Here is a 114,104-nt window from a genome sequence, read left to right on the forward strand (position 1 = left end):
CTGTTTGCAGACGACATGATCTTATATATAGAAAACCCCAAAGAATCCATTGGAAAACTGTTAGAAGTAATCAACAACTACAGCAAAGTTGCAGGGTATAAAATCAATTTGCATAAATCAGTAGCATTTCTGTACTCCAGTAATGAACCAACAGAAAAAGAACTCAAGAATACAATACCATTCACAATCGCAACAAAAAGAATAAAATACCTTGGGGTAAATTTAACTAAGGAAGTGAAGGACCTATATAATGAAAATTACAAGGCCTTTCTGAGAGAATTGGATGACGACATAAGGAGATGGAAAGACATTCCATGTACATGGATTGAAAGAATAAACATAGTTAAAATGTCCATTCTACCTAAAGCAATCTACAGATTCAACGCCATCCCAATCAGAATCCCAATGACATTCTTTACAGAATTAGAACAAAGAATCCTAAAATTCTTATGGGGCAACAAAAGACCCCGAATTTGTAAAGCAATCCTGAGAAAAAAGAACAAAACGGGAGGCATCACAATCCCTGACTTCAAAACATACTACAAAGCTACAGTAATCAAAACAGCATGGTACTGGTACAAAAACAGGTGCACAGATCAATGGAACAGAATTGAAAGCCCAGAAATAAAACCACACATCTATGGACAGCTTATCTTCGACAAAGGAGCTGAGGGCATACAATGGAGAAAAGAAAGTCTCTTCAATAAATGGTGCTGGGAAAATTGGAAAGCCACATGTAAAAGAATGAAAATTGACCATTCTTTTTCACCATTCACCAAAATAAACTCAAAATGGATCAAAGACCTAAAGGTGAGACCTGAAACCATAAGGCTTCTGGAAGAAAACGTAGGAAGTACACTCTTTGACATCAGTATTAAAAGGATCTTTTCGGACACCATGCCTTCTCAGAGAAAGGAAACAATAGAAAGAATAAACAAATGGGACTTCATCAGATTAAAGAGCTTCTTCAAGGCAAATGAAAACAGGATTGAAACAAAAAAACAACCCACTAACTGGGAAAAAATATTTGCAAGTCATATATCAGACAAAGGCTTAATATCCATAATATATAAAGAACTCTCGCAACTCAACAACAAAACATCAAACAACCCAATCAAAAAATGGGCTGGAGACATGAACAGACAATTCTCCAAAGAAGATATATGGATGGCCAATAGGCACATGAAAAGATGCTCATCATCGCTGATCATCAGGGAAATGCAAATCAAAACTACACTAAGATATCACCTTACACCCGTTAGAATGACAAAAATATCTAAAACTAATAGCAACAAATGTTGGAGAGGTTGCGGAGAAAAAGGAACCCTCATACACTGCTGGTGGGAATGCAAACTGGTGCAACCACTATGGAAAACAGTATGGAGACTCCTCAAAAAATTAAAAATAGAACTGCCATACGATCCAGCCATCCCACTACTGGGTATTTATCCAAAGAGCTTGAAGTCAGCAATCCCAAAAGTCCTATGTACCCCAATGTTTATTGCAGCATTATTTACACTAGTCAAGACATGGAAGCAACCTAAGTGTCCAGCAACAGATGCATGGATAAAGAAGATGTGGTACATATATACAATGAAATACTACTCAGCTGCAAAACAGAACAAAATCATTCCATTTGCAATAACATGGATGGACCTTGAGAGAATTATGTTAAGTGAAATAAGCCAGCACAAGAAGGGTAATCTGTGTATGACTCCACTCATATGAGGAATTTAAAATTATGGACTAAGAACAGTTTAGTGGATACCAGGGGAAAGGTGGGGTGGGGGGTGGGCACAAAGGGTGAAGTGGTGCACCTACTACATGACTGACAAACATTAATGTACAACTGAAATTTCACAAGATTGTAACCTATCAATAACTCAATAAAAAAAAAAGAATTAGTCCATTTCCTCTAAGCTGTCAAAATTGTAGACATAGAGCTGTTCATAAAATTTTGTTATTATCCTTTTAATGTCCACAGGATTAGTGGTGATGGCCCCTCTGTCATTTATATTGGTAATTTAGATCTTCTCTCTTTTTTTCTTGGTTAGCTTGGCTACAGCTTTATCAATTTTATTGACCTTTTCAAAGAATCAGCTTTTGATTTTGTTAATTTTCTGTGTTGATTTCCTGTTTCCTATTTTAAATTTCATTAATTTTTGCTCTAACTTTTTTTTTTCTCTTCTGCTTGCTTTGGGCTTGCACTGCTCTTCTTTCTCTAGTTTTCCCGAAAGTGAAAACTTAGATTATTGATTTCAGATCTTTCTTCTTTTCTAATATGTTCATTCATTGCTATAACTTTCCCTTTAAGCACTATTTTTGCTGTATCCCACAAATTTTGATAAGTTCTACTTTCATTTTCATTTAGTCCAAAGTACCTAAAAATTTCTCTTGAGATTTCTTTTTTTTTTAAGATTTTATTTTTTTCCTTTTTCTCTCCAAAGCCCCCTGGTCCATAGTTGTATATTCTTCGTTGTGGGTCCTTCTAGTTGTGGTATGTGGGACGCTGCCTCAGCGTGGTTTGATGAGCAGTGCCATGTCCGCGCCCAGGATTCGAACCAATGAAACACTGGGCCACCTGCAGCGGAGCGCAAGAACTTAACCACTCGGCCACGGGGCCAGCCCCCTCAAGATTTCTTAACTCTGCGCTATTTAGAAGCGTATCACTTAGTCTCCAAATATTTTGGTATTTTCCAGCTATCTTTCTGTTCTTGATTTCTGGTTTTATTTTATTGTGATCTGAGAACATGCTCTGTATGACTTCTGTTCTTTTCACTTTGTTAAGGTGGGTTACATGGCCCAGCATGGGGTCTATTTTGGGGAATGTTCCATGTGAACTTGAGGAGAACGTGTATTTTGCTGTTGTTGAATGATGTATTCTATAAATTAGATCCAGTTGATTGATGGTACTGCTCAGTTCAACTATGTGCTTACTGATTTTCTGCCTGCTGGATCTGTGGATTACTGGCAGAAAGGTGTTGAAGTCTCTCGATATGATACAGTCATGCACCGCATAACGACGTTTCAGTCAGCAATGGACCACATATACGACGGTGGTCCCATAAGATTAGCACCATGTAGCCCAGGTGTGGAGTAGGCTACACCATCTAGGTCTGTGTAAGTGTACTCTATGATGTTCGCACAGTGACGAACTCGCCTAATGACGCATTTCTCAGAATGTATCCCTGTCACTAAGCGACACATGACAATAGTGGTTTTGTCTATTTCTCCTTACAGTTCTATCACTGTTTGGCCTCATGTGCTGTGATGTTCTCTTGGTAGGTGCACACATTAAGGATGGTTACGTCTTCTTGGAGAATTCATCCCCCTATCATTATGTCATGCCCCACTTTATCTCCAAGAATTGTCTTGTTTTGAAGTCTGCTTTGTCTGAATTAATGTAGCTACTCAGCTTTCTCTGATTAGTGTTAGCATTATATCTTTCTCTAGTGGTTAATCTATCTGTTTCTTTATTTTTAAGATGGGCTTCCTGTAGGTAACAGATAGTTGAGTCTTGCTTTTTTTCACCCTCTGATAGTCTCTGTTTTTTAGCTGCTGTATTTTCCCCATTCCTAGTTAAGGCGATTACTAGCATAGTTGGATTAAAAGCTACCTTGACTGTAACTCTTTTCTACTCCTTGCACTTGCTTCCTTTTTCAATCTTCCCCTCTTTTCCTGCCTTATCTGGTTTTATTTGATTCCATTGTCTTCCCTCTCTTAGCATATCAATTAAACTTCTTTAAAAAATTTTTTTTAGCTGTTGCCCTAGAGTTTGCAATATACCTTTATAACTAGTCTAAGTCCACATTCCATAACACTGTATCACTTCACGGCACCTTATAGCTGAGGAGTCCCTGTTCCTCTCTCCCCTTCCTTATAGTATTGCCGATATTCACTACACTTATCTATATGCTATAATCACCCAATACTTTTTTTTTTATTTTTGCTATTATTTCTGTGATCAAAAAGACATCTGTTAAATCAATTAACAATAAGAAAAATAAAATATTTTATTTTATCTTCATTATTCCTTCTCTGATACTCTTCCTTTCTCTATGAAGATGTGCATTTCTGACCTATATCATTTTTCTTCTGTCCAGGAACTTCTTTTAACATTTCTTGGAAGGCAGGCCTACTGGTGACAAATTCCCTCAATTTTTGTTTGATAAAGTCTTTATTCCTCTTTTACTTGAAGCATAATTTTGCTGGATTCAGAATTTTATATTGATGAGGTTTTTTCTTTCAATACAATACTCTTCTTGTTTGCATGGTTTCTGATGAGAAGTTAAATGTAATTCTTGTTCTTTAGTGGGTAAAGTGTGTTTTTCCTCTGGCTTCTTTTGAGATTTTCTCTTTGTCTTTGGTTTTCCACAGTTTGAACATGATACACTTAGGCGTGGATATTTTGGTATTTATCCTGCTCAGTTTATTCTGAGCTTCCTAGACCTACGGTTTAGTGTCCATTCTGGGAAATTCTCAGCCATCATTCATACAAATATTTCTTCTGTTTCTTCCTCTCTTTCTTTTCCTTCTGGTACTCCCATTACACATGTGTTACACCTTTTGTAGTTGTCCCACAGTCCTTGATATTCTGTTTCTTTCTTTTCTTTTCTTTTTCTCTTTGCATTTCAGTTTGGAGAGTTTATATTGGCATATCTTCATGCTCACTGATTCTTTCCTTGGCCATGTCCAGTCTACTGATGAGGCCATCGAAGACATTCTTCATTTTTGTTACAGTGATTTTGATTTCTCACATTTTGTTTTGATTTTTTTCTTAGATTTTCCATCTCTCTGCTTACGTTACCCATGTGTTATTGCATGTTATTTACTTTTTCCATTAGAGCCTCTGGAATACTAACCATAGTTATTTTAAATCCGCTATCTGTTTAATTCCAAAAATATTTGTGATATCTGAGTTTGGTTCTAATGCTTGCTTTGTCTCTTCAGATTGTTTTTTTCCTTGCCTTTTAGCATACCTTTTAATTTTTTGTTGAAAGCTGGGCATGAGATATTGAGTTATAGGAACCGAGGTAAACAGTCTTTTAGTGTGAGATTTTGTGTTGACCTGGCTGGGAGCTGGGCTGTGTTTCAGGCTCCCTGTAGCTGTAGATGCCAGAGGCTTCAGTTTCCTAGGATTTCCCTGCTTGTTTGTTTCTTCCCCTGTTATCTTTGGGTTTCCCTAAGAACTCCTTCTTAAAAAGAGCCTGTGTCCTTGGAAACAACCCAAGTGCCATCAACTGATGATTGGATGAAGAAGATGTGGTAAATATATACAATGGACTACTACTCAGCCATAAAGAAAGAGAAAATCATCCCATTTGCAACAACATGGTTGGACCTGGAGGGAATTATGCTAAGCAAAATAAGTCAGACTGAGAAAGACATACACCAGATGATTTCACTCAGATGTGGAATATGAACAAACACATGGACAAAGAGAACAGTTTAGTGGTTACCAGGGGAAGGGGGGTGTGGGGTGGGCACAGGGGGTGAAGGGAGCACTTATGTGGTAACAGTCAAGAAATAATGTACAACTGAAATCTCACATTGATGTAAACTATTATGAACTCAATTAAAATAAAAACATTAAAAAAAAAAGAGCCTGTGTCTCGTAGCTCTTCCATTGCAATCCACTGTTCTTATACTGAAGACCTGCTGTTTGGCAGTAAGACATTGGGGAGGGGAAGCATTCTATACACTTCTTATTAAATCTCAGATTTGCAGTTGGCCTGAGACCCTGGGCTACAACCTTCAGAAGCATATCTTAGCCCTTTTTTACTCCCCTTTAATGAGGTAAGAAGGCTCAAGAGGGCTGGAGTAGTCTAATTGCATTTCCTCAGGTCAGACACGGCTCAGGTAAAGTAGCTTCTCTTGAAGGGTAGGCCTTTGTTATGGAGAAAGCTCCGGGTATATTTCAGAATGCTTGTATTTACCACCTTCTTGCCCAAAACGGGGGGTGGGGTTGGTGGGCAGGGTTTTCTCTGATCTTTACCATGTGAACCTGGTGGGGTTCTTGGGATAAAACCCATGAAGTATGGGGGAGCCTAATACTGCATTCCCAGAAGCTTTTAACTTTCAAGCTAGTCTACGCTGAACTTCCAACAGTTCATCAGAATTACCACTTAATAATAATAATAAATAAAGAGTGAGTGAGGAAACTTTTGGAGGTGATGGATATATTTATGGCCTAAATTGTCGTGATGGCTTCACAGATGTATACTTATGTCCAAATTCATCAAGTTGTACACATTAAAAACGCACAGTTTTTTGTCTATCAATTTTATCTCAATAACACAGTTTTAAAAGTTACCATTTTGGGGCTGGCCCCATGGCCCAAAGGTTAAGTTCAAGTGCTCTGCTTCAGTGGCCCAGGGTTTCACAGGTTTGGGTCCTGGGTGTGGACATGGCACCGTTCATCAGGCCACACTGAGGCGGCGTCCTACATGCCACAACTAGAGGCACTCACAACTAGAATATACAACCATGTACTGGGGGGCTTTGGGGAGAAGAAGAAAAAAAGAAGATTGGCAACAGTTGTTAGCTCAGGTGCCAATCCGTAAAAAAAAATTACCATTTAGGCGTTGGGAAAACTGGACAGCCACATGCAAAGAATGAAAGTAGACCATTATCTTACACCATACACAAAAATTAACTCAAATGGATCAAAGACTTGAATGTAAGACCTGAAACCATAAAACTTCCAGAAGAAAATATAGGCAGTACACTCTTTGACATCAGCCTTAGCAGTATCTTTTTGAATATCATGTTTACCCAGGGAAAGGAAAAAAAAGAAACAAATGGGACTACATCAGACTAAAAAGGTTTTGCACAGCAAAGGAAATCATCAACAAAATGAAAAGACAACTTAACAATTGGGAGATGTCTGCAAGTCATATATCCAATAAGGGGTTAATACCCAAAATATATAAAGAACTCATACAACTCAACAACAAAAACAAACAACCCAATTAAAAACTGGGCAAAGGATCTGAACAGACATTTTTCCAAAGAGGATATACAGATGGCCAACGGGCACACAAAAAGATGTTCAACATCACTAATTATTAGGGAAATGTGAATCAAAACTATGAGATATCACCTCACACCTGTCAGAATGGGTATAATTAACAAGACAAGAAATAACAAGTGTTGGAGAGGATGTCGAAAAAAGAGAACCCTCATACACTGCTGGTAGGAATGCAAACTGGTGCAGCTGCTATGGAAAACAGTATGGAGATTTCCCAAAAAACTAAGAATAGAAATACCATATGATCCAGCTATTCCACTACTGGGTATTTATCCAAAGACCACAAAAACATGAATGCAAAAAGATATTTGGACCCCTGTGTTCATTGCAGCATAATTCACAATAGCCAAGACCTGGAAAGAACCTAAGTGCCCTTCAGTGGATGAATGGATAAAGAAGATGTGGTATATATACACAATGGAATACTACTCAGCCATTAAAAAGATGAAATCTTGCCATTTGTGACACCACAGATGGACCTTGAGGGTAATGTGCTAAGCGAAATAAGTCAGACGGAGAAAGTCAAATACTGTATGGTTTCTCTCATAAGTAGAAGATAAAAATAACACCAACAACAAACTAACACATAGATACAGAGATTAGATTGGTGGTTACCAGAGGGGAAGAGGAGAAGGGCAAAAGGAGTAAAAGAGCACATGTGCATGGTGAGGGAGGGTAACTAGTCTTTGGGTGGGAACACGATGTGGTCTACACAGAAACTGAAATATGATGATGTATACTTGAAATTTATATAACACTATAAACCAATGTTACCTCAGTGAAAAAAGAAAAGAAAAGAAACTACCGTTTAAGTGTTCCTAACAGTTACTGGTTCTGGTGGCTTCTGCTTCAGGTAAGCTGTTCTTGGCTCTGATTCTCTGCATTCAGCCATCTCTCCAGATTTCAGAGTGGCAGTTTGCCCTGTGATCTCAATTCTCTGATGGATCTGAGAAAAGTTGTTGACTATCAGTTTGTTCAGTTTTTCTTGTTGTGAGGCTGGGAGTGACAACTTCCAAGCCCTTTATTCATCAGAGCTGAAACCAGAAATCCCCCTTGCTGGCATCTGAACACACCTGCCAAAGGCCTGTCTCCCAGTCATAGGACAGAGGGACAGAGCAAAGCCAGGAGCAGCTAAACCCACTACAGGTCCATTCAGCAGACCTGCCTCGCAACCTGCAAGAAGGAGGCACCACCCAGGGGAAACTGAGGCCCCAGGAAAAGAGCCATGAACCATGTCCCCAGGACCCATCAGCGGCCCCACTCCTCTGCCAGCTCTGGCCTTCTGGATGCTCCTAACTCCTCAAGGAGACAAGTTGAGCCATGGTGGAGGCTGAAGTAAGGGGGCATGTAAAGCGGGTGTGGGACTAAGGTCAGGCTGGCCAGGCAGACCCACCAAGCACCACCACCTCCACCCTTCACTCACTGTGACCTTGGGCTGGTCACTGCACTTCTTGGGCCTCAATCCTCATCAGCATGATTGGAAAATAACAGTACTTTCCTGGTACAACTGTGGAGAGGAAGAAAATGCCTGGCCCTGAGCCTGGCACATCACAGGCATCGTACAAACACATTTCCTCCTTTCCCCCACGGGAGCCCCTGGCACCTCTGGAATCAAGTCCAGTGGCCCCGCCTTGGGGCTGACTCCTCACAGGTCAGCACCGCCTTTCCTCCATCCCAGCCCAGCCCAGGGCCACCCAGAGGAGGGAAAGAAGGAAGCCAGAAAGCAAGTAGCTAACATCCATGGAGTCACGTGCCAACCGCTGTTCTAAGTACTTTATGTGTATTCGCTGAATTCATCTGCACAAAAAAATGTATGATCTAGGAAATATTGTTACACCTATTTTACAGCAAAGGAAAATCAAGGCAATGAGAAGTTTACAACAAGAATCACAGTCAGGAAGTGGCAGAACCTGGGTTTGAACCCAGAGCCACATTCTAAGAGGAGCAGGAAAAGTGTAGATCTTCAGCCTCGGGAAGAGGAGACGGGGCCGAGGGGGTCCCCTCCCACTCTCTCGGTTTGGCTGTGGGCTTTAAGGGCTGCAGGGTTTGCTGAGGGTAGGTTTGTGTTAATGCGGGAGCCGGAACCCCAAAGGAGCAGGACTGAGGCAAGGGCAGATCCCACATCCCCGATCCTGGCCCCTCTGCAGCGGGAAGGGGCTCGGGGACCTGCCCGTGGGCCTCGCCCTGTGCTTCTCAACTTGAACGTGCACACAAACCACTGGGGTCTTGTTAAAATGCAGATTCCAATTCAGTAGGCCTGGGGTGGGGCCCAAGATTCCGAATTTCTAACAGGCTCCTGGGTGATGAGGATGCTGCTGGTCCAGGGTTGACATTTAGAGAAACAAGATGGCACAGGACCCTGCATCTCTCGGGCCCAGCTTCTTTCCATCTCTTCTTATTTCTCTCGTTCCATCTGCCTGATTCCCTCTGTACTCCCCAGTTCTGGAGAAAGTGCTCCCTACTGCCACCTCTTAGGAGGCAGGACAGCCTCTGAAGGGCGTATGAGAGAAGCTACCTGGGGAGAGGTCAGCCACATTAACCAGTTACCCAGCTCGGGCCAAGTCTATAAGTTGGGCCCAGCATCTCCCATCACCTCCAAGGTCCCAGAACTCTGGCTTCTGGCCAAAAAGCAACACTTAAGCCCCTTGTAAAATGGAGAGATGATCACAGCACTGGCCTCACAGGCTGAGGCAGGGATTAAATGAGCTAACGCGGGTAGAGCAGTCAGCCTGGGATCTGGCACACAGTGAGTGCTACGTAAGCATTACCTCTTAATGCTTTGAATGAATAATCAGAGATGTGGGTTTGAAGTTGACTTACAGATCATTAAGGGCAGTGGTCCTCGAACTTGAGTGGGCATGAGAACCGCCAAGAGGGCTTGTTAAGACACAGGTCTTCTGTCTCCACCCCCAGAGTTTCTAATTTGGGACATCTGGGGTGGGGCCTGAGAATCTGCATTTCCGATCACTTCCCCGGTGATGCTGATGCTCCTGATCTAGGGACCAATTTTGAGAATCTCTGTTCTAGGGGACTCCTGCCCCTACCCCATGAGGAGGAGCTCAGAGGCCAGGCCAGTGCTGGCAGTGCTAGGCCAGGTCACATGGGGAGGTAGGAGCCTTCCCAGCGGCCTGGGCTCCCAGGACAGCAGAGAGGGGCTGTCTGAGGCCCAAGGCCCCTCCACAGGCCTCTCCTCTGGGCCTGCTCCCTCCTGCCTGGCGCAGTGCCGGCCCTCAGAAGGCCCCTCCGCCCGCCCGGCTGTGTTTGCATTCCTGGAGCCTGCGTCAGCCTGGGCAGCAGGCGTGTCTATGCGGGCAGGCCTGGCGCAGTCCTGATGGCTGGCCTGGTGCTCCAGGCCTCCTGGGCCAGGGCCGTGGTGGCCACGCAGGGCTCACTTAGCAGGCCCAGTGACTCACACTTCCTCCCGGATTCCGGGAAATGCTTTCCTCCCGCTGCTCCTTTCTTGTTTAATGAGAAGTTCTCTGCAGACTTCCATGGCAACCTCCGGATGGGGAGCCAGGGGGAGAAGATGGAGGAATCCATTCCCGAGAGGAGCCCCAAGAATGCCCATCGCGCACACACACACTCGCCCTCTCGCCAGCCCCGGCCTGAGCCCCCAACCCACCACGGAGCTTTGGTCCAGGAGGGCCAGCCCCAGAAATGCTTGCTTTTATTAAAAAGGAATGGCCTCACAAAGGCACGACTGTAGGAAAGGTTGTAATTTGCCCAAATAAAACTTAATTTGATCCATGAAATAGCTGTGGTTTATTGTGTAATAGATGTGCTATGTGTTTCAATTTAATAGAAGCCAATATAATAGGAGGCCAGCTGGGGCCTCCAGAGGCCCGCCTCTTTCCCACCACGCACAGTAGGTCCACTCAGCCTGCCCTGATGGCGGGACCCTCTACCAGGAGAGGATGGAGAATGACTGGCCACAGACTCCTGGCCCAGACCATGGAGGCCCATGGGAGAGACAGCCTAGGGACAGACAAGGAAGAGTACTTAAAGGAATAAAAAAAGAAAAAAAAAGGGAAAGAAATGAAAACCACCCTTTTTCCAAAGCAAGACTGTGAGTGTGTGAGTCTGAGGAGGGGGTTGTGGGGGCTGAGTCACTTTCCTGTCCCCTGCTGGAGTGGGAGGGCCCCTGCCAGGGACTGTGGGAAAAAGAAGGATGGGTCTGTCACCTGGAATGTGTTGGGAGGACCCTTGGAGAGGCCTCAGGGACAGTGCCCGGGGCAGTGGGCAGCTGCCTCCGCCCCCAGAGCCTTGGCTTGCAGGCTCAGCGTGAAGGTGGTCCAGGCTGGGGGAGAGGGAGCCAGGGGTGGGGGCTCACTCGGATACAGTGAGGCCCCCAGAGATGCTCCAGTCAGCACCTCCTGCCCTCAGCTCACCCTGGCAGGCCAAATGAGGCCCAGAGAGGGTAAGTGAGCTGCATAAGGTCAAACAGCCAGGGAGCAGCTCAGCTGGCTCTCATTCCATAAACCCTTACAGCACAGTGATGCTGGCTCAGGGACGGGGAGAGCAAGGGTGGGATGCCAAGCTGGTTTTACAGACCCCCCAGGTGTGTTGATTGACTGACAGAGACCAGTAGGGAAGGGAAAGTGGGCCGGAGCAGAGGGACCCTGCATTTGTCAGGCATATCCTGCAAGCTTCGTATGGCTCTAAGTACGTCATGTGCATGATCTCGTTTCATCCTCGTGACAGCCCTGCACGGTAGGTATTGGTGGCCCCATCTTTCAGGTGAGGAAATTGAGCCTGGGGTGGAGGCTTGTCCAGAATCCTAGTTACCCCTGGACCCTCTGCTGCCTCCTGTGGAGGGGACAGCGTCCACCCAGGAGGCCCTCTTATTCCCCAAGCCTGTCTGGCTCTGGGGTTCCGATGCTGGGTCCAGCTTGCTCCTGATTCATTCTCCCCGTCAGTGCTTCCCTAAATGACCTTTACTTGGCTCCGAGTGACCTTGGACACACCTCTGAGCCTGAGTTTCCTCATTTGTATGAGAGTAATCACACATACCCCACAAGGCTGCGCTGAGGATGAAACGAGACGCCGTAGGAAACGCACCTCCCGCGGGACCTGGCATTCAGGACGTCCACATTAGACCCATCTGTTTCAGACAGCTCCCACTGAGAATTCCAGAGGCTGGTGAGTTCGGCACATGAGTTTGGGAGAGAGAACCACCTGGATTTCAATTCCAGCGGCCGTTTCATTGCCGAGTGTCTGGACAGGTTATTTCATCTGAGTCTCAGTTTCTCCATCTGTAAAATGGCCATAACATTAGCCACTTCACGGGGATGATGGGGTAATTAAATGAGATAATAGATGGCACATAACCGGTGCTCAGTAGACGATGGTTGTTATTTCATTGTTATTATTCCTCGTTCTCTTTCTGAACTCTCTTCTGTGGCCTGGCCTCCGTATGTATGACGACATGTCTACTGCAGTGCTGTGTCCCCTCTCCGCTAAGGACTTCGTCTGGGCACTGGGGTTTCTGCACGGAGGCTCGGAGAACCCTCTGTATCCCAAGCGCCTCAGAAACAAATCGCACGTGAATCCATTGACTGAAGGAACAGCAAGCAGCTACCCCGCAGGGACTTGCAGGACAGGCTCTTCTCTTCTGATCTTCCAAGGAAATGTCATCTCTTTGCCAAACCCACTGTTGGGCCGGGCCGGGCGGGTCTGTGGGGCATCGGGAGGGGCAGGGTCCTGGTTAGTCAGGGTGGCGTCTTCCAGGGACGTCAGCCAGGTCTTCTCCGAAAGCCAAACCAGGGATGAGAGGCACCCCACCACCTTTCGAGGACCCTGGGTGTGCTCCTCCCCTGCCCCCGCCTGGCCAACTCCCACCTGTGCCTGTGGGACCACAGCGAGGCCAGGCAGCCCAGTCAGAAAGCCGTGCTGTGGCCCGGTCATCTAAAGCCACCACCTGGGGCTCGTGTGAGATTGGAGGCCTCCAGTACTGGGACCCGCCCAGGGCGGCAGCAGGGGGTGTGTGTGTGTGTGTGTGTGTACGTACACTTTTTCCATTACCTCTTCTCGAGCTCCCTTAATCTCAGTACCTCGCAGGGGTGCTACAGGGGTCGAGGGGGGCTGTCAAGCGTGGAGGCGCACTACTAAATGATACAAATGTGAGGATTCATTTATTGCCATTTAACACAGCCAAACTTCAGTTAAGCAGAACGCCGGCAGTTACAAATGTTTAATCAAGATTTAACGCCAAATCCCTTTTGGTTCAACATTTATTGTGCTGAATGTGTTTTTATAATTATGATTTATAATAAAGTTTAATATAATGTAATAAAGATAATACACACTCACTGTAGAAAATTTGAAAAATGTGAGGAAGGATAAAAAAGAATGCAGAAATCATTCCTAGCTCCACAACCCAGAAATACTCACTGGTTATATTTTACATCCGTATATAAGCACTCATATCATAATGCCAATATGTATGTAGACATTCAGCTCTTTATACGTGCCAGGGACCGAATTCAGTGCGTACTGCTTTATCTACGTATATATGTAAACGAAGAATCCTCTTACGTGTACGAAAGTTTATCACCTGCTTTTTGCCATTCAGTGTTATATCATGATGACTTTTCCATATAATTAAAAATATTCTAAACAGGATATTTTTCTTTATGAGAACACACGCTTACAGTAAAGTAAACAGTCCAGAAAGATAAAAAATCCAGTTGCGTCTGGGTCTCCTCTCCCATTCTCCCGGGTGCAACTGCCATTCACATTTAAAGCTGATTTTTAAAGGCTGCATAATGTTTAGTCACATAGACGTGCCATCATTTCTGTAATTCCCTATTATTAGTCATTTAGACTGTTTCAGAATTTTACTGTTATAAAAAATGAATGTTTCTCAGAAAAGAGCCCCAGAGGCAGAATTGCTGGAACAAAGGGCATAAACCTTTTTAAGGTTTTTGATCCATATTTTGAGAAACTGATTTCCTGAAAGCCGCCCCCGTTTATAGGACCATCGCGTAGGAGAACATCGTCCTGCTCATCTCACTTCATCTCAGCCCCACGGAGCCGCACTTTTTCTTAATACTTTGGCCAGAGTGATAAATGTAAAATAACATCTCACTATTTTAATTGAGTCTTTTGTTTTCTAACGAGGTTAGACATATGTTCATATGCTTAATCACTTACATTTTCTCTTTAGTTAATTTTCTCCTCATGTCCACTGCCTGTGTTTTTCTATTGAGGTTTTTAGATTTTTTTTTCTTTTTTATTTGCAAGTGCTCTTTACATATTTGTTTTCATTTTAATTCTGCTTATGGTATGTTTTGATGTACAGAAGTTTCCAGTTTTAAGTACACAAATATATACATCTTTTCCTTTATAATTTCTTCCATTACTGCAGCGCTTAGAGAAGCCCTTCCCATCCAGAGATCAAAATCATGAACATTTTATTCGAGTTATTTCATGGTTTCATTGTTTTCACATTTTGCAGTCTCATCCATCTGGAATTTATTCTGCTCTATAGTGTGAGGTGAACATGTAGCTGTTCTCTCCCCTCCCCGCTCCCTCCACCATCTCCGGGGTTTCCCCAGCACCAGTGATAAAGCAGAGCTTCCTTTCCAGGTGACTTTGTGGAGTACAGCAGCCCCAGGCACTGTGCCATCACCACCTGAAGACTGCGCCCCGCCCCCCCCCCCCCCCCCCACTGGGGACGCAGAAACCAACACAACACAACCCCCAAGCAGCTCCCAAGCTAGAGAGAAAACAGGCAGTCACCAGGCCGGTACAATAAACTGCGCCAAAGGCGTGAACGAGGAGGGACATCTGGGTGTCCTGTGAGACTCAGCGGGCAGGGTTTACCTGGGCCAGGTGAGGGGAGAGCCATGAGGGGACGGGACCCAGAGGAAAGGACAGGTGAGCTGGAGCATCGAGAAGTAAACACATGAAAAGACACAAAGGCACCCTACAGACAGGTAACCCAGGGGGTCTGCGTGGCTGGGGCCTGGATGGGAGGAGACAATTCCCTCTATATGCCATTTTGCACCATGTGCATGCATCTCCTAATAGAGAGATGAAAGATTCATAAGGATTACTGACTGAAATGAATAGAAAGGAGTCTGACCATTAAGCAGTGGAGTGGTGGAAGGGAGTCTATGAAGAGGGAACAACATAAGCAGAGGCTTGGTGGACTCACAAATCAGTTTGGCCTGAATAGGGAACATTGCTGGTTCCGCCAAGGGAGGGCGAGGGGCTGCAGACTAAGGAGGGTCTTACATGACCCACAGGGGCTTGGACTTCGATGGGCAGCCAGTGGGTGGCTTTGGACAGGGGACTGACCTGGGGCCGGGGCTGCATTTTAGGAAGGTCCATCTGGCTACAGTGGAGAGAGGGAGCAAAGGAGCTCTGGAGCAGGTGGAGGCACCAGTAATGAGGTGGTTGTGGAGGTGTCACAGAGAGACTACGATGGGCCCAGAGCCACGGGGGTCTGGGGCTGCCCCTTCCAGTCCAGAAGCCCCTCCATGAAGGTCAGCCTGTGGACACTTGGCCTTCAGTCACTTTGGGGTCCCACCCACGGGGGAGGATTCCGGGCCCTCTCTGCCCAGGCCCCAGCTCAGCATGCTTGGCCTCTCTGGGGGTGAGAGCCAAGGGTATAAAAAGCCAAGGAGCCCAGGGGCTGGCCCCGTGGCAGAGTGGTTAAGTTCGCGTGCTCCGCTGCAGGCGGCCCAGTGTTTCGTTCGTTCGAATCCTGGGCGTGGACATGGCACGGCTCATCAAACCACGCTGAGACAGCGTCCCACATGCCACAACTAGAAGGACCCACAACGAAGAACATGCAACTATGGACCAGGGGGCTCTGGGGAGAAAAAGGAAAAAAAAATCTTTAAAAAAAAAAAAGCCAAGGAGCCCAAAGGAAACCAGACTCTGAAGGGACAGTGATCTCAGTGCAGACCCTGCTTCTGTCCCTTTCCCCCCATGAGAACTTAGGCAAATTACTGAGCTCCTCTGAGCCTCATTTTTCCTTATCTGTAAAATGGGACCAAAAAGATTAGCGTGAGTGTCCAGTGGGAGGATTCCATTAGACAATGTGTGCAAGGTTCCTGGCAAGTGGGAGGGGCTCAGTGTCTGTACAGCGCAATACCATTGTTCTAATGAGGACCAGAGTTTCAAAAGAAGAGTCTAGAAAAGGCACTGCTTAACCCAAAGGAATGTCCAGGATTCCAGGCACAGGAAGGCAGTAAGTTGCAGCTGACAAACAACAGCTCATAAGGGAAGCCCAGCCCGGGTGCTTTCCACTCTGCTGAGAGGGATGAAGCACTGTGGCCAGCATCTGTGAGGCACATGAAGGCATCCCGGTGCCTTGGGTGAGGGAAAGCAAGTGAGATGGAACTTAGACAGCACTGGAACAAGAGTCAGGCAGGCCTAGTTGCAACTCAGCACCACCCCTTGCCTGTGTGACCTTGGGCAATTGCTTGACTTCTCTGAGCTTTTGCTTCTCCCCTGTAAAGCAGGCATCATCCCACAGATGCTGAAGCACTGTTGTGAGCATGGAACAAGAGAACTGATGGTGTATCAGCTATCTATTGCTGCGTAACAAATGAGGCCAGCCTGTCTTGTTTGTCAACACCAGCAGTCAGGTGGCATTCATCAGCCCCACAGATGTCTAAGCGATGGGAGTGGGTGTGGTTGACGGCCAGCTGCACTGACAGGTGTTTTGCATGGGAGGTGCAGGAGTTGGGGCTATCTGGTGCTGTTCTCATAACTTCTCGGTTTGGGGGGAAAGGTGAAGGGAAATGGCAATCAGAGCCATCTGGCGGGGGTGGCCGAGCCAGCAGTCAGCTCTAAGGCACCAGGAAGGGAGAGCTGCACAGGGCACTGGCCCCTGTCCAAGGTCTTCCCTTGCCGGGCTGAGGTGTCGGTCTTCCTCGACCGCCACAGCAACCAAACTGCCTCACTTGGTTACGTGGACCAAGCGGAGGTGAGGGAGATGAAGTCGGGAACTGAGTCGACAAGACCGTCCCTGTGGGTGGCAAGGAGCAGGGAAGGTCATCGAACACCTTGACTGTCAACCCGTTGTGGAGTGCCTTCTGTGATAAAAAGCACCCCACTGTCAGCCTGGAAGTGGTCCAGAAAGCTGAAAACATGACTCAGATTAGTTTTAAGGGCCACGATCTTGTGGCCGGAACTGGCTGATCAGACTGGAACAGCAATACCATAACCTGAAAATGTGTCACCAGCAGAGAGGCACACACCCATAGCCACAAGACGGGGTCAAAGGTCTAAGGTAGCCCGTCTGCCATGAGCAGGCAGAGACCATGCCCACTGCCACACAGTCAGGTAAACTTTTGGCAGGTGTCACAAGCCTGGCATGCAGTGTAGAAACATGGAGTCCTTTAGGCGCACAGGTCTCTGAGGGTAGGCAAGTGGCCCTACCTGCCAGGATGAGAGGTCCAAGCAGCCATGGGGGCAGTCTGGGCGGGGCAGGCACGCCCGTTGGTCTCACCAGAGGACAGACCCTTACCGTGTGTCATCCACAGGCCCGACCCACACAGTTCAATCAGCAGCCTCAACTTGTTCCCACAGTGTGTGACCCCATGGAAGGGCGCCTTTAATCAGCCAGTCTGTAGTTTTCCAAATGGCAGACGAAATAGGCAGGTCATTGGCTACACTCAAGAGACAGTAAAAATGTAATAAGCTTCATCAAGGGGCGTGTTGGCTGGAGCTGTGAGGACAGCCCTGAGTCTGCCCACCAAGCAGAGGGACTGTGCAGAGCTGGTACCGGGGTGGGACAGCCGCGGCAGCCCAGCGGACGCCATCAGGACAAGCCCAACCTGGAGCAGTGAGAACCCTCATACTATTCCATTCTTCACTGACGGTTTCCCCTGGGAGTTTGACGTTCTCACGGAAATGTCCCCAAGAAGGTCAAAACCCCCTCATAGCAGCCAGAACCCTTTTATAGTCTTTTTACTGTCATCTCTGAAGGGATCTAAAGTTGGCATGACAGACTGCAAGAGGGCTGAGTCATCATTTGTCCTTAACGAGCAAGACGGGCCCCACCCTCTCGTCTGCAAGTGAACCAGCCAGAGAGCTAAGGATCCCTCTGGTCTCTGCGCAGAGCAGTCAAGAAGTCCCTCTCACAGTGCCCATCTCTGTAACTGCCATCAGGAAGGCGGCGTCACCTCCTGCCCACCCAGGACAAAGCCTAGTGCTAGTTTGTTTCAGTGCGGAGGAACTGAGGCTGGCCACTACATCGGCAAGGAAGGCCCCCCCACCTGGAGGAGAGCTAGCCCCAAGCAGGGCACCATTTTGGCAGCTGTCTTTGAACCCACGTCCTGGTACTCAGCCTGCAACCACCTCCCCAGTTCCTCCTCATGAAAAGATAATAAAATAAAGGACCATTTATTGCTCACTTGGCCATATAACTTGGTCAATGTATTTGCTACTGATTTCCATGGACTTCCCTCAAAATCCCATTAGTTGGCTTGCAAAGCCCTCATCTTTCCTATTCTGGAAAGCCATGTCTCTGTCAGCATCTCATCCTCATCACCAAAACTGTCAAGAACTGTGGAGGATCTGAGGTGTTACCCTATTTGCAAGATAACAAGTTAGCTTGCTCCATTTCCTGGATGCTGGCAGAAGACACCAGACTCCTGGGTCAGAGATGACAGATTTCTATTACTCATGGCACAGCTGGCAGCGTGAGGATCACGTTTGCCTCGGTTTCCTTGTGGTGCAAAGAGAGACAGGTGACACCTGCATTCTCAGTGGGGTGCTTTATAGGAAAGGAGCCCTGAGCTTAGGGAACCTAAATCTTTTATAATGGGCAGTAAAGATGCCTGCCCTTTGCACCAGAGGAGACACTATCTTGGTCTTCTAAGGCTGTTGGCTGTCATATATCCTTGAAGAGATGGTCTAGAAGAAAGGTAGTCAGTGCCTTTGTTTGCAAGATTTGCAGAGACACCCATGGAGAATTGTCTCTCGACACCACATGCTTCCTCAGTTGGTCCCCAGATGTTAGAGGATATCATGCCCATTTTACATATGGGAAAACTGAGGCCCAGGGGAGATGCATGAAATGCCCAAGTTCACAGAGATTGGAAAATGAGAGGCAGAATTCAAACCTATGTCCACAGGCTTTCACTTCTTTCCAAAGCCGGCCCCTCCACTCTTGTCAGCGCAACTCAGGCATAAGGCTTGATGGAGAAGGTGACAAAGTCTCTCTATTCCAGACCAAGAAAGGGTGGTTTTTGGTGGCTCTGTGTACTTCAGTTCCCCAGTATCTCCTCCCTTCCCAACCATGGCAAGTTCAAGAACTTTGGCTTCTCCTGGTCTCTTGGGAGCCCACGCCCGAAGCCTAGAAACCATCACAGAAGATGTCTGATGACATCCCCTGCTTGGGTCAGGGCCAGGCCAGCCAGAGCAGTCCCCTAGCGGAGCACCCCAGAATCTCCAGCCTCAGACTCAGGCAGAACGAGATCCCAAACACGCTGACTGACAACTCCTCAACTGCAAACGCAGCGTGGCTCAGGCTGGTTCTTCTTCCCCGCAGCCCGGCCAGGGCACGGCACGGATCCCGGCTGTGGGCCTGGATGGGGCCACGTGGCCTCAGGGGTCAGACCTCAGCCCCCCGGAGCCCTCGAGTGAGGAGAGCCCAGCTGCCAGTCCAGGCCTGTCACCAAGGCAGCTCTGGCGCCACCCGGCTTTCTGGAGATCTGATGTGGTTTTTGACATCGTATTGTGGGCAGCACAAAGCAAGGGAGTCTTTTTTTTCCTTTTTTTTTTTTTGGAAGATTAGCCCTGAGCTAACATCTGCTGCTAATCCTCCTCTTTTCACTGAGGAAGACTGGCCCTGAGCTAACATCCGTGCCCATCTTCCTCTACTTCATATGTGGGACGCCTGCCACAGTACGGCTTGCCACGCGGTGCCACGTCCGCACCCGGGATCCGAACAAGCAGGGAATTCTTAAAGCATCAGAAAGGTTGTCGTCAGGCCCGGGAACAGCAACATCCTCGCTCAGCGGGCAGAAAAGGGAAGAAAAGAAGGAGTCGGGGGTGGGGTGGGGTCGCCATTTCCAAAGGGTCTGCTTCCACGCACGTAGAAAACACCAAAATGCTGCCCCTTTTAGACAACTTTAGGAACCTGGCCAACACGGAATGGCCTATGGAAGAGATTGTCTTCTCTCCTCTACAAAAACTCACGAATAGATGTGTTTCTGTAAAATGTTAAGGAAAGCGCACCTTGGACTGTCCGCACGAAGTAGTGTTACTTACGCGTGTGTTTTTCGAGGCATTCCTAAAGCTCCGGTTTTCTCGTTGCTCAATGATGAGAAACAGAAAGCGAAACTATTAAAAATAAACATTTCCAATTAATTTGCTGGTTCAAACCAAACCAAAGAAAAAGCTGGGAACAAACACAATATTTTTAAATTCAACAAGTGCTAAATGTTACTCACAATGAGGCAGGCCCTACTCTAACTGCTTCACAAATAGAAACTCAGTTAGTTTAATCCTAAGCATTCTATGAGGGAGGTGCTAGTCTTATGCCCATTCTAACAAATCAGGAAACTGAGGCTCAGAGACTTTAAGTAACTTGCCCAAGGTCACTCAGCTGGAGGCCGAGCTGGGCCCGAAGCCCAAGAGTTGCCTCCAAGCCCATGTGCTGCGCAGCAGTGGGAAGTGAAGTTCAGAAGTACTGCCGCCAGCAGGGTCAGGGGAGGAACACCAGCCCTGGAACCAGAGAGATCTGGGTGGGAACCCTAGCTCTGACACTTCCTAGCTGTGTGACCTTGGGCAACTTGCTTAACTTCTCTGAGCCTCATCTATAAAACAGGGATAAGGATCAAATGAGATGATTCAAAGTGCCTAGTACATAACAAGTCCCCCAGTAAATGAGAAGAATTATCATGATTGCTAAAAAAAAGTAAGAGTTCTATTACTAGTGACTGTCTTGGCTCCTCTCAGTAGTCCAATGGGAAAGTCCATCCGAGCTGCCTCCCTTGGGACATAAAATTTTGGGGTGAGTGGCCAGGGCTCTCTAGAGGCACCGTCAAACCATCTGGTTTTGACCTTGCATTTTGGAGGGGAAATTGAGGCCCAGAAAGGGAGGGGCCTCTCCCAGCACGGGCTCCCACGGTGCCCCGAGGGGGTCCAAGGAGGTCACAGTGAAAACTGTCTGTCTCCTCTGCTCAGCCCACAGGCTCCGGTCTCACGTTCAGAAATTTGAGGCATTTTATCTACACTCCACTAGCCTCGCTGTGACCTGCTTTGAAAACAGCCAGCGAGGCTGCGAGGCCGTTCCAGCCGATGCTCCCGGGAGACAGTCAGCCTAGACTGGGTGCTCCTTCCCCGCGCCCTGGGCCAACCCCTCCGCGGGGCCGAGGCGACACACAGCTCCCTCGGGGTCACGCAGGCTGCCGGGTCTGAGTGGGGCCGCCAAATCCCAGGGGGAAGAACTTCAAAACTTTGTCTTCATTTGCCTTTTATTAAAGAGTAGAGGGAACACAACAACCAGAAGGTACTTAAAGCCACTGAACTGTATACTTAAAAGTGGTTAAACGAGTCAATTTTAGGCTATACATATTTTACCACAATTAAAAACAAACAAAACCAAAAACTGACCTGCACCCCTACCTGTCCTGCCTCTCACCTGCTTGCTCGGGCTGATGCTGGCTTCACAGAAGGCTCGACAGCTTCCCTGAGAGGCGGGCTCTGGAGGGAGCCCCGTCACAGGCTTAGTCCCCATTGGCCACTGCTTTCCTGTGTGACCCTGGTGAGCACCTGCCCTCTCTGAGCCTCCGTTCTGTAATACTGATGAAACTAGATGCACTCACTCTAAGGGCCTTCCCTGTGCAGCTGGTCTTGCCACCACACCCCTGAGAGGGTAGAATAAGGCTGCAGGACATGAGCCCCCAGAACCTGGGGCCTGAGGATGGGGGAGGGGGTGAGGTTTCTTAAGGGCCTGTAAGGAGAAGCCAGCTGAGGTTGTCATGGAGACACACGATGCTAATCAATACCCTGCCCCCACCCCCAAGCCCACTTGGTCCTTCAGAGTTTATAAAACACACCCACATCCATTACCTGCATGACCGTTCACTGCACAAACATCCAGGGAGCCCATCCCTGCCCAGCACTGCGCTGGCCCAGGGCCATGGGGCGAATGAGACACGAGACATCTCTGGCTTCCAGGGAACTCCCTGGGAGGAGAGATGGGGCAGCCGTGTGGTCAGAGCTTGGACTGGGCAGGCTGAGGCATGGTCAGGAGGAGGGGGCGGCTTGGGCAAAGGCTTGTGGGGAGAGAGAGAGGTCTGGAGCGCGGGCCTTTGAAGGGGTTGGCCAGGTCAAGATGGGGCAGGGCCAGATGCCCTCAGGGCCTCACAGGCCACTCTAAGAGGTAGCTCTTTATCCGGAGGGCACAGGGAGTCATCAGAGAGGTCAGGGTGACACGGAGGACAGGCGCCGTCAGATCTGGGTGCAGACCATCACTCTGGGTGGAGAGCGGATTGGAGGGGCAGGACGGGCAGGAGGCTCAGGGAAGAGGCCACAGCAGCTGCTGGGGGAGGCCCCGGTGTCCCCAGCTATGGATGTCCCAGTGGATCACGGACTCTACTTTCCCGCTGAAGAAACCGAGGTTCACACAGGTCAGGTGACCGCCCAAAGGCAACAGCGAATTAAGAGACCCGAGTTTGAGTCCTCATCTTCGCTGAATCCCCAGCCAAAGCTGGTCTCACCAACCTGAGCTACCTTCCAGGCCCCAAAGCACTAGGGAGCATTTACTGAGAGCTTAACGTGAGTCAGCTCTGAGCGCTTTACGTGCATCAATTCATTTAATCTTCCCAGCAACCCTAGGAGGTAAAGACTCTTATTATCATTCAGATTAGGAAAGTGAGGCACAGAGAGGTTAAGTAACTTGCCTCAGATCACATAACCGATAAGTGGCAGTCGGGATCAGAACAAGGCACTGCAGCCGGAGGCCGCTGGGACTGGAATGTGTGTATGGGATGGAAGCTTCTAGGGGAGGACAGAGGGAGGAGGGAATGGGGCGTTCTCAGAGGTGAATAGATGTGTGTGCATGCCCCCTGGAGCACTGATGAAATCTGTGCCCAGACACAGAGGAAGCAGCCAGACAAGGGGTCCTGAGACCTCAGTTTTAGGCTCAGCTCTGCCCTGAACTTGCTGTGTGACCTCGGGCTACTCACACCCCTCTCTGGGCCTCCTGTTTCTCGCCTGAGGCATGAATACAAGATCTCCAGGCCCGCCTGTCTCCCAGTTCTGCTTCTCTCACTCCTAGATCAACCCCTCCATCTCCACACCCCTGACACTCCCAGAGACTAAGGCAGGGGGGGGACTACAGGTCGGGGTGGGCTGTGGAATGAAGATGGAGTATGGAGGGACTAACCCTTCTCCAAAAACCTAGTCAATTGCAGGAACCCCACCCCCACCCCCTCCAGGACTGAGCATGGGTTTGGGGGCAGTAAGCCCCACCCACCCCGTTCCCAGGGCCTGCAGGGACCAGGCTCCCGCCACACTCTCCAGAGACTGGCCTTGTTTAGAAAGTGTCTCCTGTGGCGCCTGAGTCACCAGATCCCTGGGTGGTCTGGGGGAAACCACAGAGTTACTGCAGCACCATGACTGGGGGAGGCGGGGGGACGGCAAGTCCTGCCACTGCTTGTGACCTCAGCAGCTCAGCCTATTCTGTCTGACACTCGGTTTCCCCATCTGTAAACTGAGGGGCTGGAACCGGAGTCTCAGACCCTCATGAAGAAAGGCAGCCACAAGTTCTCTCCCTGACACTTGAGGCCACCCGAAGACCTCAGGGAGGTCCTCAGTCTCAGGACAGGGCAGGCCTGACAGCAAGAGAGCTGTGAGGTCGATGTCCTTGGACCCCCAGAATTCAGCCCTTCAGGCTCGCGCTCGCAGACTGGCTCCAAGGGACAGGCTCACTCTGGCAGACCCATCACGGCCAGCACCGGGGAGAAGCCCCAGCTGGCATCTGAGACAGAGGGCTTGTTCCTTCCCCAGGGAGCTTGGGCAAATGATGGCATTCAAGTAAGCATCAGTTTCTCCATCTGAAAAAGAGAAGTAACTGAGAACCCGCCGCAGAGGTCCTCATGAAAATGAGATGCAGGAAAGATGCTGAGCGCATAGTAAGGGCTCACAAAGAGTGAGTTAGCATTATCAGGTGAAAAGAAGAAAAACAGTGACTCTGAGCCCATCCTTACACAGAACAGCCCAGCCCTGCTCAGTGCTCGAGAGGACCATGGCCTGGACAGTGCAGGACAATGGAGGGAGGAGGGGTCGGGGCGGAATGAAGGAGCAGAAGGGTCTGGCTGGCAGGGGAACCAGGAAAGAGTTTTCCTTGAAGGCCAGCGTGGCCCATGAGGCTTAACTCTAGAGGACAACATCAGCGGCCTGCATGGGCACCCTTTGAGAATCTGAGAGACAGGGAAAGGATGTCACTGTTTGGTCTGCACGAGTACACCCGGTGGTGGGAGAAGGGGAACCTGGGTCATATCGGAGCATCCATGATTACAGGCTTGAGGTGAGCACATCCCTGCTCTGGGCCTCAGCTTTCTCATCTACAAAATGGGCATGTCAATCCCTGTCCCTCTTGCTCCCTCCCAGAGGGGGATTAGGAGCATCACTTCCACGTCCAGGGTGGACTGGCTGCTGCCTCTAAGGGCAAGGGGCTCTCAGGAGACTGACCTGGGGGGCACTATGCTCTGGGGAGCCAGGACGGGTTCAGGGCTCAGCTGACCCGTTCCTGCCTGCAGCCTGGCCCTCCTTCTGGGACGCCCCTACAAGGAGCCTCCTAAAGCCCAGCTCTGATCACCTCCTTGGCCCACTCAGAAACCAGCCCAGTCCCCTGCCTCCCGAAGGTCAGCGCAGCTCATCTTGAATTTTGAGGGCCCCCCAGCCTCCCTTATTAGTAACAGCTGATATGCACTGATGATGGACCTGGTACTGTGTGACGTGCTTAATTCTCCCAATTTGCGCCTACTTCTGACACGGGAACCATTGTATCCCCATCTTAAAGATGGTAATGTTGAGGCACGTTGCGAAGTCTCTGACCACTCCACAAGCGGCAGAACCAGGATTTGAACTCAGGCAACTGGCTCCAGAGCCCAAGTGTCTGAAGACTCCCCCATCCTGCCTCCTAGGTGTTCCATGCAGAGGATGCCTCCTGGTTCCAGCCACTCCCACGGCCTTGCCCCTTTGCTCCTGCCCCCTCCGCCACCCCCAGCCTGTCAGCTTGCCACTCATCTGTCCTGGGAGGACCAGAGCTGCAGCCCTGAGGCCTCCTGGGATCCTCTCCTCGGCACTCCCCCAGAACTGGCTGCTTATTCCATCTCATTCCATCCTGCACTCCACTGGCTGCCTGAGCCCGAGGTGCCTCCCACACTGACCCCACACCAAGAACACCCCAGTAAGGCAGACACCCCCCACGAGCCTCTTTAGGGCAGAGCCTCAGTGCAGGGTGGTGCCCTGGGGTGTCCCGCAGTCAGCAGTGGCCAGCCCAGAGGCACCAGTGTGCCTGGGTGTGGGGACAGGATCAGCAGGGGTGGGGAAAGAGTCCACTGGCAAAGAACTTCAGGAAACAAGTAAATGGTGTATTTCTTGGAGGATGTGGTGGCCATAATCCCCACCTCCTTGGCATCCATTCTTGTGTGGTCCCTCCCACATCAAAGCACGAATGGTTTGTGTGATCAATACAGCAAAAGTGATGGCACGTCACTTCCAAGATAAGGTTACAAAAGATGGCAGCTTCCCCTTCGTCTCTCTTTTGGATCAGTTGCTCTGGGGCAAGCCACGCCATGAGCAGGCCGGTGACGAGGCCTACGTGATGAGGAACTGAGGCCTCCAGCCAACAGCCACGTGAGCTGGGAAGTGAGGCCTCCAGCCCCAATGAAGCCTCGGATGACTTGCGGCCCCGGCCGACAGCTTGACGGCAGCCTCATGAGACCCAGAACCAGAACCACCCAGCTAAGCTGCCCCTGCATTCCTGAACGCAGAAACTGAAACTGTGTGAGATAATGAATGTTAGCTGTTTCAAGCTGCTAAGTTTCAAGATAATTTATTATGGAGCAATAGATAATACACAGGACTTCTCAGAGCATTTAATATGCTAATCTAAATCTCTAAGAAAGATAGACAATGTAACGTTCCCCTTAGTTATTTGGCCAAGGAGGCCTTCTTTTTTGAGTTTTCTCAAGCGAGAAAACGGATTTAATATGGCTCTGGTCCTACAATTAGATGTAACTTCTAACCTTGATCCGGCTCATGAGCTAGTCATTTATCGTTCCAGGACTCAATTTTTCCCTTTTACAGAGTAGAAAGCCACTTGCCTTTGCATAAATCATGGACAAGCCCCAGATGGGCAGGTTCTGAGCTATTTGGTGAAGGGGGTAGGAGGGTAGCTTGTCTCCATCCTAACAGGAGCTTCACCCTGGGGCTCAGTTGGGTTCTACAAGGTCATCTTTCCTTCTCGGTCTTTCTTCCTCAGGCCATCTCCCCAAAGTAGTGAGAAGGAGTGTCTTCTTTGAGCTGGTGTGTAGCTCAGAGCCTGGAGGGGCTGACCTGAGCCTTCACCACCCGGGAGCCCGTCCGGGCCGGAGCATGCGCCTCCCCCCTCAGACGGGAGCGCTTCCCCAGGACGCATGGCCTCCTCTTCCATCCTGCGGACACACCACAGGCGAGGGCAGGAAGCAAGAACAGAACCTTCTCCGGCCTTAAGAGTAAACGGATCTCCTTCCTCCCATTTCAATTTATTCCCTCCCCTCTTTATCCCACAGAAGATTAAAATCAAGTTTCAGGATGCCTGATGGATCAGAAACCCACAAGCCCTGCGTGTCCCTCTTTGTTAAAAAGAAGACAGTTTAAAAAAAAAAAACTATAATGCGAATACTTTATTATCAATGGGTGGCTGGGATTAGCTTTTCATCTGGGCATTAATATTTCAAAAACCATACACCAAACCCAGGCTTTTCCACCTAGCTCTGCTGTATCATTTTCTTAAAAAAAAAAAAAAAAATAACGAAGAGGAAGGAGGAAAAGAAGGAAAATATATCTGTATTGAAAGAATTATAAGCCAAAGTGCGTCTTTCTTGTTTTGTCCATATACACACATTGCACCATACATAAATAATTACATTGTAAAAATGACTCCATAATTACAAGTATAATATATATTTCCATATAATATATAAAACTTTATATTAAATCTAGGTAGATGATATCTGGGGGGTTCGTCCAGGGGGCTGTGTCTCTGGGCACCGGCCCCTCGGCGGGGCAGGCGCGGGCTGCCCGGGCGGCCGCTATCTGTGGTTGTTGAGGAGGACCTCGAGCCAGCAGGGGCAGGAGGTGATGAATTGCCGGGAGTAGCAGGGCCCCCAGCCCTTGGCGAAGCTGATGCGCACGCTGTTGGGGTCATAGGGGCCGTCGGCGGCGTCGGGCTCGGGCCCGTGCTGGAGCAGGCCGGAGCGCTCGAAGTCGAACACCTTGATGGAGTAGCCGGGGGGCACCTTGCGCACGACGAGGGCGCGGCCGCCGGGTGCGTCCAGCGTCGGGGAGTTGACGAAGATGGGGTGCTCGCCGCGGTTGTAGGCCCACACGCCGTCGGGCTCCTTGCTGAGCAGGATACCGAAGCCGATCTTGCTGCGCGTGCGCCGCACCGACTCGCTGCGCTGCTCCAGGTTGAGCTGGCCCAGGCAGAAGCCACTGCCCTGAGGTAGGTCGTAGAAGATGCTGACGGCCTGGTCGTACACCGCGTAGAGGCGGCCCACACGTGTCCGGTGCTCCCAGTAGGCCACGCTACACCAGTGGCTCGGCTTGGTGGCATCCGGAGACATGCTGGCGTCTGTGGGGCAAGCACAGGGCACCGGGATGTTATTCGGGGTGGGGAAGCAGGTGGCAGAGGGGAGCCGAGGTGGCACTGCGGCCTGGACAATTGGGGTTGGGTGGCGTTTCTAGCATTCAACACACTTGAGAGCACCTACTGCGTACCAGGTTGTCCTCAAGAAATTTAGCACACAGTAGGACATCCCCTTACCACACCACACACAAAGAAGACAAAGGCTATGAATCCGCAGAGAAGGCAAGGCATCTACTGCGTGCTAGGTCCTGTGGGTACACAGACGAACCACACCTGCCTGGCCCCTGCCCATAGCATTTTACAAGCGAGCAGAGAGGAACACCCACACACCCAGAGGAGGGCCTGAACAGGAGCGCCTACAACATCCCGGGGACTGGGCAGGCACTTCTTACTCTACACATGGCCTCGCTGTGTCCTGCAATCACTGTGGGGAGGCCACCTTCTCCTATTTTACAGATGGGGATCCAAGACTTGGCAGACACCAGCAGCGTGCCCAAGGCCACACAGCTAGGGAGGGGCATGGCCAGGGTTTGAACCTGGTCAGTCCAGCCTCAACCTGGACAGAGCGGGACTAAGCTATTATGGGGCATAATTACCACTTGGAGGGGACTCAGGCATAGGAAGGCGGTGGGGGTGGGGTGGGGGGAGGTTGGTTCCAGGGTCTCTCCCAGCCGAAATCGTGGCCTCGAGCAATTATGCCCAGTCTCCCAGGACCTGCCCCTTGAGTTGGCTCTCCCGGCAGGAAGGGCAGGTTTTCACCAGAACTGCAGGCACCTCTTTGACACAGAAGCTGAGGGTCTCTCAGTGCTAAATAGAATCACCCCTCAGGGGCTCCAGAGTTTGCCAGCTCTCGCAGCTGTGTGCTGCTTCTCTCTGGGCCTCAGTTTCCCCACGGACAGCCAAGGGGTGGCCTAGATGATGGCTAGAGTCCCTTCTCACTCCAGCTTGGGGCGTCTCTGTGTGTCTGGATGAATCTAACAATTTTCTGAGACCAGACCTGAGCCCGCACATATCCGGGGCCGGTCTCCAAGGGTAGCCCTATCCTCCCCGCTCTCGTGTGGGACCAGCTGCTCAGATTCCGAAGCCTTTTGACTCTGGTCTTTGCTTTGAGCTCACAGCTCTGAGAAGCAGGTTGGCACCCATGTCTGCCCAGCGAGGTGACATGTCCCCACACAGGCCCCCGGCTGGGGGTTGGCATGGAGGGAGAGGTTCTGCGGGAGGCGTTCTGCGGGAGGCCTGATAAGAACACAGCCAGGCACTTTACAGCTTGGCTTCTCCAGGAGAAACTGAGCAAAGTCCAGCCAAACCTGAGGGAGAAAACACTGCTAACAGTTCCATTCGGGAGCTGGGGTGAGGTCAGCTGTCTGCCTTCAGCCCAGCCCCGCCTAGAAGCCTCAGAGCAGCAGGGTGACGGGCCCCTGACAGCCTCTTAGGCACTGGGAGGCCCGCCTAGCCACCAGGCAGGAAACTGTGTGCCCGAGGGGCCTCCACCTGTAGGCTGCCAGCTCTGCCCTGGCCTTGGGCTGGGCAGGGCCTCAAATGGCATGCCCCTCACCCTCCGCCTGGCATTAAGGTCCCAGCCACAGTTCCCCAAGCCAGCCCCTGAGGACATATCATTTTGCCTCACAGTCTCCATCCAGGCGTCTCATGGTTCCTGCTGATGGTCAGGGGGGTAGAGAAGAGGCCCTGCTCCCTGCCCTCCCTTAGCTAGCAGGCAGAAAGCCAGCTCTAGCCCGTGGGGGGTGACCAAGCTGGCCAGTCCCAGCAGGTAGGCAGTCAGGAAGGCCCCAAACCATTGGCCCTCTCTCCATCCATCCATCTGGCACCAGTCTGAGAGTTCCCAAGATCCAGGAAAGCAGCACCATCCTGGCCTGCCCATGAAACTCCAGCACCAGCCTTCCCACCCAGTAACAGGAGTTCCTTCAGTGCATGAGGCACAGAGAGGTGGGAAAGCAAAGCAGCTGTGCCTGGAGGATGCTGGGCGCCAAGCCACAGGCATCCCTGAGTGCCGTCCATGAGCTGGGTGCCTTTTTCGCCAGAGTCACCTCTATCAGCACCCCATCTCACAGGTGAGGAAACTGAGGCCCCTGGTGGCGCCCCAACTGATAGAGAGGGTACACAGGAGTGAGTGCTGGAGCTGGCATCAGTACCAGGCCACACTCTGGAGGGGAGCTCTTCTCCATGCTCCAGGCAGACTCCTCCCTGACCCCCATGCACTGAGCAAGCCCCTCCCCTTCTCTAAGCCTCAGTTTCCCTCTCTGTAACCACAACTGCTTTTACGGTCTGTGAGTCCTACAGGTGCTTACCCACAGGCCGCTGAGTCACTTCCCACCCCACAAATGAAAGGCCTTCACCCCCCAAGTCCTTGGCCTACAGTCTCACTGGTGAGGGACTCCTGCTGTCCCCTTTTTACAGACCAGGCTCAGAGAGGGCCACCCAGTCATAAAGTGGCAGCTCTGCCCCAGGGTGTAGCCGCTCCACTGTAAAAGCAAAGAAGCAGCTGAACAGTGGGGAGTGTGGGGGGAGGGTACTGGGCTGGGGGGTGGGGCACTTCTTCCCTCCCAGCTCCCAAAAGGCTTTCAATTAAAAGCCAGGTGGGACTTCCTGTCTCCTCCTCTTAGCTCCTCCCACCTCAGCCAAGCCAAATGTCCCTCATCATCTACCCCCACCTCATCAAGACCTGTGTCCCCGGCCTTGCCTCAGTGCCCCAGTGCCCCTCAGGGGGATGGTATCCTGGGCTTAGGGACGAACCCCGTAGAACTGCCCTGGGGCTGGTCTGCCCCAGCCGTCTGGCTCGGGAACAGCGCCTGGGACACCTCCTGCGGCCTCTGGTTGAGCAGCCTGGGTGACACCTCATTGGGCCTGGGCTCCTGGCCAAGCCTTCCAAATTCCAGGAGATGGGCTGCCACCTCTGAGAAGCCCTCTCTGACCTCTCCCTCCTGTGTGCCTCCAGGCTTAAATGCAGCCCCTCTCTTGGCCTGAGCAGGTGTCAGTGCCCCTGGCTGGTCTAGACTCGCAGTTCGGAAGGGGTGGGGTCAGTCCCCTCTGCGTCTGTGCCAAGGCTGCCCGTACCCCTAGGGTGCTCTTGGGACACACTCCAGGCAAGAGGAAGGAAGTCAAATACATCCCAAGCGTCACTGGGCACTCTGCCCTCACCCTCACCCCATGGGAATCCTGCGCAGCAGGTGGGCTTGATGGCGAGGACTTAGGTCTCAGGGCTGATCCCGAGAGCAAGCCAGAGAGGAGCCCATCACCATGCTTGGGGCCTCCCTGTCCACACCCTGCTCTCGGGGCTCCAGAGCTTGAGGGCCCCTCTGACCTCATCTTGTCCAGGGAGCCCCAACACTTTGGGCTTTCACACCAATGCGCTGTTCACCAGAGGGGTTGGGGCGTCACAGGGTTTTCACTAGCTTATTTTGTCATGTATGGACTTCCCAAAAACCCCAAGACCATCTACTATCCCTGGCACAAAACAAAGTGTCATTTGATACTAACAGAATAGGTAGGACCTAAATCAGAAATTTTAGAGCTAATACATTTAGATTATAAGAAATTTTCTTATTTCTTTCACTGTGGACCAATGAAACAATCCTGAGACTGGCCTGGAGGAACCACTGATTGAGTCAAATGTCCTTGTGCCCCAAAGATGGCGCCTGGGGGTATAGGGTGACTCGCCCTGGACACAGGGTAGTGGGTGGCAGAACTGGGACCAGAGCTTGCCACCCCAGAATTCTAATCTACTCCTTATCACATGAGCCGAAAGGTTTCAGCGTGAGACAGATCTAAGCCTCTCATCACCGACTGGATGTGCGGCCGTGGACAAGCCGCTGAATGTCTCCAAGCCTCAGTCTCTCCATCTGTAAAATGGACTTACTCATAACCGAGTGCCTCTCTCACACAGTCTGTCTTTGGGTTTTCTGGAAACTCCAGAAGCAGATCCACTGGGGGCGGAAAGAAGCAGCTGTCTATTTATTGGTCTGAGTGCTGGCCTGACCCTTCAAAGGCCAGGGCTCCTTAGGGGTGTTGGGGGTCATGACCCAGGGTCACCGCCATGGGAGGTTACAAACAGGACAGTGGACAGCAATGCCCTTTGCGAACTGCAGAGCACTTTGCGGATGTTAAGGTTTAGCTCCTAGCCTGGCACCCGAGGTGAAAAAGGTGCTCAGTAAGCAAAGGAATGGAGAAGGAAGCCAGGGATAACTCGACCTCTAGAACCAAGGGCTGCCATTGCTATTCACACACACACTCGTGCATACATGCATTCGGATCTCGCGCAGGGTGTCCGATACAAGCTGACGTGCTCTCTGCGAGTGAGAAGGCAGGCACCCCCAACCCACGTCCCCTCTGCTCTTCCCACTCGCAGAGCCCCACTCCACCCATCACACCTCTTGTCTGCAGCCTGGGCTGCCACTCAGGGTGCGAGGGGACAGTCCCTTGCAGAAGATCTTTTTCTCCTGTGGCTCCAAGGCTGTGGTCTCGCCATCAGCCTAATTAGGAACCAGCTCCTTAATTGCAAATAAATACAGGGGAGTCAGACCGAGTGAACAACATCAAAGATGACCGCACTCTGACCAAAACTCCGGCTCACGAGCTCCTGCTCGGGGCCTGGCCTAGTTCCCAGCCAGACTCCGGGTCCCGGCTGGGAGGGTTCCGGGCCGAGGAGGAGCGGAGAGGCGCAGTCTGGCACTGTGTCTGGGGTCGATCTGGCAGAGTGGCACCAGGCCAGGGGTCAGGAGTCCTGCAGTCAGGTGTCCTGCCTCCTGGTTCTGATCAGACAGGTCATCTTCCTTCTCCTGGCCTCAGTCTTCGTGTCTGAACAATGAGCTCTGAATTTCCGTGATTTAGTGACCGTTCACAGCAGCTCTGCTCATAATCACCCAGATGTCCGTCCACAAGAGAAGAGATGTGATGGACTGAATGTTTGTGCCCTCCCAAAATTCCTATGTTGAAATCCTAACCCTCAACGTGATAGTACCAGGAGGGTGGGGTCTTTGGGAGGTGATTAGGTCAGGAGCGGGGAGCCCTCATGAGTGGGATTAGTGCCCTTATAAAAGAGACCCCAGAGGGGCCGGCCCAGTGGTGCAGTGGTTAAGTTCCCACATTCTGCTTTGGTGGCCCGGGGTTCGCTGGTTCAGATCCCCGGTGCGGACATGGCACTGCTTGGCATGTCATGCTGTGGCAGGCGTCCCACGTATAAAGTGGAAGAAGATGGGCACGGATGTTTGCTCAGGGCCAGTCTTCCTCAGCAAAAAGAGAAGGATTGGCAGCAGATGCTAGCTCAGGGCTAATCTTCCTCAAATAAATAAATAAATAAATAAATAAATAAATAAAATTTTTAAAAAAGACCCCAGAGAGCTCCCTCACCCCTTCCACACGTGAGGACACAGCGAGAACATGGCCAACTAGAAACCAGGAAATGGAAATGGGCTCTCACTAGACGCCGAATGCGCCAGCACCTCGATCTTGGCCTTCCTCGTCTCCAGAACAGAGAGGAGCATGTGTTGTTTTAGCCACTCAGTCTATGGTATTTTTGTTCTATCAGCCCAGACAGACCAAGATAATGGATAAACAAAAATCAGGTACATCCATACCCTGGAACACGACTCACCAATAAAAAGCAACGAACTGCTGAAACACACACCAGTGAGGGGAACTCTCAAGTGATGGTGCTGATGGAGGCAGCCAGACACAGAAGACATGCTGTTGGTTTCCATTTACATGAACTGCTTGAGCAGACAGACCTAACCTGCGGTGACAGCATTCAGAACAGGGGCTCCCGCTGGGCAGCGGCGACGACCGGGAAGGGGCGTGAGGGGACTCTCTGGGGTGATGGAGGTCATGATTGCTACAGCGGGAACGCAGGTGTACACACTGTCAGCAATCACGACCTGTGCGCGTAAGAGCTGTGCGCGTCACTGTGGGTACGATGCCCTGAAAGAATGAAAATGAAGACAGTGGGGATGTGCTGCCAGGCCAGCTCCTTGGGGCTGTCCTGGAGTGGCCTCAGCAGGGCTCCGCAGTGGCCCAGGGGACAGCCCCTGTGTTTCCAGGCCGGGCAGGGGGCCCAGCCTCCGGGTGGCCCCACATTCCTGCCACCAGAGGGTGGTGGATGCCTGCGGTGGGCAGGAAGAGGCTGGCCCACAATAGGCCCAGTCCCTGGCCTGGAGGAGCCGGCCCCTCCAATGGTTGGCATTCCTTCCTCCCGGCCTCTCTGCCCAGTGGGTGCTGCGAGCCCAACGTGTAATTTTGTGGGGGTGCTGGGGCACCGAGGGGGCCAACTGCAGTCTGGGGAGGCGGGGAGAGCTGAAATCCCAAGAAAAGCCTTTAGCTTCTTCGAATCAGCAGTTTTCTGTCAAAACAAAGGGCAGGAACGTTCCTGTGTGCTCCCCCGTGGGCTGCACGCTCCAAAAGCCTGAGCACACGCGATGCAGCTTGTTTTCCTCGTGACTCCCCCCTTTCCATTTGGCCAAACCGCCTTGGACTTGGTCATCCTGCAGAAGGAACCGGAGATGCACCCAGATTAAAGTCTCTGATCCCTCAGACTCTAAGGGAGCCGCTGGGGGCATTTGCAGGAGGCCGGGCCCTTCTGGTCTCCAGGGGCCTGGCCGGGCCACTTAAGCCCCTCTGTGTTCAAAGCCTTTGCTGCCGCTCCACTCCCTCTTGGGCAGGGGAGCCTCCCTGCCTCTCCGGGGGCTGGATGGAAAGAGCCAGTCTAGCCATACCTCAATGAGCACGACCCAGACCCCACCAAGAGCCGGGAAGGGAGACTCGGAGACCCAGAGGCCCAGAGAGGTTAAGTGACTTGCCCAGGGTCACTCAGTAAGTTGGTGGCAGAGCCAGAGAGCAGCCCAGAGCTGGCTTTTCCAATTCCCTTTTCACAGGGCCACGCTGGGCCTCCTGCTCTCCTGGAAAACTCCTTCCTTCTGTCCCCTGTCATGCCTGTGGCTTCAAGTTCCCGTCCAACCGGCAGCTTTTCATCTGCGGCTCCTAGGCCTGGGAGTAATTACGTGGCCCTGCATCTAGTTAACCTAACACCCCTTTAAAAGCCTTGTTTGCCCATTAGATAAGTAGTTTTTGTTATCAAACTTAAGGGGAAAAAAGGAGTTTCCACTTAACCTTCCTTTGTCATTTTAAGCTGCAGAAATGGCTTCGGGTTTTGCAGCAAGTCCAGAGATGCAGCATTAATTAGAGGCTCTTTTTTTTCTTTGTTAAGGGAGGGGGAGACCGGCCCTTTATCCACCGGGCTCCGGGCTCCGGCAGTAAAAGCAGAGAAGGAATGTGCACGGGGCCATGTTAATGGTCAACAGCTTAGAACGAGCCTCTGCTGAATGCTTTCCAAAAGCAGGGCCCAGCTGACAGGAGTTTCCTCTTATTTGCTCCCACCCGCCCCTCCCCACCCCCCACCTCGGCTCCAGCACCTCTGGCTCCTAGAGGAAGCCAGGCTTCCAAGAGGAAGTTCCTAATCGGTTATTACATCACGGGCGGTCTGGCCACAGCCACCGCCTGCGCAGGGTCCACCTCGGGGACTCTTTCGGCCATTGGTCTCCGGGGCCAAGCACTGTGCTTGCTACCACCCTCCAGGCAGTCAACCAGCCACTCTGCTTGGGGGCTTTTCCCCCAAGATGGAGTGAGACGGAAGTGCAAAGGGAGAATGCTAGCAAGGCGGGGAGTGAGGCCAGGAAACGCGCAGTCCATGTGGCCAAAATTCGTGATTTTGCAGATGCAAAAACTGAGGCCCAGAGAGGTAAACTCACTCACCAAGGTCACAGCAGAAATTAGCAACCGGGCCGGGAGCGGTGGGGCGTCTCCTACCACAGGGCTGGATTCAGAGCAGGGGCCCAGGAGCAAAGCTGCCTGCATGTGAATCCCAGCTCTGCCACTCACCAGCTGTGGAATCTTCGGTAAGTGACTGGTGGCACCCCTCCCCCGAGCCTCAGTTTCCTAATCTATAAAATAGGGATGCACTCAGGCTTACTCCACCAGGCTGCTGGGATTAACTTCAAGTGCGTCAACGCCTGGTTCAAAATAAGCACTCCCTAAGTAACAAATATTATTATTTTTACTAATATCATTACCACCATACAGTCTTATCCGTCTATATTATTTGTATACATTATTTAATAGATTGACTCAGCCTGTATCGTTTATAAGGGTATTCATTTCAGGTGATAATACCTGCAAAGATAAGATGTGCCAATGGAGTTGAGAGTCAAGGAGGTCATAATAGTAGCAGCAGTAATAATAATAATAAAATGAACCAGTCATTAATAATAGTAATAACAATATGCCAGCCAACATTTAATGAACCTTTACCAAAAGCCGGGCAGAGTATGAAGCCCTCTGAAAGCACTATCTCGACATTCTGTTGATCCTCTCCATTCTTCCCACCGTGAGAGGAAGGAGCTGAGGCCTGAGAGTCAGGTAACATGTCCACAGTGCTCACCTAGGAAGCCGCAAAGCTGGGATTCGAGTCCACATCTATCCTGGCTTAGAGACAGGGGACTTTGCATCACTCCCGTGGGCATCCCTGTGGGCTGCAAACCCCCAGAGGACTGCCAAGTAATGGCACAGGGACTGCGTTGTAATAATCCAGCCACATCCACTCCCAGCCGGCACGTGGAAGCTCTAAAAAGACTGGACATTCACAGGGGTCCTTGGATGTAGCCATGTGAGGGCCCCTGCCCACCTTCCCGGGAGGGCAGGGGCGTCTCAAATAGCATGCCTTGTAACAGCTATCTGTGGCCCGCTGTGCAGCCCTGCAAACACATACATTTTGGTTTTTAGGTGTAGTTTCTCCCACACACTCCCAGCCCCCTCCCCAACACTGAGCATTTTCTAGAGGCGCTGCGATAACCAAGGGCTGCTAACCCTGGCTAAGTCCTGGAGGCGGGGAGGACGCAATGCTCTCTGCTCTTCATCCCTTCTCCCTTTTGAACGTCCCCATTCTCAGAGGACAGACCCCCCAACCAGGGAGGCCACACAGCAGTGCAGGCCAGGAGGCCCGACTCTGAGCCCACCCTCTCTCTGCCGGCCCTTCGTGCTGCCCATCTGCTCCCTCTGCTCTTTTGGGAAGTCCTCGGAGCACCCCCCCGCACCCCCTGGAGGGTTTGGGAGGGACAGAGGTATATGGACAGTCAGTGGCCACCTGCGGGGCCCTGCAGGAAGCCCTTTCTTTCAGCCCTGGCGCCCTGACCTGACCTGCTTGGCCCCTCATCTCTGGTGGAACAAAGTGGCAGCCTGGGCTGAGGTGGGTAAGGTTTCCATTCTTTTATCTCGTGCAGCATTCAAACAAATCCTGAAAAGATGAACTCATCTGGCAACCCTGACATAAAACAAGCTTTCACTGGGGATCTCACACACAGGCCTGCTCAGCATCTCCTCCAAAGACACTTTCCCTAGGACCTACTGCTCCAGCAGGAGGAGGAAGCTGGGGCCCCGCTTCTATCAGCATCCATCTGGCCTTCCTGCCCGGGGAGCAGGGGCTTTTCTGCCCAGGCCTCAGTGGTCTGTGGTCCAAGCTCCCTTCTTAACAACACTGCAGGCAGCTCCAGCTTCTGAGGGCCACACTGAGGCTGCCATCAGATTGATCTCCTCCCTCAGAGCTGATCGATCTGACTCCGCACCAGAAACACTGGCGTGCCTGCCCACTGGGCCTCCTAAAGGAACCCCAACCATCTAAGCCAGAAAAGACAAGATGCCAAGGAAGCAGGGCAGGGAAAGCACTCAGACCTCTGGCAAGGAAGTGAGTGGGGGGATTCTGGTTCCCTGTGCCCTGGGAGGGAAGGACGGTGGAGAGTGCCTGCGATGGGGGAGACAGCGATCAGCAGTTCCTGCAACAAAAGGCTCTGAACTTTGCTCCCATTCCAAGTCCTTTTGTTTTATCACCAAGTCAGCCTCTGAGTCTGTTTGTTTGTTTTCTTACCCAGAGACCCCCGGGGTGGGAAAGTCTGGCTTTTCATATTGCCCCTGGAGAGATTCTAAAATAACACTATTTGTGCAAGATAATGACGCTGGGGACCTGGGTCCCCAGGAAGGAGGCCCAGTTGTGAGAAGGGAAGGGGCCCCAACTGCTCCCTGCCTGCGGGGCTGCACTGCTGATGGCCCGATTCCTGAATTCACACACAAAACCAACCCCTCCCTGGTTTGGGGGGTTCTTTTCTTAGTCCGCTGTGCGTGGGTTTTCATCTTAGGCTTTAAGTGCCACAGTTTGCTGAGTCCACCCAACTTTGACTTTCCTGTTGAATCTGAGACCACAGAGAACGAAATCAGCCCTTTAGGGGTTCAGATGGGGACAGCCTGGGAGCGTGTCAGAAGTGCAGGGAGGCTGGTGTGCGGCAGACGGCGGTATGCTTCAGGAAAGCCCCTTTCTGGGCACATTCTCGCCCTGCAGACTCCCAGGGCTGGGAGAGTTCGGGGCCCCTCTGTCTTTTTTTTAATATCCCAAATACAATTTGAGTTTTATTAGCAAAGCTCCTGCCTCAGACTTCTACTTGGACCCGATCTGAAGCGATCAAAGCAGAGTGCCTCAACACTGCCCTCACTCAGCCTGTCTCAGCTTCAGGCGCAGGAACCCACACTGGTGCAGACCCATCCCAGGGGCTACCCAGGTGAGCGCCCCCAGCCCCACTCCTCACATCCCTGGCCTCCCTGTCTCCTGCTGTGGGATCCCCTAGCATCCTGTGCCTTGAATACCCCACTCTCTCTTGATCTGGAAGGCTCCCTGAGAATACGGGCAGCAGAGAGGGCTCTGTGACCATGGGCAGGTAGCTACATCTCTGAGTGCCAGGACCAGCCGCATAACTTTTGGGGCCCAGTGCAAAATGAAAATGCAGGGCTCCTTGTTCAAAAATTACTCAGAATTTCAGTGGTGAAAGCAGAGCATTAAAGTGAGTGGCGGCCCCTTCAGAGCACGGGCCCTGAGTGGGGCGTACGACACAGCCACGAAGGCTGCTCTGCTGACTCCTGGCTTCCTCTCCCATAATACCTCACTCAGAGGGTCGAGGGGGTGCGTGAAGCGCCCAGCAAGAGTAACTGGCCCTCGATGAGTATGAGTTCCTCCCCCATTCCCCAGTGTGTGTCAGATGCTTGCTTAACCATCAAGCCCCCATGTCACCTCCCCTGACAAGCCTTCCTCGGTCCCTGGATCGGAACCTCCTCTGTGACACTCTACTTTGTGCTGTCAGCAGGAGGGCATGTGGCTCCACCCCATCCACCTGCGAGCAGGCTGGCCCGGAATTAGGCTGCACTCATCTCTGCCCCTCCTCCCCTGGGACCTGGCACAGTGCCACCAAGGGTGCAATCAACAATGGGGCACTGAATGGAATTTTACCTTTGATTGCTGGGAGGGCAGTGGGGAAATCATCGGGTTTTCCCAGGTTTGAAAAGGTGCAGCAGCTGTTCTGTTCCCATTACACGGATGACACCACTGATGCCCAGAGGCCAGGATGTTGGAGGGGTGGCAGGGGAAGCAGTGTTCCCACTTGCTGATCCTCATGATGCAGCCAATGGAATGCCAGATGAGCTCACTATGTGCAAGGATTGTTTCCGTGGCCCAAAAGAATTTTTTTTTAAAAATCACCGAAAACCTACAGTCATCTCATCTGGTAATGAGGGTGGATTTAGTTTCTCTGGCTGGCTGAGTCCATGAGGGTGAAGGGACCAGGGAGCACGGCTCTGAATGGAAGGGCCAAACGACAGGGTCGGAGGCTGGTTTTCTCATTTGCAAAGCTCTCAGAAAGAAACCCCATCTAACACTGGCCTGCTGTTATTTATCCACGAGACAGCATCACGTAACCTTTGCAAGTCGAATATACCGGCGTTGATTTACACTAAAGATGCACCTTGGGATAAACACCCCCAAATTAAATTCCCAGAGGCGGGGGCATTCAATTTTAAAATAATCCTTGCATTAAACCCCATCCTTGAAAATATCCTTTTATAACACAAAGGTACAGAACCCATGCCTCTTTAGTAAAGGCAGAAACATACATACTGAATTTTCTTAAAGTGAGGGTTGCCTGGACCATTCTTGTATATTTCTGGAACAAACAGGAGTGCTTTATCATAAGCAAAAAGCTAATATTGACTGGAGAGATCATTAAGCCACAATTAAATACTAGTATTTGCTGTAAAGAATGCAGTAACATGAGATTTCAACGTTCCCTGCAAAAATGTTGCAAAATGACCCACCCGTTGGCAGAAGCTCGCCCCTGCAGCCCCGTCTCCTGTTTTCGGCTGTGATACTGTGTGCAGGTGCAGTGACTAACTGCTTGGTGCTGGCCATGCCCAAGCTCTAGCTGCCTGGAAAGGGATGGCTTGTCTGATCTGGGGCAGGAGGTGCAGAGAAGAGAGGGAGCCAGTCAGTCTGTCCATCCCATCAGGTTGGCAGGTGGACACAGCCCCACAGACCTGGGCCCCATGCCTCAACTCCAAGTCCAAGACTGGTTTCCAAAGCAGGAGGAGGCCACGCTTGGTTCCCATAGCCCCTGTAGCCCAAGCCAAGAAAGTGGCTCCATCCCCATCAGTGGTGATGGTGGGATGCTGTTTTCAACTGTGGAAGGTTTTCCAATTCTCCAGCCCATTCGTAAATGATCCAATTTTAGGTTATGGAATCTAAAACTCAAGAGAGCTTGGGTGACTGCCCCGCTGTCCACAGGGTTAACGAGGAAGTAGGATCAGGGCTCATCTGTGTCTTCTGAGGCTGGAGGTGCTCCTTCCACTGTCATTGCCTCCCGCCACGCATCTGGGGAAGGTAAGCCGTCACCTCAGTAACAAGTTCATATTTCTCAAAGTAATTCTTTAGCCTGTGTCTGGATACACATGGGCACACGCTGCATGACTCAAGTCAATGCAGCAATAATGCAGGGGCAATGGTCGCACCTGTCAACTGTACTTCTCTTTGCTCTTCTATTCCCAAGGCTAACTTCTCAGCTAAGAGGGGCACATGGCTTTTTCTCCATGATCCCGTTCATAATACTTGATTTCTTCTAGAAAAGACAAGGGACCCAGGGAGACAACTGGGCTGAACCCAACTGAAGGCAATGCCCATGCCTTCTGGAACCATGGGGAAGCCTGAAGGGCTCTTGGGGAAGGGTGTTGAATAATTGTTTCTACCCTAGCAAGCAGCACACACTTGGCATGCACGGGCCCAGCAAACATCAGCAGAAATTTGCTACGTAAAGACCCTGCTTAGAGCTGCTGCAGGTGCCTTGTGCCACTGCCGGGTCGTTACTGAGATCTCATCTCCAGGCATCCCATGGGAATCCAGCTGCTCTGGAGCACCGACTGTCCACACATACCATCTCATTTAACCCAGGGAACAATCCTAAATCCTAGGAGGCAGGTATCTTACAGAGAAGGAAATGGAGGTGCAGGGAGGTTAAGCCCCCTGCCCAAGGACACATAGTCAGTCAGCCAGAATTTGAACCCAGGGTAACCAGACTCCACACCCACTCTTCCTTCCATTCCTCCTTGCAGAGTGAGACCTGGTGGGCGCTCAACTTCTAGGCTACACCTAGTTCCACCAGGTGGTCAGGGCAGTCCCTTTCCCTGCCGTCTCCCACGGGTGTGACTTGTACCTCCCTCCAAGGCTGGCGCCTGCCATGCTGCCCCCCACCCTTTCCCCCTCCCTTCCCCATGGGCACAAATGGCCCTGCAGGCCGCCAGCGTCTGCATTCCTGGAGCACATGCCCAAGTCGGGCCCACTAAGGAGGATCCCGAGTAATTCTGCCCATAAATCAGGGCCATTGTGAATTTCCCTTTTAGCCACAGGCAAAGTCAAACTTTTCCTTCCCCCACCGTAGTTAACCACTCTTTGTTCGCTGTATCTCTCGTGGCTCCGCCTGGCTGGGGGCCAGCTCTCAATTATTAATTAATCTGGGAGGCGCAGGTTGCATTCCTGGCCACCTAACCACTTCCTCCTCCTCCTTGGTGGGGAACTCGCAGGCCAGGCCCTTTTAGTTACAGAGCGTCTCACAACATCCCAGCCCTATCTTGCAGCCATCGCTGCAAGAAAGGACAGCTTAAAACCAGATTTAAAAATAACAGCAGAAAACCCAAACACCCAGAAGTCTCCTTTCCAACTCCATCCCACAGCACCAACCCAAACTCTGTGCTACCATCCTCATAAAACCATGACAGGCCTCGGTGGCTCGTCTGTGAAATGGGGATACGTTCCCCTGACACACAAGGCTGCTGTGTGTGCGTGTGCAGGAAGCGGGTAACTGGTGAGCCCTCTCCTCTGGTAATTCTCACTAGCCAGAAAGGGAGACACCAGGACCGAAAGCTAAGAGGCCACGGATCCAGAGGCCGGGCTGGGGAAGGCGCTGCCTCTAACTTCATCGGCTGGCTTTATCCTCACCAGATGAAGGAAAGGGACAGGCAGCCAGGTCAGTGAGGCCAGGAGAGGCTACAGTTGAGTTGAGGCATCTTCCGCAGTGGTGAGGAAGAGGATGGAAGTGTGAGCTCCTCTTTGTCTGGGCCAAGCCTTTGGGAGGTCTTTGCATGGGTAAGCACTCCAAGAAATTTGTGATCGATGGAACAAGGGGACCAACCTTGCTGTGGAACTTAGCCCCCTGTGGCAGTGACGTTTAACTGTGAATCCGAGCACACTTCTAAGATCAGTGCTGAACCCTTGGGAGAAGCGAGATCTTTACTTCCTAAATGTGATAAAAGTTTTTCCCTCTTTTAAGCTACAAATTAGCATGGGCACCTCATGTCAGCAGTAATGGTTGATGCTAATGCTGGCTGGATGAATGTCAAAAGCCGTTAAGACCAGTGAAGGACAAAAATGAGAGAGGGAACAAATAGAATCATAAACCAGGAAAAACATTTATTGTCGCGGGAAACTGTCATCAAGTGTCCTGTGGTATCTTCCTCCTCCCCCCCCACTCCCCTGGCCCCACAAACACCCCAGAGCATCTCAACCCCTCCCGGAGTGTCCACAGAGCTAGTCCAGCTCCAGCGACTCAACTCCTTAGGGGACAGTCTAGGAAAGATGTTTGAAATCTCATGCTTTATCTATGCCACAACGTCTGCTTTTGATCTGAAAAGACAAATGATTTGTCCCCCAAGTCTTCATATAATATCAACACTCTGGGGAGGAAGGGACACTTTTGGCTTTCCTCACCCTAAATACTGAGGCTTTTGGATAAAGCACACATACTGCCAAGATAAATTACTGTGCACATACTATATAAAGTGCCATTAATTAGGATTCCTAAATCCAGACTTGGTAATAATTCCGAAAGCAGCTGGGTTGAAGTTAAAAAAAAAAAAGTTTTGATAAACAAATGCAAAATATAAATAAGGTTCAGGGGAACTGTTTATCCTACTAGCACTGTATAAACAACCGGCGACCAATTACAAGTCACCCTGATCTGTTCACTAAAGCAGATCGCCCAATGACCTCTACCAGGAAACATCATCCAGTAAGCATCACAGTCTATGCTATTTGAAAATCACAAAACTGGGTTTCTTAGACAGTATCCTTTCCATTCCCCCACCACCCAATCTGCCTGAATTGGTGAGCAGTCCCTGAGTTGTCAGAGTTCCCTTTCTGTGTATCTGGAAAGGAAGCCACTTGGAGGGTTGACCCTCCAGCGCCCCCAGACCCTTCAGCAGTCGCCCAGGAAGGAGTGGTAGCCTTTGGCTCCAGCATGCCAACATGCCACCTGGTTATCTTCATGCCCATCTTAAAGAAGCAGGGCTTCCTAGGGCATTAGGCCAGGGGACCCAGCAAACCAGGGTGTTTCCACGTGAGAGCGGGTGGGGAGGGGCCCCGCCCCGCATGGAAACCCCTCAGGCAGCGACTGCAGGAGGTGAACCAAGGACGCTTACGCCTCCTGCATGATTTACAAATTAGCCAGGCCTCATGTTTTCTCTTTGGGAGGAAATGGCATTTTCACTCCGGGGGGTCAATGATGTTTTCGGAGGAGCAGGCAAGGTGAGGGGCCCACAGATAAGCCTAGGGAGCATGGGGTGGCAGGAAGAGGCTGCGGGCAAGGAGGCTGGGAAGCTGTCAAGCTGAGAGGGTGTGTTGGTCCTGGCCCGGGAGGGACAGACTGCAAGGCCCCAGAGAGGCAGGCAGCGGGCCAAGCTGGAAATACCGAGGGCTGCTCCAGCTCGAGGAGACGGCCGTGCCAAGTCGGGGAGGCGGCACTGACAGGGGAATGGCAGGTTCCGGCCGGGCGGGTCCCCAAGGCCACCGAGTCAGGAGCAACCGCCTGTGTCTCTGGGCACGTGGGTACTGGAGCCATGCCAGGGAGACCCAGAGCCGCCAGTCTCCCTGGGGTGCCTCTGTCCTGGCGCTACCCCACAGTCTGCCAGCCTAAGGACCCCTGAGGAATGCACAGCCCCTCTGAGTGCCCCTGACCTTGGCTAGGGTGTGAGACCCAGCCTCCAGGCCAGAAGATTGTTCTTCTCCTTCCACCTTCCATCTCCTAGTTCCAGAGGTGACCACTGCCCCTGCAGGGCCTGCTGCTACTGCCCTCACGGGCATTTCAGACATCTTCTGGACCACTAAGATCCTGACAGCACCCACTGGTGATGGGACCAGCCTCAGAGGGGTTCCCAAGGCTAGTAGGGGCCTCTCTGCTGTATCCTTCGGGGAGAAGTGGTCTTGTTGGGCAGGAAAGCCAGGTGTATTGTAGATGCCTTTTCTCTCTCCCCCTACCAACTCCTCTGCACCTCCCTGTAGGGCTTCAGAAATTGCCATCGGTTCAGATCAACAGAAATACTGAAGCTGGGGCTGGCCACATACATGCATCCTGCCACCAGACGGAGAGTCTGACACAGACAAGATGGGTTGCACAGTTGACCCGCAGTTTGATCAGAAGGATCTTCATCCACAGGTTTGAAATCTGAGCATCCACTTGGTTCAGCCCTCTCCCTCCTCATGGCCTTTACAGACTCATTTATAAAGACTTACCAAGAACCACATCCTAGCGGGTCATTCACGCCAGAGTCTGACCATCTCTACCTTCCCAAAGCAACCCCTCCTGACCGCTCCCACCCAGCCCAGAGGGCTGCCCTGCCCAGGCTTCAAACATGTGGAGCTCCACCCTCAAACCCTGAAAGCAAATTCCCTGAGGGGAAAGAGTGGGTAGGATGTTTTCAAGAACCACTCATTGTGGGTTTGGGGTCCAGCCAACATAAGTGCCACTGAGATGCGAGAAGAACATTTGCTTAGGAGACTGGGCTCCTCTCTCACGCTCACTGAACGCCTACTGTGTGCAAGGATGCTCCAACACAGGCTCTCCAGAGGGATTAATAACTCTGTGGTGAGGGAAGTGCTGGAGGCTGAAGTGAGGAGAACATAACGGAGATGTCAAAGGAAATCAGAGAGACTCTTGCTTTTGTAAACATTCTTTCTGGTTAGTTCCAAGTTATTTAGTGGGCTATACACACGTATTTTTTTCCTCAAACCAAAATAGCCCTCCCTAAGACTTCCAGTCTGAGGGACATAAAAGGAATAGCATAAACATTCTTTGCAGCTGGCCTATAGGAGGCGAGCACTGGCCCGGGCCCGTAGCTAACTGCAAGGCTGTATGAACCTCACTCCCTGTGACCCCTGAGGGTCATTTCCCGGCTCCCACTTCAAAATGGACTCTGTCACCTGGAAATCCACCCACCACGCCAGTGGGTCATGTGATTGTCTCAGAGTTGAGGGTGGGGGGCACGCCACTCTTGGACTACTGGAACTCTGAAAATCATAGGGTGCTGTGGGAGATACTGTGTAACAGCAGCATCAAGTTTATTTCAAAGAGAAACTTGGGGGGAGTTAAGGGAACCTAAGGGATTCTTGGGGAATTGCTAAGTGTCAGGGCTAGAGATTATTCAGCCCAACCTCCTCTCTTCACAGAAGAGGAAACTGAGGCTCAGAGAACAGAATCTCTTGCCAGAGGTCAGGCAGCAGGGCCGGGCCTCACAGCTAGGGCTCCTGCCTCTGAGGAATGACTTGGTCCTCAACACCACGGGGCTCAAGGAACAAATAATCCTGATGAGTTCGGCCAACATGAATTATTTTCGCAAAAGGGTCTGTTTGTTTGTTCTTGTGGGTAGCAGGGAGAGAGTCCTTCCTCGCATCGCTGTCGGAACGACTCCCCGCCTCTGCCTGAGAAATGACCCGCCCCGGCTGGCCGGCACCACCACGGACTCTCAGGCAAAGGATGTGCGTTGCAAAAATGGGGCAAAGTTTCCTATTCTGAAGATAACATTGTAAGACACAGGAAGTCTGCGAGCAGGGCCTGCGTTTCCAGAAGGTCTCTGCACACCCATTCGCAGCCACTTCTATTGTACGGGGTTTCTAGAGATTCAAGGCTGGGGGATGGGGAGGGAGGGGTGGGATGGTGCAGCCACAGCCCAGATCAGAGTCCAGACAGGGCTTCCAGTCGCCCAGGCTCACGCCCAGGCTCACGGGGCCTCCAGGCACCGCAGACCCCTCTCCCAGGCCCGCCTTCCTCCACTGAGAGAGAAAAGGGTTAAAAAGCCAGCGTTTCCCCTTCTTTGGGCCTTTGCGTCCAGATTCCCAGGCCCCGCCCCTGGAGATTCTGATTCATGGGTCCTGGGTGGAGCCCAGGAATCTATGTTTTTAACAAGATTTATGAGGCCCCTTTTCTGGCTCTGATATGTCACAATCCCACAAGTGGAGGGTTCAACAGCCTGGCATGGCACTGAGAGAGCCCGCTTCCTCGAGGGAGGAATGACAGGGGCAGGAAGGAGACCAAACCAAATTGACTTCCCAGCAGTAGACAGCCGTGGAGACCGGCAGGGAAGGCGACACTCTGGAGCCACCTCGGATGGCCCTGACTCAGTGCGTCTGGGCGTGTTCGAGGACGGGCCCTCGGGACAGTGTGCACCTCCGCAAGGGAGCTGGAATCAAAGACCTCAGTTCAAATCCCAGCTCTGCTCCTTCCTGGCTGTGTGTGGGGGATGAATGGCCTTAGCCTCTCTGGGCCTGGGTTCCCCACCTATGAGATGGGATCAAGAGCACCCACATCAAAGAATCATTGGATGGGAACTATCAGACGAATAGCTGACATGTCCTACAAGCTCACCAGGTGCCAGGCCCACCTAGTTCCCACAACCACCCTAGGAGGTAGATGTTACCAACTGCCCCATTTTACAGACGAGGAGGAAACTGAGGCCTTCTGACCAATCCAAGGTCACGCACTGGTGCGGGGCTGGTGCCGAGATTCAGTTGGACGTCTCTGCTCCTGGTGGGTGTGCAGCAAAGATGCTGCCTTCCTTCCAGGGGCACTGCCGGGGAGCCTACGCCACACATACCATTCTCCTGGGGTGCCAGGGGACCAGACCACCTCCACTCCCGGAGCTCCAAGTCCTGGCGTGGAGACGTCACGACTATACAAGAGCGTTATAAATGGGGGGGCAGCAAGGCAGAGAAGGGTGGGCCACCAAATCCAGGTAGGGCAGGAGGACCGCTGAGGGGTTGGGAGGGATGGGGAGGGACAGGGGCGCTCCAGGGGCAAGGACACACAGGCAGGAGGCGATGGGGTGAAAACAGGCTCTGTGGCCAGGTCACAGAACTGGAAGGGCTCGTGGAGAAGGAGAGTCTGCACAGGTTGGCTGGGACCACACCACGCGACACCTTGAATATCCGACTCGGGTTGAGCTCTTGTGTTGTGTTGTGGGCACAGGGAGCCACAGCAAGGAGGTGAGCAAGGAGGGAAAGGGCCTGACCAGTTCTCCTCTGTTTCATGGGTGCACCCCCCACACCCCGACAGACCACTAGCAAGGGCAGGGACCCTGCCTACAATAGGTGTGGTTAATACTAGAAGACAGGTGGATTTTATAAGGGGGAACTCTAGGACTGTACAAAGCGCCCAGTGCTGAAGACACAGAGCTTTTTTTCCGGATTTTTATTTGTCAAGCCCATTTAGAGATAAGCCAGACTACTCTGATTAAAAAAAATCCAAAGAGTGAGTGAAGACCTGGTACAGTATAGTGTGACAAGCATCTGTAAATACACACCTCAACAAGTGCACGGTGTTGTTCAAAATTCTGTCTACTGGACCTGTCAACTTCTGAAAGCACCATGTTATAAAGTCCCATTCTTCTGGGGCTTTGTCAAATTCTCTTTTATTTCTAGCCATCTCTGATTTAGATATTTCAAAGCTATGTTGTTAGGTATATAAAGATTCTTGATTATTCTATCTTACGGATCGTTTTAGCTTTGATCTATGTCAGGGGTCAGCAAAAGCCAAATCTGGCCCCCCACTTGTTCTTGTCAATAAAGCTTTATTGGAACACGGTCATGCTAGTTGTTTTCTGTATTGTCTGTGGATGCCACACGGCAGAGCTGAGCAGCTGGGGCAGAGACCGTACAGCCTGCAAAACTGAAAATGTTTACCATCCGGCCCTTAACAAAAAAGTCGGCCAGCCCATGATCTATGTAAATTTGCCTCTTGGCTCCTTTTAATGCTTTTTTGCCTAGAACTATATTACCTCATATTAGTACTACTGCACTTTCTTTTTGTTTAACATTGACTAGTCTATCTTTTTCCACTCTCTTTAGTTTCAACCTTCCTAGAGAATTTCGTGTAGGTGTGTTTCTTCTGGAAATCCAGCATCTAGTTGGATTTATAAAAAACACAGTCTGAGAGCTTTTGTCACATTTATTGTCACTAGTGTTTAGACTTGCCATATTGTTACATGATTTTTTTTTAATCTACCACGTTTTGTTGTTGTTTTCATCCAGCTGAGTTTTAGAGTAGTTAACCCTCAGAAGGAAAGTGGAGTGGGGAAGAAAGGTAGACTTCTGCTTTATCAGTTTATTTTGAATTTTATATAAAGAGAATATAACTATATTACTGGTGTGATGACATATTACCTTATATTTGATAACAGGAGAGTTTTAAAGAACCAAGAGTCATGAATATACAAGGATCCATATGATGAATTCTTCAGTCAACAAAAGCATCGGCCACACTTTCCTTGCCACCACACCCACCCGCAGACAACACACACAAAGACAAGAGCAACTTTATATAAATGGAGTTTCTATAATGTGGAGTTGGCTTCGAGGAGGGTCCCCAGCCCTCTTGGTCAGCCTGACCAGCAGTCTCTCTGGGCCCCAGGACCCTGCTCCCTGAGGTCACCCAGCGTGCCGAGGTGGCTGTCCCTCGCCGGGCCATCTCCCCATTCACAGAGGGCTTGTCCCCAGTGCCCAGGCCATCACAGTCCACCCGCGGCTCTGCTGTCCTGCCAGCACTTCCCTTGCGGCGCGGCAGACATCCTGGCCTCCAGGCCGGCCCACGGGCCCCCTCCAGAAAGTCCTCTAGCCCTCTCCAGAAGGTTGTAGCCAGGCAAGACCCCCAAGAGATGGGGGATGAGGCCCTGCAAGGGGCTGGAATCAAGACAGACCAGCGCAGGCCTGGGGAGGGACCATGCTGAGGTGGGGACCCCCTCGGGAGCCATCAGGAGTGAGGCCCTGGGCTCAGGCCCTGCCCCTGGCACATCGTCTGCCGTCTCGGGGCCTCTGCTCCGCTAAGCTAAATAACTTGTCCACTCTCTCCCGAGTCCCTGTCATTCTGGGTGACTCCTCATCAAGGAAAGGGTGGCTGGAGGAGGTCCCCAGTAGAAAGGGAAGGGGCACTTCCTGCTATGTCTGACACGGATCCTAGGCGCCCAACGACACCAGACTCCCCCTCGTGTCACATGCCTCCTCCCGTGTCCTGTCTGGTATCTGTCGGCAGCTCGTGAGGGTTTTATAAAGGCGGTCCCTCGACACTGGTGTGCTTCCCGCTAGACCTCACGCCATCCTCCACGGCATCCTGACAACAGCACAGGAGACAGGGACCATCACCTACACTGGACAGACGGGGAAACTGAGGCTCAGGGAGATTAAGCCATCTACTCAGGTCACAGAAGCTAGTCAGCAGAAGCCCTTCCCCACAACCCTTGTCTCAGGACTCTCGGTGGGGGTTTTTCCACTACGCCATCGGTGCCCCAGGTAGACATGAAGTAGAACTTTCCTTCCAATACATGAGGGTCAAGGCCAAAGCTGCCTGAGGGGAGGAGAAAGGTTTCTTCCAAGGGAGAAGAAACAGCCAAAATAGCCACAAGGCAAGAACCCCCGCCCTCACTCTCACCTCTGTAGAGAGGACCCAGCGTATGCCTCAAGTCACTCTGCTCCTGATTTGCTGTGTGACTTCAGACAAGTCACTTCCTCACTCTGAGCCTCCATTTCCTCAAAACGAGGGGGTTGGACTATAAGAAACTGATGTCCCTTCCAGCTCCTTCCGTCCAATTCCACCCGTGACTAAACCTGACTGAGTCTCCGCTGGAAGATTCTGCTGTGTGTGGACCCTCCCCTTTGTGGGTATGTGGGATGCAGGGGGAGGGCAGACAGAGCAATGGAAAACAAATATTTTCAAGGGACGGGAGTAAACACTGCTGCTGGCATGGCAGAGCCTGCGGAGCTGCTGAACCAGAATCCTGAAACCGTTAAAAATAGGAAAAGAAATGGTACAGTTCACATATTTTGCAAAGCTAAGTTGAATCAACATCTGCAAAAAATATCCCCGTTAAACGGAATAGCAGGATTTCATTAAGTAAATTGCAAGTTGGCAAAAATTCTGAAAGAAAGGGGAAAAGCCACGGGCTGGCCTGTAATTTAAACCTTATTTTAACTGTGACAGCATGACTGCAAAGGGCTCCATTTCCAACGAGAGGAAAAAAATAAAATAAAACCTAAAAAAAATTTTTTTTTTTTTTAAAAAAGGGCCTCCTGCACTCCCAGGCACGCCCCTCCCCCTTGCTGCCACGGACCCACAATATTTTCAGTAATTATAACGTTACCTAGTTTTCCCATGGATATAACAACTGAGGGACAGAGAGCAGGGGGAGGTGTGGGGAGGAGGGAGGAAAAAGTGAGCACACAGACAAAGTCACCATTGTCACCTCTAATTAGGTTTTTTTACCAAAATGGCTTGAAGCACAGAACTCTGGGAATCTTTTCCTTCCTCCAGGAGGCCTTTCTGTTTAACCCCACTGTGGGTTCCCCTGGCTGGAAGCCCCATACAGAGGTAGGGGCCAAGCCCAGCCCTGCCCAGGGAGGGGGAGATCGCACACACATGCACACACGTGCACGCACACACACGCCCCGGCTGCCATGGCCCTGCCACTCACTCAGCCCCTCACCTCTGGCACAGCTCCTCCTCCCCTGAGCCTCTGGTCCTCATCCCCCACACGGGGCGATAACAGCGGCTGCCCTGTCCAGGCCAGTGCTGGGGGATTAGCGGTGAGCACCTTGTCAAACAGAGCCCCACAAAGCCCAGGGACGGGCTGTGGGCTCTTCCACCTGCAACCCAGGTAGGGCCATGCTGCAGGGGAGCAGACGGCCACAGTGGCGACTGCACGGGCTGGTAAGCAGTCGAGGACACAGCCCTTAATACTGAGGATCCTGCCCTGCATCCTCCAACCAGCACCCCATCCTCCCCTCCGGGGCTCCCTGGGCATCATCCAGGGATGACCTTAACATGATAATGTCCTCATCGTAAAAGGGGCTTGAGCAGGAAGGGATCATCGACTCGGTTCTTCAAATGCTTTTCTTATTTAGCTCTGGAACACCTGCTCCCCTCCATCCCCCACACAGAATCGTACTGTCAATCCCAGGACCCATTTATTGTCAATCCCAGGACCCGAGTAGGTAAGAGCACAGCCACGTGAGCCCTCGCGCTTTGCAGCAGCACCTGAAGACTTTGAAAACCACAGATTCAAGCTGTCTCCTCTCCTTGCCTGGTACAAAAGGGGAAAGTGAGGCCTAGCAACGGGGAGGGACCGTGGTTTGTTGGTTTCAGGGGGGTGGGGACTCTGGAAGGGTGGCCCTGCGCTCACGCTCACAGGGCCTGTGACTCACCTTCCCGTGAGTAAAAAGGAATTTCTGTCACATCCCCAGCCTGGTGGTGACTGCTCAACATGAAGGTGACCCTCAGAGCTGTGCTATGACCCCCACACTCCTGAGGAGCTTTTGAAGAGTAGGGACAGCACCGGAACCAATAAAGACACAGCTCTTTTCCACACACAACTGATCTGCTGCCGGAGTTTCCAGACAATCCAAAGACAGACTGAATGAGTGTGCAGTCCATATAGGCTCAGAGAGGGAAAGGGGCTTGCCTAAGGTCACACAGCAGGTGAGCAGCAGAGCCAGGACTAAGGACAAGAATAAAGCAGCCAATCCCTAGCCCCGACTGAAGTCTTACCTCCTTGGTGAGCTGAGACACACTGCACCCCCAAACCACAAAGCCTCCTCCCGCCCCCTAGCTCGGCACTGCCGCCTCTGCAGGGAGCCAGGAGGCTTCACCTCGTCCCTTGCACTGTTGTCTTAAATGGACTTTCAAGCGCTGCACTGTTACCTTAAGTTGACATGTGCCTTTTCCGAGCCTCAGGGAACCCACCTGCAAAGTGGGGACTATAATCAACTCTACTCCTCCGCCAGCCCTGGATAGTGAGAAGGATTGTGGGAGACTCTCCGTGAGATGCCCACCTCTGTGCTGCACAGCTACTAGGCCCTTACTCAGCACCACCCTCCCACGCCAGCACAGGAGCCCCCCTGGTAACACCACTGCTGAGGGACGGAAGATAAAACGGGCACGTGCATTTACGGAGCTCTTACCAAGCACCCCGGATCGTCCTGCACACGAGGGGTCTGGGCGAGCTGTGTGTGCTCGTGTGCAAGCCAAGATGGTCAGGGAACAGGCGAGTGTCAACCTCTGCACGCCACACACGGCAGCCCAGTCTTTCTGCGGTGCAGTAAGGGCCTGCCCACCCCAGGCAGGGTCCCCTGGAGCCTGGTGATCTCTGCCTAACTCTTTCTGCCATGTGAGTTTGAGCTCGACCCTTCCTTTAATTTAAGGAGAGTGCTTGCACGAGGCCGGCCCGCTTGGTAGGAGTGGCACAGGCTGAGGGAGTCCTGAGACACGACAGAGTTGACAGAGAGAAAGGAGAGAAGAACGCCCCCTGGTCTCCGAGGACCAGGTAACAATAGCGCCCATTTATGGAGCATTTACTAAATGTGTGTTATTAACTCCTTCCCCTGGGGTGGGGCTTCCATTATCGTGCATTTACAGAGGAAGGCAAGAGAGCGGGTGACCACCCACAGAGAGCACGGTGGGCTGACATCTGACCCCAGAGCCTGAGCTCCCAAGCACCCCACACGCTGCCTTTCGGGGCCTCTGATGCTGAAGGCAGGTGGTGCCAGGAGGCTGGGCCAGGAAACAAAGGCGCAGCATCGCCCAGCTCGGGCTCTTTCCCCAGCAAGACCCTGTCCCCACACATCTCCAAAAGTGCGATGAAGCCCTGGCAAGAAGAGGAGAAAGATTTTTAAGTTTCCTCCTCAAGTTTGTGAGGAGCTTTGGGGATGGGGGCGGGCCCAAGATGTGTAAGGTGAGCAGCAAGTACTGGATCCCATTAAGCATCCTACCACAGCGGAGGGCTAGAGGGGCCACCATGGGCACACCTAGCAAGGGGGTCACCAGGAGTCTTGGCCGAGTCACTAATACAGGGCGACTCTGAGCAGGTCGCCTCCCCTCTCAGAGCCTGTTACCCCATCTGTGGAATGAAATCTTGAGCTGAGTGACCCCTGATGTCCCGGGCTCATGAAGCAGGACCCTTAGAAAAGGCCGCCCAGAGATTTGGGAAGAGGAGCAGGCATGCAGAGGCCAGTCTGGCCACACCTGCTTGCCCCTCCCACGGGAGCTGAGGCAGAAGGTGGCGAGAGGCCGGAGGGATGGTGCCCGAGGGGCAGTGCTGAGGGTTCTGAGAGCAAGAAGGAGCCCCTGAGGCTCCTTGGAGATGCTCGACTCACAGAAGGCCCAACTCTGCCCCAATCCTGCAGCTGGGATGACAGGCTAGGGGACGAGGCTGCTGGCACTGAGGTGGCACAGGGATGCTCCCTCCCACCCAGGCACACTCTCTTACGGGACTCACTCAGCCTCATCATCTCTTGCAGAGCTCAGGTCCTAAAAGTGCCGGAAGGTCTGATCAGGGTTTGGGGCCTCTGTGGCCACGGCTCAGGAGGCTGCCGAGAGGTGGGAGGAAGACAGGGGCTTTCAGACCTGATCCATGAGACCCTGACCAAGCTCTCTCCCCTCTCTGGGGCCCAAGGACCTCATCTGCCAAATGGCAATGATTAGACAGCCTTTCCAGGCTGTCTGTTATGAGAATTCAGTAAGACAACATCCATAAGGCACGTGTCCATGCTATGCATTTGGCAAACGCTACTGTCGTCCCCCTGCACCTTCTCCCTGGAGTGTCCTCCCTGTCCCCTGCCAAGGGCTAAATGTGACCTCCTCCATGAAGCCCTCCCACACTCATCTAGGCAACCCCTGCTGAGATCCCATGGCAATCTGTTTGGATCTTTATTCTAGATTTCTGTATGTAATTTTTAATTAGGTGTCTGTTTTTAACATTTTGAGAAGAGGCTAGAGCTGGCGGGTGACGTGAGACTATCTACCCCAGGGGAAGAACTCAAAGCACACAGGTGACGTGACTCCCTGTGGTGACACAGCAAGCCAGGGCCAGAGGTGGCCTTGAACCCCAGTCTTCTGGCTCTCTCCCCAGAAGCCCTCCCCGCAACAGCGTCTGCGATCTATCAGAAAGCAGGGAGGGGCTTCACAGCCAAGGCTTCCGGCCCTGGCCCTGGCCGTCCTGACGCACTGGAGGCCGGCATATGGCAGAAAGATCACTGCCCCGGGAGTCCCCAGACCCGGACAAGCTTCCTGGGCCTCTGTCACTCCAGCTTGAAGCTGGGCAATGCCCGCTTGCCCCTCAATGGTTTTCCTAAGGAGCAAGTGAAAGGTTGGGTTGTAAACTGCTTTCTAAAAAAGGCCCCGTTTAACATAAGGGATTTTTATTATGTTTATAAGTAACTATACTAATACGTACTTTACATAGTAGCTTCCTACGGAAGGAGTGGGAAGAAAAGCAAGCTGGCCATCAGGGACCTGGCTGCTGTTCTGGTTGTCAATAAGTCACTGTGTGACCTGGGGAAGTCACTGGTGTCTCTGGGACTGTTTCCTCTTCTCAACAAAACAAAGGTTTGGGCTGGCTGGCCGCCAAAGCCCCTCTAGGGCAGACATCCCGCTCTGTACCCAGTGCTGGCTAAGCGCTGAGGACACAGCATGCACAAATCGGGGGCTCGAGTTCCAGAGAGCCGGAACATCCTGATGCCACAACCTGCTCGAGACAGGTGAGTGCCACAGCCAGGGAACACGGCTGCTCCATCTCCACCCTGTCCCCAGGATGGCTTTGCAATTTGCTTTGACCTTGACACACACCTGCCATGTCGGGAAAGCACTGTGGCCCAGGGGCTCAGAGGACCTGGGTTTCGGTCTTAGTTCCTATGAGCCTCAGTTTCCCAAAAGAGGCAGCAATAGAGCCCGTCCTGTCGGCTTCTGCACAGCCTGTCGGGAGGGCCACAGAAGGGCATATGCCATCAGCCTGTAAGGGACGGGAGTGAGAGGGACCATTTCTTGAGCATCGCTGTGCAGGCACCAGGCTAGCACTGTCCTTTGGGGTGTTATTAAGGCTCACAGTGAGCCCGCAAGGTAGGTTCGGTGGCTTCCCCAAGGCCACAGGCTACCGACCGGCCACTTCTTCAGATTCTGGAGTGAGACGGTCAAAGTCTCCAGAGCTGGTGCTTGCTGCGCTGGCCCCCTTTCGTCCCCACGCTCCCACTGTTTCCTGCATCAGCCCCCAGCCCCAATCAACTGTGCACTATGTGCCTCAGGGTCTGCTTCTGGGAACGCCCAAACTAAGAAAACCTTCCCTTGGCACCAAGCGAACCGTAGCTTACGTAGCTGTTCTCAGGCCCCAGCTCCTAGAGGGAAGGGCCATAAGAACAGGGGCCGAGTCTTCTCCGCTTCGAGCCCCTGCACCAGCCCGCAGGCCAGGCTCCCAGCAGGTCCCGGTCAATGGAGCAAAACGAACAGAAGATGGCTCATGCACCGAGCAGTCACCGGCCACACGGAATACTCATCCTTGTCCTGGGGAGTCCCCAGTCTAGCTGAGAAGTAAGACACAAAACAGTTCATGAAGATACTCACAGAAAAAGAGGTATATGGTACCGCTGGGTTTTCCCAGCCATCTCGATAAAGGTCATGAGTCTTCCTGAGAGATGACTCACCCTCTCTTATGTGTGAAAACAGATTACAAGCCCCTCCAGAGCAGGGTTGAGCACAGCCCCTGTGGGCCCCGAGGTAGCTCGATCAATAAAGGGCCACTGGTTAATCTTTGAGGAAAGACCTGGCGGGCCCGGCGGCGGGGAACATCTGAGGGAGCGCCTGTGTGCGCTTCCCATGTGTACACATTAACCTCGAAGGCCAGCACCTGGCCAAGCGTGGAAACCGTGCCGCAGACCCATGATCTTCCCTCTCCCTCTCAGACGCCAAACCCAGTCTGTCAGCAGGCCCTCGCTGGCTCTGCTGTCCCGGCAACTTGGAACCACTGTCCACACACACTGACTCAACTCCAGGACGCCACGTGGGGCCGGGCCTCCCTCCGCAGGTGTCAGCCCTGTCCACCTCCCAGGATTAGAATCGCCAAGTCCCCAGCCCCAAGAGGATTCCGACAGGCAGCTTGCAGTGAGCACCAAGCACATGGCCCAGCCCCAAGAGGTGCCCAGTGGTCACTGTGTCCCTGCCCTCGAGTTTCTTAGACCCGGAAGGGTCCTCAGGAGCCCTGGCTCCAGTAATTTTTAACCAGAAAGGCAGAACATTAGCACCTGGGGAACTCGCTGACTCACACTGGGCGCCGAGCACTTGTACTGTGACAAAGTTCTCCAGAGCCTCTACTCCAAGCCCCGCATTTAACCGAGGAGAAACTGAGTCTCAGAGAGGGGCGGTGACTGACCCAGGGTCCCAAAGTTAGCATTGGGTATTTATAAATAAAGCATTTGGAAAAGCACTCTCCCATGGTCCTCTCTTAGAGCTCTGCAAGGAAACTCCTGTCCGGTCTCCTTTTCCCGATGATCTCGGTCAAAAGTGAGTTGCAGAAGTGAATTAGGGCGCAGCAGGGAAAGCTGGGGAGGGGCAGGAGCATGACCCCTCCCCCAAGGGGCCTTGCCATCTAATGAAGCGCAGAGAAAGATTCAGGTGGCAGTTCAAACGCTCACATTTTAAAGATGAAAGTATGCAATTCAATTAAACGTTTAAGTAGTGTTTTCTCATACTAAATCACTGAAATGTTGGTGCATTCCTTGAATTTCTTAGGGCACTGTTCATTTTTATTTATTGTTGTAACCCAATGCCCTGAGCAGCGTGAATGGTGCTATTTGAAGGAAACTTGTTTTGCAACGGGGAAAGTTGTCCCAGGTCTCTTAAAAGGTTCATTATGTGCGTGGTAACTCAGTTCTATTAATAATCCCGGACTATATAGGCAGGGTTACTTTCCATTTAGCATTATATTTTCCACAATTCTGTAAACAGCTCCTCCACACAAACCCTTTTGATATTCAATTCCTCCTGTTTTTTTCGTAACCACTCTCCTCTCTGGGCCTACTCCTTATAAAAAAAAAAAAAAGGAAAGAAAGAAATCACCAAGCACACATATTTTTTCAATTAAGCCATGCTTGGTGCCAAAATATATGGATCCCACTAATAGCCGTAAGTAATCTTAAGGTCTTTTCCCCAAATATTTTGATTATTTTACAAATGCCCCAAGGAATGTGCTCTTAGGGTGATTTATGGAGCCCAGGCAGGATCGGGATTCGGGGAGGGGTCTGGCTGCAGGGGGGCAAGTTAGGGTATGGGGGTGGCTGTGTGCACCCCACAAACACCGCCTCCTGCTAGGGCAGACGGGAGGGGGATGCAAAAGGCCCTCAGGGAAACTTCTTGTCCATCTCTGGGTGAGAAGGGTGAGTTAGTGGTTCCTACACAGGACAGATGCTGCCGCTGTCTGCCCTCTGGGGAAATGGTGGCTGGAGCAGAAGTGGCCACAGACAATCCAGCACCCGATAATCCCCAAGTCCCCTGTGTCTGCCTTGCCTTCTAAGGTGGAGCGCTTTGTTCAACCTCTATCAAATTTACACCGCTCACTTTTCAACTTTAATAAGTGTATATGATTAAGGGGAACCCACGGTGTCAGGGGAAAGGTAACGTGGAATGAAGAACTGTCTGTGAATAATCTTCAGGTGAAGCAGCAATGCTGGTGGACAGATGGGGAGGGGCCTATGGCCCACGTGGGTTCTGTAAACAGTATCTCCAGACCCCTGACCGTGAAGTCCCTCAACCCCCCAGGGAACACCCAAGAGGATGGGGGTCAGAGACCCTCAAAGACCAGCTGGGACAGCCAGGCTGGCTTTCCTACGGGAGTCTGGCCAGAGCTTCCCGCTGACCGAGGGGGCCCAAATCAAGGATGGGCTTGTTGCAGGGGCAGATGAAGGGCAGGTGCGGTGGCAAGGGCCAGGCCTTGGCAGCCAGAGGCCTGGGGCCCATCCACACCCCGCTGGCTGGCTGCATGACCTCAGCAAACCGTGCAACCTCTGCCAAGCCTCAGTCTCCCCCCTTGCCAAGTGGAGCGAAGAATTTCGGTCTTCCTGGCTGCATCCGCTCGTGGCAGATCAATCAGATCAATTGGACTGTTCTTTGTAAACTCAAAACCAGGCCAGAAGGAATTCTGTGTATTCGTATTGTTAGACCAACAGCTGACATACTAAATGTCCCAAAGCACAGCATCTCCCGGAAAGCAGCTTAAATATATCCTTCCCTTCTTTATGCTTTAAAACAAGATTAACCCTTCAGAGCCCGTGTCTTCACATTCTGGGATCATTCCCCCAACTCTGGGGAATTCAACTCTTCACAGTTAACCCTGACTTGAATGTCGTGTGAATCCACACGGCGGGGACGTGCTGGATTCACTCTGGGTCATCGTATCCGTTCACGTCCAGAAGCGAGCCCTCTCTGCACTGCCTCCATCCGCTACCGTCAAAGTGAACCTCATCTTTGACCACCTGAGCAGCTTAATTATCACACTCAACAATGGCATGAAATCAGCCTCAGCCAGTAGTGGCCAAGCCTCGGTTTGACAAAACTCAAGCTATAAGCCTGGGAAGTCACCGTCTCACCCAGCAAGGTGGGGTCCCAAAATGACATTTTCCATGAAAGAGCAAATGGCTTTTCATAAGCAGGTGTGCACAGATCCCAACCCCCCAAGCCCGCACTGCCAACACCAGCAACCCCCAACCCCAGTGCAGATCCAGAGAGGAACTCCGCGCCTCTGTGTCAGCAGCGGGAACAATAGGCTGAAGTCAGGGTCCTTGAGGATGTGGAACAAAGAGCTGGCTTGCCGGGGAAGACCTTTAACTTCCAGAAATCACACACGTCCCATCCCACACATGGTCCCACATGCCAGGAGAGAGCCCCAGGGTCACATGGCCTTTTGAAGCTTTGCTGGGGCCAGAAAACCCCTTGCCTTGCAAACACCTGACGGACAGGAGTCAGCCCAGCTGCACAGCGGCTGCGTCCCTGTCTGTCAGTCCAGTGTGTGTCATGAGGCCTTCTCACCTGTACGAAAGGGCTTGGGGAGGCCCCAGAGGGGGCGGGCAGAAGCTGGTGAGACTGGAGCCAGCCAGCTCTATCTCCCCCTGCCCCAGACCTCCAGCTGGTTCACGGGAGCCGCGGCCTCTTATCAGGGCCCGCCAGCCGGGCACCACCAACACATCCCCGCTGGCTGCACCTTCCGCCCGAGCAGGCCTTTGTCTCTGGCTCCAAACTGGCTGCGGGAAGTGGGGCGCTAGGGAGGGGTGGGGGTGCCACAGGGCCCCGGAGGCACTGCAAGGGGCGGCCCTCCCTGATGTCATGTGATCCTCACATAGCGACAGAGAAGCAGAGGTGGAAAGGAACTCAAGAGACCATCCACCGCCCACCCACTCACTCTGTGGATGAGCAAGCTGAGGCCCAGAGAGGGAATGGAACTTGTACAAGGTCACACAGCAAGCTGAAGACAGAAGCTGGGCTGGAGCTCCAGCTTTTCTGGCGTGACTCTCCTTCCTATGTGAGGCCGCTGCTGTGCCATGTGCCCTGAGGAAGTAGCTTCACTTTTCTGGTGCTTAGTGTCCTCATCAACAAAATGGATTCAGCACTCAGATCTTGAGGATACAAGTCCAAGATGGGAAAATGTTTTGCCAAAGTAAAAGTGCCCTCCTTGAGTAGGAAGCTCTTCTTTTAGCCTAAGCAGAGGGAAAGTTTAGGAAACAAGTGGGAGAGAGTGGGACAGAAGGGAGAAAACCCACACCAAGAGCTGTTTTATTGTGGGGTCCAGGAAGGGGGTGGGGTGGGGGAGTCAAGCTGAGGGGCAGAAGGCATGCCAGCCTGGGGGGCTGTAAAAGAGGGCCCCCGGGTGGGGGTTGGGGATGGAGCCTGGATTTTAAAAGCAGGATGTTCGGCAGGGGCCTCTCCTCTCAAATAAACAATCCACAACCTTATACCAAACAGAGGGGCCCCGGTGGGGAAGGGCTGGATCACCTTATTGCCACATCCCCTCCCCAAGGAAGTGCCGCCAGCCACTTTCGAGAACCCAGCTGAGGGGTGGGGTGGGGGGCAGTGGCAGTGACAAGGGCTGGGCATGTGGGACCCGGAGTCTTGCCAAGTGACACCCTCTGTGCCCTCATCCTGACCACAGGCCCCCAGATTCTTGGCCTGAGAGCCAGAAGGGGGCCCTGAGAACAAAGTCTAGTCCCTTAAGAAAACTGAGGTTCATGGCCGAGTGGTTAAGTTTGTGTGCTCCGCTTCGGTGGCCCAGGGTTTCACTGGTTTGGATCCTAGGTGCGGACATGGCACCGCTCATCAGGCCACGCTGAGGCGGCGTCCCACATAGCAGAGGCAGAAGGACCTACAACTGGAATATACAACTATGTACTAGGGGGCTTTGGGGAGAAGAAGAAGAAAAAGATGATTGGCAACAGATGTTAGCTCAGATGACAATCTTTAAAAAAAAAAAAAGAAAAAATCGAGGCTCAGATAATGAGGCGACTACCCTGGTCATATAGGAGCGGGGGCTCGAAATTGGCACCTAGACTCCCTGTCCAGTGCTTGCTCACCACTATGAGGAGAGTGGATGTACCAGCACGATGGCTCATCCCATTTTCTTGTGGAGACTGGACCACTTCTCCACCGCTTTCTTGGATTCCTTCGTCCCATGGAGCCTTCATTCACCTGGCCAGTATTTACAGAAAACAGACACGGTTCTAGGCTTGGGTGTAGCCAGCTGTGAACAAGCTACACCTACTTTGAAGAGCTCATGTTGGCTTCTGATGGTAACAAGTTGGTTTTTGATATCTGACAAATATTCACTGTGTCCAGTCCACGTGAGTGCTGAGCCAGATGCCAGGGACGGAGGTGGCTGCGGAGGCTGTGGCCCTGACCTTAGCCTGAACTTGTTGGTCCTGCTGCCTTCAGGTGTTCACCACCTTCCCCATCCAGGAAGAAGGGAAGCCGCCTGAGACACGGACCAGGTCTCTGCTCTTCTCTGCATTCCCAAACGGCCTGGCCGAGGCAGGCCGCAGAGCATCCACTCAGAAACTGGGAGTGGACTATTTACCAAATGCCTCCCTTCCTCTGGCAGGAAGTTGCTCCCAGCACGGTGGTTTTCCTTTTTTTTTTTTTTTCAACTCTTTCTGGGCGCGTGGTTTGGAAATAGCAAAGGGTTGTGAGTTTCAAGATCCGGGCGCTCTCCTCCATAGCTGCTGGGAGAGAAAACAGAGGCAGCCTTTCTGGAGGGCACTCTGACCTTAAGTATGCATGGCCTTTGACCTAGCAACCCCACTTCTAGGAATTTGTCCTAAGGAAATAACCGGTGATGCGCAAAGACGTATGTACAAGGACGCTCGCCAAGTGGTGACATCTATGACAGTTAAAAAACAAAATCACTCTAACAACCTGAATGTCCAGGGCTGGTGGTTGGTAAGTAAATACGGTACATCCATGAGATGGAATACTAAACAGCCATTAAAAACCACACAGAATATTTGTTGAATTAAGGAAATGTTCTCAATGGTGTTAAGATTAAAAAAAGGAGCTACAAACAGCTGTATGCACTTCTCATAGCTCCCTTCTCATTTGGCAATATACATAAAGGTATACAGCAGATTTCTACTTCCTATTTTTTGCTAAGAAAGAGGATGACAAGAAAAATAAGATTCCAAGCTAATTAAAAAATAATACTGAAAACAACAACTACAGCAAAGCTGCAGGGTACAAAATCAACTTACAAAAATCACTTGCATTTCTATACTCCAATAACGAACTAACCGAAAGAGAACTCAGGAATACAATCCCATTTACAATCGCAACAAAAAGAATAAAAAAATGTACGAACAAATTTAACCAAGGAGGTGAAAGACTTATACAACGAAAACTGTAAGACATTACTGAAAGAAATCGATAATGACAAAGAAATGGAAAGAGATTCCACGCACATGGATTGGAAGAATAAACATAGTTAAAATGTCCATAATACCTAAAGCAATCTGCAGATTCAACCCAATCCCAATCAGAATCCCAATGACATTCTTCATGGAAACAGAACAAAGAATGCTAACATTCATGTGGGGCAACCAAAGACCCTGACCCGAATTGCTAAAGCAATCCTGAGAAAAAAGAACAAAGCTGGAGGCATCACAATCCCTGACTTCAAACTATACTACAAAGCCATAGTAATGAAAACAGCATGGTACTGATACAAAAACAGGCACACACATCAATGGAAAAGAACTGGAAGCCCAGTTTGACACCCACTCTTGTTTGACAGCCCTTTCAGGTAGACAGCCATTGTACAGCTGCAGAAACGGCCTCCAGCCCAGCACAGAGGCCTCTGCTCACCATCCAAGCCCCACCACCAGCCACCCCAAGACAACGCAGCCAAGTCTACCTTGCGGGCTTGTTTAGGAGTCGGGGGTCGAGCAGGATCCTGGGAGAAAACTGCCCCACCACAGAGCCACCAACCCTTCTAAGAAAGCAGACTCTCAGCCACTACATCCTCACTGCAAACTGCAAGGGGCACTCTGAGAGCCCCCGGGAAGAGGCACTGAGGGTTTCTGGCTGGTGGGCGCATCCATCCATTCACTCAGCCTTCCCCGGGCAGCGGCTACGTCCAGGGCAGGGGTGACTCACGGAAGCACAGGGCTGGAAAGAACAGGTTACGTCCTGATGTGGAAACTGAGGCCCACAGGTCACACAGCCAGGGCGTGGCCTGCCACATGCTGACTCTGGAGGGGCAGGTGCTCTGGAATGCCAAACCTCCAGGTCGGGAGCTCCAAGGAAAAGAATTTCAGGGCTGAGGATTCAGGCAAGAACTCAGTAAAAGCACCTAAGCCCAGAAGCAAAGTCAGGTCTCGGGCCAGGGAGCCCAGTGGGCAGTGTAAGGCAAAGGCCACGTCCACCAACCCGCTGGGCTTCCTTAACCAAGGCTGGGGACTTGAGAAGGGGCGCTGACTGTGGACAGGGTCAGAATTGCCAGAGGTGACCCTGAGAGCCACGAGCTGTGTCAGGAGGGGCACAGAGCCAACCAGCCACCCCTTCCCTGGGGGGAGGGGTCAACCAGCAAGTGTGCTTTGGCTGAATCCTATTCTTGGGACAACCAATTACCATCCGGGGGGCTGCCTGGATGCCCCATGGGGCCCCGAGACCACAAATATTGGGGCTGCAGAGCACCACGTGCAAAGTCTCGTGGCCTGGGAGACCCAACGGGAAGTGGCCTGCCCAAGACCACCAGACACACCCTCAGCCAGGGCTGAGTCTCCTGTGCTGTCTGCAGGGAGCGGAAGGCGGCCGGGTAAAGGATTCGTCCCCTTCATTGACAAGGTGGGCACTAAAGTAACTTGCCCCTCCCCCTGGACTCCGTGACCCTCACAAAGGCCTGTCTGCTAGGCCGGTGAAGTTTCGAAGTGCCCCGAATTGCTTGTGGGGAATTCTTGGAGGGCGTGACATCGGTGGGATGACAAGGACCAGCGCCTCAGCCCCTAGTGCTGGGAGCAGCAGTGCTTCATCAGGGCAGCGAGAGGACATGGACACCCACCAGGGGTGGGAGGAGCCCCGTAGGCCATCCTTGTGCGTGTGTCCTGGCTGTGACACCAAAGCTGCTCAAGCTGCCCCCGGAATCCCAAGCTGCGGCTAAAGGGTCACCAGGTCTGAGTAAAGGACCACTCACCGGCTTGCAGGGCATGGGGTGCACTGGACAGAGATCGGGGGAATGCCTTCTGCTCTCCCGGAAAGTTGTGGGGATGCAGAACCACCTCTCCCCACATCCGGCCTCCGCCTCTCAGAGACCCCTCATCTTAATTCACGGAGGTCCCGAGCACCTGGTTCTCTCAGCAGGGAACTCAAGCAGGGGGCAGCCTCACTGCCTGGGACCCAAGGGCCAAATCAATGCCCCAGGGACACTCACTTGCGGAGGCCCCCAGAGGGGCAGGTGGCACTTGTTCAACACGTACATTCTTTCTGGAATTCCATAGTGGTGACGGGTGCACGACACTGAGAATATACCAAGAGCCACTTAAGTGTACACTTTAAAAAGGTGAATTTGGTTGTGTGAATTTACTCTCCATTTTAAGAATTGCCCCGAAAATGCACACTGCTAGGCCCTACCCTGGAGAGTCTGAGGCAGCAGGCCTTGGAATCTGCATTTTACATGCACTGCAGGTGACGATGCTTCCCAGCCAGGACTGGAAACCCGCAACCCCGGGACCCTGGTTTCCATATGATGTTGGGTCTGAAAGTTATACACCGTCCCATCAACCTGCTCCCTCATTTTACAGATGGGGAAACTGAGGCCCAGAGTAGGAAAAGGACCCAAAGCTCTTGCAGGATCCTCCTGAAATTCCAACAAGCCTTCCCTAACTCAGAGCAGGGTCTGCTACAGACGGTCCCTGCGAGGCGCAGCCCCTTGGCAATCCTGCTCACTTGGGTGGAGCGGCCTGACCTGGCAGATGTAGGACGGAAGAGGGGAACTTTCCTGTCCGACTGCCCTGCCCAGATGTCACAGGGCAAAGACATCCACCATCTCCCCACCTGGGCCCGAAGGAACCAGAAGGCCGGAGGAGATGGAGATATTTTTTTTATTATTGTTATTTTTTAAATACGAATTATTTCCAGCCGGAAGGCAGAGGGATGAGGGCCACTGGAGGCCTCCGGCCGCCGGCACCCAGCCAGCCTCGTAAATGTCTGGCAGCTGGAGGGAGACTCAGCTCATTGCTATCGAAATGAGCTCGTTACTGCTAATTTCCCTGGCTCACTAACTGATGGATCCAGTGTGTTCCTGAATCTCCAAAGACGTTTCCTACGCCACCCTCAAGGGATCTGCCAAGAGCCACGGAGTGTAGGCGGAACTTCAGGGTGGCCTCAGTTTCCCCAACCAACGTGTGGGCAGAAGAAAAGGGAGCAAAGATAGTTCATTCAGCTGTAGCTGAGTCAACTAGAGTTCAGGTCAACCATTGCCCCCAGGCCGCTCATTCCTTCAGGGTGAAAGGGGAGACAAGAGGACAGCACGACCTCACTGTTGGGGCTGAGAATAACCCTCACCACTTATCAAGCACCCACGACGTCCCTGGACGTACTAGGCACCTGGCATCTATTACTCTTTTCATCTACATGACAACCAGGCAAACAGGACGTTATCATCACTCTCATTTTACAAACGAAGGAACCAAGACTCAGAGAGGGTAGGGAACTTGCCCAAAGTTACACAGCTAGTGAATGGCAAGGCCTTCCTCTAAGCCAGAACTCTGAGAAGCAGGCAAGAAGAAGAGGCCTAACATGGCAAGGAGGACACCCACCCTGTAAGCACGCACGATCTAGGCAGGGTGTGTGACGGCTCCTCCTTGCTGGGAGTTGAGAGAGGAAGGGAAATGCCCACTTGCCACCCAAGCTGGGGTGACCAGAGAAGGTGCCCGGAGGACCCATACCATTCATGCCCAGGGCTGCCGAAGCTCAAAGGAGGGAGAGGTTAATGCCACCCACGCGGGGTGTCTACCCCCCTGGGGCCAGGCCCAGGTAGGGAGCAACACAGCCCAGAGGAGCGGGCTGAAAGGACTGAAGGAGCAAGAGCCACTGCCTGCCCCGTGGGCAGGGCCCTCCTCCCGCCTGGGAGGCCAGGCGTCCACTTCCGAGCTAGTAAGTGAGCCCTGGTAGAACCATAGGCTGGAATAGAATGCAGCCATCAAAAACAATGTTTATGGAGGATGTTAATGACGCGGGAAAATATTTATGTAATGCTGAGAGGGAAAGGCGGGATGCGAAATTGTATTTTTTTTAACAGAAAAAAACAAAATTTACACAGAATAAGCCAAAATGTTAACAGTGGTTATCTCTGGAGGGCAGGATTACGGGAATTCCCTTTCTGCACCTCTTTCTACGCTAATTTTTCCATAATAAGCCATATGCTTCTTTGAAAAACAAAAGCAAAAAGGTGTGTTTTAAGCTAACCAAAACGATGCCACTGCCGGCCCCTCTCCCTGGCCCCCATCCCTCGCCAAGGGCCCTCAGCAGTGCACGCCTGCATCCTGGAGCAGCTCCCCTGGGAGACACACAGCCTGGGTAAGGCTCTCTCTCCAGGAGTCCCTGGGAGCGGCAATCCAAGGCGCCAGGAAGATGGAAACATAATGCCAGACATTCAGCGGCCACTCTGTAGTGTCCAGAAGGCTGCCAGGTTGACCAATCCACACCTGGGTTCCATTCGCAGCCAGGTGGGGGCCTTAGCTCCCCACAGGTGATACAGGACCAAGAGAGGGGTGCCTGTGAATGCACTGCATGGACTCAAAGATGCCACATCAATCTTCCCAGCATCCCCTGTCCACAACCTTGTTCAAAAAGGAGGTGCCCCACAGGCTGCCAAGGCGTCCGGCCTCCTCCTTCCACATCTCAGCCCACCTACCTGAACCTATTCCCTGGCCCCCATGGCAGCCAGCACCCCTACACCCACCCGCCGCTTGGAGAGGGTTACCGTTAGAACTGCGCCCTGGACAAAGCAGGGTTGCTCGTAAACGTCTGGAAGCTTAGGGGTGCAACAAGGAAAAGCAGTTCCAGCATGACGTCAGGTGAGGAGGGCAGAAAGAATGTCTTCTATGCCCCTGCACGGCGACAGCATGACAATACGTGCACGAGACAAGATACTGAAGGACAGAGAGGAAACGGAGCGTGGCAGCTGTTTAACAGGTTTCTTTTCCTATTCCCCCAATTCCTGGATTATTGTGACACTTGCTTCATGCACCACCCCCAATTTTCATGGCGATGACATGAACAGGTAGATTTACAAGAGTGGCCCGCATGCACCATCACCTAGTGTCCCATTTGGAGCCTGAAACCAGAATGTGCCCTCATAATCCTCTCATGCCCAACCTTCCTTGGCCCCTTGGTCCTGTGCCCCATAAGAATGAGAGGGCAGGGGGCTGTTTTATTTATCTGTGTCCCCAGCCTCTGAGGGTACATTTTCAACAGGATTGAATATGGGGCTTTAAAAAGCCATCTTCCTTTTGCAAGATGAAGAGGGTTCCGTGTTTGGATGGTGGTAACGGTAGCACAGAAACGTGAGTGTATTTGATGCCACTGAACTGGACACTTAAAAATGGTTAAAATGGTCAATTTTGTTATGTGTATTTGACCACAATTTTTTTAAAAAAGGAATTCTTTTCATACCAAAAGAGCAAGTGTCCTAGGGCTCCCGTTCCGAAGTAGGGTCCTGGCTGCCCCCCCACCCCGGCCCCTCAGCCTCCCAGGCCACGGCCCACTGCACGAGGGGGAGGCCGCGCGCCTCACGTCCGCGTTTACTGGGAGTGGAGTTCTGGGAAGTGGAGGCTCAGCCTGGGCCGGCGAGGGCCCGGCTCCAAGGCTCCGGGTTTGCCACAGGGGCCGTTTTCCACCTACCAGGGCCCAGAGCTGGCAGTGCCCGACTTCCTGGCTCACTTGCTTTTTCCCCTCGAGTCATTATAAACCTGTTTACCTTTGGGCTGCACAGGGCCTAGGCTCCCGGCAAACCAACTTAAGTGCCAGCCAAGAAGAGGAGCTGCAGGAAGGGGGACCCTTCTGGGAACAATGGGACCCCACTCCCGCAACAGAATCCTTCCTTCTCCCTCCAATTTAATACCCATTTACCAAGAGCCTCACCAGGCCGGGCACCACCATCGGACACGGAGAAGTACGGAGCCAACCGCGAAAGGGACACGCAGAGCCCTCGCTCCTTCCTGCTGAGAAGTACACTGCTCTCGCGGAGTCTGTGCCGTAAGTCACTGGAGGATGGGCGATCAACTCTGCTGCGGGGGTCAGGGCAGGCTCCAGGCAGGAGGTGACAGGAGTTAGCCCTCCAGAAGGAACAGGAGGAGTTGGCCAGGTGGACAAAAACAGCCTGGCAGGGCATTCCAAGTAGAGGGAACAGCGAAGGCTCGGGGGCTGTGGAGGAGCCTAGCATGCTGGTAGTTTGGGGCAGGCCCCGTGTGCCAGGCTGAGCTTCCGCCTGCTGCTGGCAGGGAGCCGTGGGAGGATGCTGAATTGGGGAGGGTGACGAATGGGGCCTGGGCTCCCTGCCTCTCCCAGCACATTCCTGGGCTGAAGCCAGGGTGGGGGCTCTGGGTACTTTCCAGGTGCCAGAGTTCCCTCCTGGTCTCTGGTGTATTCTTTTCCACATTCACGAACAATGAGACTAGGGGCCCAAGCCAGTGATTCTTGGCCCTGGTTGTGTCAGATTCACCTGCGGAGCTTTACAAAAGTACTGGGGGAGGAGGCCTGTCCAATAGAGACTCTGACTTCATTGGTCTGTGGTGCGGCCCAGGCATCACTATTTTTCAGAGCTGCCCAGAGAACTCTAAGGGGCTCTGCTGCCAGGCAACACCCTTAAGAGGCCCTGGCAAGAATATACCTCCCAAAACCTTTGGTTAGTGCCGTACCCATCAGGGTTGAAAAACACAGGCTTTGGGGACAGCCCAACTTGAGTATGAATCTTAGCTCCACCACTTATGAGATATGTGCCCTAGTTACGGTCGTCAGGTAAAATCAAGATGCCCAGTTAAAATTTAAATTTCAGATAAACACTGAATTAACTTTTTAGTATAAGTATTTCCCAAATACTGCATGGGATATACTTATACTAAAACTTTTAAAATGTTGTTTATCTGAAATTCAAATAAAACTGGCCAGCCTGTATTTTTAAGTGCTAAATCTGGCAACCCGAGACCTAGGGTTAGTTCCTTAACTTCTCTGAGTCTCAACGTCCCTATTTGTATCAGGGAAATAACCCAGGTGAAAGAAGGCAGCGAGAGCTTGGCAGCAAGCCAGCACTCACGGGGTGGGAGTTACCTTCTTCCTTCCTCTCAGAACCTTGTTTCAATAGAGATTGTTTCTTCATTATGAAAAATTTCAAGCACACACCAAAAGTAGAAAGCATAGTAATAATAAACTCCCATATACCCATGTAGTAGATGCTATTACATGCCCCACCCAGGTCCCCATTATGCCCAGCTACTGGGAGGTTTGGGCTGCTAATGGTTCACAGATGTCCCTTATTGGGAGAACTGTCCTGGGTCAGGCGATTACAGCACCCCCCCACAACATGGGGGGGTGGGGGTGGGGGGGTATGTGTGTGTCTACCGACAGCCAATGAGTAACTGACATGGGAACAAAAGCTGACCCTTTGCCTCAAGGTGTGACCAAGTCTGCGGTGCAGTTCCGGCCCCAGAGCACCCAGTGGGATGAGGCTGAGACTGGACTCCAGCTGAGACCACATCCTTGCCGCCCCATCCTGCTTCCTTCACTTGCTTCTCCCACAAACACGCCCCCAATAAGCTGCGTGCATCCACAGCCCAGGCTCAGGCTCAGGCTCAGGCTCAGGCTCAGGCTCTGCTTCTAAGAACCCAACCTAAGCTAACTCTCCCTGAGATGCAGCAATGATCAAGATCACTTCATTTAGCCCCTTTTATTTATTTGCTTGTTTGTTTTGGCTCAAGTACCTCATATAATTTTTCCCTACATCCTTCATTATGCATCTCTAAAAAAATATGAGCAGTTAGGTTTTGACTTCCTTCCCTGATTTCCCTCCCCAAAGGGAAGACTCTTGTGGGAGAAAGAGTCATAACGCCCAGCAGTGCCAAGGGACAGAGACCAGAGGCCAGCCAGGCGGGCCCCAGGCCATCCGCCCTGGCTCCAGACCAGCCCTGGACTATGGTGGGGCTTTGGTGGCCAGCAGGCCGTGGTCACTCCAGGTCCTTCCTCTTTTGTGTGGATCAAGAGCTCTGGGACAGTGTCCCAGCATCCTCTTGGGGATGCTGCCAGGGTCTGAGTTCTCTCCATCCTTAGAGAGAAGAATGGCGTGGAAAGGCCAACCCGGCCATGGGTATCCACTGGTCAAAGCCTCTGTCCACCCTTCTGTCTGGACCCTGGGCAGTCCCACCAACCAGGAGGCACTGCCACAAGGGCCCACACTCTCCTGTGCAAAGGAGTCTGCTATGGTGGGAGGTGACATGGATAGGGGAAAAAAGGCACCAGCTTTTTTTTTTTAATTGTGGTAAAGTACACACAATATAAAATTAACCAGTTTTCAATGCACCATTCAGTGGCATTAAGTACACTCACAATGTTGTGCAGCCATCATCACTATCTAGTCCCACAACTTTTCAGCACCCCAACAGAAACCTTGTGCATGCCATTAGCAGCTCTTCCTCGTCACACCAACTGTTGAGCTTGGGGAAAACTTGGGTTCAAGTCACAGCTCCTTTACTTGCTCCCTGTGTAACTCTGGTAGGTAAGTAAAACCTCTCTGGGCCTCAGTTTCTTCATCTGTAAAATGGGATGATAACTCAGAGAGATGCTATGAAAATGAGAGCTAAGGGGTAGTAAATGCTGACCTGCTCTCGGCACTACTGAATGAGGCCCTGCTGGGGCCCCTAGGGCTGAGAAGGCTCCTGCCCCCCCCCGCCCCCCCACCGCTTGTCCTCATCAGGTTCCCGGGCTGACGGCAGGGACGAGGGGGAGAGGAGACTGCTTCCCTCTCCCAGAGCGGAGCAATTGGAACACGCACTAATGGGTTCCAGTGTTTTCCCCTAGCCATGCCCAGACCCGGTTCCAAACCAAAGAGTTACAAAGGCCTTTAAACTTCACACTCGAGGCGAGGTCAGCCAAAACCGGCATTTCCAAGCATGGTGCTTTCATACTTTGAAAACAGCCAAACGTGAACTGGCCACTTCTGAGGGTCACAGCTCCCGGCGGCCGCTTGGCTGCTGGCACTGATGGCCGCCTCTCAGCCTCTCCCTCCCTCCTGGCTGTGGAGTCATCTCCCCAGTCTCCAGGCTGGGCTGTCTCTCCCCTGTCCAAATCAGGGTGAGGGCCCGGGTTTGGGAATATGAGACCTGTGCTCTCAGCTACTGGTCAACCCCAGGCATGGCCCCTTCCCTCTCGGTTCTGCGAAATAAGGGTTCCCGAAGACGAGGACTCGGCTCTCTTCCAAACCCCTTGGCCTGCAGTTTCTGTGAACATCAGGCTCCAGGGTGGGCGGGATCGCGCTAGGTCATCTGAACCAGTTCTCCCCAGTGCCTTCCATTTTACGACAGGAAACTGACGGCAACTCGCCCGAGATGTCACATCTGTGTCAGGGGGATAAATCCACACTTGGCTATCTTAGGGAATGTCAAGGGGCAGAAGGGATGCTCCTGAGAGTCCAGGAGAAAAAAATTCTCCACTTTGCAACTCTTCCTCTGAAACATGGCACCCAACACCAAGCACCCAAGCAACTAAAGTCCTATGCATACAAGGTCAGTAGACAAAAATTAACTGTATTTCTACATACTAATAACGAATAAGGGAAAATGTTTTACGATTTACAATAGTACCAAGAAATGTGAACTAGGTAGGTATAAATTTAACAATAACGTGCAAGATCTGTATTTTGAAAACTATAAAACGTTGATGACAGAAATCAAAGACCTAGATACATGGAGAGATATACCATATTCATTGATTGGAAGACTCAATATTGTCAAGATGTCAGTTCTGCCCACACTGATCTATAGATTCAATGCAGTCCCAATCAGAATCCCTGCAGGACTTTTGTAGAAATCCACGGCTGATTCTAAAATTAATATGGAAATGCAAATGCCCAGAATAACCAAAACAACTTTGAAAAAGAACAAAGTCAGAAGACTCATGCTACTCCATTTCAAAACTTACTATGAAGCTACAGTAATCAAAACAGTGTGGTATTGGTAAAAGGATAGATACACAGACAAACAGAATCAAGTCCAGAGAGAGAACATACATACATGATCAACTGATTTATTTATTTATTTATTTTTTGGTGAGGAAGATTGGCCCTGACCTAACATCTGTGCCAACCTTCCGTTCTACTTTGTATGTGGGATGCTGCCACAGCATGGCTGAAGAGTGGTGTAGGTCTGCACCCGGGATCTGAACCTGCAAACCCTAGGCTGCCGAAGTGGAGCGCACAAAATTAACCACTACACCTCTGGGCTGGCCCCTCAAGATCAATTGATTTTTGACCAAGGAGACAACATAACTCGAGAGAAGGGGTAGTCTTTTCAACAAATGATATCAGAACAACTGGACCTCCATATGCAAAAAATAAAATAAATCTAGACTCGTATCTCAAACCTTATACAAAAATTAACTCAACATGGATTATAAACCTAACACTATAACACTTCTAGAAGAAAACACAGGAGAAGATTTCTGTGACCTTGGGTTTAGCAGAGTTTTTCACATGACACAAAAAGTGTGAAAAGAAATGACGTATAAATTGAACTTCAGTAAAATTAAAACTTCTGTTCTTCAAAATACTCCATTATGAAAACGAAAAGACAAGCCACAGATTGGGAGAAAATACTTACAAAACACCTATCTTTTAAATGACTGATAACCAGAATATATAAAGAACTCTCAAAATTCAATAAGAAAGCAATCAACCCAATAAAAAAAATGTGCAAAGATCTCAATAGACACCTCACCAAAGACACACAGATGGCAAAAAAAGCACACGAAAAGATGTTCAACATCCTTAGTCATCAGGAAAATGTGAATTAAAACCACAATGGGATTTCACTACACATCTATTAGAATGACTCAAAAATAAATGGACCATGTCAAGTGCTGGTGAGGATGTGGGGTAACTGGAACTCTCATACGCTGCTGGTGAGATTGCAAAATGGTACAACTACTTTGGAAAACTTTGGCAGCTTTTTACAAAGTTAAACATACCTTTCACTATACACCCAGCAATGCTACTCCGAGGTGTTTAGCCAAGTGAAGTGAAAACTTATGTTTACACAAAAAGCTGAACACGAATGTTTATAGCCAAAAACACTGAAACTAACCCAAATGTCCATCCACGCAACAACATGAATCTCAAAACGTTATTCTGAGTTAAGGAAAAAGGTACAAAAGGCCGCTTGCTGTGTGATTACATTTGCAGGATATTCTGGAAAAGGCAAAACTATAGAGATGGAAGTTAGATCAGCAGTTGCCAGCAGCTGGGGGCTGGTGTTAAGGGCTGGCCACCCAGGAACTTTTAAGGGCAACATTAAATGTTCTCTATCTTGATTGTGCGAGACTGTAACATAGCTGTCAAAATTCATACAACAGTACAGTGTCAGAAAGTTTTACTATATATAGATTGCATCTTAATAAACCAAAACAAACAATAAACCCTATGCAGCCTCATAGGGGCTTGTCTTGTTTCTCCAACCAGTCTATGAACTCACTGACAGAATGTGCCCACGTTTCTGGCCCAGAGAGGTCAACTGAGTTGTTGAAGGACACAGGTTCTAGAGTCAGATGGATTTGAGTCCAAATCCCAGCTCTGCCCTTTATCAGCTTGTTGCCCCTGGGCAAACTACTCCTCCACCTGAGCCTCAGTTTTCTTGTCTGTAAAATGGGGGTAAGCAATAACAGAACCTACCTCACTGGGACTAATGAGCTGAAGGAATAAGAAACAGCACAGTGTCTGCCACGTTTGGCACTCAAATTTCAGCCATTATTATTACTTCTTCTACTGCCATTGTCATTATTACTGTGAAAGAGCCAGGACCGAGGTGCAGGGAACACCTCCAATCCAGATCTTTCTGCATGAGGTGGGCAATGCCAGGCACCTGGGCCACCAGCTTCCCTAAGGGGCAGAGGCAGACGTGGCCCTGCCCAGAAGGCATTCACAGTCCAGTTGGGGACAAATGACAGCCTCAAGGCAAAGTTGACCCACTGCAAGGGAGCAGTAGAGAGACGAAAACTACTGAGAGTTGAGAGAAGAGAGAAGAGAGAAGCCGCTGCGGGCCGCACAAGCCCTGAAGGCTTCCCGGAAAAGGCTGGCTTTTACTGAGCCACAAAGGACAAATCAGATGTAATTAAATCAAAGGAAAAGAGCTATCAGGAAGCGGGGGAACCAGAAACCCTCTACCTTAACTTCTCCCCGCCCATCCCTGGCCAAAGGCAGCAGCGCGCCCGCAGCCTTGGTATTTCCTTCCAGGAACAGCCCTGGGCCAAGGGGAGGTGCAGGCATGACAGCAGAGAGCCCAGGCACCGTGCGTCAGCCGGGCACCCACATGTGTCCCCACCTCTGGGCAGGAGGGTGCGATGGTGGGCTGGCCCGGTGGTGAGGCTTCACTTCCCCCCTTTTTTTCCACGGACCTGAATCTGGGTTTGTCTGGGGCGTGTTTTCTTAAGCCTGAGCATTCGCCCGCGGCAGGGCCGCCCCCTCCCTGCCCTCCCAGCCGGTCTGGAGTGCCGGCCAGGGAACCGGGGCCGGCCGCCACGGCCGCCTTTGATGCACGCCCCTCTCCAGACTTCAATGTCGCTGTGTGCACGGCCCCTTTAATAAGTTATTTCCGTGGAAAACCCTGGTAACTTGGTCGTGAATCAAGCCTATAAACACCTCAAACCCATCAAAGCACCCAAGAAAGGGAGGGGTGGGCAAGCGAAGAGAATCTCTTACGGTAACTCACACGCCGCTCCCCTAGAGGGGCTGAGGCTGCCCGCCGGGGAGCCCGCAGCCAGCCCGTGCTGGCGAGGACGGGTCACCCAGCGTCCAGGGACCCAGAGCCCCGAAGGACACTGCCCGCTGTGTGTCCCGCAGACGATGCGAGAGTCCCGACGCAACACCCCAGCAAGATTTACAGCCCAGAGAGGCAAACCCGACCGGCTGCTCCCGCGGTACAGGAATGTAATGTTTTGGCTACCGGTGAAAGGCCCAGTTTATTGGAAACACACTTCTTTTCCAGTGTTTGGTTTCCTTTCACTCTTCTCTCCTTTTTGTTTTTCCCAGAGTGCACTGCCTGGGGCCTTCGGAAAGGAGTTGGAGCTCAAATCCTGCTCAGGGGTAAGGGGGGGAGGCGGGGTACGGGACCTGAATTCATCTGAGTGGCGGGCAGAGCGTGGGCAGAGCCCTGAACATGGAGCAGGGAGACCCCGGGTCTAGACCGAGCTCTGCCACTTGGGAGCTCTAGGGCCAAGGACTGGCACTGCCTCTCTCTGGGTCTCACTGTAAAATGGGTGGGATGAACCAAAATCCCCCTAAAAGCATTTCTGACTGAACGCTGTGGTCCTGGGCAACAGTATGGAGGGGCATGGAATAAGGCTGACCACACGTTTAATGTACAACCCAGCAATTCCACTCCCAGATATACATCCAAAAGAAGTGTGTCCTTACGTCCGCAGAAAGGCTTCTCCAAGGGTATTTGTTGGGTAGCAGCCAGAAACTGGGACCTGCCCAAGTGCCCATCGGGAGTGGAATGGACACATTAGACTAGGAGAAGTATGGTATGTGGCCAGGGACTACTGCCCAGCAATGAATGAGCGATCACAGTGTTCACAGCAACATGGATGAGCCTCACAGACACTGTTGAGTTAAAGAAGAACCACAGGACAGGTGGTGGGTTGGGGGAATGGGTGAAGGTGGTTGAAAGGTACAAACTTCCAGTTATAAGATAAAAAAGTCCTGGGGATGTAATGTACAGCATGGCAACTATAGTTAACAATTCTATATTGTTTATGTGAAAGTTGCTAAGACAGATCTTGAAAGTTCTCATCACAAGAAAAAAATTGGTAACTATGTGTGGTGATGGATGTTAACTAAATTTATGTGGTAATCATTTCACAATATATTCACATATCAAATCATGATGTTGTACACCTAAAACTAATACAATGTTCTATGTCAGTTACACCTCAATTAAAAAAAAAAAAAGTGGCCCTCTCTGAAGTGGCATTCAAGGCCCTCCCCATGGACCTCACTTCTTATTGCCCTGCCAGGATCGCTCACCTTCCCAGAACAAGCATCCTCACATTGTCTTGCCTTTGCCTAGCAGTTCCCTAGGTCTGGGGTGCCCTTCCCGCCTCAGCCTGGTGAAACCTGCCAGCTCCTTCACCCCAGGTCTGCTCCCAGCATCCCTTGCAGCCGCCCTACAGAGCTGTCTGCCAGCCCACACTGTTCACTTAGGAACAGCACTCACCCTACCTCTCTAGGAAGTGATTTTTTCCCAATCTTTCCAATTAGAGTGTGTGTTTCCTGAGAAGACCCCACCCTGGGTGTCCTCTCCTTCACGCCATCCTAACCCTCACGCTAATACGTGGTTACCAATCCACATAATTACCATTTATGGAAAGTCCTCTGTGCGCCAAGCACGTGCTGCCCATGGTACATACGGATCCCCATGGAGCCCAGGAGGTGTTGCCACGCCCACCTGTCAGACTGGACTGAAGCAAGGCTGTGGGAAGGCTAAGAGGGTTAGACCACAGCTCTGTCCGCCCCAAGGCCCGGGCTCTTCACCCCTGCCCTCCTGGGTACCCGAGCATCCCATCATCTACACCCCTCACTCCACACCCTACTGGAGGTCTAGAGGCAAGCCTGGCTGAGCTGAGCGGCTCAGATGAAAATGACGACATCCTCGTGGACGAGCTGGTCAGAGCTAGCCTTTAGCCGGGTGTCTGAGCAAGTCACCTTAACCACCTCCCAGACTCAGTTTTCTCATCTGAAAACTGGAAGTTACAACACCCACTTCACCATGCTGTGGTGACACTGCAATGTGCAGGCACCTGGTGACCCTCAGAGGGACAGTCAGATGTGACCTCACTGGTGTTCTCACACAGCTAACCCCCAGGACACACACCACAGCTGAAGGGATGAGAAGCGAGGCAGCGCACAAACGGAACAGGCTATTCTAGGATGCCATGTGCGCCCGGCCCCAGAAGCAATCAAGTAGAGGCTGGGGGACCAGATACAGAAAAGGCTCTTGCCTTGAGGGGAAGATGCCCTGATGCTCTGGGTCCACCAAGACCTGGGTTCTCAGCCCTGGCTGCATATTAGAATCGCCTGGGGAATTTTTAAAATCCTGATGCCCAGATCCACCACAACCATTTCTGGAATAGCGTCTGAGCTTTTTAAACACTCTTCAGGGGGTTCCAATGTGCAAAGAGGGTTGAGAACCAATGAGTTAGACCAACTGACCCATTTTACAGATGGAGAAGCAGTCTGAGACCACCAAGAGACATGGGACAGAGCCAGGACTGGGCCCTGGGGCTCCTGGCCCCCAGGTCAGGTGTGGCACTACCCTTAGACTCAGAGGAAGCCCCTGGGGCTCTCTCTGGCCTTTGCTCTGTGAGAGAGAGGCCAAGCAGCTAAGACACTGCTGGGCAGCCAGGGAGGAGGAGCCGGGTCTGTCTCCCCAGGTGCCTGGGCCCTCTCCACCCACCTCGGCTCCTCCCTCATGTCAAACGGCAGCATAGGCCCCAGAGGCCAGCTCCTCCCACCCACATCAGGGTCTCCTTGGGTCTGAGACAGACAACATGAGCTGAGACAGTCTGGGGGTATGGAGAAGCTGCAGCCTCTCTGTGAAATCCGTTTTGTCTTAAACCCTCTGGGGGCCCTTCTGTGATCACAGACCAATCCCAACATCCCTGAATGCCCGGCCGTGAGCCAGGCGCTAGGAGGGGAAGACCCAGGCCCTGCCCAGAGTCAAGCCCCCACCCCATTCCCAACATTGGCCCTCTGAGAGCAGCCTGGAGTCCTCGCTCAGGAAACAGTGTCACCTCTCCTCCCTGGGGGTAGGCCTGGGAGTCACCCTCTGCATCCCTCAGCCCGTCAGGGCAGAATCTGAGGCCCAGAGTGGACGTGTGGTTCACTGAAGACCACACAGCCCCTGAGTGGAAAGCTGGGACCCAACACAGAGGCTGGGGAGTGTATGCCCTTGGTGCCGGACATAGGGCAGTGGACGGGAGGACTGGGGAAGGTGAGGAGAGTTCCTGCACACACGCACCCTGAAGGGCTGACACGGACAGCCTGTCTACAGAGGCACCTGCTGGGTGCCCCGTTTCACGCCATTCAGCCCAAGAGGCCGGAGCCAACAGCTACTCTCTGTCCCCATCCCTCTCCCAATGCCCCACTGACCACACGTGTCCAGCAAAACCCCTCCCCTAGCTGCTTCCAGGGCTGCTGAGGAGCCACACGGCCCCCGGCCCAGCCCCACCCCTGTCTCAGGCTGTGGCGGAGCCCACCTCTTCCCCTTACCCACCTGGCCCCGGAGGCCAGAGAGCCCCGACATCCCAGCTTCTCCCAGCTCTGTCCAGCACTGGAACTACCCTGGGCGACCCGGGGAGATGAAAATGGCTTCCAGGCTCCCACGTCTGGGTTCCCATCTCTCCTTTCACAGATCACTTAAAGCCTCAGCGATGATTCACCTTGCAGTCTGGGACAGCGGCTTTGATGTCCGCTCCAGACAGGAGACCTCTGCTTTTCCTAACCTAGAAACTTCTACCATGGGGTAAAGGTAGCGTCCTCCCTCCGGCCAGGGCAGCCCCTGCTTTGTAAGGGTGCCAGCCCCCAAGGCCTCACCCCCTCTGGCTGAGGGTGCCAGGCCCAGACCTGGGGGAAGAACCGGGGGCGGGGCATGGGACAAGGGCCCCTGAACACCAGGAATGCTTTCCACCAAGGGCAACTGGAAAAGCCACGCATCTCCGCTTCTCTTGGCGGCCAAGGGCCATGCAGGGAGAATGTTTAATATAAAAACATCTGACAAAGTACCTTCAGGATATATTTTCTGCATCAAAGAAGGAGCTCTTGGCAACAGCCGCTCTACCCTGACAAGGAAACTTTCGAGCGCGGCTCCCAATTGTTACAGACGCCCGGGGAAAGCATGCCAGCGGGACAGGAGGAGGGGGGCCATGGGCCCGGCAGACAGATGGTAATGATTAGGCTGGATGCAACCAAGTGCATTTTCTGGAATTTCAGGTCTGCTCAGAAAACCTGCCGGTTCCCCCAGTGATGCAGGCCGCCGGAGGCGTAGAGAGGGGCAGGGTCCAGCTGCCTCCAGCTTAGAGGATGGTCCTGGACAGGCCCAGCAGCCTCCCCTCAGAAGCCCACCCAACTGCCATCTCACGGGTCCTCCACTTGTCCACCCAGCAACCATCCAATGAGCAGAGCTGCTCTGGGGCCTGGGGACAGCTGCTCACACGGAATCTCGGGTACCCAGGGACACAGAAGCCCCCAAGGGGCGAAAGCCGTGTGAGTCCTGCATGTTCCAGGGGGCAGAGAGGGCACCGCCTCAGACACCGGGGAGCCCGACAGGGGCCAGAGGCCTGGGTTCTGATCCCAGGCCTACGGCTTTCTAGCTGGGTGATCCTGGGCAAGTTACTAACCTCTCTGAGCTTCAGTTACTTCTCCTTTAACTCGGCTAACAAAGCGGCCACCTCCTAGAGTTGTTGGGAGGATTTCATGAATGAATATGCGCACAGCACTTAGAGAGAGCCTGGCCCAGAGCTCTGTGTTAGCTGTGAGTCTTAAATATGTGTTATGATCTCTCTGTTTGTATCTTTCCGTGTTCTCTCTCTCTCTCTGGATCTTTTTGTCCCGGGCAAAAAATCATTCATTCATTCATTCATTCATTCATTCATTTATTCCACAGTGACTTCCAGCTAAGGCTAGGCCCTGTGCTGGATGCCAGCCAAGGTCCAGAGCCCCTTCAGTCCCAGAGTTCCCCCAGCCCAGTGACGGCTATCCCGCTGATCCAGCCCATTCCTCCAGATGCAGGACAACCTCTCTGGACTCCCCTTTCCCTGTTCCTCCATCTCTCACATACTAACCTTCTAGCGACAAACTCAGAACACGCGGTACTACTGCACACCCCTGCTTCTGCACAAGCTGTTCCGTCTATCTGACAGGCTGTCTCTATTCTGTTGTCTCCTTGGTGAACTCCTGGTCATCCTACAAAACCCAACTCAGAATCACTTTCTCCTTAAAGCTTTCCCTGCACACCTCATTCCTACCCCAAAAGAGCCCCCTGCTCTTGTTTCTGTGCCGGCGCTAGGACCTGCCCACATCTCCACAGATGTGGGGCACCGTCACCCACCATTCTTTGCTTGCTGTCTAGGTCTGCTTCTAGACATCCGCTCCCAAAGGCGAAGGTCCAGGCGTCCTTCATTCGCATCACCCGCACTGGCATGCAGCAGGTTCTTAAGAAATGTTCAATACATTGACTTGTCACCCCAAAGCCTAGTCAGCAAGTACACCAGCCCTGGTGTCTATTGTCAGGGACCCTGGGGAGTATAAAAGCTGTGTGATCTCTGGCAAGTCAGTTGCCCTCTCTGGGTCTTGGATTCTTCATCGGTCAAGCACACCTTCACTCCAGTCCCCAAGCTTTAGTGCTCTGGGATGGGAGGTCCAGGACACTGACCTCCTCCTTCCACATGGCCTTGGCCCAGGCTGTAGTTTTGTTGCTCTGAGACAGTGATGACAAGCTAAGATGCTGTGGGCCAGAAGGCCCAGCTCTCTGCACAACCCCTCAAGGCCCAGGAGTTGGCACTGTCTGCCTGGAGCACATCAGCATCAAAGGGCCCCTGAGATCAGGGCCCCAACGGACAGCTGAGCAAACTGAGACTAGACGGGCAAGGAGCTCACCTGAGGTCACACCGGAGGTAGAGGGCAAAGCCAGGCCTGGACCGCCTCCAGCGTGCTGCCCACCACCCCACACTGCTTCTTGGCAAACCAGGTGGGCCAGACCCCCCCAACTGCCTGGTCCTCGCAGGACTGCTGCAGTCTCCTGTCCCTGTCGCCTTCACCCCTCACCACTGCCGCTCCAGCCTCCGCCAGCCAGCCTGGGAGAACGGGTCCCTCTGGGAGACACCGCAGGTCTCCAGAACGGAGGAAGGCTTTCCGTCTTTAGTTGGTCAAAGCTGAAAACACACGTGGCCGAGGCTCGATGCAAGTTCCAAATGCTGCCGATTCCGGAACCAGAGGGGAGCGCTCCTTCTCCCCCACCCCTGCCCCGTTTCTCAGCTGGAAACGGAAGCTGGTCCTGGCCCGGGAGCTCAGTGTCGGTCCCACAGCCTGTCCACCACGTTCAGACTGGAGCCCGACCCAGGGGGTAGGAGAACGGGGCTGGGCCACACCCAAGGGCCGCCTCTGAACCCCTGGGGACGGATCGAGGGTCAAGTCTGACATTTCAGGGCGCCATCTGCCCCGAACTCCAGGCAAAAAGTCCTTCCTGCTCGCCAAAGCCGAACGAAAGCCTCTTCAGCTAACACTCTACCCCCCAGCCTCCCACTGTCCCTTCTCAGCCACCCACTCAGCACGCAGCACCCCGAGACCCATGGGCAATGAGCACTCTCGTGTGTCAGGACCAAGCACTATCTTATGACAGCAAAGTTGCCCAGGCCCTGCCGGTCACCCAGGTGTGATCACTCTGTAAGCTTCACTGAGCTGGGGCCTTACCTGTGCTCTCTGCATATTACAGTAAAAAGCTTTTACAAAATATTAGCCAGCCCTGGCCTCCCCTGCCTCATCTCCCACCAGCGCCCTGTGCTTTGCTCCCAACCCCTCTCAGCTCCTCTGGTTTCTCAACATCAGGCTGCCTGCACACCCCCAGGCCTTTGCACCTGCTATTCCATCTACCTGGAACATGTCTCCCAACCCCAAATCTTGTCTCTTTGATAAACTCCTATTCATCCTGTAAAACCCAACTTGGATATTACCTCTTCCAGGGAGTCCTCCTTGGTTGCCTCCCCACCACGCAAAGAGGCAGCCACTAATCCCTTCGTCCTCTGAACTGCCTCTTATACCACTTCTCATTATTACTGTCTGTGTCTTTACCTGTCTGCGAGTACCCTGAGGGCAAAGATGATGCAGTTTTTATCTCTGCGCCCCCCAGCCCTAAGCACAGCGCTTGGCACACTGCAATGGCGACGCCTACCATATGCCATGTGCCAAGCCTTGGCTGATTCACAGGCATCCTCTCCTTTAACCTTCACCACAAGGGGTATGTTGTTACTAACATGCCCACTTTCCAGGTGAGAAAACTGAGGGACAGAGGGCTTTTGGGGCTGCCCCAAGTCCCACAACTAGGAAATGGCGCAGCTGGGACTTGAACCCAGGGCCCCTGCTCTTTGGCCCACCTTGCTAGAGAAGGTCAGCACACGCTAACAGAACTGACCAGAGCCCCCTGGAGAACAAGCAGCTTGAGGGTCTCGTCAGACCTGGCATCCGAGGAGAGTATGCTCGCGCCCTAGAATCAGGAAGTGGTGGGAAACAGTACTGCACCAACACAGTCCTCTCCCAGCTTCTGTGGGTACCGACGGCAAACGTCAGACAGCATTGACCCCCAAGCGCACCTCTTCAGGGACCGCTGAGAGGAAAGGCGACAAGCAGGTGGGCAGCGTGGACCCACCTGGGCTGTGACCTGGCTCTCCTTACTCACGCTTGCTCTGAGCCTCTGTTCCCAAACTCTGTCAATCTACAGAATGATGTGTGCCCTCAAGGAGCTTACAGTTTAGGTGGTGGAGGAAAGACATCCACACGCAGCTGAGCCCCCAGCTCTCCACGTGGTCCTGCGTTAGCTCCCTTCCTTCCCTGGGGCCGCATCCTCTTTACAACGAGGGGCTTGCCCTCACTGAGGCAGCTCTAAAGAAACCAGAACCCTCCAAGGACTGAGATATTGATACACACATCATGGTCAACAAAGGACTGCCCGGCCCATGACAGGCAGCTTACACCACCCTTTGCATACAGTGGATGCTTAATACAGCACTTGAACAGTTATCCAACAGGCACTAAAATGGGACACCAGGGGGGCATCGCTGCTTCCTGAAGAGGCCTGCCCAGTGCAGCACCCCCAGCCCCACAGCGCTGGAGTAGAGCGGGCCTGGCTCTAAGAGCCCCCACTTCAGGCTCTTGCTACACAGCCCAGAGCTCACTCGGCACCCAGCACCGAGATTCTCACACACAGGGCATAAAGCTTGCGTCCTGCTCATTCTGTTCTTCCAGCCTCAAGGAGCCCAGAGCTGAGAGAACCCTGTCTTTCTCGCTCAGCCCTCCTCAGAATGGCCATTCCCACATGGCTCTTCATCCTGCCAATTCTTTGAATGATGGCATATTCTGCCTTTAATTTGCCAAGAAGGGTCCCGCCTACCAGCCTCTCACAGCTTAGTATGAATTTAACTAGTTAATCTTGCTTTCCTCCCCAAACTAAACTGAAATCAAGGGAACAGGAGAGGGGTAGGGATGTTGTAGGGAGGAAGAGGATGGCCTTGGGGGGCTTTAGACAGTCAGCGGGCTGCGCCCCAGGCCCTAAGTTAGGCAAGGAACCCAGAGGATCAAGGTCCCCAAAGGGGACTTGCAGGGTTTCAATTTTATCCAAATCACACTGGAGACTCCGAGTGTTAAGGGTCCCTCTCCACTGAGCAGAGCCTCTGCCCTCACTGAGGGGTCATGGCGAAATACTCGCCCCTCTGAGCTTAGTCTTCTCGTCTGTTCAGTAGGGATCCTGCACCTAGACCGGGAGCGGAGGCAGAGATCAGACGAGTGTCCGGTCAGCCACTGAGCAGAGAGCTGGAACAAGAGTGTGTGCTGCCCCGCCGCCCTGCCCTGCCCTCAGATGCGTCCTTGCCTGCCCCAGCTGGGACTGAGCCTCAAAACGCCCACCATTCCCCCTAAAGTGGCCTCAACAACAGGACAGGAAAGTGGAGCAGAGACCTTGGAGCTGGATAAAAATAGCCCCTGGCTGGGCACTGGGAGTGTCATTGTGCGAGACAACAAGGGCGCTCTCCGTCCTGGGGCTGCAGACACCCTGCTGAAGCGTGACACCCGTCCCAAGATGCCACGAGGGGCCAGGCTCTCAGGGACAGCAGCCCCTCAGGACACAGGGAGACAGAGGGGGCTGGGGCAGCTGGCCAGTGTGGTCTCTGGGGGGTCTGCAAGGTTTGCCTGGTGGGGACACGGATGAAGCCAGCCCCCCACCTCTGTCCTTGGTATCTAAATGGGGACAGGCTGCCCCAGGCTCCTTTCGATCACTGTGTTTTGTCCCCAGCCCCCGCTAGGGTTTGTCTCAGGTAGGGGCACGGGAAGCCTTGCTGTGCAAAGCTACACAGGGACCTCAGGTGGGAGAGCCAGGCAGTCAGGCTGCCCAGCTCCCATCCCAAGCCAGCCACTTACAGTGTGGGAATGCGGACAGCTGGCCCAGCCCTGAGCCTCCGTTTCCTCACCTATGAAACAGGGGCATCACCTCTGTCTCCCCCCAGCTGCGGTAAGGAGTCAGCGAGATGGAGAATGACCAGCACTTAGCACAGTGCCAAGTAGTGAGTGTGAATAAATGTCACCGTGGTCAGCAGCAGCATTACGTGTCCTTGAATATCAAACGTCCTGGCCTGGCCCAACACATTCCGCCCCTAACCCTCTGACCTGACCTCCCGCCCTGCCCTTGGCACAACCCTGCATTCCACTTTGCAGGATGACTCCTGCCTTCATCATCCGCCTGTCACCCCTCTGGGCCTTTTCCTACCTATGCCTGTCCTCCAGTGTGACAGCCACTACAGCCCCAAGTCTGCGAGCTCCCAGGAAGCAGGGACAGTACCCACCCATTGGTCCTCAGATCCCCAGAGCATGAGTGAGCCAGAAAAGCTGAAGAGTGAGCCCCTGGGGCGGGAGGAGATGCGTGTCGTCCCTGGAAGGGGCCTGGATGCCCACAATAGGGAACGCTCCACTCGCCGGTTACCGAGACCACCTGGAACTCAGATCAAAGCCACTCGATCTCCCTCCCACTGGAAATCCCAAACTTCCTCCCCAGTTCCTTTAGCCCCTTAGAATTCCAAGCCACTGGACGACATTTTCTCATGAGAACCACACAGTCCTCGTCCACAGGAAAGAGCAGCGGGGCCTTCTTACCAGCTAGCACCAAGGACTGCTCTGGGATAACTGGGTGGGAGTCCAGAACACAGGCCCACTGGGCTCCAAAAGCCGCCGAACCGCATGGCCCCAGGGTCTCTGGAGACCCCCCAGCCTCCAGACGGCGCTCTCTCCCAGGAACCAGCTCAGAGGCGGGGCCTCCTGCAAGTGCTCTGGGGTCTGCTCCTTGCCTGAGCCACACACCAGGCCAGCTCTGAGATGACAGAGATCACAAGACTATCTGTGAGGACACCAGGAAACTGTAGGGCACCTCCACACGTGGGCGTTTCCACCATTAATAACGGGGGGAAGGGGATGTCAAAAAATTACCTGTGCATCCAGACACCCCATGCCAACGCAATCCACCTAAATCAGATACACCCCGGGGCTGGCAGGGACACAGAACCAAGCATTCAGAAATACCGTTATGGAAATTATACGTGGCCTCCATCCACGGAGGCACAGAGGAAGAATGGATTAAAATGTGAACTTCTTGTGCTCATGTGGTTAGGTCTTTCAGGGAAAGACATTATAAGCAAGTAGAGCCAAAAGGGAGAGAAAAAACCACGGTGGCCCAGTTAGAGGGGTCCCCAAAGACCAGTAGCCAAGTAGGACCCAGAAGACCTGGGCCCCAGTACCAGCTGTGACACAAACCCCACTATGTGGCCCTGGGCAAGTCACTTCATGCCCCGTCTTCTAGTTTCTCCAGCTTGGAGACAGGCGTGCTCTTGGCATCTCCCGTGGTTGTGGTGGAATACGGAACGGATGGGGAAGGGCTCTGGACACAGGAGGCAGCCAGGCAGCAGTGAGCAGCCAGCATCGTGTCACCCTTAGAGTCATGGGGGGAGTACGGCAAAAAGACGGACAGAACTTCGGGCAAAATAAGTTTATCAGAGGTCTGTTCAGCTCTTGCAGAAAAGTGGAGGACAGAACAGTGCCTAGGAGCACAGTGGCAAATGGCTCTGTTACTATGTGACCCTGGACAAGTCACTTTACTGCTGCACTGATGATGCATAAAAAGGGGCCCAAGTACAGGATGTAAACACTCAATAAATAGCTGTGATCACTGTTGCTGCTCTTACGACATGGGCATGCGGTAGGTGAAGGACAGCTCAGATGCAGACAGAGGCCTTCACGCGGAGATCCAGCCAGGCCCACTTGGGAGGCAGCTCCAGCCCAAGGGGCTGTCATCCCACATGGCACAGAGCCAGGCCACAGGCCCCAGCTGTCCTCATAGCATACCCAAACGGCCCCACGGACCTCTGCGCCCTAATCACTCTTGGCTCTCAATGCCCCCAGGCCACCCCCAAGCTCTCATTCCTTAAGGAAAGTTTGATTTCAGTACTCCCCAGAACATGAGGGGCCCTATGGCCAACTCAATTGCAGGGGGTGGGGGCTCCACACCAACTTCTCTCTGCTTCCCAGCTCAGCATCCACGGCTCAGGAAGAGGCATGGAAACCACCAGCAAACTCCTCACCTGCCAGACACCCCCTCAAGCTCCTTCTACCCACTTCACTTCCCCACCTCCTGACCCTTCACATCGGTCCTTGCCCAGAGCGGGGACAGGAGGAGAAACCCAGGAAGATAAACGTACACAAACACATCCATTCTGCTGTCTCTCGGCAGCTGGGAGAAGGATCCCATACTAAGGACGGATGGAGAGTTGTGCTGGCCTGTAATCATTTCCACGAGAAACAAGGGAGACAACTGGTCCAAACGCGGATCGACGAGCATTTTAAAAGTTACCATCTTTAGGTTTCACCCATGCAGACTGTTCCTAACCCCAAGAACACCAGCGACAAAGTCACCGGCAGTCTTCCCACCCAAGGGGTGAGAGGAAAAGGGACAAGAACAGGAGGGGGTAATCCAAGAGGCCTCCATCAAGTCCCCCCAACCTGTCCCTTCCAGAAAGTTCAACGTGACAGCAAGGTGCAAGAAAAAAAAATGCCAACCTGAGAATTCACCCGGAGCAGTGATGAGGGAGTTGGTGGCCTCCGTTTCAGTGTAAGACAATGTGGAATCAGATAGATCTACGGAAGGAAAGAGAAAGAGAACTTAGTTGGCTACGGGGCTCCCTCTTCTTTCTCATGCCTGCGTGTGTGTATGTGCACGTGTATGTGTGCACACGTGTATGCACGCAAGTGCTTACAAAGGGCAGCACACCCCTCCCAACTTTCGGATGCCACTCTGTAACCCCGTCCCATGATCGCACGAAGCCAGGCCGGCCAGGCCCGGAACTCTTCTGGAAAATGCTGACTGCAGCAGCCCTAGCACCTGAAAAAGTTTCAATGGCTCTGACCACAGAAATAACACGAGTTCAGGGGACCAAGCAAGTAGCAACTTGGAGCCTCCGTGGGTAAGGTTAAATTAAGCCCGTAAACAATTCATAGTTGCCGTACTTAATTACAACCATTAAAATTCTTGAAGTTGTTCCTTCTTGCTTCCTTCCTTCCTTCCTTCCTTCCTTCCTCCTGCTCGAGCTGGGGAAACTGTTTTAACAAGTTACCGCCATCCTCACTCCGTCCTGCTTACACCCCTCTAATTAAGGGCTCAAGCTTTTGCTCCCAGATTAACTTGTCTCTCTCCCCTCCTCCACTCCCTAACATCCAAACCTGCTCACAGAGCAACTTTCAATGCCTGGACTGGTTTGTTTTAAGGCGTTCCTTGCTGTGTGAGTGGTTTTAAGAACCTCACATGGCCTGCATTATTCGTTGTCCCCCGTCTGCAGCACAGGCAGACAGGCACAGAAATTCTCCTGCGCGTTTTCTCTTGAAGGCTGAGCTGCTGGCTCAACCAGCCGATGCCTTTGGGGGCAGGCAGACTTGGAGATTTTTTCCTGGGCCTGTGCCTCTGCTACCAGCAATGGGGTGTTGTCCCCGTTAAGGTCAGGCCTGTCCAGGAGTCAGAAGGCATGTGCTTGAAGCCTAAAGCACTTTCGTCATCTTCTCATCAGCACAACCCTGGTCTGGCTTGGCTGGTCCCACCTGGCTCAGGAGAGCCACTCCAAGCCAGGGGTTCCTGGGACAAAACCGTTAGCCTCGGCCCTAGCTAGCTAGAATTCCATTCGATTCTGCAGGAATTTTTTCCTTCTACCACATGGCTTGGGGAGCGGGAAGATGAAACATTAACCAATTTGGCCTTTTTTTCTTTTTTTTTCGTTTCCCACTTGCCAGATGCTGACTGGGTGTTCTGGGTTTTATTTTGTTTTCTGGGTCTCATGTGATCACACAGACTTAGAAGTGAACTGACTTTTGTTTATGAAAAAGCAACAATGCAAGGAAAAGAAAATAATACAAACAAGAACTTGGACTATTTATCAGGGCACAAAAAAGTTATCTGTTGGTAAAATGTGTTAGGAGGAGAATAAGGACAGATGGAAAATCTCTTTAAAAAAAATAATAACCTCGATGCCTCAGTGGGGACTTCTTAAAAGAGTTGTGCTTTTAATAACTAATGTTCCCCAAGTGTCCAGCCTCCCCACCAAGTCTTGCTGCCACTTCTCATTTGAAGTGGCAACATCACAGGCTGAACCCCATTTCTTAGAGAAGCAACTGTGGAGCCAGCACCGATAGCTGTGGGAGGGTCCCAGGACGGCGGGGGGGGGGGGGGGGGGGGGGGGGGGGGACGACAGCTTCCCGCCTTTCCCAGCTCGCCACACCCTCCCATCGAGCTTCCAGTGTGGTCCTCGGGGTCTGAAGTGCCGTAGTGGCTGTCGTAGAAGAACATTCCCACCCTTGATCACTGCTCCAGCCCCAAGGAGGGACCCCATTTGGAAGCTGGAGCCCCAAGTTTGCATCCCACCTCCACTACTAGTCAGCAACATCAGGGGTCTCCAACTCTTTCTGCAGAGGCCCCGATAGTAAACACTGTCTGCTTTGTGAGCCACACGATCTCCATTCCAAGTACTCAACTCTGCCGCCGTCATGTGGAAGCAGCCACAGACAACACGGAAACAGGTGAGTACATTCCGTTCCTGCAGAGCTTCACGACACACGCTGACATTTGAATTTCATGTAATTTTCACAAGTCGGGCAATACACTTCTTTTGATTTTTTTAACCATCTAAAAAAGTAAAAACCATTCTTAGCCCATGAGCCATACAAAAACAGATGGTGGGCTGGAGTTTGTAATCCCCTGAGTTTATGACCACCAACAAGGGTCACTTCTTCTTTCTAGGCCTCAGTTGTCCGGTTTGTAAAATAAGCTTTGTAATAACCCGTTTGTAAATAACCTGTTGATTTCCGATCGGTCACTCTGCAGGGCTGCACGGTGTCCTGAACTTTGCTGCTTTATTGCGGGCTGACCCACAATTCCTCAGGGCAATGATCCTTGACGTTCAAACTGAGGCTCTACCCTCACAGAGAACGTTTGAGGTTTCCTTTTTTCTCTAACAGAACTAGGGATCTAAGTGACCAGCGTGATTACGTTGACTTTGGAAATGCTGCAGCCGGCCTGTGAGGGAAGGATGGGGAACCCCCAGCGAAAAGCGGGCTGCGCTGGTTTCCCCCTCAGCCCTGCCACTCACTAGCGGGGCGGCCTTCCCAGTCCCTCAGCCTGATTCCTCATCTGTGAGGTGACAGGGTCCCCCCAGATGACCGCTCCAGCTCCTCAGAGAACTAAATAAAGCTCCTCCATCCACGGGATGACTATACTTCAGGAAAGACAATGAGGAAGTTGTCATCGTTAAGCCACTGACTCACACACCATCACGGGACAGCCTCTGTCCTCCTGGACTGACAGGTCCCCTGAAGGGACCCAGTGGGCACTTCGGACTCCACAGGGGGGGCCTGAAAGAAAAACTGGACTGAATGCCTGAGAGCCTATGACACTTAGAAGTGACCTCCCGGATGATGCTGACACACGCTACTGGGAAGAAGCCTTGACCGAAGACAAAACCAAACCCACTTCTTGTGGTCTCTTGGTGGAATGTGTTAACATCGATGCCACGCCATCTGACTTTGAAAGCTTGAGTCCCACGGGAACTGCTGGGTCACAAAGTTGCTCTCCTGCTATCTGAAGACCAACTGAACTCGCCCACCATTGGGATTCTCCACTGGGGGACACAGGATAGCCAGGAAACAAGCCATCTTGACTTTTAAAACCACAGGCATCTACTCCAGAATAGGAACTGCCCATCCAGCCCCAAAGTTTTACAGAAAACACGTTCCACCTCTGAATGGGACCTGTCTAAGAAATGACCACCTCCAGTGAGCGCCCTGGGGCCCCATCCATGACAGGGGCCTTATGGACCAACACACATGCTCTCTACACGTTCCAACTGTTGCTTCCGCCTAGGTGAACTTTTTAGCTTAAAATGGGAGAAAACAAACAGCTCCCCCTAACAGTGACTTCACGTGCAACCTATTTGTCACAGTGCTAATTAATACACACTAAAAGAGGACAACCTAAGGCTGAGGGAGGGAGGGGAAAGGGACAGAAATCCCAACCCACTTCCAATGAGATGCTTAAGTCGAAACCCATTCATCTCCCACAGGCCCATGTTTAAAGGTCACACTGAGGTTAATGATGAGCTGAGGAATTTCAAGATGTAAATAGCCCGCTGCAGAGGTTGGGTCTGCTTTGGCCCAACTGCGGGTGTGTTTGTAAAACTTCACCCCATTTCAAAGGCAACCAGGCCCGCGGTCCCCGCCCCAACCCCATCCCCTGCAGCCCTTCAGCACCGAGGCTGGCGCTGGACTGAAGGGGAGCCCAGGATGGACGCGCCTCCCCTAGGGTCGGAGGGAGGACACACTTACCCAGTGGCTTGTACTCGTCGCGAGGAGACAGCCGAGAGTAGGGGGGTGGTGGTGATTCTGGAAGACAGGAGACAACACATCACTGCCGTGGTGGGAGAGTTCACACCTGCGGTTCTACATGCCTTTGATTATTGGTGTCCTCAAATAATAAACCCGGCCTCCAGGAAACCCTCCTTTTCTCCCAGCACCTCTGCTGCCCAAATCCACCAGAATAGCATTGCTCAACACGAAGGCCGCAGGTGTGGAGGACAGACCTGGGCTCAATCCCTGCTTGGCCACCTTTGGCTGTGTGACCTGGGGCCAGTTACTTCACCTCTCTGAGCCTGTCTCCTCAGCTCTAAAATGGGGACACTAATCACAGACCCCCCAGGTTTGCCAGGAGGGCAACAGAAGTTAATGTATATAAAACACTTAGTAGAGCTCTTGGAACTGTGGAAAAATACCTCCACGACAGTGACTATCACTACAACAAGAGAAACACAGTCACAGGGAAAGTCAGAGCTGGGGTGGCTGATAAAACACAGGATGCTCAGTTAAATTCGAATTTTGGATATACATGGCATAATCTTTTAGTATAAGTATGTCCCTTGCAATATTTGGGACATACTTATACTAAAAAATGATGTGTGGTTTATCTGAAATTCAAATTTAATGGGCATTCTGTAATTTTATTTGCTAAATTTGGCAACTCTTATCAGAACTGAGCGTGAGTGCAGAGGTCCAGACACAAAAGCTCGTTTCCAAACAAGCTGCATTAGAACTAACATTTTTGGGGGCGGGGAGGAGAGCAGGACTGGTTGGGACCCAGGAAGCCAAACCCAGCTACCCAGATCGGGGACCTTAAACCAGTCGCTTCCCGCACTGGGCCTCGGTCTCCCCTTTGCTAAGAGAAGGGATGGAACACAGCTCTCTAAGGCCTTCCAGCTCAGACCCTCTGAGATTCCTTACTGTCGATGGTATTTTTCTTTTGGTTTCCTTTCATTTGCCTAAAATACTCCTCCTTAAAAACATATACTTTGTCTTCAGAAGAATTCCTTAGCCTCTTGCTTTACGGGAAGTAACAATTTGCTAAACTAAGTAACAATTTGCATGAATGAAATGACCCTTCATTTTCCATAAATGAAACTAAACACCATCAAATCGCAAACCAAAACAAACTCTCAGTGGTAGTAAAGTGGTAATAACTATTATTAGGCAGGTATCAGTAATGACACAGGGGTAAGAAGTGTTTTTCGCAATGATAATAAGGCACAATTAGTCACAGGAGTATTTGCGTTGTCCGTACACCCAAGGCAGCTTCTCTTCTTCCCCACTCCGGCTTTTCCAGGCAGAAATTACTTGAACAAAGTGAGGGTTCTGAGGTCCAGCAACAGAGAGCCTTTTGTGGACAGGAGTTCGGGAGAAGGAGAAGTGAATCACGGAGTGGCCACTGGGAGGGAAGCAGACATGTGCTGGATGCCCACCCTGTGTCTCTCTCCATGCCATTTCATTTACTGCTTTATTCTTTGGGAGCTGAGGTACAGAGTGGTTAATCACACTCATGGGGAACCTGTTTTATTTCATCCTTTCTCACAAATAGGTAAGACGGCCATTATTGTTCCCATTTTACAGAAGAGAAAACTGACTTGCCCGTGTCCCCCAGCCAGTCATGGTGGAGCTGGGATTTGAAGCCAGACCTAACTCTGCTCTACACCCCAATGAGACCAGCAATCAAGAGGCACCCCGTCTTACCCCTCCCTCTCCAGCCCAGCAGGGTCCAGTACATCACGTGCACAGAAAGTGCTCAAATGTTTGTGGACAGAGATGATGGTGTTGAGGATAATGGTAACGTTGGGGACATTTGGGGACAGAGGTGTGGAGAAAGAGGACCTAGGGGGCTAAAGGGGTGACCCAAGGGAGACCTCAAACACGAGTCAAGACTTCAGTAGGAGCCACCTCATCCACCGGTCCTCAGGCCTTGGAGGAGCTAGAGCAGACTTGAGTGAGGACCAGCCTCTCAGGACAAGAAGCAAAACACAGACACGGAGGGCTAGCGCTCCATGGGAAAAGAGAACTGAGGCCAGCACTCCCACTGCACAGAGGAGAAGACTGAGGCCTGGACAGAGGAAGTGACGCCCTCGGGGCCAGACAGGGAACTGGCTGCAGAGCCAGGACTTGAAGCCAGGTCTCCTGACCCCAGCCCCATGCCCCTTCCACTACCCCACTAACTGATCAGAAAGCCTGCAATTCCGGGGTTAGGGTTCCTTTTCCAAAAATCTGGTTGGCTGAAGTCTAGGCCATGCAAGGTAGGGAGCTCTGGACATCTGCCCCTAGATCTGTCCCTAAAAATGAAACTTGGCAGCGATGGGCAGAGGTGGCTGGAGTCGAGCCACTGTCATCAACCCCAGCATCTCTTCCAGGGGCTGCTTACCTGGGACCAGAAAGATGGGGGGAAAGGGGAGGGCTTGCAGGGGCCTCCTGGGCCTTGACTTGTGACACCCACCACCCACGGCCACACCAGGCTGGGAGTTCTAACGTGAGTGAGACAGAAAGCAAATCTACAAACTTGAAACGTCAGACACATCAGCTAGGGAGGAACTGCCAAGCGTCCAGCAGGGACTCTACCAGAGCTCCTCTGCTCCAGCAAAACGGTTTGCAAAGAACTGTTTAACAACTGTAGAGACTAGGAGCCAAGCACTAAATTCCACTCCAGGCAAATAAAAAAGTATGAAGGCCTACAGACTCCGCCCCAAGAGCCAGGGGTTTAGAATGTCAGAGGTATATCCAACGTGATGCGGCCGCTGAGGGCCAGCCAAGGTAAAGGACCCGCCCAAGGCCACACGAGAAGGTAAGAGGTGTTATTCTACTTCAGCTAAACAAACAGGGTGGGGGTAGTCGGGGACCAATACCAAGTTACCTTTTTTAAAAAACTGAGTTATCATTCGTGCATCCTTAGATTCACTCTTAACACGTACACTTCAGTGGTTTTTTAGTATATTCAGAGTGGTGAGACCAATACCACCATCTGATTCCAGGACATTTTCATCATCCCAAAAGAAACCCTGTCCTCCTTAGCAGTCAGTCCCTATTCCAACCCCCAAACCCTAAGCAACCATAAATCTACTTCCTTTCCCTATGGATTTGCCTATTCTGGACATTTCCCACAAGCGGATGCATATAATATGTGTCCTTTTGTGTCTGGCCTCTTTCACTTTGCATGTTTTTGAGGCTCATCCAGGCTGTAGCAGCTATCATACGTGACTGTTTTTTACGGTTGAATGCTATTCCACTGTATGGATGTACCACATTTTGTTTATCCATTCATCAGCCAATGGACATCTGGGGTCGTTTCCACTTTTTGGCTTTTAGGAATAATGAACAATACTGGGTGATCTTCACTGGCACCTCCACTCCACTCCCACACATCCAGGCCTCACGGATCCTGGAGAACTGAGCCCCAGGACATTAACTCAGGTGGGCAAGGTGGGCACTCAGGTGAGACAAAAGGTCAGAAGAGAAAGTAAGCTGCCTCCAGGCCCTCTGTCCACTCCCCTCTTAGAAGCTATCTTAATTCTTACAAAAGTTGGGTTGATTTTTAGATAATAACTTAAGCCTCAAACTTTAAGGAGAGAACTTCTGGAGCCCTGCAGGCCCCTCTGAAAGATAGGAACATGGGGGAGAGAGACACATCAGACACTCCAGCCCCCTCAGGCATCCAGCCTCAGGCATCAACTTCAGGAATCTCCTCCAACTTCCTCAGAAGTGAGAGCAGTCAGCCAGGGGCCAGTGCACCAGAAGGCTAGCGCTCAGCCCGGCTCAGCCAGACGGGCCTCCGGGTAGCCCTCAGGGGGTACTTAGCCTTCTGGGATCTGGACCCTGATTCTAAAGTCAGAAGAGTTCACAGCCTCTCCCAGTGCCCGGTAAGGTTTCAGTTTGGGACATTAGCTTCCACCCCTGTCTTGCAGCCCAGCATCTTGCTTAGAAAAGGCTCCACCACCTCCCTGGGCCTCCCAGTTTCCACCTTCCCAAGGGGTGGCCCTGGATGGGGAGGGGGCTCCCCGGCACCTGTCCCCCCGCAGCCCCAGAACCTGAAGGCTCAACCCCTAGCTCTGGGGTGGGAGACGGAGAAAAGGAGCTCCTGGCGCTTTAAGGCCGGCTGAGCCTAATTGCCCAGATTCCCCCGGCAGCCAGATAAACAGCGCGGCCGGCTGGCGCCAGCAAGAGGCAAACTGCACATTATCACCCCTTCCTCACCTCCAAGGAGGAGCTCTGAGGAGCTGGGCGGGCGGCCGGGGGCCGGGCGGGGGCTTGGAAGCCCTACTTGAAATTGATCTCATTTCAAAGGGATAATGCCAGGCCAAATAAAAGGAAAACTTTCTAGCCCATTCTAATTCCTATAGTGCTGGCCTGGGAACCCTGTGTTTTCCTAGGCGGCCTCCTCCAGTCATTTAGAAGTTCTCTCTCTCTCTCCCTCGCTCTGTCTCTCCCTGGCGCAATTTGGATAATAGTAATTTACTGAATATAATTACAGCAAAAAAAAAAAGTGGTGAAGCAAAGAGCAGGAGATTTATTCCAAAGTTAATGGATACTTTCAGGAGAAAGGAGCTCTATAAACACAGGTTAGAACTGTGATTAAAGTATTTCTCCACATTTCCGTCCACATAGGCACCAAGCTCCGCGGACGGGCTTTTCCCGGGACAGAAAGACACACGAGAGGGAGGGAGAGATAGGGCCTGACTCCCACGGGGGCGGGAGGCCCGGGGTAGCGCCGGGCACAGAGGGAGGCCCCCACTTTCTGAGAAAGCATGAGGGAGAGGGCAGGGGAGGCAGGCCTGTGTCACCTGGAATCTGCCCGTCAGACTTAGGGGTTCCATCCGTCCCCTCCCTTTACAGATGGGAAAGAGGCCCACAGAGGGGAAGTGGCCCCAGAACCCCAAAGCAAGTTGATGGATGGAGCAGGGTTTGCTCTGAGCCGCAGGGGTCCACACTGCCCAGAAAGGGGCCCCCTGTCACTGGGGCTCCCCATAGGGGCCAGGGGGGCACAGAGGTGACTGGTGCCAGGTGAGTGTCCCTCAGTTGGGCTGCTGGGCATTCCAGTGTACTCTCTAGCTGTGTGCCTGCTCTGTGTGTGTGTGTGTGTGTGTGTGTCTGTCTGTCTGTCTGTCTGTCCCAGCGCCCCAGCCCTCTTCCCCGGAGCCCTGGAAGGAGCAGTCTCCTTATCAGGACGCGCACGGCTGAGCTCCAGCTATGCACCCGCCCAGCTCCTGGGAGCCAGGCTGGCGGCCAGGCAACAGGGGTCGGGTGGGCCGCAAAGGGCTCCCCCAGGTCTCAGTCCCGGCGGCCCAAGTCATCAGGCAGGGCATGAAGCAAGAAAGAGGGTCAACCTGGCGCCTACTAGAAACTCTTCTCAGACCATCGGTCCTCCCAGCTGCTCCCAGGGTGTCTTGAAGTGGGGGGGGGGGTCCCCTGGGGCGGGCAAAGAGGAAGGAGAATAGACACAGCTCCGGCAATAGCACCTCCTTCTGGGAGGAGGAACAGAGTCAAGCGCCAACGCTTAGCCTAGAATTAGATGTGGAGAATGTTCCCAGAGCGAACCCCACTCACTGACCAGTAGGGAGACACAGAGGGGAAGTCACTAGTCCAAGGTCAAGTTGTCATTACTGGCGGGGCAGAGCCCAGGTCCAGGTCTGCAGTTAAGAAGTGTTCCACTGCAGTCAGCCCCTCAACCTGCACATGCCCAAGCCCACCAAACTCACACCAGCCCCCAAGCTGACTTCTAACCCAAGGAGCAGGGGCAGGGGTGGGTCCTGTCAGTTGTCCCCAACTTTTTCGCTCCACCCCCTCGCACCCACACACCCCTCAGCTTGCCTGGCACTGGGACCTCTGCTCCTCCTCCTCAACAGCCATTTCCCCTTCCCCATCCTCCAAGGGCGGGCTCCAGGTGAGAGCTCTGGACCTCCTGGAGGTGATCCTGTTACATCCACACACACCCGCCAGCGCTCTGAGGGTTCAGACCCACTGACCTGGCCCTTCTTCCCCTATCTCCCCCGCAAGATTAGGTTTCTTGAAGGCATGGACCCTGCTCATATTCCACTCTTCCTGCTACAGCACCCAGCACGCTGCCTGGCACAGTCAGTGCTCAACAAGTATCTGCTGGCCCACTGACCTAGTGAGAGAGAAAATACCTGCCAGGGCCTTGAAAAGAGCAGAGTGGGCCCCACCTGTTATCTCCCGCTAAACAAAAATGACCAGGGACAGGCCAACCACAAATAGGGCTCCCTCCCCCAGAGGCAGGGAGGAGCCTGGAGGGTAGAGGAGCGAAAGCCACTTCCAGGGGAGCTGTCAGGAAGAGGAACAAGGGGCAGAGAAAGCCCACCGTGGGCCACAGGTCAGGGACTGCCAAAAACCCCTGCGATGGACCTGGAGTGACCATGTGGGGAGCCGGGTGGCCAGATCAACACTGCCTCTCCCCACCTGCCCCCCATCAGGAACCACCACTGAGCACGGAGGCACCCTCCTTTCCCCTGCAGCCACTATCCCACACACAAACAAGACACTGGGACAAACCCACACTCCTAGGCCCACCCACCCCTTGCATACTGGGAGTCAAGAGACCTGTGATCTGACCCACCAGGTGCCCCAGGCTGAGAGCTGACTCTCCAGAAGGGCCAGACCGGAGGAACTCAGGGCCCTCCCAGGTCCCACAGCCTGTAACTCTCTGACAGACCCACCCCTGCAGAACCCCCAATGTCACCCAAGATGCATACACCCCTAAGATGCTACTGGCTAAAGCGTGTGATCCCTCCAGTGCAGAGGTGAGAGCAGGGGGGAAAACAAGCCTCTGGCCTGCCAGGAGCCCCCAGCCATCCTCACATCTGCTCCAGCACCCAGGGCCTGTTCAGGTAAGCAAGGCTGGGGGTGGGGTGTGTGCAGGAAATCCCAGGAGAACAAAGAAGGAAGGCAGTTCTCAGAGGTAATAAAATATCTGGCTTCCTCACCTACTCACAGATGCCTCTAGGACCCTCAACCCTATAGAAAAGCTGGACATAGACTTGAGAAGGATGATGATGGAGGGCCCTGGCACTGGACACCCAAGGGATGCTGGGAGCAATCAGAGCAAGAGGGTGGTCTCCACTCTGAGGGGTTGCCCTGCAAAACCTTTGCTCCAAAGTATACAAAGGAACAGGCAGGACAATTTACTACTGACTCTAGCCATGAATTGTCTACACCCAATCTGACAACGTGTACCTACTTGGATACAGGAAAGCAGAGCGTAGGTACAGGCATATGCCCATGAATGCTACAGGCCTAGGCACAGACTAGGGGTGACCGCGAGGGGGTGGATGGGGCACTCATGTCTTTGGCTTCTCCTAGGCCTGTCCTTCTCTTCCACTGTCTATGAAATTGGAACCTACATCACACGAAGCTGCACAGAGAAATCTCCACCGCGTACCCTTTTAAGTTTGCGGGAGCCTCAGAATGAAGATGCCATTTGATGTGTGTGCCCCGATACCCACGCCCTGGCTCTCCTATCAGGGTGAGGCACCATCCCTGGGAGCCACCACGCTCCAGGGGCACCCGGGGGAGCACCGCAGCTCCGCCCGCCCGCGGGGTCACGGATAGCAGGGCAGCCGCGGAGGGGCAGCCGCGGAGGGGCCCCCGCGCGGCGCGGCGCGGCGCGCTCACCTGGCCCGCAGAGCCGGCTGAAGTGGTAGGGGTTGCAGCACACGGTGGGGCCGTCGGCGGCGGCGGCGAAGCTGTGGCAGCCGCACAGGGGCTTCAGCTCCACGGCGTGCTGCAGGTCGGGCCAGCGGAAGAGGCGGCCGAGCAGCAGCTGCGGCGGCGCGGGCTGGCCGCCCAGGCGGAGGTCGGCGCGCGGCACCAGCACGCAGCCGCCCGGCACGCCGCCGCGGGACTCCACCGCCTCCAACAGCGTGTCCAGCGAGCGCTCCTTGAGCCGCTTCAGCAGCGAGTACGTGACCGTCTTGAGCTCCTGCTCCAGCAGCAGCAGCCGCGAGCGCGCTTCGCGACTCCGCCCGCCGCCCGCCGGCTCCAGGGCGGCCCGGGCCAGGGGGTCGCCGGCGTCCCGGGGCGCGCCAGCGGCGTCCCGCTCGGAGAAGAGACAGCAAGTCACCGTCTCGCAGTCACTTTCGGGCAGCCAGCCCGGGCCTCCCGGCTCCACCACGTCCAGCGGGGAGCCCCCAGCGCCGGCCCCAGGCTCCGACATGGGCCTCGGGGGACCCCCTCCGCGCCGGCGCCGCCCTGCGCCCTGGGCGCCTCGCTGTCCCACCGCGTCCCGGGGCCGCCGCGGGGCTACCGGGCGGACTTCGGAGCGGCCGCAGCCTCCGCCTTCTCGTGCCCGCGGGGCTGGCTCAGCTCGGCTGCCCAAGCTCCCATCCTCGTCGCCGCCGCCGCCGCCGCCGCTGCCGCCGCCTTCCTCCCGGTCGGGGACCACACGACTTCGCCAAAGTCGCCGCACCAGCCCCGAGCGTTTGGACCTGAACATACGATATCCTTTGGCGCCGGGGGTGGGGGGGAGGCGGTCTCCGGTTACCGAGGGTCCGTTCCCTCAGCGAGGCGCCGGCTACGCGGGCCGCAGCCCCACATGAAGCTCCGCCGCCGGGCGCCGTGCAGACCGCGCACAGCCTGTCGTCGAAGGGGCGCCGCAGGGCTGCAACATGAGTGAGCTCGCCGCGGCGGGCCGGCCGGGAGCACGCGCGCGCCGAGCCGCAGTCCGCGCCGGGCCAGCGGCTACATGGACCCCGGCGGCCGGGCTGCTCAGCAAGTCCAGCCCCGGCGCCTTAGGGGGACTGCAAGCGGCGCGCCGCCGGAAAGACCCCGCATGGGCCGGCGAGCCTTCAGAAGTTGCGCGGCTGGTCCATGAGCACAAAGCGCTCGCGCCGAACCCCCCAAATGTGTCTGGGAAGCCCTGCCTTTAAAACCCAAGCGCTTAACTACATCGGCTTTTCCTGCAGGATCAGAGAGGCAGGCTTGTTGATACCCTCAGCTTCCTTCTTACTCCCTGCAAAAAGAAAAAAAAGGGAAAGAAAGAAAAAGAAACCCCAAACAAAACCAAAATCCCTGGAATTGCATGCATGAAAAGCCAACTCCGTCTCAGGTCCCAGGCGCTAGATGCACTCGGAGCGAGTTTCTCCTGAACGCGGGTGTCAACACATGAGTGGAAACTGTAAAAATCCCAAAGAGCTGCTAGGAATCCTTAATTAAAAATGCAATCCAACGAGGCAGAGGTCGCAGCCCGCCCCACGCTGCGCTCGGACGCCCCGGGCGCCGCGGCTGCAGAGGTCGCCCCCCTCCCCCCTCCACAAAAAGTGCCTCCCGGTGGCCCCGCGGTCCCTGCGAGGTCTGGCGAAGCAGCGCCCGGCGGCTCTTTCTCTCGGCTCGGCTCCCTCGCTCGCTCCCCTGCTCGGCTCTCTCTCTCTCTTTTTTGTTCTCCTCAAACGCACACTGAGGGCCCCCGGAGGAGCGCCGCGGAGTCATTGGCTGCCTCCCATCATATGCCAGTCTAGACACTTTGGCGGCTCCGCGGCGCTGATTGTTGCGCAAACAAGGTTTCAAGTTTCTTAACTCTTAAAGGAGAACACGTCCCATTGCTGGGCCGGAGGCTCCGAGGGGCCGGCTCCTGGGGCGGGCGGAGCCCGGGCCCCCGCCCCACGCTCGCCCCGGCGCCCCCGCCCCGGGCCTGACAGCGCCCACAGCCTGCTCTCTGGCGCGAGTTGCGCTGCGGGCACGGATACGAGCGAGCACACGCACACGCGCGCGCACACACACACACACACACACACACAGTTATACAAACTACGGGCGGGCGGCGGGAGGGCTCGGTGGACCCACTGAGACTCGGACGCAAACGGGGCGCTTTGCCTCTCTCTGGCTTGTGCACAAACTTGCAAACACATTGCGCTTTAGAGTTGGTCCAAACCCCCATCCCAGGAAAGACTAATAAAAATGAGTGTGCGTGTGCCTTCCTGGCTTGCGTCTCCTGAGAGCAGGGGGTGAGTGACTTGGGATAGAAGATCTTCCGTGATAGCACGAGGTCTCCACACCCTCTGCGCAAAGTCAGGGGTCGCTCTGCTGGGCCAGATGGGGGCCGTGGGACGCTGGGCGGACCGGGGCTCAGGCTGGCCCGAATTAGGGAGTTGCAGAGTGTGGGGTAGAGGAGGGGAGTGTCTCCCTCTCTCGGGCTCCTCACGGTCGCCACGGCCCTCCCTCGGAGCTAGGCGTCCTCTAGCCGTCCGGGCCCCCTCGAGGCCGGGTGCTCCCTCTTCCCCCTTCCCCAATTTATTCTGTGCACCATGGAGAGAGATGTGGTGAGGAATCGTGCTTTCCCAAGCGACATTTCACCACGGAAGTGGAGGTGGGTTGGGGGGCGGGGTCCCGCCCAGCCAGGCCCGGGGCTGGCTGGGGGCCCCGGCGGCAGCAGCGCGCCCGGCGCGGAAAGGGTTAAGGCCGCTCCTGCCCCTGGAGCCGGCGCGGCGGGGTACCTCCTCGGGCGCGCTCGCTCGTCCGAGGGTGGCAAAAGTTCAAGCTTGTAAAGTCGGGATTGGTCCCGCGCGGAGGGAAAAAAGGCCTGGTCCCCCCTCCCCCCCCGGGCGCGGCGCCGATTGGCCGGGCCGCGGGGCGGGCACCGCCCTCTCCCCCGCGCGCGAAGGCCCCGCCCCCGGCGCGGCGCCCCGCCCCTTTCCGGGCAAGAGTCCGGCCCCGCACTGAATGAAAGAAATTCCGCTACTCTCATTGGCCCCGGGCTGGGCGCCCTGCCCCGCGGGGCCGCGGGGGCGCCGGCGCGCGGGTCTCCCCCGGGGGTGCCCACGTGTGGGGCTGGCCTTGTGAGAGTGCGGCGATGCGAGGCCCCCGCCGGGCAAGGGGCTGTGTGTGCGCTGGGAGGAGGCGGTCTGTGCAGGAAGGGCTCAGAACCGTCCGTCGAGTTTTACCTGGAGCCAGGTGCTGCTCGCGCCGCGCTCCCTGGGAACGGTGGTTGCTCTCCCGAATGGAGGACCATCCATTCCTCACCCCCATCCCCTGCTGCCTTGGCCAAGTCAAAATAGCTGTCTTGGCCTCAGTTTCTTGTTTGAAAAACGGGGATGCTGATGCCTGCCCTGCATTCTTCACAGAACCGTGAAGATCCTAGGAGACAGTGCATTTTAAGTGCACAAATCGCAAGTGAACAGCAGGGTGCATTTTCACAAGTGAATACAACACCTGTGTAGCCAGCGCCCGGAAGCCCCTCTCATGGCCCCTTTCGGTCACTTCTCGCCCCGGAGAAATTAATGCATCTTGAAATATAAGGAGGAGCTCAGTGTAAAGTAAAGTATTTTCTTTTATCAAGGCATTTGCTGGTTTGGCTGTGGATTACTATAATAACAGCTCGTGCTTGAGTGGTTAAAGTGGCAAGCATTACAAGGATTCAGTTGCTGAATCCTCACAAAACTCTGCTAGGGACTGTTATCATCTCCATTGTACAGATGAGGAAACTGAGGCACAGGAACTTGCCCATTTAATTTGCCATTGAAATGAAAATAGCATTGGGAGTCCTAAAATGCTAAAACCAGAGGGGCATAAACCAGTAGATATGTTCACTCCTGATAGCTGGAAAGTGGTGTGTGTGTCTGCGTTTCACAGCACACCCTTCAAGGCAGTGATTTTCAAACTGTGGTCCATTGGGGCTGCTGAATCAAAGTGTTACCAGGCAAGACCCCAGACTCCACATAACACTTTGGGGGCAGGTATGGTTGTTACCACCATTTTACAGAGAAAGACACTGAGGCACAAAGACATTAAGTAACTTGCATGAGCTTTTAGTTAGTGGCAGAGGCAGGGTTTGGACCCACGCAGTTTGGCCGGGGGAAGGGGTATGTGTGTGTAACGGGAGCAAAGGGAAGGGGACCTCAGGCAGGGGATTGGTTACCACTCAGGGCCTGCACAAATGCCCTCAACCTACCGCTGGGGCAGGTATAGGAACACTGGCTCCTTCTTCCACCCCCCTGACCTCCCTGAGGTACAATGGCATCCCCTTTCCGGGGGAGCGCCCTGAGGGATGTCGGGCCTTCAGGCCAGGGAGGGACTGAAGCAGTGACCCTCCTGGGAGGGCTTCCTTCTTCCCTGGGCCACCAGTTTGGCTTCGGCTCTTGCTCACCCAGAGATGTGGCATTAGGCGTGGGGTGCCATTAGGTGCCAGCTGGATGACATCAGAAGAGCACTGAAACGAGAGTCTGGGAGGCCTGAGTTCAGTTCTGACCCTCCTTTACCTCCCTCCGCTCAGTAAGCCTCGGGGTTCTCATCAGTAAGGGGGATAGGAATCATGCTCGAGTGGATGCCTAAATGAAATGACATAGGACGCAGAGTCATCCCCCATTAAAGGAAGACCGCCTCCAAGTGGAGACAGTATCAGGAAGGGAAAGGTAGTGACAGTCCCTCTGTCCTTGGCTTCCCAGGCCCCTGGAGCCTCATGCCTGCTGTGCTGTGACCACTAGAGGGTGCATGCGGCAGGGCCCATGGGGCAGGCCACGGAGCTGCAGCCTCCGGCACCCTCCTAGACACCCCTCTGGAGAACCAGCCCCCGTTCCCTGGGGGTGTAGGAGAGGAGGAAGGCGGGGTCCCAGCTGCTGCTCCTCCGGTCCCCGCTGCCACGTTACTCGCAAACTCTAACCCCTCAGATTCAGACCTACCCCCTCCCCATTATCCGGGATGCCCCAAAGCGCCCTGTGCTGTCTCTTTACAGCGCTTCTCACAATTCCTAACCGTACAGTTCCTGGTCCGTGCTCCTCTGCCTCCGGAGTGTGAGGCCCAGGCCACCCACAGCAGCACCCAGGGAGTGCAGTCAGAAACAGGCCATCGATGCCACTCTGTGCCATCCAAGAAGCTAATTCACACAAAGGCGGCGCCTGCCCCATTTCTTCTCCCCATTCTCTAGCACAACGCCTAGCACATAGTGGGCACTCAATAAATATTTGTGATGTGGTTGAATTAAAATCCCTCACTTCACCAAGCTCCGTGCTCGTCATCATCATGTACTGAATACTTATATGCACTATCGCATCAAATCTCCCCAACAACACAATGAAGTTTTTATTCTTACTAGACCTGTTTTTAGAGAAGGAAACAGAGAGGTTAAATAATTTGTCTCTGGTCACACAGCCAACAGGTGGCAGAGTTGGGGCTTGAACCCAGGGCTGCTTGAGGTGAGTGTTCATCTTCCTAACATCTGGTCCTTGAAAAGGAGACATGGTCCTTTGCCCTTGGGGAGTTGCTGCATTAGCTGGGAAGACACAAGGCCTGAAACAGCAGAGCTTGCTTCATGGTGGTGGGAAGGGGCAGGCTGTAGGGATCACTGCTTATGAACAGAAGATCACAGAGAGAATCTGAACCACCTCTTGCTGTAGTCAAGTGGATTGGCAAGGAGACCGATTCACCCTAACCCACCTCACAGGAGACTGATGGATAAACCAAGGCCCCACTTATTAATTCAGGGTGAACAACTATAGGCCTGACTGGCTAAGTGGTGTTGTCTGCTCCTGTGGAAGGTAAATTTCCTTGGCCAAGATGGCCCCAAATGGGGGAGTGGGGACACCCTTGGGTGGTAGACAACCCTTCGGAGGCTTTGATGAATGCCGTGGGCCCTCTGTCTCTTGAAAAAAATGCATGTGTGCATGAAGGGAACTTTGCGTTCATTCATTAGACACATACTTATTGAGCTCCTGTTGGGTGCCAGGCCATGTTCTAGGTGCTGGGGATCCTGCACTTAAGGAAAACACAAAAATTCCTGAGCTCAAGGAGTCCAGGGGGAGGACAGACAGACCGTAAACTCAATAATCAGATATACAGCGTATTAGGAAGTAAATGTGCCAAGGTCAAAAATAAAGCAGAGAAGAGGAGAGAGGAATGCCGGGAGAGGGTAGGTGTGGTTCAGAGGAAGCGGGAAGGTGACATTGGAGCAGAGTCTTGATGGTGGCGGGGGAACCACTGGGACACTGTCTGGGGGAAGAATGTTCCGGGCACCAAGGGTCCTGAGCTGGGGGCAGGCCTGGCATGTTCCAGGATCATCAGAGAGGTAATGAGATGGGAGACATACTGGGGGGTGGATTATAGGGTCTCACAGGGTCACATAGGGTCTGTGGCCTGTCCTCTGAGGGAGCCGGGAGCTCCTAGGGGTTCTGAGGCGGCTCAGGCCCTGATCTCCCTCTAGCAGCCATGTGGGTGGACTGCAGTGGGCAGGGTGGGAGCAGGGCCTGGGATGAAGCCATTGCAGTGGTCCAACAGGCCATGATGGTTCGGGGAGAAGCGGTGGCATCCTGGACGTATTTGAAGACAGAACCAGCATGATCTGCTGGTTACATATTTGAGAGTGTGAGAGAACACCTGAACAGTGTACACTTGTTATTGACACATTTACTTAATTTTTAAAATCAATTCACCTCTTTTATTTAGCCTTGTCATAAGCAGTGATAACCATGGAGTCGCAAATGTACTAGTTACGTTTATCACTTTAAAATAAACACATTAGGGCCAGCCCCAGTGGCCTAGTGGTTAAGTTCAGTGCACTCTGCTTTGGCGGCCAAGGTTCAGTACCCGGGCGCAGACCTACACCACTCATCAGTGACCATGCTGTGGTGGCAACCCACGTGCAAAATAGAGGAAGACTGGCACACATGTTAGCTCAGGGTGAATCTTCCTCAGCAAAAAACAGGAAGACTGGCAACTGATGTTAGCTCAGGGCAAATCTTCCTCAGCAAAAATAAAATAAAAATTTAAAAAATAATAATAAAATAAATATGTAAAATATGGTTATCTGTGCCTCACCTGAAGTTATCCTGAGGACCACCTGGATACATTGCAATGTTGGGAACACTACTCTAACCAATTCCTAATGTCACCTACTTTTAGGCTTTTTTGTTTGTTTATGTGCTTTTTACTACTTTCTCTCAGAAAGATTTCTCCTGTTCCTGTCTATGATTGTGATTCACAGCTCCTATGAATCGAATGCTGGTTTCACTATTGCCACTCCAGGCAGCCTGTGCCTGACTAGGACAGAGTCATGGTTCTTAACCGTTACACTGGTGAGCCCAACAGACCTGGGTTCAAATCCTATCCAGCCACCTCTTGGCTCTGTGGCCTTGGGCAATTTCCTTTACCTCCTACAATAACCCCCAAGAAGGTGCTATTATTATTCCCAGGTTATAGATTACCCAAGACTTAACTGGTAATAATTATATTGGGAGGTTGTTTTGAAGACTAAAGTGCTTAGCATGATGTCTGGCACCTGATAAGCATTCAGTTAACGGTAGCGATTATTAGTGAAATGAGCATGGAGTCAGCAAGTTAAGCCACTAAACCAACAACAACTTTGCCAACTATTTACCCTCTGGGAGACTCAGTTTCCTCATCTATAAAATGGACCTACCTGACCTGGGTGGGAGTTAAGCGAGTGAAGTCCTGGCAGGCTGCGGGCCTCAGCAGCTGTCATGGAAGTGGCCTGGAAGGAAGGTGGGCCGTGTCAGGGAACCGGGAGAAACTGCTCTCCCAGTGCTTCCGGTCACACCCGTGGGCTACACGAGCCCTCTGCAGTCTCAACAGCCTTTCGCAAGTGCAGAACAGAATGGGGCAGGGACAGGGGCCCAGGAGATTCCAGCGTCGGGAAAGGAGGGTGACCTGCCCAAGATCACACGGCCAACTTGGGGAAGCTGGGCATTGAGCTGAGGTTTTCAGACTCCGAGGGCGGCTTGCCTCTCATTCCAGTGCTTGAGGTCTCGCCCTTTCTGGGCAGTGGACGTCGTGCAGGAGGTAAGAGGGCAGGCCCTGGAGTCAGACTGCCTGGGTCCTCGTCCTGACTCTGCCCCCTCACGGAGTGGCCTTGGTCACTTTACCTGTCCTCTCTGAGCTTCAGTGTCCCCGTCTGTAAAATGGGTTTGATAATAACAGCACCTACGTCAGAGGGCCATGGTGAGTATTGAGATCACATGCGCAGAGGATTTAGCGCCTCTCCTGTGACCCCGCATGAGAGGGGGACGCCCTGTGCGTGATCAGCTTTCGGAAGTACCAGTGAGTGAACGAATGGAGGCATGAATGAGTGAAGTGCAGCAAGCGTCCTGGCCGTTCAGAGGGCTGGGGCAGTGCACGGAGACCGGGCTGAGGACTGGATTTGCTGCGGTGCAGCTGGATGACCGGCACCCATCCCTCTCACTGGGCGACTGGGGGGCCTCTCAAAGTCAGAAGATTTTTCTGGAGAGCTAATCTGACTCAAAGCTGCTGGAGAAACTTATGTGTATATTTGTAATATATTCCATTTTTTATGTTAAAGCTAACCCAGATACATCAGGGAATCGAATGCAAAATTCCCATGAGTTTTTGAACAGAGATGGGAGACTTGTAAAGAATGTCATAGTCATTGGGAGCAGCGTCAGAGCATGACCCTGGGCCTGACCCCAGGCCTCCCAGAGGAGGCTCACTCCCCTTGGCTTTCAAGGGAATACAGGAACCCCCACTTAAGGGACAATGCCCAGGGTATGGCTCATTTTGGGGCTTGGCTAAAATTCCACCGCTTGTCTCTACTGGGCACTCGCTGTGAGCCAAAGGCATTTAGTGCCGGGAGCCCTGCCCTTCAGGGCCTGAGAAAACGCCTGGCTTGTTCCTTCCGCCACACCGTAGCCGGAGAGCCTTCTAGCATTCCTCTCTGACCCTGAGGCTCCCAGGTTGAGAACCCTTCGATGGATCCCCATGACAACAGGTTACCCTGTTAGGTGCAGGTCCCGTCTGATCTCCCCCTCCCACCACATGGACCCTGACCAAGGGCCTGCGTGCTCCCAAGAACACCCCAGAGTTCCCCTGTGTCCCCCCAACATCCCACCTTCACACACGCTGGTCCACCTGCCTGGATGCCCTTCCTTCTTTTCCCCTGAGCAGACTTTTTTCTCTCTCTCCCGAGGCTGTCTTCGTTGCCCTGTCCTGGCATTTGTACATCCCTCCCTCCCAGGGCTGGAAATGACTTGTCCCCATCTGAGAGCCCTTCAAGAGCACAGCCTGAGAGCTCCTCACCTCTGTACCCCTAGCCCAGCACCCAGGAGGTGCTCCAGAAATTGATCGGGGAGGAGATTTAATTTTTGATAGATATGGCCAAATTGGCCTCCCCACAGAGGTGGTCCCAACTGCCTCTTCCTGCAGCAGTGCCCACACCTGTTGACCCTGCAATTCTGCTTTATACATATTCCATCGGATGCTGTGTAGGAGTGAAATGATGTGTGTACAGTTCCATAACGCACAACTGAAAGAGTGGGGAGTTATGCTCCATAAGGTTACCTTATAAGGAAAAGAAAGAGATTGGAAACAACATTTATCAATAGAGGATCTAGTTAAATAAATTATGGTACATCTCCAGCTGCTGAAAAAGAATGAGGCAGCCCTCAGTATGAAAAGATCAAGATGCTAAGTGACTAACGACGTGTGCAGTATGCTAAAATTCATGTAAATTTTTGGAAAAGCATATATGCTTGCATTTGCATAAACGTCTTTGGAAAGATACGTGATCAGCTGGTACAGATGGTTGTCTGGGTAGGGGAGCGGGGGGCAGGGAGGCTGGACGCCAGGTGGGAGGGAGATGAACTTTTCAGCCCCTACCTGTTTGGTTATTCTGTTTGCCTCCTCGCATTGTTTTAATTCATTGTATTAAATAGGCAATGTTTGCACACGGTACAAAATCTAAACAGGACCAATTCAGCACAGAAGGAGTCTCCCTCGCTCTCCTGCCCCCAGCCTTCTTGGTGTGCACTCTTCAGAACCCTCCAAATTTCTGCTCCATGGGCTGAATTGCCTATTCAAAAACAATTAAATTCAATATTTAAAAAGAACAAACAGATGGGGCTGGCCTGGTGACATAGTGATTAAGTTCACACAGTCCACTTTGGCGCCCCAGGGTTCACAGGTTTGGAACCCCGGGCATGGACCTACACACCACTCATCAATCCATGCTGTGGTGGCTCCCACATACAAAATAGAGGGAGATTGGCACACACGTTGGTTAGCTCAGCAACAATCTTCCTCAAGCCAAAAGAGGAAGATTGGCAACGGATGTTAGCTCAGGGCCAATCTTCCTCACCAAAAAAAACCCCATACTATTAAAATGGTAAATATTTGTTGAAGAAAGGAGTAAATCAACAAAAGAATAGTTGATTGAAAAATTAAATACGTGAAACAGTTCAATAACCTGCAAGGCAGGACATGAGTAAGTGACAAATGAAATGACAAAACAAGAAGAGAGGTAAGAACTGACGGCCGTCGGAGATTGCACCCTGTCTTGTCCTGCTCTGGTTCCTGGTGTGTACATCTCCTCCTCCTAGCCAGACCGGGACACGCTGTGTGCTCTTGTGTACTTCCCAGAGCCAGGCGTACAGAAGGCATGTGGTAAACATTTCTTGCCTTGATCCCCACTGGCACTCGCCACGCTCTGGGAAGGGCCGGGGGACACGGTCGCAGTGCCCTCCAGGGCCCGGGACTGTGTGCAGGGCTGCATGAGGACTTCCATGGGCCCTAGACATTTCTGTCTTCATGAGCCCCCCTTCCATAAAAAAATATTAAAAGTACATTTTACAAGCATATTGACAAAAAGAAAAATGTAATCCAAGGTGGATTTGTTGTTATATATTATTATCATTATTCATTTTTGTCTTCTGATTTCAGACAAAATTAAAACATTTCATGGACCCTCTAAAATTACCGTGGGCCCTGGGCGCCGTGTCTGCTGTGTCCAGAGCATAAGCAGGCCGGGACTATGCCCTGGGTGGCTGGTATTCAGTAAACAGGCCGTGCTCCTGGGAGCAGCCTGGCTGGCCACATAGTGTGGGCTTTTGTCCCATTACCAGCCAGCATCACCCCGAGGGCTCGGAAGGCAACCGCTGAGGCTCCCTGACCGCAGTGTCCGCCCTGCTTGAAAGGCAGTGCTGCCAGGAGGATTAGGTGCTTCATAAATGCCCAATAGCGTGGATTTGTCCCCAAGATGGAGGGGGTCCTCTGGAGGTGGACGTCAATGACACTGACCACAGCTGGGAGCCCTGGCCCCTGCAGGGGGCGAGATGGGAGGCAGGGGGTGGTGGGAGCTGTGGTCCCTGGCCTTCTCTTAGTATAAGTCTGGAGCAGATAGAGGAAGATGAAAATTCAGAGTTCGGCCTCTCCTCTGGGGTTCTCGGCCTTAACTGTGGGTTAGAATCACCTGGGAGCTTTAAAAAGTGCTAAAGCTCAGTCCCTACCCCAGACCAGTTAAATCAGAATAGCTGATGTGGGGCCTGGGTCTGTTTTTAAGCTCCTCCAGGTGATTTCAAGATGGAGCAGGTCTGAACATCCCCATGGCTATTCCTGTGATGGAAGGAGTGCCTGGGGAGTGATCTGTCTTGTCCAGCAAACAACTTCTTACCCCGACGACACCTAAGACCAGGAACTTGGGCCAGCCCTGGTGGCCTAGTGGTTAACTTTGGTGCACTCCACTTCAGCAGCCTGGGTTCAGTTTCGAGGCGCAGACCTACACCACTCATGTGTCAATGGCCAGCTGTGGCAGCAGCTCACATACAGAAAGAGGAAGATTGGCAACAGATGTTAGCTCAGGGCAAATCTTCATTAGGGAGAAAAAAAAAAAAAGACCATAAACTCTTAGTGGCTGCCAGAGACAGATTGAAAGTGGGGCAAACTCCATTTGTAGGGGTCCTTCCCAGGCCCTGCACCCAACAGTCTTCTTTTCCTTAAAGACTGCTTCCCAAGTTTCGTAACTGCTCTCAGCCTGGATCCACCCCTGTGGGTGCTACTTTGGGCCCAGAAGCTTGCTGGGCCCTGAGACGAAGGGACCAGAGCATTCCCCTGCCTGATGGGGGGAATAACGAAGAAGATACAGGACCTACGCCAGCAAGCGTTGTGTGGGTTTCTCCGAGGGTGGGCTGCAGGCCCCTCCGCCTGCAGACCTGGGTGCAGTTCACTCGCCCTCCTCGGCGGCCCCAGCCCCTGAACCAGCATCTCCGGGTTAGGCCAGAGGCTGCGTTTTTCACATGCTCCCGTGGGGATGCTCACGCACAGCGACACTTTCGAGTTAAGAGAGGACTCATGTACCACCTCACGGTTTGGGAGGGGGTTACACAATATACACATACGTCAAAAATCGTCAAGGTTTACACTTAAGATGTGTACTTATGCACCTGGCTCAAAAACAAAACGAACGAAGAAAACCTACCACATGTCTGGAGCTTCAGGAAGGAGAATCAGGGGAGGCTGCCTGGAAGAGGGGCTTTTTGAGCTAGGTCTAGACAGGAAGAGGAGCAGGCAACAGGGTGGAGGGAGTTGGAGGCCCATGGGGAAGAGACTCTTGTAGCCGGAACGGTGGGACGCGAGTGCGAATGGAGAGAGGGGTGGTTCTGAGGCCTCGACAGGCAGCTGCCTCGTCCCCAGCCGGGAGCAGGGTGTCTTCAGAGCCCACAGTCTGCTGTGGTCAGCACAGGTAGGCCCTGTAAACTCCCGACTTGCCTCCAAGTGCATCCAGGTCATTCTCCCCAACAAGACAGCATTGTTTGGGGTTCTAATGCAGGGCAAGAAAAACAGAGAGCCCAATTGTCCCTGTCATAATGGGTATATAATTTATAATAATGTCAGCTATTAAAGGATTTTTAGTAATTAACTGACAGTGGGGTGCTATTTCACTGCATTTTTGCCTGCCATAATGATCTTGAACTTTGCAAGGCGGTTTTGAACTTGCTCAAAATAAGCCCTGAATACAAAGAAGGGCGAGATCATTCCAAATGAGGGGTAAGAGGGGTTGGGGCCGTTCTCCTCCCAGGAAGAGGGGTGAGCTGTGCAGGACCAGGGAGGTCTGAGGCCCAGTCTTCCCAGGGGACTGAACAACCAGTAAAACGCCTGCCGGGCCCAAGTGGTGACTATAGCAAGTCAGCCGCTTCATGAGGGTGTGTTAAGCTGCATTTTTTCAACACACCTTGTTTGCATGGTACTCAGCTAGGAATATTTTGCTTTTCCCCAAAGAAATATGTTTCCACTCATTTTTCTTGAAACACATGACTTTCTCAGTGTATCTTAGCTGTTTTGATTTTGAAAGAAATATTGCTTTCTCCTCTAACTCCACTAAAAGCCAGCACAAGCCCAGTGATAAATAGATCTGACACTGAGTGCTGGAGAGGCATTAGAGAGTGGTGGGGTCTGTGGCAAATTGTTGAACTCAGGCCCAGTGTGAGGGAGGTATCTGCTACAACAGTCAGGACTGAAGGCCCCTGACACAGACTATTAGGTGCCTATGGCAACCTCAGCTCTCCCCCCTTTCTCTTTAATAGCAGAATAATGATTTATTTTTAGCTGGGAAAATTTTATCCTGGGGGATAAGACTATCTTGGCCTGAGTATAGTCACATGACTATCCCTATCCTCCCTCGTACTTGATACAGCCATGTGAGTATTTCTGGACAATAAGATGTAAGTAGAAGCTTTATGCAAGAATTCTAGGAAGGCTGCATAAAGAGAGCTGACTCAGCTGGGAGGCACCCTTTTCTGCCTTCAACCTTTCCTTCTCTGGCCTAGAGTGTGAATGTGATGGCTAGAGCCCTGGAAGCCATCATGGACCATGAAGCAACCTTTGCAAATGCAAACTATACACTGAAGACAACAGGGCAGAGAGAGGAGCCTACACCCCTGATGACTTTCTGAATCCCCCACCCCAGGCCTGGGCTGCCTGGTCATCTCCTGCCTTCTTTTCTATGAGAAAGAAACATCAGTCTTACGTAAGCTACTGTTATTTTGAATTTTTCTGTTACAATCTTCCCGACTTAGTCCTAATTAATACAGCTGGGCTCACGATCACCAGATAGTCCAACTTCTCAAGTTTAGAAAGACTATGCAGATTCGTATAGGACGTATCTTGATGTCATAAATATGAGAAACCTTATAAAAATATTTAAAATACTGAACAGGCCAAACAAACCATGTCTGAGCTGCATTCACCCCAACCCCCGCTCTGGCCTGCGCCGCTGATGGTAGCTATCAGGACTGTTGACACAGCCCGTCCTTGCTTTTCTGGGAACATCGTAAGATTGTGCTTCTCCACCCGCTGAACTCGTGTGGCCACGTGGCTGGTTTTGGCCCATGAGACATGGGCAGAAGTCAGGGGAAGCACTTCTGGGCAGGTGATTGCAGACCCAGGGTGGGGTGTACCAGACTCCACTCCGTGCTGCTGTCACTATGGCACCGTGGAGCTTCCTTCAGCTGGACCTTTGAGTGACTTGAAGATCAGAGCACCCTGGTAAACACCCCACGCAGCGCATAAACCAGAAATAATCATGGGTGTTGTAAAGCCACTGGGTTTCGGGCACGTTTGCTCCCACAGCATTGCCTCGCCTCTCCTGACTCATCTGCCATTTGCACCCTGGACACTCGTCACTGGATTTTACCAAGCCATCCTTCAGCCTGTTTCTCTGTGGGTGAAGTTTCCCCATCTGTCTAGCCCTCTTTCTCATTCTTTTTTCTTATTTACTCTTTCATTCATTCATATATACATACATCAAACAACAGAGGGGCTTCTATGAGGCGAGTCAAGTCACTGCAATCTGGGTGCTCACAACCTTCCTTTAACTGAGTTGTTGCTCTTGCCCTGTATCCGTTTGGACCCTTCCCAACCCCCCTCACATCCAACCCAGCAGCGGAAAGGAATAGGGAGAGAGGGGGATAACGTCCTTAAGGGCAGCCTCTCAGGACTAGGATTAATATCAGGGTTTGTTTGTTTTTACATTTATCTAATTCAACTCTTACCATCTGCAGTGAGAAAACTAAGGGCTCAGAGAAGGTAACTAACTTGCCCAAAGTCACACAGTTGGGAAGCAGCTGACCTAGACTTGAAGCCAGTTCTGACAACCTGCAAGGCCTGTGCCCCCACCGCTACCCTAGATCACCTGCCTCCGTGGGAGTCACTCTGCTGTGGTCAGTGCCACCGCCAGAAGCCATCTGTAGGGAAGCATCGCAATAAGAACCCATCTCCCACTTCTGACTCTCTTTTGTCACAAACTAAAAAGGCATTTGAAACTCTGCCCTGAATCTGACGTGGTCAGTGCAAGCCCACGGTCAGCAGAGGAAACCAGGAGGGCTTGGCCTGCAGTCCGTGGGAGCCAAGAATGCTCGCATATGGGGTGACAATGGTGCATGGCAGCTGTGTCCATTAGCTTCAGACCTCAAGTAACTGGAAATCCAACTCAAAAGTGACTCAACCAATAAGCACCTTTGTTATTTCATGATAAAAAGAACCTCAGAGGTAGAACAGGTTCTCAGAGCAGTCCCACAAAGTCACTGAGGATCCACTTCTTTCCAACTCTGCTTTTCCATCCTCAGTGGG

General features: G+C 52.5%; 1 protein-coding gene across 2 annotated transcripts; it reads right to left on the bottom strand.

Moving 5' to 3' along the window:
- Window positions 1-26,047: 26,047 nt before the first annotated feature.
- Window positions 26,048-100,338, bottom strand: SMAD6 (SMAD family member 6). Of its 2 annotated transcripts, XM_023654984.2 has the most exons (4): window positions 98,424-100,323; window positions 90,759-90,815; window positions 86,955-87,032; window positions 26,048-27,845 (listed from the first exon to the last, which is right to left on the bottom strand). In XM_023654984.2, the coding sequence occupies exons 1-4, from the start codon at window positions 99,241-99,243 to the stop codon at window positions 27,304-27,306; spliced, it is 1,497 nt and encodes a 498-aa protein (XP_023510752.1). In that variant the 5' UTR covers window positions 99,244-100,323; the 3' UTR covers window positions 26,048-27,303. The 2 variants fall into 2 exon arrangements, with proteins under 2 accessions (XP_023510752.1, XP_023510753.1); XM_023654985.2 differs by lacking the exon at window positions 86,955-87,032 and having other exon boundaries at window positions 98,424-100,338.
- Window positions 100,339-114,104: the final 13,766 nt, after the last annotated feature.

Source organism: Equus caballus, chromosome 1 (genome assembly GCF_041296265.1).
Source record: "Equus caballus isolate H_3958 breed thoroughbred chromosome 1, TB-T2T, whole genome shotgun sequence".
In the NCBI taxonomy this organism is placed as follows: domain Eukaryota; kingdom Metazoa; phylum Chordata; class Mammalia; order Perissodactyla; family Equidae; genus Equus; species Equus caballus.

Bases quoted from the DNA above. Each gene is read 5' to 3' on its own strand.
- SMAD6 (XM_023654984.2), bottom strand. From the start codon at position 99,243: ATGTTCAGGTCCAAACGCTCGGGGCTGGTGCGGCGACTTTGGCGAAGT. The intron at 90,816-98,423 runs GTGAGCGCGCCG...CCTGTCTTCCAG, and splicing joins CAGCCGGCTCTGCGGGCCAG to AATCACCACCACCCCCCTAC. The intron at 27,846-86,954 runs GTTGGCATTTTT...CTTGCCCCACAG, and splicing joins TGCTCCGGGTGAATTCTCAG to ACGCCAGCATGTCTCCGGAT.